At 42.8% G+C, this 144,179-nt stretch overlaps 1 protein-coding gene across 3 annotated transcripts; it reads left to right on the plus strand.

Moving 5' to 3' along the window:
- The first annotated feature begins 302 nt into the window (after window positions 1–302).
- LOC134337437 (hippocampus abundant transcript 1 protein-like) lies at window positions 303–74,515 on the plus strand. 3 transcript variants are annotated; one of them, XM_063032440.1, is made up of 12 exons: window positions 303–578; window positions 41,124–41,219; window positions 42,780–42,842; window positions 43,927–44,054; window positions 46,293–46,407; window positions 49,258–49,476; window positions 51,075–51,188; window positions 53,878–53,949; window positions 54,152–54,264; window positions 63,854–63,951; window positions 65,469–65,635; window positions 66,729–74,515. In XM_063032440.1, the coding sequence occupies exons 1-12, from the start codon at window positions 498–500 to the stop codon at window positions 66,939–66,941; spliced, it is 1,479 nt and encodes a 492-aa protein (XP_062888510.1). In that variant the 5' UTR covers window positions 303–497; the 3' UTR covers window positions 66,942–74,515. The 3 variants fall into 3 exon arrangements, with proteins under 3 accessions (XP_062888510.1, XP_062888512.1, XP_062888511.1); XM_063032442.1 differs by lacking the exon at window positions 303–578 and adding an exon at window positions 762–1,053; XM_063032441.1 differs by lacking the exon at window positions 303–578 and adding an exon at window positions 5,532–6,724.
- The last annotated feature ends 69,664 nt before the right edge of the window (window positions 74,516–144,179 follow it).

Consider the following 144,179-nt stretch of genomic DNA (forward strand, 5'->3'; position numbering starts at 1 on the left):
TGACGTCACCCCGATAATCACATGCTCCAACCGGACCAATGACATGGCGAAGAGGGACGAGCTCGGTGATTGATTTTGCCACCGGCCTCTCAGGCAGGGGCTTATTGCGTCAAACTGCGTGATCAGCCGCGACCAATGAGAACGGATGACAGGCGCGGTTCAGGGGAAATGGGCGTGGTTTCAAACGCACAATGGGCGCGCTTTCTGGTGGCGTGTGCGCTGAGTTTAACATCTAGTGGGCGGGTCTCTGGCCATACGTGGGCGTGGTTTCCGCATGATGCAGGTGGGGTTACGGGATTGCACTAGCAGGTTTGGCTACGTCACGCACGCAAGGCCGGGCAGGCGGTCGGCAATTGGGCAGCAGGCGAAGTTCGGTTGAGGCGGCGGCGGCGGTGTCTGTCTGCGGGAAATGGCGGACGGGAATCGGGGCGGCTGTCGGTTCCGGCCGTTTCTATGGCGATGAGGCAGGTCGAGCCGGCTCGGGCCGCGTGAGCAAAATGACTCAAGGAAAGAAAAAGAAGCGGCTGAATCGCAGCGTCCTGCTAGCCAAGAAAATCATCATCAAGGACGGAGGCACGGTAAGGCAGAGACAGCTCCCGGGAGGGACAGGACTTCGATCTATGGGCCCAGGAGGAAGGGTTAATGGGCCAAGGCGGGGTCTGGTTTTGAGGCGTGGGTTATGTTTTTCCGACGGGGGACGAGGAGTGGAGAGTGGAGTTATTGTATTTCGGGGAGGTGTATGTTGGGTGTTGCGTGCTCTGGAGGAGTGGGATTAATTAAAGGGATGAAATTTCAGTAGGAGGGGCGAGTAGATTGAAAGGAGGGGTGATAGTGTCTTCAGAGGTTATCTGTTGAAGTGTGCGGAGCCTCCTTTAGGGAGGGGCTGCGATGTTAAGGTCTGAATGGTTGGCTGTAGAGAAAGGGGTGAGATATTTTGAGGTAACGCATTAAAGTGGAGTCAGTTCTCAGATGAGGCGTGATCTTGTTGAATGGATGAACCTTCATGAAAGGATGTGTTGCTGAATATATCCGATTTCTTATGGAAGATGTGAGGTGTGTGTAAACAATCCGATTTGTGTAAGATGTAACTTCTCTGGCATACCTTTGTGGTAAATGTTTTTGGGTAAATTAGATAATTTTCGCGTTGGTGAAGCAGATGTGATTTGTTTATACAAGGACTAGAAAGGATGGATGGAATACGTCAAGGCTGGATCATTATGCCCACTATGAGTACCGTCATTTAAGGTGTGGTGGACGAGCTTGTCCAAAACTATGAATTTATCAAAAATAAATGGTCAGATTATCAGAACCATGAGTATATTGGATTAAGACTCAAAGATTTGGCTGTACGACATTCATAAGGCCATAAGTCATAAAAGCCATTCTGCCTTTTGAATCTGTTTTGCAATTCAATCATGGCTAATTTTATTTTCCTTCTCAACCCAATTCTCCGTCCTTCATTCTGCACCATTTGATGTCCTTAATAATCAAGAATCTATTAAACTCATTGTTAAAAATACCAAATGTCTTGGCCTCTACAGCCACCTGTGGCAATGAATTTCACAGATTTACCACCTGCCTGCAAAAGAAATTCCTCCTCATCTCTGTTCAGAGGCTGTGCCCTCTGGTCCTATACTCTACCACTGTTGGAAACATCCTCTGCATGTCCACTCTGTCTAGGCCTTTCAATATTCAGTAAGTTTCAATGAGATTCTTTTTCTCCCCCCCCCCCCCCACAACTTGCCGTCTTCTAAACTACAGAGTACATGTCCCAGAGTCATCAAATGTTCCTCCTAAACTAACCTTCTCATTCTTGGGATAATTTTCACAAATCTCCCCGCACCCAATGTTGGCACATCCTTTCTTGGATAAGGAGCCCAAATCTGCTCTCAGTACTCCAGGTGGGGTCTGACTAATGGCTTATAGAGTTCCAGCATTACATCCATGCTTTTATATTCTAGTTGTTTGGAAATTAATGCTAACTTTGCCTTCCTTGCCACCGATTCAAACTGCAAGCTAATCTTCAGAAAATCCAGCACGAGGACTCCCAGGTAACTTTGCACATCTGATTTTTGAATCCCCCCCCCCTTTAGAAAATGGTCTACACTTTATTAGTTCTACCAAAGTGCATGGCCATACACTTACCTATGCTATATTCCATCGGCCACATCTTTATCCATTCTCCTAATCTGTCCATCCTCTTCTACAGAATCGCTGCTTTATTAATACAACCTGCTTCTCCACCTGTCATTGTATTATCTGCAAACTTGGTCACTGTGCCATCAATTCTGTTTTCCAGATCATTAACATATAACGTGAAAAGCAGTGCGCCCAACATCAACCCCCTTGGAATGCTGCTGGTTACTGGCCAACCTGAAAGGCCTCCTTTATTCACACTCTTTGCCTCTTGTCAGTCAGACAATCTCTTTCCATGGTAGTATTTTTCCTGTAATACCATGAGCTCTTATCTTGTTCTGCAGCTTCATGTGGTGCCTTGTCAAAGGTCTTCTAAAATCCAATTAAACAATATCCATGGACTTCCCTTTGTCTATCCTGCATGTTACTTCCTCAAAGAATTCCAGTAGATCTGTCAGGCAAGATTTCCCCTTAAGGAAACCATACTGACTTTGTATGTGCCTCCAAGTACCTGAAACATCATGCCTTTTCTATCTCTCATAGTTTGTACCCCACATCCTGGCAACTTTTTGGAGGTCATCACAGTCTTTTTACCCTTGTAGTTTCTTAATTCTACTCACGATACTACATCTTGTAATTCTCTCATTTCTTTGTAAGTATTTGACTCAATTTTTTTAAAAAAACAAAGTGCTCCACTCCCTTTGTCCACTTGCCTGGCCTTTTGGAATGATGTGTAAGCTCCCGGCTGTGATCTTCTTTCAAGGAATGAAAGATCTGCGATGGCAGGAGGAATTAAGTTGTGTAGGCCAAGTATTAAATCTGATACTGATCATATGGGGTGGGGTGGGAGGGAAATAGTAACAACAGATAAAATGATCAGAGTTAGAATGTTGCAGTAATTCATGTGAACTTAAATGCTGTGTCAGATCGGCTGAGTGAAGATTAATGCAGAAAGGCTAGTAGATTGGAAACAATTATAATTGCAAGAAAAAGTTTATGAACCCTTTGCAATCAACTGCTTTTGTGCAATAATTACTCAATGCAGTCTGATCTTCATCTATGTCACAATAATTTGCCTAAACTAATAACACGCAAACTATTGTACTTTTCATGTCTTTATTGAACAGATTGTTCAATCATTCACAGTCCAAGCTGGAAAACTTATGTGAACCTTTGTATTTAATAACTGATAGAAACTCCTTTAGCAGCAATAACCTCCACCAAATGTTTTCTGTAGCTACTGATCAGACTTGCACAAGGGTGAGAAGGAATTTTAGACCATTCCTTCATACAAAACTGTTTCCGTTCATCAATATTTGTGGCATACCTTGCATGAACAGCCCTCCAAGTCATACCACAGTGTCTCAATTTGGTTAAATTCTGGACTCTGATGGCTATTCCAAAACACAAATTTTCTTTTTAAACCATTCCGCTGTAGATTTACTCTTGTGTTTCAGATCATTGTCTTGTTGCGTCGTCCAACTTCTGTTCAGCTTCAGGTGACGGCCTGCTACCCTGACATTCTCCTGTAAGATTTTGTTCCCTCAACGATTGAAAACTGTCCATGCCCTGAGGTAGCAAAGCAGCCCCAAACCATGATGCTCCTTCCACCATGCTTCACAGTTGGGATGAGATTTTAGTGTTGGTGTGCAGTGCTCTTTTCCCTTCAGACATAGCAGTACATTTCTGCCAGTAAGTTCAACTTTTGTCTCATCTGACCACAAAATCATTGTCCCAGAAGTGTTGTAGAACATTCAGGTGGTCTTTTGCAAACCTGAAACATGCAGCAATGTTTTTTTGGAGACCAGTGGTTTCCTCCATGAGGTCCTTCCATGAACATCATTCTTGTTCAGTGTTTTTTTTATAGTGAGCAGAGAGATTTCTGCAGGTCATTTGCTATTACCCTTGGGTGGTTCTTCATTTCCTTCAGCATTGTGCTCTTGTTGATCTTTGCTGGAGAGCAGCAACAATACTGAATTTCCTCCTATTTGTAGACAATTTCTCTTACTGTGGGCTGATGAACACTCAGGTCTTTAGAAACACTCTTGTAGCCTCTTCCAGCTTTATGCATCTCTACAGTTCTTCTAAGATCATCTGAAAGTTGAGAAGTAACCTGACTTCGTGTGTCTTTTTTATACGGCAGGGCACCTCTACAACCCACACCTTCAATCTCATCTCATTGATTGGAGCACCTGACTCCAAAGAGCTTCTGTAGAAGGCATTACCCCAGAGGTTCACATTCTTTTTTGAACCTAGACTTTGATTGTTTAAATGGTGTACCCAGTATGGATGAGGAGAAGTACAATTGTTTGTGTTATTAATTTATGTAGATTGTGTTTGTCTATTATTGTGACCTGGACGAAGCTCTGACCATATTTTATGAGTAATTAATGCAGAAATGCAGGTTATTGCAAAGGGTTCACAAACTTTTTCTTTAGTGGTGTCCTGTCATTTAAGCCAAGTAAATAGTGGCTCAACAACACAAAAAATGCTGGAGGAACTCAGTAGGCCAGGCAGCATCTGTTGGGGGAAAGTACAGTCGACGATTCAGGCCGAGATCCTTCGGCAGGATTGGAGAAAAAAAGATGAGTAGATTTAAAAGGTGGGGGGGAGGAGAGAAACATAAGGTGATAGGTGAAACTGGGAGGGGGAGATGAAGTAAAGAGCTGAGAATTAGATTGGTGAAAGAGATACAGAACTGGACAAGGGGAATCTGATAGAGGACAGAAGGCCATTGAAGAAAGAAAAGGTGGGGAAGGTGGAGAAGGTGGTGATGGGTGGGCAAGGAGATAAGGTGGGGGAGGGATAAAGGGATGGGGAATGGTTGGTGGGGGGGGTGGGGGCATTATTGGAAGTTTGAGAAATCAATGTTCATGCCATCAGGTTGGAAGCTACAACCTGAGTGTGGCTTCATCGCGACAGTAGAGGAGGCCATAGATTGGCCTGTGGGAATGGGAAGTGGAATTAAAATGGGTGTCCACTGGGATATCCCGTTTCACCTGGAAGGACTGTTGGGGCCCTGAATGGTAGTGAGGGAGGAGGTATAGGGGCAGGTGAAGCACTTGATCTGCTTGCAAGGATAAGTGCCAGGAGGGAGATCAGTGGGGAGGGGCGAATGGACAAGGGTGTCACATAGGGAGCGATTCCTGCAGAAAGCAGAAAGTTTGGGTATTGGGGGAGGGAAAGATGTGCTTGGTGGTGGGAACTTGTTGGAGATGGTGGAAGTTACAGAGAATTGTGTGCTGGGCGCAAAGGCTGGTGGGGTGGTAGGTGAGGACAAGAGGAACCTTATCCTTGGTAGGGTGGTGGAGAATGGGGTAAGGGCAGATGTGCGTGAAATGGAAGAGATGCTGTTGAGGGCAGCGTTGATGGTGGAGGAAGGGAAGCCCCTTTGGTGCTAATTGTTTACAGATTCCTCCATGACATCTCCCTCTTTCAGTCTGCTTCACCCTATTGTCCATATCTATCTGCATCTTGATTGTGTCCACATTTACTTGCCAAAATCCTTTAGCAGTCAAACTTTCTTCCTAAACTTTGCCTTCTTTCTTTGATTACACTTTGAAACAGATGAGTTTGTCTTAACTTCTTGTCCTCTAATATCTCCTTTACATGGCTCTGGCTCATATAGTTTAACCGATGCTAAAGGTATCATCAAAATAGAGCTTATTTTGTTAATCCATTTGTGTTCGAACAAAAAGAAGCTGACCAATTATTTGGCCACGTACCACTGTTTCAAGAGTGCTATGGAATAATGCTGTTCTAAATCATCTTGACCTTGCTTCCTTGCATCACTTGTTAGGCACTGTGGTTTTAGCTTGCTAATTTTGTAGTTTGTGAATTCCTTGACTCTGGACCACTGAATATAAATGAGGCATTTGCAAATATTCACTAAAAGGTGTGTTCTGCCCAAGTTCAGTAGTTTCTGGAAGTTAGGGGTTGATTCCTGCTCTTTAAAGTTCTGTGGTCTGAAATGTAATGCCTGAAAACAAAATCTGGCATAACTACAAAAGGCATAAATGAAAGACGAGGTGGAATGCTACATGCTCATGGAGAAGGAAGGAGAAGGGGAGAGGGGTTAATCACGAAGATTAAATAGAGCTCTTGCCAGGCTATTGGGCAAGGGGCCTCATTCTGCTTGTAATATGATTCAAAGTGCAATATTGGGCAAGTCTTTGCATTTCTCAATATTGAACATGAGGGTTTATAAAGATTTCCAAATATGTTTGATATTGAGGTCGGTTCTGCCAATTCAGCTACACTGTTCAGTTTAAAAAAAACAGTAAGTTGTGAGAAGGAGGTAAGAAGAGACTCGGGTTAAATGGCATGGACTAGTCAGGCTGAAATCATTGCACTGCAAATTTTATGAAGTGGAATTCCTTTGCTTTGGACTGAAAAATTGGAAGTAGCAAGGCTTCAGACCCAAGGCCCTACAGAGGATAGTAAAATCTGCCGAGAGGATCACCAGGGTCTCCCTTCCCTCTATTTAAGATGTTTACCAGGAGCATTGTATAAGAAGGACACGAGGCATTGCTGAGGATCCCTACCACCCATCCCACAGTCTCTTTGACCCACTACCATCAGGAAAGAGGTACAGGAGCATCAGCACTAGGACTGCCAGACTGGCTAACAGCTTCTTCCCTCAGGCTCTGAGACTAATGAATACCCTGTCATCACCAAGGTCTTGTTACCAGGACAGCCGTTTACTATTTACCTGTGCTGCTCACTACATGCATTTTGAACTATATTTTATCAACTTGTGGTAATGTTCTGTGCTGTGTGATTTGTGTATTGTGGGTGCACTGGAACATTGTTTCATTTGGCAGTATATATGTACAGTCAATTGACAATAAATCTGAACGAGAGTGGAAAAATAAAAAGGACAAAGAATGAGGAATGGAAGGATTCTGAATAAGGGTCAAAGAGAAGAGTACTAGCTTGCCCGTATATATTACATGTAATAGGAGAATATTTATTCAGAGACATTATTGTAGGTGTTCCTTTTATTTATGTCCCAGGTTTCAGGTCTGTACATAATTCCCAAAAGTGGTTGATTAAAATTTCAAAGTAAAATATTCAGCATTCACTCTACCTCAATATTTGTAATGGCCGATAAAGGTGAAAACTCTCAACTTTTTGAAGATGCTTGCATTTTGGATCTGCCACATGCTCTTACCCCTAACTCTACTTCCTTCCCTGTCCCTATTTAATATGAATTCAGTATAGATATATCAGCCAAAAAACCTCAATTTACCTCCCCCTCCCCCTCACTTATTACCTGGCATTTTGTACTCCTTCCCTTCCCCCACTTTATTCTGGCTTCTTCCCCCTTCTTGTTCAGCCCTGAGGAAAGATCTTGGCTGAAGTGTATTCTGTTCATTTCCCTCCATAGATGCTGCCTGACCCGCTGAGCTCCTCCAGCATGTTGCGTGTGTTCCTCAATTTAGTAATCTGGATGAAGTTTCCAAATATCTAGTGGCAGCTACACCTATAAATGATGGCACTTATTGCCCTTTACTCAAAAGAGTAACACTGGTTAGCCTGTGCATAAGCTGGAAATGTAAGCTATCGATGAGTTACATAGTGCTCAGTGTTCCAGTGCTAACCTTGGTTGTTGGCATTGTTTAAAAAAAATCACCTGCACCCAATACACAATACACCAAGGGAATGGGAGGTTAGTAAAGTACTATGTGTTCTGAAATGTTATTTCTGAGCAAAGCCTAAAATAGTAATATTTGCTACTCATTTTGCTGGTCTATAGAAAATAACCCTATTCCAATTTCTACAGAAAACAAAATGGTTGATTACCTGGATCATGCCCCTCTATCTTTGAACTGTAGGTTCACCTATGATTTTTTTGCTCCATGTAGGCATTTAGGATATCAATTTTTACAATTCCCAGAAATGACTATCTGGCCATTTGGTTAACATTCTGTATATGTTTGCATCTGCTTCTGCCATTGTATGAGGTAGTCTTGAAATCAATGATTTCTATCAAAAATCAGCCATTGTTCTTTTAATCACAATTGAGTATGGCTGAAGGCCACTCAGTTACGACCAGACTATACCAGAGTGCTCTAGCTAGTTTGATTTCACCACTTTTCCCATTGTCCTGCAAAATCTTTCTTTCAGCTCTGTTTTGAAGGCAGCAGGTACATCTGATTTTGTTGTACCTTTCAGTAGAACATGTTAGCCACTTATGAAAAAGAATTATCGTATCTTTTTTCTAATGTAACCATTTTGTTTTTTCTATATATTTTAGATCTTGACCATCTACTAACTGCCTATGATTGTCATTTTAAATTCAATCCGATCTTCGTACAATCTTTTCAAAGGAAATAACCCCAGCTTCTTCAGACTATCTCTGTGATGAAAGTTCCTCATCCAGGAATCATTTTGCTAAATCTGACTGGACTCGCTCAAAGCCTTCATGTCATTCCTGAGCTGTAACATCATTGTGACACTTTATCAAATACCCTCTGGGAGTCTATACTGTATATCATGTCAATCACACTTCCTTTGAATCTCTGTTATCACTAGATTGGTTAATTAGTTATTATTTCCCTTTAACAAATTATATCTGGCTCTATAATCAATTCATACTTGTCAAATGTTACTGATTCTATCCCTGCTTGTTGTTTTGAACTTGCCCCACCACTGAGGTTAAACTGACTGGTCAGAAGAAAAATGTAATATTTGCAATTTTTTTTTAGTCCTGTGGCACCATGGCTAAGTTTGAAGGTGCTTAGAAGATTATGATCATACCTTGTAGAATTTTTCTGCTTTTGTGCGAACACCCATTTGGACCAGATTATTTATTTGCTAGGTGCAGCTAACCTTCCAGCTTTTTATAAACAAAAATGTTGAAAGCACTTGCCATTTGTGTGGAGAGGAACAGGCTTGATGTTGCATGCTGATGCTTTCATCAGAACCATTAAGTTAGAAATCAAGCCTGTTTTGAGTTGCTGAGGAACAGAGAGAACATCAGCAATGTCTGTGATGGGGTGAATGATACTGCAGGTGGTGTAGTCAGCTGTAGAGGATGGTGAAGGCTTTTTCCCCCCAGCTTGTCTGAGGGCATGTAAATTGAAGTTGAATATGGACTGGAGAGTGTGAAGAAATAAAACAAAACTTGATTCCTGGAAATCCAAAGTAAGTGCTGAAACTACCCAGCATTCACACAGAGGGTTGTGGTTCTGTGGAATGCTCTGCCTCAGAAGGCAGTGGAGGCCAATTCTCTGGATTCTTTCAAGAAAGAGTTAGATAGAGCTCTTAAAGATAGCGGAGTCAAGGGATATGGGGAGAAGGCAGGAAGAGGGTACTGATTGTGGATGATCAGCCATGATCACAGTGAATGACGGTGCTGGCTCGAAGGGCTGAATGGCCTACTCCTGCACCTGTTGTCTATTGTCAGTAGGCATTTGTAATGGAGAGTTATCTTTTGATGTTGCACGATTAACATTAGAAGTCAAATTCAGTGTTGAGTATCAAGGGTTGTTGTTTGGTGAGAAAATGAAGTACTTGCTTTTGGGCCCAAACTTGCATTGGCTTTGTTTGGAACATTGTCAGAGGACAGAAACAGGTGGTGGGGGGAAGAGATGGAGAGTCAAAACATCAGGGAACTGGAATTCCAAGGTCTTCATTGGGAACTAGAAAGAGGTATTCTGTGAAGTGGTCATCCAGCATGTTCAAGTGGAGTCTTTGTCATGCTTGCACTTGATCAATTTTTAACCCATTCAGAATCTCAATCGTCCTTTTGAGATTTTGCTGGACCTTATTTCTGATGAAACTGATTTATTACCTCAGCCTCGCCCTCTGCCTCCAAGTAAATTTCCTTTTTCTTCCCTGATTAATTCCATCTCCTTTTGCTTTTTCAATAATATAGCCATGGAATTTTTTGTTTTGGATTTTCTTCTTGTATGCTGCCAGTTTTTGTTCGTGCTTTTTGCTTCCCATACTTGCGTTCTGACGTATCTCTGCACTCGGACAGGCTCAAGGACAGCTTTTACCCTGCTGTTATACTATTGAATAGTTCCTTGGAATGATAAGATAGATGCTTGACCTCAGAATCTACCTTGTTATGACCTTGCAGGTTATTGACTGTGTACACTGTATTTTCTCTCTAGCTGTCACATTATGTTCTACATTCTGTTATTGTTTTACTTGTATTATCTTGGTGTACTATGTAATGATGTGATCTGTGTGGATAGTATGGAGGACCAGCTTTGATTGTGCCTAGGTACATGTGACAATAATAAATCAATTCCATTTCCAACTGTTTGATCCTCACTTGTCTGTTAATAACGTGACATCAGTTGTATTTTTTTTCTGCTCTGCCTTACTCCATCTTTGTTCTTTGTGGGAATGTACCTAGAATTTAGCAAAACTATCTCTTTTAAAGAGCTCTCATTATTCAATTACAATTCTGTCTGCTAAGCTTTGACTCCAATTTTCCTGGGCCAAGTCTATTCTCATTCTTTTCTTGGCTAATTTTACCTTTGTGTTACCTGTATCCTTTCAGGAGCAATTCTAAATCATATGTTCTGTCTTCTAGATATTGCCACAGTGATTGGGCCACTTGGCCTTGGTCAGTTCCAGAACTAAGCCCAGCAATGCGATCAACCTAGACTAAAGAAGTTCTTGCGAACACACTTCGTAAACCCCATCCTGTTTGTAATTCTTGTTTTTGCTGATCCAGAACATTTGGATTTTTGAAGTTTTTATTCTTTCTGCACATCACTACAATTTACCTATAAAATTTCTGCTGCAAAATCAGTCCTGTAGTGCTGTACAGATTACTGCTAAAAGTGGAATCAGATTTTTAATTCTAAACATTCTGTTGTACTGTCACATTCCTCTGGTGCTACAATGCTTTTCTTAATGCTTGCACTCACTACCTTACAATCCCCTCTTCCCTCGCCATTCATTCTACTTTCTGTTTTGTCTGACTTTGATATACATTGCCTATAAAAAGTATTCATCCCCCCCACCCCCCGGAAGTTTTCATGTATTATTGCTTTACAACATTGAATCACAATGGATTTAATTTGGATTTTTTGACATTGATCAACAGTGTCAAAGTGAAAACAATTCTCTACAAATTGGTCAAGATTTATTACAATTATTAAACACAAAATAATTGATTCCATAATTACCCACCCCCTTCAAGTCAGTATTTAGTAGATGCACCTTTGGCAGCAACTACAGCCTTGAGTCTGTGTGGATAGATCTCTGTTGGATTGCGTGGGGATCATGAGTGAACAGCCCTTTTCAAGTCCAGCCACAAATTCTCAATTGGATTGAGGTCTGGACTCTGACTTGGCCACTTCAGGACATTAACTTTGTTTTTAAGCCATTCCTGTATAGCTTTGGCTTTATGCTTGGAATCATTATCTTGCTAGTAAACAAATCTTCTCCCAAGTTGCAGTTCTTTTGCAGACTGCATCAGGTTTTTCTCGAGGATTTCCCTGTGCTTTGCTGCATTCATTTTGCCCTCTAACTTCACAAAGCTTCTGGGGCCTGCTGCAGTGAAACATCCCCACCGCCATGCTTCACGGTAGGGATGGAGAGGTTTTGATGATGTGCAGTGTTTAGTCTGATGGCCAAAAAGCTCAATTTTGGTTTCATCAACCTTCCAGCTGACTTAGTCTCCTACATGCCTTCTGGAAACTAGCTGAGATTTCATGTGAGTTTTTTTTCAACAGTAGCTTTCTCTTTGGCAGTCTCCCATCTCAGCCAGTAGGACTTGTAACTTCCCAGAGTTGTCATGGGTCTCTTGGTGGCCTCCCTCACTAGTCCCCTTCTTGCATGGTCACTCAGCTTTTGAGGACAGCTTGCTCGAGGCAGATTTACAGCTGTCCCATATTATGTCCATTTCTTGATGATTGACTTAACTGTACTCCAAGAGATATTCAGTGGCTTGGAAATTTTCTTGAATCCATCACCTGACTTGTGCTTTTCAATTACCATTTTGTGGAGTTGCTTGGAGTGTTCTTTTGTCCTCATGGTGTAGTTTTTGCCAGAATACTGACTCACCAGCATTTGGACCTTCCAGATGAACGTCTATTTTTACTACATTCAATTGAAACACCTTGACTACACACAGGTCTCCAAAAACAGATCTCCGTTTAATGAATTATGTGACTTCTAAAACCAATTGGCTGCACCAGTGATGATTTGGTGTGGCATATTAGAGGGTGAATACTTATACAATCAATTATTTTGTTTTGTATTTGTAATTCACTTTGTGGAGACCTGCTTTCACTTTGACATGTGAGTATTTTTCTGTTGGTCAGTGTCAAAAAAAATCCACTGATTCAATGTTGTAAAACAACAAAACGTGCTAACTTTCGGGGGGGGGATACTTTTTTTTATATAGGCACAGTATTTAGGATCCAATCCTGTCCTATTTTTTTTCTCCAGCCAGATTGTAACACACACAAAATGCTGGAGGAACTCAGCAGGCTGGACTCTCTCAAACATTCAATTGACTGTTTTGACAATTGTGACACCTTAATTTTGTGGTTATTTACAGCTATGGCTTGTTAAGCATGGGGGGAAGGGTCTCATTAGTTGTCAAGGCCATTCAAGGGTAGAGCTGCTCATCTTTGATCAGCAAAGTGCTATCACCAATCTGGAAAGTTCACTTCCCATTGGAAGAATGCATCTGAAGGGCACACTGGTTTTAAAAAAAAGTGAAGATGGGTGATTACCAGTAATTGATAGATTAGTCTCGATGTGTGCTGTGTAAATCTTAGCATCATCCATGCATGATTGACAAGTTCTAACAGGCATGGCTCACTGCTGTCTCAGTCTGGAGGCACAAGAGACTGCAGTTGCTATAAACTCTGTAACCTAAAGCAATAAACGCACTGCTGGAGGAATTCAGTGGATCAGGCATGGTTATGAAGGTGTAGGGATGGTTGACATTTTGGATGGGGACCTTACATCAGGATTAACAGTCTCAATCTCCATCTTAGTCTGAATGAAGTTACGCAGTTGCACCTTATTCTGACAGAACTGGGAAAATTATTCATTGAGAATGTGTACCCTCCACAAAAGGTTGTCTCCTCTTACAGACTGAATATTTGCAAATTTAGTGAGGTTAATTTAAATGTAATCATTTGGAATGGACAAAGTGTCGTCAGTATAAGAGTTTATTAAAATGAGCATGAATGAGATCATTTGTGGCTGTCGAAATTCTGTTGTAAAAGTTATGGAACATGGGATGATTTAAAAAAAAACATGGTATTATTTTAGGGCATTTAAAATGAATTGGCTGTACAATTCTTTATAAGGTTTCGATATGTGAGCCTGATGGACACGGTGGAGTGGATTAGGTGATGATCGGTTCAACAGTTGTCTGTGCCAATCATGACCCCTTGTGATGTTCACTTCACGGCAGTTCCTAGCTTGGAAGATGACATAGTCAATGCGATGCCACTGTTTGGATTAGCGGTGCTGACAAAGTGCTTTGAATTTGTTTTTCTGGCGGAAGAGTGTTTGTTATTAGGTTGTGCTCATCACACGTGGTGACGTGTGCTCTGTTTGAGTTGATGTCCTATGGTACCCTTCCAAAGGTTGAAGTCTCAGCAGATCCTGGCATTGAAGTCCCCTAAGAGAGCTATCTTCTTGAGGATGCTTGACGATGTCATGTCTATGTAAACATAGAAGGCCTCCTTTTCATGCTCACGTGAGTCTAGGGTTGGTGCACAAGCGCTCATGACAGTTGCCATTTAGTTGTTGGTAAGTACCAAATGGATTGTCATGAGATGTTCACTGGTCATGGGGAAAGTCAGATTTGACTGACAAACTGGTTCCTTATTTCAAACCAACACCATGGATCCCCGGCTTGTCAGCTGCATTCTCTTTCCAGAGGAAGATTTAACTACCTTTCTCCCCCAGTTGCCCTCATCTGCCAGATGGGTTTTAGAAAGAGCAGCTAGGTGAATCTGGCACTTCCTCAGTTCTCCAATCTGTTTTCCTCTCTGGCCGATCACTGGTTGCACTATCAGTTTATGTGCATTCCAGGCTCAAAAAAGTTCATACTTCTTTGTTTCTGACCACGTGGTGATCCCTCTGGACACAGCCATCCAGCCAGGAGGTGGCTATTTTTAGGGCATCTTTTCAAGACCCCCAAGTGGTGTGAGCAGAGTGGAGCCTAAATAAGTCTGCTCTGTCATGGGTGCAGGTGCTGAAGGGCTCTTTCTGCCTCATCCAAGAGCTCGATGACTGAATCAAGCACCCATTGCCCCACGTGCCAGCTCTTGGCTAGGGGCTTCCAGACCTCACGATCCTGCCCCCTTCGCCACTTGCTGAACAGCACAGTACTTATTCCAGGATGTTGGAGTGGATTCCCTTAATGGCGGAAGCCTCTGTGTGACTTTGTTTAACATGGAGGGGCTGAGTCTTGTAGCATCTGTGGAGTGAAGAATGATGTTTCAGGTCAAATATATAATTATTTCCAGCTCTATCAGTTTTTGTTTCATGTGTTTGTCTTTTATTAGATTGGGTATGTGAGGTACTTTTGGGTTGATGGGGTAAGGTGGAGTGCGGGGTGGTACAAGGAATGATGCTTTGCTTCACTGTAGTGCATCAGATAGGATGGTCATAGATGGTAATATTGTCTAATGTTTTTGGTGGGATTCTCATTTTCGAGTAGATCCATTCATTTTGGGGGTAAAAGAAACATTCTAGGATTCACTTAGCATGCTTGTCATTTCATTGTGCTCTCCTGTTGCCCCTTGGGGTGGTGATGGTTTCCTTCCACTTTCAATGTGTATAGTCTCTGCACTTTTATGAGGGAAGTTTCATAACTTTGACCAAGCAGTGGAGATGTGTCCAAATTAGCCTGACACTTGACCTGCAGGGGAATTTAACAGGTGCAGTATTCTCATGTCATTGTAGACTGTTGAAGTTGCTATCAAGAAGTAATTTGAAATTAAGTAGCCTATAGAAAGTTGTATACTGCCCAACTTTCTGTGGTTAGTCTTTGTGATGTGCTCCCATCACCTGCAATGTATTACAAAGCCATGAACAAGGTTCAGAAACATGTCATGTTCTTTGGTGCAGCCACTATCCTATCATTCTATCTCTTTATCAGGTTGCTTGTCCATCATCCATTATTGGATGAGTCTAAATTTTCTCCAGCTAAACATTGGGAAGATAGAAGCCATTGCCTTCAGGCCCTCTGGCCACTTTCTCTGTTATTTGTGGCTAGAACACAAGCCAGATTCCTGACATCCCATTTGACCCCCAAATGAATCTCTAAATATAATTGTTCCATGATAACTCTGCCTTTAGTTATTCTGAAACCTGTAGCTGTGCTTTTATTCTGTTTACCACTTCAATGCTCCTTATTGACCTCCTCTCTCCCACACTTCATAATTCATCCAAATATCTGCTTATCCCCAGACTTGAAACAAATCTCATATTATGTTGTTGCTTACATGTAGCAGGCTCAGTTTTAAAATTTCATGTCTTTCCAAATAGTTTGATGTTATTTTCAGAGCATCCTCCTGACATAAATGTAGGAATCTCTGTTCTCCTGTAATTTTCTAATTTGCAGCACTATTGGTGATTCTCCCTTCATGTGCTCTTTGGCTAGGTTTTTGTTCACCTGCTGCCTGTATATTGATGTAACTTTCTGTTGTATTAATATACTGGTAAATTATTAACATGTCAGTATGTAGGTTTTGGTGCAAATCAGAGACCGTGATTAGAAATGCTGTTTCACAAGGCAGTTATCACGGAGGCTGATCTTCGAAGTAGATTTGTGGATGAACTCAAGTTGAAGAAGGAAGACAACTGTGACTCTTTGTGATCAAGTGGCTACTGATTTAAGGATGGATCTTGATGCTGTTTGGGAAACCAATTGAGCTTCTCTTTCTAGCAACTAACAATGCTAAATACAACCGGCTGCGTCAGGATAACTATAGTGAGGAGGAAAGGGTATTGGGATCATTATCAGGGTGGTGATGAATGACCTCATGAAGGGGAGCCTCTACACAAGGAATCTCTTCATGTAAAAGGTTCTAATGGATTGCCACAAGTTTGAGGTGAAGGACATCTACTGCCTCCAGGACTTCCCAGGCAATATGTACTTTGACGTTGCCTTCAAGAACCTGGTGGGATGACAGAGATGCTGCAGGACTGCTGGAAGAAGGGAAATGAGGTTCTACTGTCACTACTAAAAGTGCTGCCACTCTTCACCCTCTCCTCCTAGAACAGATGTGTGATAACATGTTCAATGCACATGTGCCTATTGTAGAGGGCTTCTTGTTCCTGGCTCTTTGCATTAAGGGAGCTGTGTGGATATCAAAGACCTATTCAGGATTGGGACCAGCAAGTGCCAGGTGGCAGGCCATCTCTACAAGTCCTGCCCAAAATATGTCTATACCTGGCAACAGCACCCCTCTCCCAAGAGAAGTGATGATTACACATCTACTAGTATGAAGGCAAAGACAGGATGACCATGTACCACGAGCTTCCAAATGCTAGTTGTAAGCTTCCAGGCCCCTCACTGAGAGGAGGAGGAGTCATTAGCAGAGGGAATGGCAGAGGAACAAGTGGATTGGCAGGTGGTAAAAAGAAAAAAAAGTCCCTGAACCCACTACCCAAGAGACAACAGACTTCTAAGAGTAAATATAATGGGGAATAAAGGGCAATGAGTAGGCTGGCACACATCCGTAACTATCAGAGATAGTTGTGATGGTTGTCCCAGTGATTGTCTATATGGTTGGGGAGTGGGGTAGGAATGATGGACTTGCATCTTGTCTGGGAATTCTACTGAGGAGAGGTAGCTTCTGTATGGCTGAAGTCAAAAATGTGGTGGATGGTATCTCCTTGTGGCTAATGAAATGTACTGTAACAATCCACTCTGGCTAATTAATGTGTATTGACCAAACAGTATCATTGACATAGTTGGATGATCTAGCATTCCTACAGGAGACTGGGCAGCAGCTCTAGGCTCCTAATGGAAATCGTTAAAGATGCAAAGCTGTGCAATGCCTTCAGCGCTCTTGCATTTGGAGCTCAGCTGCAGCATATTTGAACTGGGATGGGTAGCTCAGTGAGGTCCCAGATAGATTTTGTGTCAAAGACAATGCTAGTCAGATTCACTGCTGTCATGCCAATGTTCCTCTGACCATTGCGGCCTTCATACATTCTGTCACCTGCAGGAGGATCAAAGTGCAAGTTGAGACATGGATATTAAATGTTAAGGTGCTGATCCTAGAGAGCTTCCTGGAGCTAAATTGGGATTACATAGGTTGGATAACCTTAAAGCCCCTCCTTGACTCTCTGATTCACTGGTGGGAGCCAACCAAGCAATCAAGAGATTCTTCATCCTCTAAAAGTGTCCTTAAAGGACAGTCAGAGGGAATTTTGCCAACTTCAGACTTGCAATAACATCTGCAGTCATTTGGGGGAGGGAGGGTGGATGTGACAGCAAAACTCCAACAAATTGTGTTCTTTGCCATGAAATTCTGCAGTTCACTTTGTCAAACAAGATGTGACGTGGTCACACTTCCAAAAGGTTTACGGTAGAGCTTTGTAAGTAAGAGGCTGGCTCAGTAACATCTCACAGACAGACGTACTGAGAATTGCAGATTCTTTTATCCCCATCTGTGTAACAGTAAGGCCACGGACAGCACATCCCCTCAGAATTTTCCATGTGCGAGATGACAGTAAATGAAGCATTTGGACCAGCGACAATTGCGGGAGGACCTGACCGGTTCCATCCATTTTCTTGGCACCTAAATCAACAGCTTATTGGCAGAGCTGTATTCAGTTCTGTGGGACAGGATGGGCCTGGACCTGCTGGAAACATATGCTTGTGGCTGGCAGCATGTCAGAGTCCTTGAGAAAGGGTATAAAAACCCTCATCACCAAGCAGAAGTGGAAGACAGAGGACATAAGAATTGTTGGCTCATTTCACTGTTGAATGTAGATGAAAAGATCCTGTCCAAGGCCATCATCAGCCAGGTCAAATCTGCTGTGAGACTGATGATCCACCCAGAGTAAGCCTGTACTGCTCATGGGAGGAAAATCTTCTGACATCCTTGAGTTAGACCAGAAGCAGGCCTTCAACAGCACATCAAACACAGACATGATGGACTTGTTCTGTTAATTTTATTTTTGTTTGGAGAGGGAATCAGAAATTTGATCCACCACCCTACACAGATATCTGGAGTGCAGTCCAAATCAGTGGGTGGGAAATGGTTAGTTTTAACATTGTCTGGAGTCGGGCAGTGTTGTCCACTCTTTCCTGTCTTTGTGTTGTTTGGAACACTTTGAATCCACCAGGAAGAATGAAAACAAAAGAGGGGTGACATTGCCAGTCATTGGAGGCACAAGTTATAACATCCCTGTATGTTGATAATGCTGCAAACTTTTGCTCAGATCTATGCTAAGTTCGCAGAATGGTCAGCAATACCCACCCTACCTCCTGTGGAGGCCATCCACAGGAATAGCAACACCCTGCTTATCAAGTGGCCAGATCATTCCAACATCCTTTTCACCATTAGATCTGACTACCTGTAGGTTCTAGGATCCACTTTGAAAGGGCTGAAGTGTAACAAGAACTGCTGGAATAGATTGGAAAGGCCAATCAATATTTGGGTTTGTAGAAGCGGCGCTGTCTTGTCAGTAACTGGGAAGATCTTGGTTATCAGGCGTGATAGAGCACTCTACTTGGCACTGGTGTGAATAGTTCCTTGCTCCTCTGCTTCAGTAGTCATCTGTGAAGTCTTCCAGATTGAAACCGATGGGTCAAGATAAACATGTGTACATGTCCCCAGAGAATAGAGGCAAAGTGTACCAAATGTTACTCTCATCCTGATGACGACTTTGCTTGTAGACTAACATCTTTTGAAAGGTCAAAACTGAATTCTAAGTTTTAAAAACACAGGATGTTTCATAACTACATTGGATTCCAGTTAATTGGGACCCACCAGGTACATTTTGGCCCAATTGAGCAGCTGCCTCGATCTACTGAAGTTTCATGGAAATAGTTGAAAAGATATAAAAAAATTCGCACTACTGGTTAACTGAAGAGCATTATGTATTTAAATGAAGAATGAATTTTAACACTATTACAGTGCTATAAAACTGTCTATCAGTTCCTAATATTTATCGATGGAGGAATTCATCCAGTGTACGCTTCTGTGATTTGTTTTGAGTGATTGTAAATGAACGACATCGGCACAGCAACCTAGTGCAGATAATGGACTGTTTGCATACATTGTATTTGATGATTCTTCATTTTATTGTCACATTTAAGATAATTGTTGATACCTTCAAATTCTTCATAGTTCCTAACTTACTGAAGTAGTGAAATCACTTCTGGCCATTCCTGAGATTTTCAAGCCTGAATGCTTGAAATTGCAGCAAGCAAAACCGCATTTAGTATCTTGCTGCTTATTTCTCTCTAACAGTGACAAAAATCACTGCATTTTGAACACAAACATTCAAAACTGACACTTACTTAAAAGTTGTTTGCTCTTAGTGTAGTTTCAGATGACCACACAAGTGCACAAAGTTAAACTATTTGGCAATAGTCTCCTGTCTCATTTAAGCAGCATAGTGTCCCAAATAAACAAAGGGTATCCCAGCTATTTTCTCGATTTGTTCTTTAAGAGTTGTCCCAAATACACAGCTTCCCCGATTAACTGATGGCGCAATTAACTGGAATCCCATGTATATTCTTAAAATCTAAACATTTATTTGAGGATTGGTCTTTTAAAGAAAGACCTTTAAAATGGAGAAACATTTTTCTCAACTACACAATATATAATTGTCTATAACCAATATCTTTTTTTTTGGAGATTTGTGTATCATTGCCAGCTTCTTTTGCCTGCCTATAATTGCCATTTGGAAGGTGCTGTTGAACTGTTCTATTCATTTTGTAAAGGTACTATGCACTTTTGGGGGAGATAATCATATAAAATGAAACTGCTTCATATTTTGGGGCTTACATTGTTTTAAGGATTCCATGGAACTTTATAAAATACATCTGTAAATCACCCATAAACATAATTCATCCTTGGGTTTCAGACTGGTTTTCACTTCCTCTTGGACTGAATGCTTTTTAAGTAATCATTTAGTGTTTAGCCATCCAGTTCTAATCCATTTTGGAACCTTCATAATGAGAGTATAGTTAAGATCCCAGAGCCTTTGAGTTGGCTGAAGCTGATGCAAGGTAACATTATCTATGATGGGTGCTGGTTTCTTGCCCAATTGACCTGGTGTCGCAAAACTTTTTTCTTGATCTTTCACCTTCATCTTGTATCAAGCACCTCTCCGGGCAAGGGCTGACCTGCATGTGTTTTTAGTTAAAGCTGAGTTACTTGAAGTGTATTTGAATAGACTTGAATAACTTTAATATGCAGTATTTATGGCCTTTTGTCTTGCATGTTGAAGCTGTATATCAAATCTAAATTTGTTTTACTGTTTATATTAAATACTGTAAATTGTACTGTTAATGTGTCAGTAGGCAATTACTCCAAGCAATTACATAAAATTTGTTTATCATACCTCAGTTATGTTCCTATCTAGAAGTCACTGCTTAGACAGGGGTATTATATAATGGGCCATTATATTATTGGCTCTAATTGACTGATAAATCTTAAAAACCAACATGAGTCTGTGCAGGTTGATGTTTAATCTGCTCAGAATTAGTTACATAATTGAAGCTTTATGGGATGATGATCACTGGGGATTCAAGAAGTGGGTTCATATCTTGTCTACCCCACCCCCACTCTCGAAAGCATTGTGTATTTGCTGACAGAGTATTGAAAGTAACGCTGAAAGGTTACTGCAGATTCCCCTCCACCCACCCCTTGTTTTCTAGCGGTGCTGTTGGGCAGCAGAGAATGAGTGAGGAAAGCTGAGACACTTAAATGAAGAATTATATTTGTTTTAAGTCCTGTAGTTGACATGTTACCCCTTAAACATAGATTCTGCAAACACTGGAAATCCAGAGCAACACACACGAAGTGCTGGAGGAACTCAGCATGTCAGGCAGCGTCTGTGGAGACAAATAAACAGTCAACGTTTCAGGCCAAGACCCTTCATCAGGACTGGAAAGGAAGGGGGGAAATGGTGGAATAAAAAGCTGGGAAACGTTGACTGTTTATTCTGTTGTGTTACTTCATAAGAACACTTTTCCTCATATCTCAATACTTTAGTTAATGGAAGCTGATCTGCTTTAGATTTTAAATTAATTATTAACCTAGTAGCAATCATTTACAGCAATTTTCAAGGCTTTACTTGCCTTTAGACATGTTTCCTAACTTGACTTTTGAAAGGACAACAAATGTGTACGCTATCCTTGGTAGTCTTAGATTCTCCAACCATTGGATATGGTTTCTCATAATTCCACCCTCTATCTGTTTCTCATATAGCTTGAGGAATAATCTTGTAAGTTTGAAGGAATGCAGCCTTGATTTATGAAATTTCACCTTGTAACTAAATCTTGGCAGTCCAGGTATTATTCTAGCAAGTCTGCTCTGCACTACACTGCCTTATAATTTATAAACAAATTAACAAAATTGCACACACTAAAGCTTTGTACGACTGTAGGTGAAGGTCCCATGTGTGTTTGTGTGTGCGAGTGAGTGCATCTGACTTCAGTAAACCAGGTCAAGTGAACTAGTTCTGGATAAATCAGTGATAGAACATGGACTTTTCATGCCCGTAAATCTCATAGAAGACTCGTACAGCCAGATTTAGGAACAGCTTCTTTCCAACTGTGATAAGACTGCTGAACCGATCCTGACCCAGATCTGAGCCATACCCTCCAAATATCTGGACCTGCCTCTTGGTTTTTTTGCACTACCTTACTTTCCCTTTTCTGTTTTCTATTTATGATTTATAATTTAAATTTTTACTATCGATTTGTACTCCAGGGAGCGTGAAGTGCAGAATCAAATATCACTGTGATGATTGTATGCTCTAATATCAATTGTTTGGCAACAATAAAGTAAAGGTTACTGTACGTCTGGCAGAGTGTTGGCAGTGAATTGAAATGCCAGGCTGAATATATTGTTATTTAACTAGAGATTCTGTTAGAAGAGAGCTCAAGCTTTTGTTTTAACCAGACTACTCCAAGTAAATTGAGGATCTGTAGCTGGTTAAGAGTTTGTGATGCCTGAAAGCTTCTGAATAGCATTGAAATATTTCACTGAAGGTTCGAATTTAGCAAGAGCATGATCCACTTTTTCCCCCGATACGTAGTAAATCTTTTGCAAATGTATGCTTTCCCAAAAGAAAAACTTTAACAAAAATATGATTTTATTGTAAAAGTGCTCCTTGGGACACTAAAGAAATTTGGCATGTCACCTTTGACACTCACCAATTTTTATTGATGTACCATAGAAAGCATCCTTTCCAGATGCAACATGGCTTGCTATGGCAACTGTCAAGCCAATGACTGCAAGAAACTGAAGAGAATTGTGGACGTCATGTAAACCAGCCTCTGCTCCATAAGCTGTCCACGCTTCTTGCTACCCAAGTAAGGCAGTCAACATAACAAAAGACCCCACCCACCCCAGACATTCTCTCTTTATCCCCTCCTAACCATGCAGAAGATTTTTTTTAAAAAACCTGACAGCACCAGACACATACCAAGGATGTTTGGCTGGTCCCTCTCTCCCGCTCTGCCTTGCAGTCATCAAACGGCACAGCACTAAATTGAACTGAACTAAACTGAACATTGGTAACACACATAAGAGTTGCTGGTGAACGCAGCAGGCCAGGCAGCATCTCTAGGAAGAGGTGCAGTCGACATTTCAGATCTCGGCCTGAAACGTCAACTGCACCTCTTCCTAGAGATGCTGCCTGGCCTGCTGCGTTCACCAGCAACTTTTATGTGTGTTGCTTGAATTTCCAGCATCTGCAGAATTCCTGTTGTGAACATTGGTAAACTGTTTCAATTACTGTAGTTTGATGTTTTGCATTTGTGCTTTTCACTCAATTTTGCCATCTGCACAACTTTTTTTTGCACTTTGGGTGTTGTTTTCTTTGAAGGGGTTCCATTGATGCTTCTTTGTTTCGTGGCTATCTGTGGGGGAAAAACTAATCTCTGGCTTGTATACTGCATAGGTACTACTTTGATAATGTACTTTGAATCTTTGAAAATGAAGATTTGGGGGATGTAGATTGAAAGCGTTGTGTGAAGGTATCTGCACTGCTTTTGTTCATTTACAAACCAACAGGGCAGAGTATACTGGATGAATTCCTTTAAGTATTGGGAACTGTTACAGTTTTATAGTATAGTATTGATAGTGTGCTAACTTGTTCTGTATTTAATTTAAATATACAAACATTGTATTCAGTTAAGCAGTTGTTTGAAATTTTTATACCTTTCAAACTATTTCCATTAAACTTTGGCCTGATGGGGCAGCTGCCTAATTGAGCCAAAACCCTCCTATTCTATCTGTATTTTCTCCTCCACTTGACCCTTACCCAGCCTTGTAAACTGTGCTTATCTATGATCTTTCTGAGAAAGATAACTCTAGCACTTTCTGCTTGTATAAACATTAACTCATCCCAAATTATTCCTTTCTTGTCCCAAATCCTTTTTGTCCACTAGTACTGTATTACCAGCTTGCATTGTTCTCTATATATGGCAATGCTTAAGTTTTAAAAATTTCATCCTTATTTTAAAACCTTCTGTTGGATTCATCTTTGCTTTTAGCCTCTCTACTTCTCCAAATCTGGCTGCCTGGGGATCCCTGATGTTAATCATCACACTATTGATGGCTGTGCATTTGGCTACTGGACCATAAGTTCTGTTTCTTCCTTACAGCTGTCTTAATTCTCTGACTATACTGCAGGTACTAAGTGTATATTTATTTTCCTATTTATATGTGCCTGCCTTGCCATTAGTTTCTTGTGTCGTTGGTCTGCCTACTTGCATTTTGTTTAATTCAAGCTGTAATTTATGACACCTTCCCAAAATCAATCCGCATTTAGTAACATTTGTGATGAGATCCCTTGTTAACTAAATTGTAAATATTAAGATACCAGGGCAGACAAATGGTGAAAATTAAAGAGAATTAAGCTAAACGTATTGGTTGTGTTTATGTGCTTATTTGATGCCAATGAAGGAACAAACACAGAAAAAAACATCAAGAAACATTGAGGGATTTTTTTTTTATAAAGCAGTTTCATTTCTTTGTTCTTCGTGTTATCTTTGGATTTGGTTTTGACTCCTGAACTTCCTTTTCCAATATCACTTTGCCTCATCAGTTTTCTTATTAAATCTTTAATTCAATGCCCTTAAAGTGATTAGTTTTTGTTTACTGAGATCCATGCATGGGCATTGTATGTGTAAATCATAATTGTCTAGGTGCTGGAAATACAAAAAAAAGCAATGTTAGAAATTCTTGAATCAGGCAGCATTTTTGGAAACAGAAACCAAGTTGACATTGAGTCAGAGGTCTTTCATTGGAAATGTGAAAGAGGGGAAAACACATTGGTTTTAAGTTGTGGTGGTTGAGGAAGGAGAAATGAACAAGAGTAAAGGGAATGTGTGTTGGTGTGTTTGGAGCAAATGGGTAAAGGGGATCAGTTAAATAGGATTGCACTTTGATACTAATATTAGTTCAGTGGAATATGCCCAGCATGTCAGGTTGCACAGACCCGAGATGCTGGGTTGGCTTGCTGAGCTAATTGTTACTTACCGCCTGGCTTCTCTGTTGCAGTCCCATTCTGTCATTATCAGTTACACCAGTATAACAAGGCCCAGTACAAGTTTCAGATACAGCACCTCATCTTTCGAGCTTGTTGTAGCCTTACAGACTTTTGAATTTTCCAATAAGAACAGTCCATTTCTATTGTAAGTCATCCATCATTGAATTTTGGCTGTTTTTCTCTACTGGTACAGCCTGCCCTGGTTATAGCCAAAACCCGTACTGTTAGCAACGTAGACAAAGAAGCAATCATCTAATTGCCCTTGTTTACTCATTTGATATGGCCTTGTCCTATCAATTTGGCCTATCTGTGCAGTACCCCCAGCTTCTCTACAATTTAAGCTATCTTATTTTGCTCTTTCCCCAATGTTAACTAGGGTCTTTGACTGAAAGCCTTGTCTCTGTTTCCCCTTTCACAGAGACTGCCTGGCCTGTTAAGTGTTTCCAGCCCGTTCAGGTTTTGTATTAATCTCCATTCAATTGAATGGCAGAACATGCTTCAATGATAAATGGTCAGTCCTGTTCCTGTGTCCTCCTTGTATCTGCTAATGAGATAATTTTGTATTGATAGTAGGATTGAATAAGCTTTCAGTGAAGTTGGTCTGATTTCAAATTGCATGATGCACTTCTGAAAATAAATTGTAAGTCTTGCTGTGTGTTCGTAAGAGCGATGAACATATCTGGTACTTCTCCAAGGTGCATTAATTATGTCTTCACTTGTAAATTTCATTACACTCTTTAACTTACAGTGAAATATGTTTGCACTGGTTCCTTTATATGGCATCAGAATAACTTAAAAACAAACAATGTAAATTTACTCCTTTGTGACTTTATTTGAAATTTATTCCTCTGAAATACAAACGTTTGTAGTAATTTACAATGTTTAAGCTTTATATTACCTTGGAACTTATTGTCAATATATTTTGGTGTTTAACACCATCATTCCCTCAATACTAATCAACAAGTTTCAAAATGTGGTCCTCTGTATCTCCCTTTTGTAACTGGATCATTGACTTGCTTACTAGTAGACTTAAAGCTGAAGCTTTAAGGCATTAGTCAGACCACATTTGAAGTATTGTGAGCAGTTTTGGGTTGTGTATTTAAGAACTGATGTGCTGGCTTTGGAGAGGTCCAGAGGGGTTTATGAGAATCTTGGAAATGAAAGGGTTAATTTGATGACATTGGGTATGTATTCACTGGAGTTTAGAAGAATTAAGGGTGGATCTCATTGAAGCCTACTGAATTTTGAAAGGCTGAGATACAGTGGACGTGGAGAGGATATTTCCAAAAGTGAGAGAATTTAGGACAAGGGGACACAGCCCCAGCATAGAACAATGCCCATTTATAACAGAGATGAGAAGGAACTTCTTTAGCTAGAGAGTGGTTAATCTGTGGAATTCGTTGACACAGATGGCTGTGGAAGCCGAGTCAATGGGTATATTTAAAGCAGAGGTTAATAGGTTATTGATTAGTAATGGCATCAAAAGTTTCTGGGAGAATATAGGAAAATGGGGTTGAGAGGGAAAATAAATTGACCATGATTGAATGGCAGAGCAAACTTGATGGTCTGAATTGCCTAATTCTGTTTCATTGTCTCAATCCATGTTGATCAATAATAACATCTCCTGTTTGTTAACAATCAACAAGGGTAAAATCAAGTATGCTTGCCAGCCAACTGCTTTATTCTCTGCACTCAGGACTGTGTGGTTAGGTACAGCTCAAATTCCATTTATAAATTTGCTAGTGACATTACTACTTTTGGCAGAATCTCAGATGGTGATGTAGTGTACAGGAGCAAGGTAGATTGGCTGGTTGAGTGGTATCACTATAACTTTGCAATCAGTGTCAGCAAGATCAAGAGATTGATTGTGGATTCAGGAAGGGAAATTGAAAGAACATATACTAGTCCTCATTGAGGGGTGGAACGGGTGAGCAGCTGCACGTTCCTGGGTGTCAACACAATAATGCAGTCATGAAGAAGACACACCAGCATCTCTACTTCATTTTGAGGAGACTGTTACAAATTTCAAAAGATTTATGGTGGGAAGTATTCTGACTGATTACATCAGGGGCCCCAACCTTTTTTGCACCATGGACCGGTCTAATATTGACAATATTCTTGCGGACCAGCCGATGGGGGGGGGGGGGGGGGCGGGGGAGATGGTGTTCAAGTAGGGTTAAACTCACCTCAACATGTCTTTTACAGTTGGGGTCGCCAACTTTCTCACTCCCAAATAAGGGACAGAAGTAGCAGTCAAATCCCGGGACACTTTACCCCAGGAAAGACTACAATGACCATGAAGCCTTGCGCGGGCACCTGTGTGCACATGCGTGACGTGCGTATGCGCGTAAATGCTGATTCCCCCCCCCACAAATCCATTTTGCCTTCATCTTCCTGACTATACTGTACATACATTATTCCTACTTTATATAGGCTGTGTATTTATCATATCATTCCTGCTTTTGCTATATGTTAGTGTTATTTATTTTTGGTTTTATGTGTTATTTGGTATGATATGGTATGTTATTTTTTGGGTCTGGGAACGCTCAAAAATTTTCCCATATAAATTAATGGCAATTGCTTCTTCACTTTACGCCATTTCAGCACGAAAGGTTTCAAAGGGACACTCTACCTTAACGGGGGATATACGGGACAAGGGCGGTCCTGTATGGGACAAACCAACTTAGCCCAATATACGGGATGTCCCAGCAAATATGGGACAGTTGGCAACCCTATGTTCAAGTTCAACAGTGCGTGACAGGGAATGAGGAAAGGGGCAGCTGACTTGTATCGTTTCCTCGCAGACCGGTAGCACATGCTTTGCAGCCCGGTGGTTGGGGACCGCTGGATTACATCACATTCTGGTAATGAGTCTCCAGTTTACACAATCATATGCACAACACTACCCATCATCAGGATGATTCTACAAGAAACTGCCACCTATCATTTGTGACCCTCACCATCCGGATATGCCCTTTTTTCAGTACTACCATTGGGAGGAGGTACTGAAACTTTAAGATGCACACTCAACATTTTTTAGGAGCTTTCTTCCCTCCCACTATCAAATTTCTGATTGGTCCATTAACACTACCTCATTATCCTTCTTTTGTACTGCTGCAAAACTGATTCCACAGCATATACCAGTGTTAATTTCTGATCCTGAATATTCCTAAAAAAAATAGTTTGATACACATGGTGCAAGTCACGTTTCTTTGATATACGGGAGTTCTGTAATCCAATTTTGATTTCATGGATTTTGTAGCTCTTTGTTTTTGTGTCAGCTACTGCTGACATTTTAAATTGTTTATATTTTGGAATGTCAGCATGAGTAACTTCTTGAGAATTTCTGGCACCAGAATACAGAAATTAAAAATAAACCATGCTATCTCAGGCTCTTTGGCCCAAGTTCTAATGACTTAGTCTTTCAATCCTGACATTTAGATGATTTTGAGTTATTTTCACTGGGCATAATTCATTGCACAACATGGCTGGCCATTAATTTTGTGGGCAGTTTCAGAACACAACAGCTATTTTTTTTTTAAACATTATTTACTTTGAGATGTGTGGTGTCATAGTAAGAATAGTACCTGATACCCAGTCTCAACTTCCCTGGAGTAAGCGGTGGTGCGGCTTCATAACTGAAGTCCTGATGAAAAATGCTTCAAGTACTATTGAATAGGGGATTTCGAGACTTAGATCCTGCAACAATCAAGGAACGGCAACATATTTACAAATTAGAACTTGTGTGACTTCTTGTTCTTTTACATGGGTAAGTTAGAGGTGTTAGTCTGAGTAGCTGCAGAAAATAACTACAATGCACTGTAATGATGTACACTGAAATTATAGTGTAGTAGTGGTAGGGAGAATTAATGTTTCTGCTGGTGAATGTGGTTCCCGGAGAGGACCACAGCCTTGTCGTGGTTTAGAGGCTTGTGTGCCTCAATGACCTGGAGAGCCATGTCGTCTGGAGTTGGGGCTTTATGCTTTGGCTTTTGGTAGGGTCACCCATGCTAAATAGGTCAAACAGTAGAGGCCAGACTAAGAGTGGTCCACCAGTCCTTCAGGTTCTGGGGTTCAGCTCAGGGCTAACAACCCTGAATGGTAAAACAAAACTGTTCCAGAAACTGCAGCAAAGAATCCTCCTACATCTGAGTGTGACAGTGTTTGAGTCTGCAACCGGGATTTTCATGACTGACATGGTGAGAACTGAGAGGAAGCCCTGAGCACCTCCAGAGATGGAGGAACTTCATAGCTGTCCGAAACACCAGTGGCATAGTGGACAGTAAGGAAGGTGAATGTGTGCCACTCAAATGGGTTTCTTTATTCAGAATGGTACAAAAGTCTTAAATAGATAGTTCTGGCGGGAGCAAAGGATGCTAGGAACAGTGAGGGTGGAGGGGTATGGGACGGGTAGCAGAGGAGGAGTCCAGAGGTGGTGGTGGGGGGTGATGAAGGGTATAGACAGACCCAAACCTGAGACACCAGGCAAGATCATTTGATCTCAAACAATTGGTTTACTGATTTTACCGAAAGTTTCTCTGGTGTTTCCCACTCCCTCCCCTCTCCCATCCCCTTCTCCCTGCCTGTCCCAGTCTCAGTCCACGATAGATCACCATATCAGAATCGGGTTTATTGTTACTCACATATATCATGAAATTTGTTTTTATTTTGTGGCAGCAGTACTGTATAAAAGTCTTGGGCTCAGTACTCTGTAAAAGTCTTGGAACCAGCTGGATGGTTGCAAGAACACATGATATTGGATGGTACGTTTTGAAACCCTCAACAACTCTGGTAGACAGATTACTATTTAGATAGTACAAACTGAATTTGGGAATGTTGCAGTGGATTCATTTGGATAATATTGAAACACCATTGATTTACAGAGCACATCAATTTGGATGCAAAAATTTGTCAACAAGAGCTGAACTGGAATATATTGAAAGAGTTAGGTTAATGACTGGATCAAAGTGTAAATATCAGACAGCGAGGTTCTGAAACTCTGGCATTCAATTTCTGACACTTTTAACTGTCTAAAAAATCTTGTAATGACAATATTAACACTGCATCATATTCATATAAGTCATTGTTTTCGGTGATGAACCTTGTCAAGTCTAAATATAGTTTTATTGATAAAACTAATGCAATATGCATAGTTCTGAAAACAACCATATACAAACGGGATATAAAATATTTGTCATCGTTAGTGTAGCAACAGAAGTCTCACTGAGAGTAGTGTTTTTTTTCCTTTCCATGATCCTGTATGAATTTGCACCAAAGCTTATAATTTCATTTTCACCTTTCTTAGATGGTACAATAACAGTGCTATTTAGAGATGTTACTTTTCAATTGTCTTTAAAAATGTTAATGTTTTTGAACAGGTTTTCTAAAATGCTCATTTATTTCAATGCATCTCTGATATACTTAATAGAATGCTGAATTCACCTAAATATAAAATGGGACTCATTTGTTTTCCTTGATCCATAATTATTACTGATTCATTAATCAGTGATGATCTCAAATTTACCATGGCATGTAAGAGAATTTTTAGAAGATTATCGCCCATTTGGGTCTCAAAGTTTAAAGTAAACTTATTCTCAAAGTATGTATACCATATACAACCTTGAGATTCATCTACTTTTCATGAAAAAGGTTTGTCTTGGCCATAGATGATCTGATATTGAAAATACCAAAGGCTAAATATTTTAGCCATTGGGGTAATTTATGAATATGGGATGGAATTTGAAATTGAGATCAGTAATCCCATTGAATGGTAAGGAGGCCAGCAAGAGCATTTGATAATCAGAGTTGTGAAGTATTTATTTCATTGTTAAGCTTAAAACGTTATTTGTTTTCTAAGCTTGATCGCATTCTTAGTTTCCTTTCCCTTACCAAATTTACTTTATCTTTTTGTTGGCTTAATGTAAAATCTTTTTTTGTGCTCTGGTGATTTTTTTTCCTCTTCTCTCCTCCACCATTTCTCATTTTTCTAATCCAATTTGCACTAGCTTTCAGACCACTTCCACTTTCTAATAAATTCAAATTTTATTATTTTAATCCTTTGAAGTTGTGCCCCCGTACATGTTTCTCAACCAAATTTATCAGCCTCTGGCATTTTGTAGGGCAAATAATGCTTCTGCACATTTTTAAAGACTACAACTCCCTTTCTTCTCTCACACATGTTCATTACTTTATGAACTCAGCAATGTCCAGACATTTATGAAACACTTACTAAGTTAGTGCATATAATTTTTTAATCATTGGCTCCACATGAACTACGCTGACTAGTTGCTTTCTGTCTCCCTTAGTGTATTCAATTTCCTTGGTTTCCAGTGCTGTTTCTTACAGAATATTGAAGTGCAAAAATCATAGAACTATAAGTGGTTGTAGATCTAATTTAAGAACATTAGGCTGTTGAGTTAATTTGGAAATGTACAGGTTGTAGACCAGTTCCTAGAGGATGTTTGTTCATAATGTCAAAGCTATTATAGCTGAGCACTGATAGATTTGTATTCACAGGAAGCAGTTTGGTGTAGGCACTAAGCTTTGTCTTGTCTAGTGGTTACCACAGTTTTGTACAGCTGAATACGTTGGAAGGAGAGAGATGTGTAACTCCCACCACCACCATATTTTCTGTGACTTTGTCTTCATTTACCAGTGTATTCCAGCGCTGTAGCATAATTGATGAAAGACACAATTGCTTGAATTGAGAAGGCTCAAATCTTCCTTTATCAACTAGGTGAAGATTTGTGAGTGATTAATTCAGTATGTGACCTCTTATGTGCACATACTTGAAAGAAACAAATTCATGTTGCAACATTTGAACAAACTTTTTAAAAAGTAAATAAAAACTTGAGTTGAGGCAAAAAATTACCGAGCCAGTTTTGATTCTCTCCCCTGCCCCCCCAAGTGATTTGACTTGGTTTGTGCTGATTAAGTTTTATGCAGCCTGCCAAAAGCAAATGTTCACTGTTGCAGTATGTAATTGATAGACCTTGCCATTGAAAACAGAAATACTTATGGACTAGATTGTATAGTACTTTGGTTGTGGGGCAGAAGTGGCGGGGGGCAGGGGAGGTGGTGTTGATTGTATTTCTAGAAAACTACACAGATCAGTTTTCCAGAACACAGTCATGTCATCTACTCGTGCATAAGAAACATATTTTAAAATAAATTGTTTTTGAGATTCTATGGGAGTGAATTTTGTTGTGTATCTCAAATTTTTGACGAGTGATTTGTGAATTACGTAAGGGTGAATTTCCATAACTTGATCAACCGTAATGGGGTCACCTGTACTGAATGTCCTTGAAGCATTGTTTGGTCAAACAGTAAGGTAGGTTGTGTACAATGCTGTACTTCAATGCATAGATTTAGAATTGTTCTCCATGCTTGGTAGGTAGTAAAATGATGGCTCCTTTTGGAGAAGGAATCTTAATTCACCTGCAGTTAATTTTGCGGTAACACGGCTAGCATTATTAATATATCTGATTCCAGTTAATTGGGACACATTGGGACCAATAAATTTTGGCTCAATTAAGCAGCTGTCCCAATTAACTGAAGTTTCATTGAAGTAGTTATGGGTATAATAAAAGGTAAAGTACTGTTTAACTGAGTAACAGATTATGTATTTAAATGAAGTGTGGAACAAATTAGAACATTACCAATAGTGCTCCAGTACTATAAAACGTAATCGTTTGTAATAATAACTGACAAAGGAATTCATCCACGTCACATTCTTTTGATTGCAAATGAATAAAATCAGCTCATACATCCACTGAAGATAATGGACTGCCTTCATACAAAGCTGTTGATGATTGCATCCTCCAAATCTTTATTTTCAGTGTAACATTCAAGATGATTGTTGATGCGTTCAAATTCTTGTTAATTTCTAACCTGAGGTAGTGAGATTATCCATCTTGGCCACTTCTGTCATCTCCAAGCCTGAATGCTTGAAACTACAGTGAGCAAAACAGTTTTGAATTGTCTTACTGCTTATTTCTCATCAACTATCAGTGACAAAAATCACTGCTTTTTAACATAAGCATCTGATTCTATTTTAAAAAACTGTTCACTCTAAGCATGGTGTATTGTTTAATGGCTGCGCAAGTGCACGTGACTGATGCTAATTAGAAACTGTTGCAACAGTCTCCTGCCCCAGTTAAGCAGCACGGTGTTCCAAGTAAACAAAGGGAATCCTGGTTATTTTAAAAACGCAAACAAGAGGAATTCTGCAGATGCTGGAAATTCAAGCAACACACATCAAAGTTGCTGATGAACGCAGCAGGCCAGGCAGCATCTCTAGGAAGAGGTACAGTTGACATTTCAGGGTCTCGGCCTGAAACGTCGACTGTACCTCTTCCTAGAGATGCTGCCTGGCCTGCTGCGTTCACCAGTGTCCTGACGAAGGGTCTCGGCCTAAAACGTCGACTGTGCCTCTTCCTAGAGATGCTGCCTGACCTGCTGCGTTCACCAGCAACTTTGATGTGTGTTTCCTGGTTATTTTATTCGATCTAGTTTTTGTTCTTTAAGAGTTGTCACAAATAAGCAGCTGCCCGATTAATCGGAATCCACTGTACTACTAATGAGTTGTGACAATGAATCTTCAGTGTCAATTAAGTGCAGCACTGAAATTTATCTTTATTATAGTCCTTCAGGATTGACTGACTTCTTTCCAGATGTGAGTTCTGAGATAGCTTATGAGGCCACTTTGGGAACTGCGGAGGTCTGCAGATAGAACAAATGGCCGAGTGGAAGAGGTAATGTATAGTTTGAGGTGGTTTATCACTTTGCCATTTCAGCTGGGCCTCTGTGTGCTCTTGGCCTATGAACTTGTCCTTAATACTATCTAGGATGCTACTCCTTCACCTTTGAGTTGTTATGGGCCAGACACCCCCAGCAGTTGGTATGAATATCATGTATCTTCAAGGAAATTTTAGGCACATCCTTGTTCGCCTGTTCTTCTATTCCCGTGGCAAACTCGGAATAATCTCTTTTTGAGTGTGGTGTCGGGCATATGGACAATGTGATCTGCAGTGGAGCTAACTGAGTAATGTTTTCATTGTTGTCCCGGGAGAAGATGCTGTCATTGGTTTGTTCTTCCTCCCAGTGCAGTTGGAGAATTTTGTAGAAATAGCATTGGTGGTATCTTTCTATTGCCTTCAGCAGGCCCTTCGGCTCTCAGGAACATAAGAGGGCACAGAACACTTTTAATTGTGGTATATACTTGTGCCAGCCCTGAGGTCTTGATTTTCAAATTGTCTCATTTGGCCAAATTTGTTTTTTTTAATTGCCCAAAGGCAGATGTTTTGATGAAATTCACTACTACCTTCTTGTGTGGCTTAAAATGAAGCCTCTGAAGCTGTACAAAATGATGGATGTTTTCCAGCATCTCTCTGGGAATTTTTAATAACTGTATGATGTAATAAGAGCAGATTGATTCCTCCCCCCTTCTTCCCCTCCCTCAACTAATTGAAGTTTATATTTTCTCAAGGGAACTATGAGTGAAGGAATCAAGCTTGTCCTGCCATTACTCACGGGGTGTATATTGTCACTGGGGACAGGAACATTATTGTTATGCAGACCTTGGTGAACAAACTCCTACTTGGTCTAAGCAACACATATAAAAGTTGCTGGTGAACGCAGCAGGCCAGGCTTAGTCCTGACAAAGGGTCTTGGCCTGAAACGTCGACTGCACCTCTTCCTAGAGATGCTGCCTGGCCTGCTGCGTTCACCAGCAACTTTTATGTGTGTTGCTTGAATTTCTAGCATCTGCAGAATTCCTTTTGTTTCCTACTTGGTCTAAGTATACCACTGTGCAACTAGGTGTTGGACTAACTAAGTAACTAACCAACAGACCTCAAGTCAGGATGCACAACCGCTCCTCCCTCCCCACCATCAACCCGGGTGCTCCCCAGGACTGTGTGCTGAACCCACTGCTGTAGACTCTGCTCACACACGATTGCACAGCCAGACACCCGTGTAATCACATTGTCAAGTTAGCCTATGACATAACAGTGGTGGGGTTCATTACTAACAATGATGATACTGCCTACAAAGAAAAAATGAAAGAGTTCAAGGCATGGTACCAGGCAAATAAACTCTTCCTCAATGTCAACAAGAGAAAGGAGATAGTTATTGACTCGCACCACTCACAATCCCTCTTTACGTTAGTGGCACAGCAGTGGAAACGGCAACATCTGGGAATGCACAGCTGGGAAACCTCTCATGGTCCCACAATACGTCCTACATAATCAAGAATGCTCACCAACTCCCCTAGTTTCTGAGGAGGCTGAAGGGAGCTGAACTATGTGCATCCATGCTCACATCATTGTACAAATGCTCAGTAGAGAGCTTCGTAACATGGTGCATTACTGCATGGCACAGAAACTACAGTGCTGTGGACAAGAAGTCACTACAATGGATAGTCAAAACTGTCCAATGCATCATTGGCACCAGCCTACCCACCATCAAGGTCATAAATACAGAAAAGTGCCAGTAACCTTATGAAGGATCCACCCACCCAGCCTGCTCATGGACTGTTCCTCCCAGCAGGGAGAAGGCTACACAGCTTCCATGCCAGAACCACCAGACCCAAAAAATGATTACTTTCCCCAAGCAGTAAGGCTGATCAACACCACCACCACCACTACTTCAATTCATGTCAGTCACTTGGGTATAGACACTCCTGGGCATACAATCAGTTTATGTACAAACCACACTTCCAGAAAAGTTGGGATATTTTCCAAAATGCAATAAAAACAAAAATTTGTGATATGTTAATTCACGTGAACCTTTATTTAACTGACAAAAGTACAAAGAAAAGATTTTCAATAGTTTTACTGACCAACTTAATTGTATTTTGTAAACATACACAAATTTAGAATTTGATGGCTGCAACACACTCAACAAAAGTTGGGACAGAGGCATATTTACCATTGTGTTACATCACCTTTCCTTTTAATAACACTTTTTAATCGTTTTGGAACTGAGGATACTAATTGTAGTAGATTTGCAATTGGAAATTTTGTCCATTCTTGCTTGATATAAGACTTCAGACAGTCCATGGTCTCTGTTGTTTGATTCTCCTCTTCATGATGCGCCATACATTTTCAATAGGAGATAGATCTGGACTGGCAGCAGGCCAGTCAAGCACACGCACTCTGTGTCTACAAAGCCACGCTGTTGTAGCCCGTACAGAATGTGGTCTGGCATTGTCCTGCTGAAATAAGCATGGACGTCCCGGGAAGAGACTTCGCCTTGATGGCAACATATGTCTCTCTAAAATCCTAATATACACCTCAGAGTCAATGGTACCTTCACATACATGCAACTCACCCATGCCATGGGCACTGATACACCCCCATACCATCACAGATGCTGGCTTTTGCACCTTTCACTGATAACAATCTGGATGGTCGTTTTCATCCTTGGCACGGAGAACTCGGTGCCCGTTTTTTCCAAAAACTAGCTGAAATGTGGACTCATCTGACCACAGCACACGGTTCCACAGTCTTTCGGTCCATCTGAGATGAGCTCGGGCCCAGAGAACTCGCCGGCGTTTCTGCATAGAGTTGATGTATGGCTTCCTCCTTGTGTAATACAGTTTCAAGTTGCATTTCTTTCTTTCTTTTTAAATCTTCTTATTAATTTTTCAAAATTACAAACTCAATGACAAAGTTGGTACACAGACATTGGAAAAATGTTCATCAACATATATAAAATGAATTTTAAGTAACATAGATATAAAAGACTTCCAAACTCATAATGAGATTAAACATTAAAAAAGAAATAAAAAGAAAAAATATATATAAACAAAAAAAAACCCCAAAAGAAAAAAAAAGACAAAAAACCCCAAGGAAAAAAAACAAAACAAGGCTAGACCAACAGCTTATATCGGACATGTTCAATAATGTCGTTAACTCCGCTCCTCTCCTCATATAATTTAAGTTTAGAAAAAAGATTCGGAAAGGTCAGATTACATCATATGAAAATGTTGCATAAAAGGTTTCCAAGTTTCTTCAAATTTAACAGAAGGGTCAAAAATATCACTTCTAATTTTTTCCAAATTTAAACTTAATATGGTTTGAGAAAACCATTGGAATGTAGTTGGAGGATTAGTTTCCTTCCAGTTCAACAAAAATAGATCTTCTCACCATTAAAGTAACAAAAGCTATCGTTCAACAGGCTGAAGAAGACAAAGATCTATGTTCTACCATTGGCAATCCAAAGATTACCGTAATAGGATGGGGTTTTAAATCGAAGCATAGAACTGTTGAAATAATATCAAAAATGTCTTTCCAATATTTTTCCAAAAGTGGACAAGACCAAAACATATGAGTTAAAGAAGCCACTTCAGAGTGACATCTATCACAAGTAGGGTTTATATGGGAATAAAAACGAACTAGTTTATCTTTGGACATATGAGCTCTGTGTACTACTTTAAATTGTATTAAAGTATGTTTAGCACATATAGAAGAAGTACTAACTAATTGAAAAATTTTATCCCATTTCTCTGTAGGTAGGGAAAGTTGAAGTTCCCTTTCCCATTCATTTTTAATTTTGTCAGATATATCTGGCTGTAATTTCATAATTATATCATAAATTATTGCTATTAATCCCTTCTGCAAAGGATTAAAGCCTAAAATTTTATCAAGAGTGCCAGAAGGATTGGAAGTCGGAAAGGTAGGCAACGTAATATTTTTAAAAATTTCTTATTTGTAAGTATCTAAAAAAGTGGGATCTAGGCAAATCAAATTTCTCAGATAACTGCTCAAAAGACATATAGCAGTTATCCAAAAATAAATCGCGAAAACATATTATGCCTTTCGTTTTCCATATCAAAAAGGCTTGGTCCATTACCGAAGGTTGGAAAAAAAATTAGATATAATAGGACTTGATAACATAAATTCATTCAGGCCAAAAAATTTACGAAATTGAAACCATATTCACAACGTATATTTAACTATAGGGTTGAAAATTTGTTTATTCAATTTAGATAGTGCAAAAGGCAATGAAATTCCTAAAATGGAGGCTAAAGAAAACCCTTGTACAGAATGGCCTTCAAGGGTTACCCAATGTGGGCTTGGAGTTATATTCCAATCTTGTGTCCAAAATATTAAATATCGGATATTAATTGCCCAGTAATAAAATCTTAGGACAGGCAATGCCAAAGCACCTTCTTTTTTAGATTTCTGTAAGTATTTTTTTACTTAACCTGGGATTTCTATTTTGTCATATATAAGAAGAATTTTTAGAGTCAATAATATCAAAAAAAATTTAGGAATAAAAATCGGTATCGCTTGAAATAAATATAAAAATGTGGGTAAAATAATCATTTTAAAAGCATTAATACGGCCAATCAATGATAGAGACAAAGGGGACTATTTGGTAATCAGTTGTTTAACCTGATTAATTAATGGTAAAAGGTTGAAATTGAATAGATCCTTATGTCTCTTAGTAATTTTAACTCCCAAATAAGTAAAATAATCAGTGATCAATCTAAATAGAGAATTTCTATAAATAGGAACCTGCATATTTAATGGAAAGAGTTCACTCTTACTTAGGTTCAGTTTATAACCAGAAAAGCTACTAAACTGAGCAAGCAAAGTTAATACTGCCGGAATAGATTTTCCTGGGTTAGAAATATATAATAGTAGATCATCTGCATATAGTGATAATTTATGAGTCTCATTTCCACGAGTAATACCAAATATATTAGGGGAGTCATGAATGGCAATAGCTAGCGGTTCCAAGGCAATATCAAATAATAATGGACTAAGAGGGCAACCTTGCCTAGTACCACGGAATAAATGAAAGAAAGGGGATCTTTGGTTGTTAGTAAATACCTAGGCCAAAGGGGTAAAGTATATCAGTTTAATCCAGGAAATGAATATCGGACTAAAATTGAATTTCTCAAGGGTATTAAATAAATATACCTATTCAACTCTATCAAAAGCTTTTTCAGCATCCAATGAAACGACACATTCTGGAATTTTGGGTGAAGGCGTAAAACGATATTCATTAATCTCCTAATATTAAAAAAAGAGTAACGATTTTTAATAAATCCAGTTTGATCAGCAGAAATAATTTGGGGTAATACATTCTCCAATCTCGTTGCCAATATTTTAGAAAAAATCTTAGAATCAACCTTCAGCAGAGATATAGGCCTATAAGATGCACATTGCATTGCTGGATGCAGCGACGGACTGTGTTGAGTGACAATGGTTTTCTGAAGTACTCCCGAGCCCAGGTGGCTACAATTGTCACAGTAGCATGACGTTTCTTAGGCAGTGCCGCCTGAGGGCTCGAAGATCACGTGCATTCAACAGTGGTTTCCGACCTTGCCCTTTACACATTGAGATGTCTCTGAATTCTCTGAATCTTTTCACAATATTATGTACTGTGGATGTTGAAAGACCTAAATTCTCTGCAATCTTGCATTGAGAAATGTTCCTTTTGAACTGACCAACAATTTTCTCATGAATTTTGGCACAAAGGGGTGAGCCACGACCCATCCTTGCTTGCAAAGACTGAGCCTTTGATGGACGCTACTTTTATACCCAGTCATGATACCTCACCTGCTACCAATTAGCCTGCTTAATGTGGAGTCTTCCAAACCGGTGTTACTTGAATATTCTGTGCACTTTTCAATCTTATTTTAACTCTGTCCCAACTTTTGTTGAGTGTGTTGCAGCCATCAAATTCTAAATTTGTGTATGTTTACAAAATACAATTAAGTTGGTCAGTAAAGCTATTGAAAATCTTCTCTTTGTACTTTTGTCAGTTAAATAAAGGTTCACGTGAATTAACATATCACAAATTTTTGTTTTTATTGCATTTTGGAAAATATCCCAACTTTTCTGGAAATGGGGTTTGTATATAAGCCATCTTTTGTATTTGTATTGTGTGTATTTTTTGTGTGTTGCATCAGATCCAGAGTAACAATTACTTGGTTCTCCTTTACACTTATGTACTGAAAATGACAAGCATTCTTGAATCCTGAAACTTGAATAAGCATGGCAGTGGTATATCTCATACTTTGCATGGCAAGAGAGCCCACGCTCAAAATGCATGAATTATCAGTGTTTGTTAATCGGCAATAATCTGCAAGGAAATTGTTCAGTTAACTCCCAGTTTCCTTGGCACTGGACTTCTCACCTGTCTGGTTTGGACACTAATTCTCTTTAACGTCATATGGAGCAACTGTGTGCAAATGCATCTGAAAATAGTTCAGAAATTTGCCTTGAACCTAAGTAATTTTTTGTGTGATAGATGTTGTTTCATGGGTAGTGTCAGAAAGATGGATTCAAATGGTGAGGTGAAGACATGGCTGTCATTAGATGCATGATGCAAGATTTTTCACAATCATTATTGAATATGAAGCATAATATTGAATACTAAGGGACATGTAATGTTAAGAACTGTGAAGTTTATAGCTGTCTATTTAGCCTTAGCCAGCTAATGCAAAGCTAATCCTCCTGCCCCCACATTTCCTTGGTTTCTGTGTCGTACTGATTTTCCATTACCTTTGCAAATTTACGTTGAAATATTTCTTCGCAACTGGTGCTTGTTGCAAAGCACTAGTTACCGGGACTTTGACGCAGTAGCAATGAAGGAAGGATGATGTACTGTATTTCCATGTCAGGGTGAAGTGTGTATGATTTGGAGAGGAGCTTTGATGTGCTAACTGCCCTTGTTTTAGGTGGTTAAAAGGTGGCTGCTGGAGAATGTTTACAAGTTGGTGCATCTTGTGGATAGTACATGCTGCAACCAAGGTTGGTTAGTGTTGAAGATAATAAATGTTTAAAGTAATGAATGAGATGCCAGTTATCCTCACAGTTTGCCATCTAAACAGAACAAAAATGAATTTGGTGTTTTGTGATTTCTCCCCAATCTGGGCAAATCTAATTGTGCTTTGCTCCATCAACTAATTCTAAACTTCCATGTTACATAGGTCCTCCTTCAGTCATCAAATCAATCAGCATCTTTAGGAATTGAAAATAGACCAGGCGGACTCTGTCCTTTCTTTAAGCAGCTTGATTCCTTGAAACCATTGAAGCTCACTCGAGAATATTGCCTGTATCTAAATAATTTTATTCCATATTTTATAAAATATTAACATTTCCCAAGTTACAGAGCTACCAGGTGGCCTCCAGTACAACACTATCTGTAGTGGGGTTAAGGTCTTCTGTAATGCTACGTTTTGTGTCCAAGCAATTATGATGTTCAGTCTGATGTTACAACTTGGAAGCATTCATAATAACTGGATTAATTTTGGTGTATTTCTTTTGTGTTCTCAGCCGCAAGGGATAGGTGAGCCTAGTGTCTACCATGCGGTGATTGTAATCTTTTTGGAGTTCTTTGCGTGGGGATTATTGACAACTCCTATGTTAACTGTGAGTATAATCTATGCCATTTGCATTTCATCCGCTGATTCAATGGGTAAATTCACCACATAATATATTTAGAGTACATAGATCTCAGCTTTGTTATTAGTTTCTCAATTATGCGTTCACTGAACCATTGGTTAACTGTGCTTTGATACTTGGTAAATTCACAACTAGCCAACTAGCAATCTTGACCCAAGCTCTCACAGGAAGGATGACTGTATATTTAAGTTTTGATGGACAGTGGGTTCCTGCAGAACTTCACACTGTGTTAAACTCCTGAGGTGAAAACTGGGCAGAAAAAAACTTCATTACAGCTGAAATTATTGGAGATATAATCAAAAGAATGAATAAATTGGCATCACTTTGTGGAATGTAAACTAACCTTAATCCCCAGGATTATACATGTGCTGCTTACTATGCATTGCCAAAGTGCTTCAGTGCAGTTGTGCATGATGGCATTGTCCAAATTATCCAGTGCTGAGTGTGATACACATACGTACCAGTTTGTAAGTTAAGATTTTCCAAAAAATGATTGCTGCGGGCTCTACTTAAAGTGAGTGGTGTTCCGGAGGAAGTAGCTGTATATTGTGGATTTTCACTCACACCCATCCTCATCCACTGAAAATGTTTATTATGGGTCTGTTGGCTGCAGTAAGAGCAGATTGGTGTCTTGTGATGTTTTGGGCAGGGGTTGGGAAGAAGTTCAGTGGGGATCCAATAAAGAATCTTCTCACCGAGAGTAGATGGAATTGAGTAGATTGTAGAAATGGGTACTCTCTTCAGAGACATAATTCAGCTTCAGTAACTTCCAGGGATCAAGTTGTTTAAAGAAGGAAGAGTGTGCCTGATTTCTTTACACGGTGCACTTCCTTAAAGACAGGGTGGGGAAATAGATGTCAGTGGATGTGAGGAAAAATAAACTCGAGTACTTTGGGAAAATGGGTGTACTGTGATTCTTTTTAATTTTTCCCACCAATTACAGATCTTCCCTTCTATTTTCTGCCTCCCTCACTACATTATAAAAACTGGACCTCTGAATTGTATTACTTTCATTATGTTTCAAATGGCTGGTCGTAAGTAATTTCTCTTTCCACAAATGTTGGATGACTATTTCTTGCATTAAGTTTTTTATTTCAGGCTTTCAACAGCTGCAGTATTTTAATTTTGTCTGATGGCCTTTGAAAGCAAAAAATGTCGATATTGGAAATTTGAGCTTAAAAACAAAATGTGAAATGTTTAAGGTCGGCATTTATTGCTCTCACTACCTTGTTCTAGACTTTGTTTATTCATAATTCAAATAAAGTTCTGGATTTGTTTTTGTGATAAGAAATATTGCATCTATATTACCTACATTATCTTCTCTGTTGGATTCATACAAATTATGACAGCACCAAAGAAAATTGTCTTCATCAATGTGGCACACATTAGCTTTGCCACAGTCTGGAAGAGGCCTTGCTAGATTGCTACTAGACCTTATCAAAACAGGGTAGCAGGATTCTCAGCTGACTGCAATTTTTTTTAATCCTGCAAAACAATTTCAATATGTAACATTTAGTTTTTCTTTAGGTTTTGCACCAGACGTTTCCTCAGCATACATTTCTAATGAATGGACTTATTCATGGGGTAAAGGTAAGAAAATACAATCACATAGCTTCAAGAAAAATAGGTTCTTTTCTGATTGGCATGTGTAGGTTAGAAGCTCTACTAGTCTTTAACCAGCAACATTATTTTTGGCTGGTACATTGAAATTCTAAGACTACTTTTATTAGCACATCTATAAAGCAAAGCAATGTGAGAAATCAGATGATAGGAAATATTGGAAGTTTAGAAATTTGATTTGAAAGTATGGGCAAGAAAGTCAGTTTAATATTTTGACCTTTTATTTCAGATGGTGTGTTGCACACTGTACCATTTCAGCCATTTGTATTGGTTCATTTGTGTTGGTTTATGAACCTTTTCTAAGTGGATTGACCATGCCCTTTAGTTGTCTTACTATGAATCTAATTTCAGCCACTTAGATTTCCCTTGGAGCCAGGTCAATAATTCTGTTCATCACCAGCAGGCTGAATATGAATATTTGGTGGGTTAGCTATCTCCAACGTATCTTTTTTTTCCCAATTGCCATTTGATCTGTGTATTTTGAGAATTGATTTTATTTTAAGTTTCTAATACTGAGGGTTTTGATAACTGGAGAACAGTCCATCCTAATAAAGTCACTGTGCTTGCTCTTGTGTGTCCCTTTGTCTGACAGCCGTTGCAGGTGTGCATGTTTTCTGTGCATGAGTATGAAGTTTTTGTATGTCTGACAATACAACTATATGAATTTATTCTGTGAATGGGCAAGTCCTTTTTTAATTTCTGACATAGCGCCTCTCTAGTCTTGACCTGGTTGGTTTGGCAAAGTTGCTGCATGCCTACGTGTTTTGGTTTGTGTGCATTTGTTTAATGCATGGGAATGTTTTTGTTTGACTGAGCAAGTGTTTTGTTTATACAGTTTTTGTATGTGTTTTGGATAATTCCATAAAACTGCTGCAAGTCTTGTCTCATCGGACAAAGCCACTGTTCATATTTGTTCTAAGCAGGAATATTTTGGTTAGTTTAACAAAGCCACTGACTGTGTGAGGTTCTGTGCAAGTGTTTTTTGTTTGTTTCAAGCTGATTGCGTGATTGTACAAATGTGTTTTGGTTTCTAATACCTTGTTTTGATCTGCAGGGAATATTATCATTTCTCAGTGCGCCTCTGATTGGAGCTTTGTCGGATGTTTGGGGCAGGAAATCCTTTCTTCTTTTAACTGTGTTCTTCACCTGTGCTCCGATTCCTCTCATGCGAATAAGCCCCTGGTGAGTGCCTGCAAGCTGCTGTATGAAATCACTGTTTGTTGTAGTGTCCATGAAAGGCGTTTCACCAGGTTTCTCAGCTGGGATAAGTTATGTGGAGATTCAGACACTGGATTTGTCCTGCACTTGAGATTCAGATTCATTTAGTTAGCACATGTAAATCAAAACGTACAGTAAGGTGCGTCATTTGGACAGCTACATCACAGAATGGTGAGGTAGAGTTCTTCAGAGTGAGTTCTGAATCCCACCTTAACCCACAAGGCCAGTGTTTTTCTGATTCATCATTCACCTGACAACATATACAATGTTTCCTTGGTATATTTTTGTTTAAATTCAGTGCTCTGGTCTGTGATGGATCCATTTTCTGTGAAAGAGAGAACTTTCCAGTTAACATACAGTTGCAAGAAAAAGTTTGTGAACCCTTTGCAATTACCTGCTTTTCTGTATTAATTACTCATAAAATATAGTCTGATCTTCAACTCAATCAGAATAATAGACAAATGCAGTCTGCCTAAACTAATAAAACACAAACTATTGTACTTTTCCTGTCTTAATTGAACACATTGTTTAATCATTCACAGTCCAGGCTGGGAAAAGGTATGTGAACCCTTGTATCTAATAGCTGGTAGAACCTCCTTTAGCCGCAATAGCCTCCACCAAATGTTTCCTATAAGCTTCTGATTAGACTAACACAATGGCGAGGAGGAATTTTTTGACAATTCCTCCTTATAAAACTGTTTCATTTCATCAGTATTTGTGGATTACCTTGAATGAACAGCCCTTTTGAGGTCATGACACAGCATCTCAATTGGGTTCAGGTCTAGACCCTGACTTGGTCATTCCAAAACATGAATTTTCTTTTTAAACCATGTTAAATTAGTCTTGTATTTTGGATCATTGTCTTGTTGCATCATCCAACTTCTATTAAGCTTCAGAACGCTACCCTAACATTCTCCTGTAAAATACTGTGATACAATTTTGAACTCATTGTTCCTTCAGCAATTGCAAGCTATCCAGGCCCTGAGGCAGCAAAGCAGCCCCAAACCCTGATGCTCCTTCCATTGTGCTTCATGGGTGGGTTGAGATTTTGGTGTTGGTGTACAGTGGCCCTTTTCCTCCAACAACTTTTTTTGCATTTATGCCAGTAAGTTCAACTTTGGTCTCACCAATCCAAGAACATCATCCCAGAAGTGTTATGGAACATCCAGGTGGTCTTTTGCAAACTTGAGACGTGCAGCAATGTTTTTTTTTGGGAGACCAGTGGTTTCCTTCATGGCGTCCTTCCATGAACACCATTCTTGTTCAGTGTTTTTCTTATAGGGGATACATGAACAAAGCGATTTCTGCAGGACTTTCGCTATTACCCTTGGATCCTTTTTCATTTCCATCAGCATTGCAGGTTGTGCTCTTGGTGTGATCTTTGCTGGATACCCACTATTAGGGAGAGTAGCAACAATACTGAATTTCCCCACTTATAGACTGTTTCTCTTATTGTGGACTGATGAACACTCAGGTCTTTAGAAATGCTCTGGTAGCCTCTTCCAGCTTCATGCATCTCTAGTTTTTCTAAGGTCCTCTGAAAGTTGTTTTGATGGAGGCATGGTGTACATAAACAGATCTTTCTTGAGAAGAGCAGCCTCTGTCAGTAACCTGACTCCGCATGTCTCTTTGTTTGTATAGGACATGGCACCTCTATAACTGACACCTTCAATCTCATCTCATTGATTGGAGCACCTGACTTCAGGTAGCTTTTGTAGAAGGCATTACCCCAGAGGTTCACGTACTTTTTTTGAATCTAGACTGATTGTTTAAATGGTGTACCCAGTATTGATGAGAAGTAGTACAATTTGGTGTTATTAATTTGGGCAGGCTTTGTTTTTCTATTATTGGATCTTAGATGAAGATCAGACCACAATTTATGAGTAATAATTGCAAAAAAACAGGTCATTGCAAAGGGTTCACAAACTTTCTTGCAACTAATTGAAGCTTTTGACTGCAGTTGTCAAATTAACTTGGGTAAAGGGGATCACAATCTCTACCTATGTCAGTGGGGCACAGTTGAACGCCTTAACTACATCTGTCTTTTTGGTATAGAACAAACTAGCACAGTTCCAATGGTATTTTTAGTTGTAAGCATACAATGTACTACTGATCTAAATACATTATTTAAGTAGCATGTATTTCCATTAGGAATTCAGTATTCAATGAATTGTGTGTTCTTATTTGTACTATTCTCTGCAGGTGGTACTTTGCAGTGATTTCCATGTCTGGAGTATTTGCAGTCACGTTTTCAGTGATATTTGCTTATGTAGCAGATATAACTCAGGAGCACGAGAGGAGCACTGCTTATGGACTTGTAAGTCAAAAAAGCCATTGTTTAAAATTAATATTTCTTATTCCCCTCTATGGCCTTTTCTGGGTTCTTAACATGAACAATCCTTAAGTAAGCATTATTATTGAAAATTGAACACTACTTTGGCAATGGATAACACATGACATTTTAAAAGTATACTTCTGCCTCTGCTCTCCTGAGTTTGAAAGTTTTATATTCATAGAATCCTGAAGCTTGTAGCACAGTAGCTCATTCAGCCCCTTATGTCTTTGTCTTGTCTTTGTGTAAAGGGGCTATTTAATTCCTTTTCGTAATCTTTCTCTTGCTTACATAACCCAGTTAAAAATATTTTGAGATGTTAACACAACTTTTCAGATCCTGACAACTAAGTAAAAAGGTTTCTCCTGGCCTTTCCCTTGATCTTTCGTCAATGATAAGACAAATGATCTGGCTACTGGCCTCTGCAATGTAGTTTATATCTCCATTGATACTGTCAAAACTAGCTAACTGCCCACAACATAGAATGTTATGTTGACCAAGTTTTCATAGGGTTCTTGCATGTGCCATACTCAAGACATTAAAACTTAGTTCCATCCCCGTCCTAATTCTCTGGCATGGCGTTACTTGGAGAGTAGGAAGTTCTTCCCAATGCCCTAGATGGCAATCTTCCATTAATCAGCAAGCCTTCTCGCTGTTTTATGGAGTAATTTTGCAGACTGATGGAAACAACATCAATATAATTCACTATTATACAATTGGAAGTATTATTTATTGAGTGTAATTTGGAGTGGTTAAGTTATCCTTTGTCAGAACTGTACATATTTGTAGAAATGGTCATCCGTCAACAAGGTGATCTAATTCAGCTTTCCTCTTATTTTTAGTCAGTGATTTCAAAATTTTCCCTTTTATTCTAGCATTTGAAGTCTTCAGTTTTGATTATTAATGAGGAGTAAATGTTATTTAGTGAGACCAGAGCATCTAGTGTAAAATTTGCTTATAAAATTGTTTAACTGTTAGGATTAACAAAAGTGCAGTGAGATTCTGTAATGGGCAAGGTCATAACGGGTAGAATACAAGGTAGAAAAATGAGGACATGCTTAGAAGAGAAATAAGAAGGTGGAGTGTTTTAAATGAGCAATTGAAAAAGACCGGAATGTCTGAATATTTTATTGTACATATAGTAGTTATTAAAGCCTATTTATTGAAAGAAGATTTGAGTACTGTAAAGACCGCCAGCATATAAGGCCCTACTGCACTTATTCTGCAATATTCTTTATAGGTTTTCCTACCTAAAGAAAGATGTACCTTCTATAGGAGTGTAACAAAGATTCATTGGATTGATCTTCTGGGGTGGAGGCTGGTGTCAGAGGAGAGTATATTGAGTAGCTGATGTGATGGTAATGGGTTTGCTGTCTGCCAAGTCCAGAACACAAATGAAGTACTTAAGCCCTATCCAATTTTAGATAGTTGTGCATACCCTCATAAAGAGAGGTTAGCCAACTAATCTGCAAAAGCTAGATCTCTTCCCCGTTTATCCTCCACGGTGAGTTTGGATGCCAATGCCCACTCTTTGAGTACTGGGTCAAACCCGCGCCCCCCCCCCCGCCGCCGCCACCCACCCCTCCCTACTACAGAGGAGATGCCTCCAGCTAACAAAATAGTTAATTTACGAACACAGTTCATTTATTTTTAATGATACATGTTTAAATTTAGATAAAATTCTTAAAATGCACTTAAAACTCAGGATTTCTATCTTGTATATGGTTTCAAAATTACAAACTATTTCTAAAACACAGGTAAGATTCTTGTAAGCTTAAAGACATACCCAAGAGTTGCAGATGAATGAGTCGTCCATCACAGAAATCGAAGGTGAAGGAATGGATTCTAGTCACTCCACCATTCTTCTTGTCATTCCCAACAAGCCCCACTGCCATGTAACATTTATTCTGGTTTTGCTGCTTGGTGACTTCACATATGATATCTGTTTTTCAAATACCTTAGCTGGGAAATTCACATCAATGGTCTAAAAGTTTCTGTGATAGAGATAGCAAAATTAATGCTGCGTGGCTTGACTTTATGAATACACAAATTTCCCAACTATTGATAGTTCAGCTATTTGATGTGCTAAGTGATAGCTGGCAGACCAGTCTGATACTTCCTTGAACTAAATATCTTACTAGTGTTGCCTGATGTGATGCATGCCCAGTTAACATGGGTTTCAACTCTTGAGCAGCGAGCCCCATGCTGTGGGCCAGCAGTCTGTGCTCTATAGACAGTACTGATTATTTGCAAAACTATCCTTTGACTTCAGAATAATAATTCGCAATTTACATTAACAACTGGACTCTGGTTCTTGTTTACAACAAGATGGCCAAGGAATATTGGTTGGGAGTTTAAATTATTCCAAAACAACTCAATCCCTGGTAGTGTTTGCTACTGAGTTAGAGAGCTGAGATTGGCAAAAAGGATCTGGGCCCTGGACAATGAATATCCATCACACTTGGCGTATCTCTCTAGAGGTTGGAAAGATGAAAGATAAGTTCAGTGAGGAAAATTCTGATGGGGCTTGTTAAGATAAGTGCAGGGATGATGTCTCCTTTAATGAGTTGTCTAGAGCTAGGAGTAAGCCTTCAAAACATAGGTTGGCTAGTTAAGGCAGAGATTAAGGTTTTTGCACCTTTAGCATTAAAGTTCACCCCTGAAATGAAGGATTATTTTGTGGAAAAAAAATTTAGGACATACATAATCGGTGTTTTTAAAGTGTTGTGATTACTGAATAGTAGACCAGAGATGAGGCAATGAATATCTTTCTCCTGTGATTTTTTTTTTTAAATATGTAAAGTAGACTCAAACCTTTTGTTCTCCCTATTGCAGGTATCTGCAACATTTGCAGCTAGTCTTGTGACCAGCCCAGCTATTGGAGCATATTTGTCCAGGGCATATGGAGATAACTTAGTGGTAGTTCTTGCCACTGCCATTGCCTTGCTGGACATCTGCTTTATTCTTGTGGCCGTGCCAGAATCTTTACCAGAGAAGATGAGACCTGCTTCTTGGGGTGCGCCAATTTCATGGGAGCAAGCAGATCCTTTTGCAGTAAGTATCTGAATCCTTTCACCTCTTACTTGCCCCTCAAACAGGACCCCACTAAGGAACACTCTGCTATTGTCTTCCACACCACCACTAACCTTATTGACTCTGGGGATCTCCCAACCACCGCCACCAACTTCATAATTCCCACATCTCGCACCTTCTGTTTCTACCTCCTACCCAAGATCCACAAACCTGCTTGTCTAGGTAGACCCATTGTTTCAGCTTGTTCCTGCGCCATTGAACTCATATCATCATACCTCGACTTTATTCCCCCCTAGTTCAGTGCCTTCATAGTCATAGTCATAATCATACTGTATTGATCCCGGGGAAATTGGTGACATCTGTGACACCTCACACACCCTTGATCTTTTCAAGGACCTTGTAGGTGGAATAGTGCTACACCTGCTTCTACACCTCCTCTCTCACTACCATTCAGGGCCCTAAACAGTCCTTCCAGGTGAGGCGACACTTCACCTGTGAATGTGTTGGGGTCATTTCCTGTGTTCGGTACTTCCAGTGTGGCCTTCTGTATATTGGTGACACTCAACGTAGATTGGAAGACCACTTCACCGAGCATCTTTCCTCCATCCGCCATAACAAGCGGCCACCTCTTTTAATTCCGCTCCCCATTTCCATTCCGATATGTCCATCCATGATCTCTTTCACTGTCGTTATGAAGTCACACTTAGGTTGGAGGAGCAACAGCTTGTATTCCGTTTGGGTATTCTTCAACCTGATGGCATGAACATCAATTTTTCAAAATTCTGGTAATGGCCCCCACCGACCCACCCCTGTCCATTTCCCATCACTTTCCCTCTCTCACCTTATCTCTTTGCCCGTCCATTGCCTCCCTCTGGTTCTCCTCCCCCCTTTTTCTTTCTTCCCTGGCCTTCTATCTCTAGCACCAATCAACTTCCCAGCTCTTTACTTCATCCCTCTCCCCTCCAGGTTTCACCTATCACCTGATGTTTCTCTACCCCCCCTCCCCAACCTTTTAAATCTACTCCTCAGCTTTTTTTCTCCAGTCCTGCTGAAGGGTCTCGGCCCGAAACGTTGACTGTACTTTTTTTCCATAGATGCTGCCTGGCCTGCTGAGTTCCTCCAGCATTGTGTGTGTGTGTGTGTGTTGCTCGGATTTCCAGCATCTGCAGATTTTCTCTTGTTCTTACCTTCCCTTTTTTGTCTGCCATCTTCAGCAACTGAATCTGAGAATGTGTCCAATTTGTTACCTCTTTAAAATGCTTTCAGGTGTTCTCATCTTCATTACCAATGCAAAAAAAATCAATTAATTCATTTGCTATTGAGTGCTTGTGTGTTCTCTTGACACCAAAAAGGGAAAGTGCTATGTTGTTCTTAAGTGGGTGATACTCAAGCACTTGAACTCAGCTGAGTCTTGTTTAAGTGATTTTTGACAAGTACATGTCTTCGGGAGTGAAGATTGGAAACAGGAAAGAAGTGTACAATGTGCTGATTTATTCTGAGTGCTGTTGATATTTGTAATCCTACCCCCAGTAATTTTGAAATTCATGTGGAGTAGGACGGGGTCCTTTGGCTCAGTTTGTCACTTTCACTGAGTTGTATTTCTTCTCATTTTGTTCTAGTCTCTGAAGAAAGTGGGTCAGGATTCAACTGTCCTGCTAATCTGTATTACAGTATTTCTATCGTACCTGCCTGAAGCAGGCCAGTATTCCAGCTTCTTTCTTTATCTCAGACAGGTAAAGTAGTCCAATAAAGTTTAAAGCTCTAAGATTTGTAACTGTGGATTTGTGCACCAATTATTCATTTTATTTTTTTCACTCCCCCCTTCATCTCACTAATTCTGTAGCATAGATGTCCCATTTGCCAGGATAATACTATACAAACCAGCTTCTGTTCTTGCTGTTGCCCATCTGTTTTCCCCTCTGAAGGTAATACAGCAGACTTGATATGCAATCACCATCTTTTTCACAGATGATGTGGTTGAAATTGATACACCCACTCAGTAACAGAGAAATGAGATTGCTTCCTTGGTTTGTAGGACAGTATGACACATGAACCTTTTGTTTTAATGCACGGTGTTTCATCCAGACACTTGAAATGGGTTTTGGTCACAATTTAATTTATCGGATATTGATATTATTCCAGTAACCAACTGGAATGCTGTCAATGTTAGAGCTCTGGTGGAATTAACTATGTAGCCATGTATTTAAAAACATTGATATTGATAACACTTTTGATATGATTTGCTGCCAATTTGCTAACTTGTGAGTCATTGCTAGAAATGGTAAAACCACCTTTTTCAAAATGCATTAACAGGAATGTAGAGATAAAAATAGAAAATACTGGAAGTAATCACCATTAACCATAGAAGCAGAGTTAGTGTTTCAATTGGTTGATCTTCAGAACACAAATGAGTGAACTGGGTGCAATGAATTTGAAGTAATGTTTCCAAAATGGGCTGTAATCAATACTAGATAATTGTTTTGCAAAATCATCTATCAGTTTCAATTTGTATTGGACATTATACTGCTTTTATCACTGGTGCGCAAGCAGTTTCCAGTCAGTGTAGCTGCTGATGGTCTTTTTAATTGCATGGCTTAGCACAGAGGCTATTAGCATCATCTGAGTTGAAAGCTTTGAGGATAAAGATCTAACTTTGAGCTTCAAAAATAGGCTGAATTTTCAATTTTGATTACTGATGGAATGATGGATTAGCACCTTTTTGATGAGACTTCATCTGTTTAGCTAATGTCTCTGATGGAGAATAGCAACCTGCTTTCCTAATTCCACCTGGCTTTCTAGCCTCAGCAAAAACAGATTGATCAAAGATCCCACCAAGGCTTTTAGACATTTGCTGACTGGCATTTTAGCAGCTGTCTTTGGAAAATGTATTTTATGAAATGATTTAATATCTACTGAAATTATGAAAGTCTTCCAGAAGTTCCCTTTTACACGAAGGATTTTAGTGACTTAAAAAGAAATAAAGCATTACAGTAGTACTAATGGGACATACCAGAAAAGATGTGTCAGTGTCACAATATGGTAAAAACTTGGGAATAAGGAAGGGATGAGCACTTTAAGGCTTCCCAGTAGTCAGATGGAATTGGAGCTGATATGCAAGTAAATTTCAGAAGGGCAAAAGAGTTTTAATAATAGGATAACTTTCCCAGTAGTGAGTTTAGTGGCTTTAATGCATGGGGCTTGGAAAGGGTGGAATTTTTAAATTTGTTTATTATTGTTACATTTACTGATGTGATAAAACTTTGTTTTGCACCAATCAATACAGATTATTTTGTGACATTGATACATCAAGAGAGATGCAATAACAGAATGAGGACTGTAGTGTTACAGAACAAGTGCAAACAATGTGCAAGGCCATGATAGGTAGACTGAGGTCAAGAGTCCATCTTGTATTAAGAAATGCATCAATATTGTTTTAAAAGAAGTAGGCATTGGGCAGTGGTAGACCTTATGTTAGGGAACATGCATACACAAGTGATAGAATTGTCTGTTGAAGAACCCATTGGAAACAATAGTAAGCTTAAAGGTAGTCATGGGAAAAGTTAAGGTTGCCCTTGAGAGAGGACTCTAAATCGGAGGAAGGCTGATTTTTTAGTATAAGACAGGACTACTGGGAACAGAGGAGAAAACAATGTCTAGATCAGGGGTTCCCAACCTTTTTGTGCCATGGACCCCTGCCATTAACCGAGGGGTCCATGGACCCCACGTTGGAGCTATTTAAAAACAAGATAGTAAATGGTAAGTGTCATGTGCATTGTTGGGCTTCAAAATATCCACTGCTTCAGCCTTTGTTTATCTCTTCAGTATTTCGTTTAATTTTTACTGAAGGAGTCTTGTTTGCAGGAGATTGGTTAAAATGTAGAACTTGTAGTCATATGGACTGGGTGATCTGGGCAGTGAGTAGGCATTTAAGGAGATGTAAAGTAAAGGCATCCGTTAGTCTTGCAAGACCATGGATTTGCGCCTGGAAAGTCAGTCTCCAGGGCGTAGGCCTGGGCAAGGTTGTATGGAAGACCAGCAGTTGCCCATGCTGCAAGTCTCCCCTCTCCATGACACCAATGTTGTCCAAGGGAAGGGCATTAGGACCCATGCAGCTTGGCACCAGTGTCGTCGCAGAGCAATGTGTGATTAAGTGCCTTGCTGAAGGACACAACACATTCCCTCGGCTGGGGCTCGAACTCACGACCTTCAGGTCGCTAGTCCAATGCTTTAACCACTTGGCCACGTGCCCACACACTAAGGAGATATAGATATACACTTAAACAACCTTTTCTCTTCTGGAGCTGGAATGGTGGCAAGGGGTTTGTGCAGAATACAAACATCAGTCTGATGGTCATTTTTTATGCTGTAAGTACATGGAAGCTATGTTTCTTGTTCTATTTATTGTGCTTTTCTGTTCTCTAGGTAATTGGATTTTCCTCAGAAACTGTAGCTGCTTTTATTGCAGTTGTGGGAATCCTTTCCATTTTAGCTCAAGTAAGTATTTGCTGCTTGTGAAAGTTGTATTTTAAATGCATTATGTTTACTGTGATCCATTTAATTTAATGTTTGAGTCCATTATTGAATGAGATAACGCTGAAGGAAATGGAATTATACTGAAGTTGATTTGTTTTCCCATCATTCTGATGTTTGTATTTTTATTGCACAAATGTTCATTTTTCTTGTATTTTATTTGCAGACTGTGGTGCTAGGTGTCCTTATGAGGTCAATAGGGCATAAGAACACTATTCTCCTGGGCCTTGGCTTCCAAATTCTCCAGCTGGCATGGTATGGCTTTGGGTCCCAGCCCTGGTAAGTTTTCTGTGTCATCTGAGGTATTGATCAATATACTCTTTATTACAAAGTAGTTTGTGTGAGCTGCACTGTTTTTTTAAAAAAGTGATCAGTTTTGTTTCTGCAATCTTCATAGAAAATAGGCATGTAAGATGTACTGTATATAATATACAGTATTTTAGTATAAAATTCTTGGATCCAGTAAAAGAGATGCTGTAGAGGAGATAGTAACTCAGGAAAGAGTAGCAATGGGATGGCTCATCAATGGCTGATAGTCTTGATAAACTAAATAACCTGAAGTGTTGTATTTACTGGAGTAATATCAGATGCAGGTGTTTATTCATGGAAGAGTAATGTATGATTATTTCATTTGTAATTTCCTTGTTTTACCAAAAAAAAAGATTTAAAGTACCTAAATGGTTCCAGAGTGCATTTAATCAATATTCGGCCACAAAGGTTGGCTTAAGAACTAGGCTTTAAGGACCACCTCAATGATAGACGCTTAGGGAAGGGTTTTCTGATCTTGCGGCACCAGTGGCTGAAGGAATTGTCCATCTTCCAATGGATCAATTAAACTTGATCATGGTTAAAGAAGTGAGCTGGCCATGATTTAAGAATGTTGCAGAGCTCAAAGTAGGTCACGGGGATATGTAAGGGATGAGAAATTTACACTGAAGCATTGCTTCTGTGTGCAGAGCCGATCAGCAAGCACTGTGATGATCAGCAGGGATTTGGTGCAATTTAAGATGAAGTTATTCCCAGAAACATGAGTTTCCAGAAGGTGAAAAGTAAGCTTGTCGGAAATAATACAAACATAGGCACAGGTTTCTGCACTTTGAGTCAAGGTAGGGGTGCAATAGGGGAATTAAGAGATCAAATGATGGCATGATAAGTGTTTTAAAAGCTCTTAATAGTAGCACTGAATATGTTGATTGTTGTATACGATAGCAAGATCATCTTGAAGAGCAATGCTAAACCCAGAAGAGCAAAAACAAGCTAAAGGCAACTGCTACCAGACGAAGTGGTTTATAACACTTCTAAACTTGTAGTATCTTGCTAATCAATTGTGGTTTCTTCACTTTAATTTGCACGGCAAGTCACTAACAGCATTCAATAAGCTCATCTGTGTTCTATCATTGGCTGGCAATGAGATCAGCAGGTAAAATAAGAATAATTATTTAGTGCCTTGAAAAAGTATTCAGGCCCTCAGAACCATTTTCGCATTTTACCGTCCCACTTGCTAAATTTCAAATTTATTGAAGTAGGATTTTTTTTATCTATAAAACATTTTACCTCATGTCAATTCAAAGGAAAAATTCCAAAACCTGGTAACCATTTATGAAAAATTAAAATAAATTGTGAGGCTGAAAAAGTATTTCTCCCCTTTGTAATTACGCTAACTTTCCTCACGTGCTTTTCCAAAGCACCCAGTTTATAGAAACAGAAAACCCTACAGCACGATACAGGCCCGTCGGCCCACAAAGTTGTGCCGAACATGTCCCTACCTTAGAAATTACTAGGGTTACCCATAGCCCTCTATTTTTCTAAGCTCCATGTAACTATCCAAAAGTCTCTTAAAAGACCCTATCCTATCCGCCTCCACCACCATTGCTGGTAGCCCATTCCACGCACTCACCACTCTCTGCATTTTTAAAAAAAATAACAACTTAACCCTTGACATCTCCTCTACTTACTCCCAAGCACCTTAAACCTGTGCCCTCTTGTGGCAGCCATTTCAGCTCTGGGGAAAAAGCCTCTAACTATCCACACGATCAATGCCTCTCATCATCTTGTGTACCTGTATCAGGTCATCTTTCATCCTCCGTTGCTTAAGAGAGAAAAGGCTGAGATCACTCAACTTGTTTTCATAAGGCATGCTCCCCAATCCAGGCAACATCCTTGTAATTCTCCTTTGCAGCATTTCTATGGTTTCCACATCCTTCCTGTTGTGAGGCAACCAGAACTGAGCACAATACTCCAAGTGGGGTCTGACCAGGGTCCTGTAAAGCTCCAACATTACCTCTTGGCTCCTAAATTCAATTCCACGATTGAAGGCCAATACCCTGTATGCCTTCTTAACCACAGAGTCAATCTGCGCAGCCGCTTTGAGCGTCCTATGGACTTGGACCCCAAGATCCTTCTGATCCTCCACACTGCCAAGAGTTTTACCATTAATACTATATTCTGCCATCATATTTGACCTACCAAAATGAACCACTTCACACTTATCTGGGTTGAACTCCATCTGCCACTTCTCAGCCCAGTTTTGCATCCTATCAATGTCCCGCTGTAACCTCTGACAGCCCTCCACACTATCCACAACACCCCCAACCTTGTGTCATCAGCAAACTTACTAACCATCCCTCCACTTCCTCATCCAGGTCATTTATAAAGATCACGAAGAGTAAGGGTCCCAGAACAGATCCCTGAGGCACACCACTGGTCACCGGCCTCCAAGCAGAATATGACCTGTCTACAACTACTCTTTGCCTTCTGTGGGCAAGCCAGTTCTGGATCCACAAAGCAATGTCCTCTTGGATCCCATACCTCCTTACTTTCTCAGTAAGCCTTGCATGGGGTATCTTATCAAATGCCTTGCTGAAATCCATATACACTACATCTACTGCTCTTCCTTCATCAATGTGTTTAGTCACATCCTCAAAAAATTCAATCAGGTTCATAAGGCACGACCTGCCCTTGACAAAGCCATGCTGACTATTCCTAATCATATTATACCTCTCCAAATGTTCATAAATCCTGCCTCTCAGGATCTTCTCCATCAGCTTACCAACCACTGAAGTAAGACTCACTGGTCTATAATTTCCTGGGCTATCTCTACTCCCTTTCTTGAATAAGGGAACAACATCCGCAACCCTCCGATCCTCCGGAACCTCTCCCGTCCCCATTGATAATGGAAAGATCATTGCCCGGGGCTCAGCAATCTCCTTCCTCGCCTCCCACAGTAGCCTGGGGTACATCTCATCCGGTCCCGGCAACTTATCCGTCTTGATGCTTTCCAAAAGCTCCAGTACATCCTCTTTCTTAATATCTACATGCTCAAGCTTTTCAGTCCGCTGCAAGTCATCACTACAATCACCAAGATCCTTTGCCATAGTGAATACTGAGTAAAGTATTCATTAAGTACCTCTGCTATCTGCTCTGGTTCCATACACACTTTTCCACTGTCACACTTGATAGGTTCTATTCTTTCACATCTTATCCTCTTGCTCTTCACATACTTGTAGAATGTAGGGTTTTCCTTAATCCTGTCCACCAAGGCCTTCTCATGGCCCCTTCTGGCTCTCCTAATTTCCTTCTTAAGCTCCTTCCTGTTAGCCTTATAATCTTCTAGATCTCTAACATTACCTAGCTCTCTGAACCTTTCGTAAGCTTTTCTTTTCTTCTTGACTAGGTTTACTACAGCCTTTGTACACCACGGTTCCTGTACCCTACCATAACTTCCCTGTGTCATTGGAACATACCTATGCAGAACTCCACACAAATATCTTCTGAACATTTGCCACATTTCTTCCGTACCTTTCCTTGAGAACATCTGTTCCCAATTTAAGCTTCCAAGTTCCTGCCTGATAGCTTCATAATTCCCCTTACTCCAATTAAACGCTTTCCTAACTTGTCTGTTCCTATCTCTCTCCAATGCTATTGTAAAGGAGATAGAATTATGGTCACTATTATTGATGTAGAACTTTGGAGGATCACCTGAATAAATGCCCCCTTTCTGTAAGGACCAAAAGAATGGTAGATTTTCAAAAATTCTAACCAGAATGAAGAGAAATGAGCATTCAAGATGAGTCAGAGAAATGATAATGGAGATACACAATTGTGGGGAAGGAGGGAAGGATACAGGACCAACTCAAAGGCACTGAACATACCTCAGGGCTCAGTGCAGTCCATTGTGAAAGAGAAAAATGAAACTAAGCCACACTGCCTAGGTCAAGCATTCCCTCCAAACCTAGTCACCGGAGGAGAACGGCAATTGTAAGAGACTACTGTGATGCCAACAGTCACTCTGAGTGTGCTCCAATTGGAGATGAAGTTCGTGGCTCCAGAATTTCTAAGGCCTTGCGTACAAAAAGGGTATTTATGGAGGAGTGGCAAGGAGGAAGCCCTGGCAGAAAAGAACATATCGTTGCTCATAAAAACTTTGCAAACTATCACTTAGTAGATACTGTAAAGATGTGGAAAAAGGTCTTGTGGTTGGATGAGACTAAAATGGAAGTCTTTGACCTCAACATTAAGTGGTATGTGTGGCGTAAAGTTAACACTGCGCATCAGCCAGGAACACCATCCCTACTGTAAAACATGGTGAAGATAATATCATGCACAAGGACTGGGAATCTGGTCAGGATTGATGGGAAGATGAATGCTACTAAATACAGAGGTCCTAGGTAAAAACCTGCTAACCTCAGCCAGAAAGCTTTAACTCGGGAGGAAGTTTGTCTTTCAGCAAGACAATGGCCCAAAGCACACTGTCAGAGTAACCATGGGGTGGCTTTGAGTGAAGAAAATTGATGATCTTGTGTGGCCCAATCAGAGTCCTGACCTTAACCTGATTGAGCATTTCAAGCAAGATTACTGTCTCCGGCCCACTCCCCTACCAACCTGGCAAAGCTTGAGTGGACGTTGAAGCTTCGGACGCTACCTCACTTTTTATTTAATATACAGTTTTTGCACGTTTTTTAATCTATTCAATATATGTGATTAATTTACTTGTTTATTATTATTATTATGTTCTATTTTTTATTGTTTTTTTTTTCTCTGCTAGATTATGTATTGCATTGAACTGCTGCTGCTAAGTTAACAAATTTCACGTCACATGCCGGTGATAATAAACCTGATTCTGATTCTGATTCAAATCTTGCTCCATGTTGTGCAAAGCTGATAGAGATTTATCCTAAAGACTACCGGCAGAAATAGCTGTGAGAGATGGTTCAACTAAGCGCTGAGCAAAGGGGGACAGATATTTTTGAACTACTGACATCTCAGTTTTTGATTTTTTTAGTTTTTCATGCTGTATAATTTTTCCTGTTTTCTGGGCTCTACTGTTGGGGTGGGAGGAGCATATGATTCACAAAAAAATTCTCAGTTAAGTTGATCTAAATCCCTGGTCGTAATACTTATGTGAACAAATGTTTGGGGGCTGAATACTTTTGCATGGTACTTACCAAACATAATTGAATGTTGCTAGGGATGGAACACCTGTCTTTTTTGGATGAGTTCTCCTAAATCTAATACAGGTTGCACTCTCTGTACTGACATCCACACCACTCTGAGGTGATTTCAAAGAGTAGACTTTTACTGTATTGTCATTATATATCAAGGTCCTAACTGGCATCTAACGTTTCCCATATTTTTAGGTGTGTTTTTTTTTTGTCTAGTTGATAACTTGGTCAGTTTTCTGTTGTTGGGCTAAACCATGAAGGCTCACAGCATCATGATCTCTGCATGTCACAAAGTTGTAACATCTAAGTTAGCAGTATTTTCGACATGCACTCTCCATTTCAATCCCTGCCTCCCTTGGAAGTTTATCTAGCATTTTAAATGTTTCTCTATTTGCATTGACTATTTGCTGTGGGGAAACATTTTCATGTTCTTGCCGCTCCAGGTTAAAAAGTTTCTCTTAAATACCTAAATTGGACTTAAAGCTGCCATTAAATATGTTAATAGGAACCATTAAATATATTTGCCACCAGTTCCACATTAGTACAATTCCTTTAATTTCTTCCTTTCTGCTCCTTTGGAATTAACATATTTCACCCCTGCAAGCAGTGCATAGTGGAGTGACTCGGTGTCCTTTTTATTCCAGATATACGTATCAGGGTAAGGATGTCTTACTGCAGCAATACATAGTGAGACTAGATCTGGAGTATTGTGATAGTTACTGAATTCTGTACTGTATTTTTAGCTACCTGAATTGTGGAAGAATGTTCTTGCTATGGGGTAATGCATCAGTTGGGCCTGTATTTGTTGGCATTTAGAGGAACGAGGGGATCAGAGAGAAATCTAAAAAGTTGTAACAGAACTAGGCAATAAATACAAGGAGGATGTTCCCAAAGGTTAGAGATTTTGAGTACTCCCTGGCCTTGGGTTATACTAGTGAGAACCAAAATCAGAAGGAACCTTAGAGGGAAGTAAATCTCTAGAATTCTTTATTACAGAAGGCAGTGGAGGCCAGGTTATTAAGTATATTCAAAGTACAGTTGTTATCAAAATACGTATAAATTATACAACCTTGAGATTTGCCTGCTTTAAAGGCAGCCACAAAACAAGAAAGCCGAAAGAACCCAATTTAAAAAAAACAACCAATGTGCAGAAAGAGAAAAGCAAATCATGCAAACAATAGACAATAGGTGCAGGAGTAGGCCATTCGGCCCTTCGAGCCAGCACCGCCATTCACTGTGATCATGGCTGATCATCCACAATCAGTATCCAGTTCCTGCCTTATCCCCTTTACCTTTGATTCCGCTATTGTTAAGAGCTCTATCCATCTCTTTCTTGAAAGCATCCAGAGACTTGGCCTCCACAGCCTTCTGGGGCACAGCATTCCATATATCCACCACTCTCTGGGTGAAAAAGTTTTTCCTCAACTCCGTTCTAAATGGCCTACCCCTTATTCTCAAACTGTGCAAGCATCAGTATTCAGAATGAAATTGAATCCATAAACCCAAAGCAGGTCCATAGCCTCAGTCTCAGTTCATCACACAGTGGGGCAAATCACTGCAAAGGTTGTAGATTCTAAGCCTAGAGCAGCTGGAGCATGACACAGCCTCGGCCCTGAGGAGAGTGGAGTAAAATGTCGTGGAACAGAACCTGCTGTGATCCTCGCCTCCAGTACCCACACCCTGCCTTTTCAGTCCATCTATCCCAGCGTTTAAATTGTCCAAGGGCTGGGTTGACCCTCGTATTAGGACGCAGGCACCATTGCAACGGAATGAAAGGGTTATCATACGAGGAACGTTTGATGGCTCTGCGTCTGTAATTGCTGGAATTCAGAAGGATGAGGGGAGATTCTCATTGACACCTTTCGAATGTTGAAAGGCCTAGACAAAGTAGATGTGGAAAGGATGTTTCCCATGCTGGGAGAGTCTAGGACAAGAGGGCATAGCCTCAGAGGGGTGCCCTTTCAAAACAGATGTGGAGAAATTTCTTTAGCCAAAGGGTGGTGAATTTGTTGCCACATGTGGAGGCCAGGTTATTGGGTGTATTTAAGGCAGAAATTGATAGGTTCTGGATTGGACATGGCATCAAAGGTTACAGGGAGAAGGCTGGCAGCTGGGGTTGAGGAGGAGATGGGAAAAAAAAAGATCAGCCATGATTGAATGGCAGAGTAGACTTGATGAGCCAGATAGCCTAATTCTGCTCATGTGTCTTTTGGTCTTATGATGCGCTCTGGGCTGGCCCATACTTGATGTTTTCAAATCGGCCCAGCACTTAGATGGATCCAACCTCGTTCCCAGTTTAGGTTGACGGACACCGAAACAACTCTGCTCCAATTTTTCTTCTCTTCGTTGTCACCAACACCATCTTTGACTCCAATTTCATCTCGAACATGCATCGTCTTCGCTCTGACTCAGTCTACATGCCTCAACCCTCAGATCAGCCTGACCTTCACTCGCCTCTTCATTGTTTACACTGATCGTTTACCACAATTTTCCACATAAAATGTGTTATTAATACACTATCTAGTCGTAATTCTTGCTTATAAAACCGCCAATAAGCCGTCACCCCCTTCAGTAGTGCCATCTTAAACCAGAAGAAGGCAATAGATGTATCACTTAATAATCAAGGGGAATAAAGGGATATGGGAAGAAGGAACAAACTGGTTATTGAAATAGATGAGCAGCTATGATAGTGTTGTAAGGTGGAATAGAGCAGAATAGTCAACTTCTGTTTTCTACATATCTGTACATTAAACCTATGTTTGCCTTAGTATCATTGTAAGTGTGCTGATTGCCTGCAGTATAATAAATGTGCAATTTGCTTTCTCTGTCCTAGGCTACCCATCCTTTTCCTTTCACATCTGATTTTCTCACGCAGCCAAAACCACCTGCTCCTAGCTCCCTTCCCCTGAGGTCAAAGAACAGAGCAAAACTACTTGCTAGTATTTGCTATGGCAACAAAAAGCCTTGGAGTTGTTGGGTTTAAATCACAGCTGACTGGTTGTAAATTTAATCTAGTACAAACCAGCCGTACAAAATTAAAGTGATGAAGTACTGCCGGCTGAACAGTGTAAATAGAACAATTAGCTTGCCTAAGTACATTTCACTGCTGCATGCAGAGTATTGAGTGATGAGAACAGTAGTGAGAATGTTCCTTAAAAACTTACAAATCTCGAAATTAATGAACAAGTTCTTTTTTTTTAATACTTGTGTTCACCCAAATGGTTTTTAAACATGTTACATTGAGTAGTAGTTAATGAAGCATGGTAGTTTTATCGTCTGTGTGAAAATCAGTTGTTTGAGTACAACTAGGTTTCGTGACGTGGCCTGTTTTTCTTACAATAGGATATTGATGTGAATGCACAGGTTCACAGGTTATTAGGAAAGGCAGTAGTCGACCCGCAGCTGCTTTTCCACTTCACTCTTTCATGTGCAATGGCACCGAGTTGCTGCTTGCCAGGCTGCAGTGTAGGTGCCTGAAGCTGATTCACTGCTTGTGCTTCTGTATCTGTTTCCATGGGTCTGCAGAAGGACTTGGAAAGATTAAGAGAATGAACAAAGAAATTGGCAGATGAAATACAGTGTATGGTCATGCACTTTGGGAGAAGAAGTAAAGGCACAGAGTATTTTCCAAATGGGGAGCAAATTCTGAAATCGGCAAAGCTGAGGGACTTGGGAGTCCCTGTGCAGGATTCCCTAAAGGTTAACTTGCAGGTTGTGTTGGTGGAAAGGAAGGCAAATGCAATGTTACCATTCATTTCAAGAGGACTAGAATATAAAAGCAAGGATGTAATACTGGGTCTTTATAAGGCATTTGTCAAACTGCACTTGGGTGTTGTAGGCATTTTTGGACTCCTTGTCTAAGAAAGGATGTGCTGGCATTGGAGAGGGTCCAGAGGAGGTTCATGAGAATGATCCTGTGAATTAAAGGAATAGTGTATGAGGAGGAATCTGATTGAAATGTATTAAATGTTGAAAGGCCTAGACAGAGTGGATATGGAGAGGATGTTTCCTGTCGTTGGGGAGTCTGGGTCAAGAGGGCACAAACTCAGAATACAAGTTCACCCCTTTAGAAGAGAGATGAGGAATTTCTTTAGCCAGAAAGTGGCACATCTGTGGAATTCATTGCCATTAGATGGCTGTAGAGGCCAAGTCATTGGGTATATTTAAAGCAGAGGTTGATAGGTTCTTAATTAGTAAAGCTGTCAAAGGTGATGGGGGGGGGAGGCAGGAGAAGGGGGTTGAGAAGCAAAATAAATCAGCTATGATAGAACGGTAGAGCAAACTTGATGAGCCAAATGGCCTAATTCTGCTCCTATGACTTATGGGTCACGTTTGCTGTCTAAGGAGTGGGGCACTTAAATTATACCGGCTAGTTGTCCGAGTGTTTACCATTTGATGCACTAAATGCTTCTGTGTTGTTCTTGCAGGATGATGTGGGCAGCAGGTGCTGTGGCTGCAATGTCCAGCATCACCTTCCCGGCAGTCAGTGCCCTTGTTTCTCGGAATGCTGACCCAGATCAGCAAGGTAGGAATTTTCCATCGTCTCCAAACTGCACCCTGTCTACAGCTAACTATTTTTAAAACTTCCTGAACTTGATGTAATTAAACATTGCCAGCAAGCAAATATGCCATTCTTTGTTCCTTGATTGCCCATATTCCGATCAGGTGAATGTGAAAAGTCTTTTTTTTTATTTGCTCTGTTTTTTAATTGTTTAAGGCCCTGTAATGAATCCATAAGCCTGAGGAACCTGGTGAATGCTGTGTAGTTGGATGGCAGTACATGAGGCTGATTGCGTTGGCAGTACATGAGGCTGATTGCGTTGGCAGTACATGAGGCTGATTGCGTTGGCAGTACATGAGGCTGATTGCGTTGGCAGTACATGAGGCTGATTGCGTTGGCAGTACATGAAGCTGATTGCGTTGGCAGTACATGAGGCTGATTGCGTTGGCAGTACATGAGGCTGATTGCGTTGGCAGTACATGAGGCTGATTGCGTTGACGGTACATGAGGCTGATTGCGTTGGCAGTACATGAGGCTGATTGCGTTGGCAGTACATGAGGCTGATTGCGTTGGCGGTACATGAGGCTGATTGCGTTGGCGGTACATGAGGCTGATTGCGTTGACGGTACATGAGGCTGATTGCGTTGGCAGTACATGAGGCTGATTGCGTTGGCGGTACATGAGGCTGATTGCGTTGGCGGTACATGAGGCTGATTGCGTTGGCAGTAAGTTGTAGGCAAGCAAGGATGGAAGAAATCACTCTGGCTTCAAAGTTCAAAGAAAATGTATTATGTGTATCTATATGTCACCATATAGTACCTTGAGATTCATTTTCTTGTAGGCATTCACAGTAGAACAAAAAAATACAATAGAGTCAATGGAAAGTACACACAAACAAAGCTTCTGTCTCCAATCACTCTTATCTGTAATCTCCAATTAGCTGTGTTGCCTTTTATAGCCAATCAACCTGTTAACACCTTACTTAGATACATGGTCAATGGATATGGTAGTGCAGTGTTACTACCATTTATAGAAAATATCCACAGGGAAGTTCCAGTGTTTCTGTAGGAAATGAAGGAAGGAGACTATTCTCACCATTGAATGATTTGAACTGGTGGGGTGGGAATACCAGGATTGAGAAAGCATAATCTAAGTTTAAGTATACAATTAGGGGAAATGTGCACAAGTGAATGGGCAGGAGAAATATAGATGTGTTCTACAAACAGTAATTGATGCTGTGCCTCTGGAGGTCATAAGAAAACATGCTAGAGAAGTTAAGTAGCCTGTATTGTTCTTGTGTTAGTATGTATCACGGGCATGAGCATAACACACAAACTGCTGGAGGAACTCAGCAGATCAGACAACATCTATTGAAAGGAACGTGGGGCGCAGTTATTATTTTGACAATTGCTAGAACAATTCTAAGATTACTGGGTGCAATTTCAGTAAGTAAATTTTCATTCCTTCATTAGAAAACAATGGCTCTAATACGAAGTTTTTAATTGTTATATATTTGAGTTGATCTTTCCCTGTTTCTGCAGGAGTTGTACAAGGAATGATTACAGGAATTCGTGGGCTTTGTAATGGTCTTGGTCCAGCACTGTATGGATTTGTATTCTACCTTTTCCACGTGGAACTAAATGAAATGGAAGATGTTGATAACCCTGGTAAAGTTCCAAAAGGGAACATGCAGAATCCCACTGATGAGGTAAAAAAAGTTTCCTTGTCTATGCACATCTGTCAGATCTGTCAAGGAAGGCCTGAACTATATTCAGCCTGTAATGTTTTCTTTAAAAAGAAGGCTGCATGGGACTTTTACCTTTACAAGTAGTTGTAGGGTATATAAACCAAATTACACTTTATAGAACACTATTTAAGCCTCAGCTTGTATATTCTGTCTGTCCCTTGAGAGCTTTGCTTCAGAAAGTGTATCAAACCATTGCATATATGCAAGGGTGTGTACCAGAATTGCAGCAAAAATAAAGGAAAAGGAAAACTAATTAAATATTCTGGGCCTTGTAGTTTTAAAAAAAAGTATTTAAAAGCAGTGGTATGAAAAAAAAGGAAATATTAGAAATCCTCAGTTGAGCAGCATCTATGTAGAGAGAAACAAAGTTAGCATTTCGGGTTGATGTTTGTTTAGAAGGATCATCTACTTGAAGATGTTTCTCTTTCCCTGCAAATGCATCCTAACCTATTCAATGTTTCCAGCATCTGCAGTATTTTATTTTTGGAGAGAGTAATTGTTGAAGTGTTTGAATACACTCAATCTAATGTATTCACAGAAGTATAAATGCTCTAAAAACTTGCGTATCTTCCTGCTTCATCATTATTAAATGAGTTGAGTCACTTTTGACAGACTTGACTGCAAGAAAACTGAAGGAATTTGGTGCTGCGGTATTTGACTCCATTTGGCATCCATTTAAATTACTTGAAATTGCAGAGCTTTGTGATGAAACAGTTGAACGCAAGGGGTTCTAGCGTCATGCTTTCTGTATCTTGCTCAGTCATCACCTCTTAAGTCAGATCAATTAATTCATATTGTAACCGTGTGAGACAGCAACTTGCAGAAGTCTACTTGTTCATATTTGCGTACTAAAGTTACTGCAGTTTCAAGTACTTCACAGCTGGATCTCAGTATTATATGTTTTAAATGTAAAAGTTCATTACTTGCTTTCTAATTGTGCATCCCCTAGTAAACACAAGTAACAAGAATATTGAAACAAAATGTTTTTAAAGAATATTGTTATGTTGGAAATGTATAGTTCTACTGACTCCTTTTTTCTCCTTGTTCTTTTCAGAGCACCATAATCCCAGGACCTCCTTTTCTGTTTGGAGCATGCTCGGTGTTGCTTTCTCTGCTGGTTGCCTTGTTCATCCCTGAGCATAGCGGTCTCCCTCTGCGTTCTGGCAGCTGGAAAAAACACAGTAATGGGTCCCAGGGTCATACGCACAGTCCACAGAGCACAAGCCCGGATGGAAAGGAACCCTTATTACAAGACAGTTGTGTATAATGGTGAAGAGCTGCCTATCTAGTGCAGCTCAAGATGGACATGGAGGTCAGACATGGCTGTTGACCCAAGGTTTTCATTTCAGAAATACTGATATTTTCTCTGAGTTATTCAGTTCAGAGTTTCATCTATTAATTTAATGTTTAAAAATGTTTTTCTCATAATGCCTTCTGGTCCTCCACCTGTTCAACGTATTGGAGTCTGGAATATCTTGGGTTGTTTGTCATTGGGTACGATCTCCAAATCCCGTAAATGCAGGATTTCATTTCTCCATTTTTTTTAATGCCTTGTGCAAGACACCAGAAGTCTGTTACAATAGCTTGGCAAATTGCTGCGCTACTTATACTCAAATGTTTTTTTTTCCACATAGTGCTACTATTGGGGCTTCCCAGAAATATCATCTTGTAGGTGGCCACAAGCTTGGTTATAACGCCACTGAAATTTACAAAAAGTAGGAAAAAGATCCGTTTAAAATTTCTTTTCATTGGACAAATTCGGACAGTTCTGAATTCAGATATCTGACAATCTGCTGTAGGTCTGTATTAACCAAATGGAGGGGTGGGGCAAACGTAGGAGTTTTGGGTGGGAATGGTGTGTATTAGATGTGTATGCTAATACTAGCTTTTTGGTCTATGCATAAACATCTGATTGTTTTTAAAGCAGCACATTGGTATTTGAACCATAATCTCTAATCAGTAACACTTATAGTCATACTTTATTGATCCCGGGGGAAATTGGTTAGATTATTTGGATGGCACTATGAACACCTGTGTTGCTGTCTTCCACTCACGTGTACTTGGTACTCATTCAGTTTGGTTTCCTGTTGGTACTGAGATTCATCCACTGACAACTTTCCCAACTTCGTGGTGAATTTGTGTTTCCAGTCAGTCATTGTGGAGATCCAGAAGGTATGAGGAAGAAGGCAGAGGGAGCTGGTGAACAAGTCAAGTGCCCCGTTTGGTACTGTGCAGAAACTACTGTTCCTGATCAATCTTGTTGTTTTTATTGAGGGAAGCGGGAAAAGAAAGCCATGCAAACAACTGGATTCCCAAGCCAATCAACACCGTTTGAGTTGGCTGTGAACTGGGTGATCACTTTTCTCAGTCACGTCAGAAACACTATTTCACCATATTGTACTATAGAAACTCTCCAGTCTGAAGGCAGTTGACAGACTAAGGATGGATGAGTAACTCACACCTTGCTTGTTCTCTCTACCTCCAGCTCCTGCACTTGCTCACTCTAGCTCGATCTGATTCGCAATACTTGTAAGTCATTTTGCTTGTCAATGGGGCAGGAGTAGTAACTGCTGTTCCAGTAGACAGCCTTTGAAGGATGATGTACCTGGTTAATTCCCCTAACTTTAATCTTAGAGCAATCTTAATCCACTGTGATAACTAATGAATTCAAAAAGCATTTGGATTTTTATACCCAAGTTATACATAGCCCTGAGTTGAATGAAAGTTTCATGGTACACCAGTCTGTTTCAGTCTAACACCAACCTATTTTCTACGAGCTACCTTTAACAGATTCTTGTAGACTACCATAGAAGTCTTAAGTAATGTTTTATACTGTGAGGTTCAGTTGCACTGGTATTAGAGTTTAGGCTGAGTTCTCTTCCTAGTTACTCTGCTGCCTAACACCTGGTGGGGAGGAACATGTTTACTTCTACGTTCATGACCACTCGCCCCTGTGTTCAAATCATTCAACTCTCACCACAGACATTGTCGTTTGAGTGAACTATGAGACCATGTGCATGGCTTGTAAAGTGTAAGCCACTAAGCCCCTGTGGTCAACCTGAATACTGGCAGTTCAGAATTATCAAGGGTGAATGTGCATTTGAGTAATCATTGTAAAGAAAACAAGATGCATGTTTTGTCGAGGATGAGATGATACAATAATTATCGATGCTTCCTGTGCTGGAAATGGTCTAGTGTGCTATCACCATTTTCAGAATAGCCATTTCTCCCCCTCCAATACACTGCACATCTACATTGTAAATACCCTGCTGTTCTTTGTGCACTTTTGATCCAGACTGCAGGTCATTTTGCAATATGAAGTGCTACTGAAAGAAAGAAATTCACCTACAGAGCTCTCTTGGCATGTGCCTCCACTATCTCCAGCATCTGGTTCTGCTATTAACAGTGCCATTGTTTTCATTTGCCATTTTTATAGCAATTGTAAATCTTATTTTCATTTTGTACTTTTATATTTTGAAGTTAATTAGAGGGGAGAGGAGAGAGAGAGAGGGGACATTGAAGCTACCTTTGTGTAAACTAGTGATCTGTGTTTATTTTCTCTATGAAAGGCTAATTGGTCTACTTAAATGGTGTGAAAGCTATTGACTCTTTACCATAAGGTCAGTCAGTGTTTTTCCTCTACTCCTCTCTCTCATTGCAAATATAGTGGAAGTAATTTAGTCATTGATATTTGTGGGGAGTCCCTGTGAAAATTAACAATCATAATATATTTTGTGCAACACAATTGTTCACCCCCAAGTACTCTAGTCTTTACTAATGGTTTTGAAAGAGCTGATCTGCTGTAGCCAAGTGTCTCATCACAAACACCAGACCTTTAATGACTGAAACAGGTTTCAATTTTTTTTAAATTACATAACTCTGTTACGTACCAAGAAAAACTTAAAATTGTGCCCTGTTGACTATTGCAAGCTGTAAATGACTTTTTTTGGGGGTGGGGAGGGTGTGCTGAGGGAAAGCATCTTGAAAGAGATAGAAACACAATGATGCAATATCCAGCAAGGGGCCAAAGCAAATAATTTGCTTGCCACCAGGTTGTAGAAAATGGACATGTTCAACAAAAAAACACTTTAAATTGACAAATTATGACTTTTGATTAGTATTGAATTACCCATATGACGAGTAAAATCTGATGGGATAATAAGCTTTGATGCTCCAATGTGGGCATTGGGAGGTTATTATAGACCTCAAAGGATAATTGTACTTGTAACAGTACACTAAAATTCAACAAGTTTGTGTAACATTTACTGTAAAAGTTTATAGTGAAATTATAGAATTATATTAGATATCTACATATGCCAAACAATATTTCAATTTATCTTTAGATTTTTCTTGAGCGCCAGTCAAATTGGCCTTAATATGTGTGCTATTTTAGAACTGGTCTAGGGTGGGCATTATTTTTGAAGCCTTTTCAGGGTTGGTGTTGTACCTTGCACCAAAAGATGTTGTATATCTAAAATGTTTCAGCGGTCCTTCATATGTTGCCCAATGAGAGTTTGGGCAGTGGCTGAGCGTATCTGGACTTGCCTTCATTGGAAGCTGGTAGATAAATGTGGGAACTTGATAGTAATAAGCACTTAAAGCATCATAGAACTTTTAATTGTCGAAGCAAGATGGCTGTGGAGCCCACTATATTTTGGTTCCAGTGTTTGGTCTACAATGAGATTAGAATTGAAGAATATAGGTCTGCAGTTGATCTGATCATACATAAAATAGTGTGAGCACAGGGTTATAAAATCATCCGATGCTCAACCCCACATGATGACTGCTGTTGAATTCCTTTGTCTTAAGATGCTGATGGAGGACATGTCATTCTGGTTTGGGCTATTCAGCTTGTTGAGCCTCACTAACTTTTATGTGATGATTTGCTGTATCAGGGGATGTATGGGACTGTGAAAATTCCCACTGGGTTCTCAGATTCAGGACTTTGGAAGCATCAAGTACAGTCCAGCTAAATACTAGCTTTGAAATGCCATTGCTTCTGAAGTTACGATTTGCACTTGCACTAGCAATAGAAATGTTTAATTTCATGGTGAAAGCTGGTCTAATGGTTAATAAAGAATTTGAATTCTCAGAATGTACTTCATATGGAAGTGGGGTAAGGGAATCCACTTCAAATATGACAGCCAAGTCTGCTTTTGTGCTTGCCTGTACTTACCTGTAACCTGTAAGCTAAACTAGGCTGAGTTTGCCAACAATATGTTGACACCCAGTGATTTGGAGCAGATGAGAATGTACAACAATCTATCTAAACATCACCTAGCTGTAGATAATCTACAGAATCTGCTTCAAAAATCTAGAAACTAGAGAAAACAACTTGTCATGATCAAAAGCTTCTGTTCTCGCAGTAACAAGTTCTTTCTCTGGTAAAATGAATTGAGTTGGAAGGTAATTAGGTGATGTAGTGAGTTATGTAAACATCGCTGCTTAGCTATATTCAGGTAGGCGTCTGCCCAAGCTGGTGCTCAAAGAAAATACTAAGTGATCTCAACAATAATTTTACCCTCCCTTATCAGCTGGGAGAGCAAAGTTCATAAATGGGCTTTCAATGACATTTGCGAATGGTGCTTAGTGATCAGCTGAGGTAATTTTCTAAATCTCCACTTTCACCCATCCTATCTACCTCTCCTGAGGTTGTCTTTTTATAACTGGTATATGAAAAGCTATGTTTATGTTTGCTTGAAGCTTTTTGCAGAACGTTAATTTTGTTTTCCAGATTATTTACTGAATTAACTGATCCTCGTTGTCAGAGTTTAGTTCTGTCCCATCTGCACATGTGGAGAAACTCTTCAAACAGTGTTACTAAATGGAATAATTTAATCATGCATTTTAGAAATATATTTTCCTGTTCAAAGCTTTGCTAATTTAGAAGTTTTTAAGCAAGCTTAACTGTTGATGCAGATACCGTGATTGTCAAGTTTCAAACCTAGGTAAACCCATCAGTGGAGGTCATATCTTCAGCTATTGTGCTGCTATTGTCACAGCTTGGCATCATAAAATAGTGATCAGCACCAGGCTGAATTAACCTGCATTGTAAAAGGTGCTGCTTTTCTTAGTGAAATGTTAAACCAAGACCCAGTTTGCCTCTTGGGAGGATGTAAAAGTTCCTATGGCATTGTTGCACAGAAGAGTTAGGACATGACCCTGATATTGTGGGCTAGTGCTTATCTCAACAAAAAAAAAGTACATTATCTGGTCAGGAGCACTTTGCTCAATTTTACAAGCTTCTTGTGCAGACTTATGACTGCTTTTCTCATGAGCAGTTACGGATACACTTCAGGATTCCTTCTGTTTGGGAGGCCCTCGGGCTATCATAGGCACTGTAGAAATGAAAGTCCTTTTATTTCTTTAAGGAGAAAATCATAGTACAGCTCTCATCCTGTCACATATTTCATTGCTTCAGTAAGATCTCACTTAACAAAGTGCTGCTTACTTGGCACCAAATCACCATGCAACCACACAGAAATGTTGAATGAGAATCATACTGAAGAGGCTATTTTTCTGGGTAAACAAACACTGAAGAAGAAGCACCAGGCTTGTTTTGTCATAGTAGTATTGGCACTTGTTAGATTTCGGATCCATTGAATACAGTAAGATTCCACATCTTTTTTCTGTGCACCACCTCCTCCTGTTTTTACATTCTTCAGCTCCGTGTGATCCTGCATTCAGGAATTTGGAAAATGGTGTTGGTTGCTCAAATGTATCCCATTCTTCATCTCTATCATGGGATGTTGGAGGGACTCAGCTACTGTCCATTTCCCTCCCCTCCCCCTACATAGGTGCAGTTTCAACCGCTGAGTCCTTCCAGTATCTTGTGTGTTGCTCTGCGGTCTCTTTTGACTCCATATTCTGTTTGACAAGTGCACTCATCAGTTTTGTCTTTTCTTCCAATAATAGGCCAAAAACTACTCTTTACCCGCATCTTTAACCTACACACCCCAGCCACTACTCTGTACTAGTTGGACATCTTATGGGTGCCTCCATTGTATGAATCCTGATTTCAGATGCAGCCCAATAAATTTTTGTTATGCTCTAAAACAGGGGTTCCCAACCTAGGGTCCCCAGACCCCTTGGTTAATGGTAGGGGTCCATGGCATAAAAAAGGTTGTGAACTCCTGCTCTGAAAAGTGAGAATGTCTACATTTGTAATCGTCTAGGCCCCAATGCATGTAATCACTCCCTACAAACCTCTGAATCCAGGATAGTTGAAAAACTTGTTCCAGAAGAAAGGTTTATCTTTAGATTGTTCTAACTTCAGCGTGATTTACATTAGGGCATATAGATCTGCTTTGAATTGAAAGTCTGGATTTTCTTATTCAGCATTCTATCCACTATATACATTGATATTCTGTGGCCAAGGAATTTGAAAGATGTTTGGATGAGATGACGAACCTGGCTCAGCTAAAACTCTGTATATAAGCTGTATTGTATTTAGAAGAGTGACCACTTTAAAATGCTGGGGCGGGGGGGCACAAAATGGTTAAGTAATCTGCTGGAATGGACTCAGCTGGCTGAGCAGTACCCATGGTGGTGGGGTTCGGGAGTGATGAAGAAATTAGCAACGTTTCTGGTCATATCTGCATCAGGACAGTCCATCGGCACCCCCCCCCCCCGCCATGCTGCTTGACCCACTAAGTTTCTCCAGCAGATTGTTTGACGTTCCACATTCCAGCATCAATGGCCTCTTCTATCCACAGAGTGGTTGTATCTGTAAAGTACAGCAAAAAATAAAGCACTTGAGAAGAGCATGATTGGGGAAGATGATATCAAGACATTTGGAGTGAAAACAATTTACCTGGCTAGTTTTGAATTGGCTTGATTTACTTGGGTGAGAGTTTAAAATTAGTCATTGATAATGTGTGATTTTTTTTATTACACTTCTTCCTCCCAAAATTTGTTATCAGTTATTAAATGAAAGATATTTCTTCATACCGATGCATTGAATCAAATGAAATACAATTTTAAACAGGAATCACTGACATTATTCAGATGTACAAAGATAACATTATCCAGGCTTTACAGTGCTTCAGGAAATGCATCACGGATTTGCATCTGGAGTTTTGCACTATGAGCCAAATGCATTTTAGTGGAGCTGTTTATGTCAGCCATACCTCAGTGGGTAAAGCTCCTGTGTACATGAGGTGGTGGCTTCATGTCACCCCACCCAGAATCCTGAGCATGATGTATGTAGTGCCAGTGTCAAGAAAGTGCTACATTGTTCAGAGCTATCATCTGTTCATTGGGACGCTAAATAGAGATCTCAATGCTTCCATGAGTAGACGGAGAATATTGTATGAAGGGGGAGTGAGGTTTGCTTCCCATGTTCAGGCCAGCATTTATCTCTCAGCTGACAAGTGATTAGTTATTTATCTCATTGCTATTCTGTGGGAACTTGCTGTGTGCAAATTAGCCACCATGTTTCTGACATTACAGCAGTGACTGAACTTCCAGTGTTTCATTGGTTGTAATGTGCTTTTGAAGTGACCTGAAGTTACATCAGTAGCTTTACACAACAAATGAGCCATACTTATTGGTATTTTAACATAACTGCACATCTCCAGCTTCGTACCAGAAATTATATGAAGCATATCTTGCCAAGTGAAAAGCCCTATTCTAAAATGCAGCTTAAAAGGTCGGCTCTCTAACTTTTCAGACACTGGGTTCAGTACTGCATCTGCAATGATTATATGGTGTAACATTTTAATTTGTCTCTGGAGGTTTTGTTAAAAGCTTGTCGCCTCTTACAAATGTGCCTACCAAAACTGTACAAATTGTAAATAGGAATTGTCAAAAAAAGTATTTATTAAAATGTACATGAATCTAGCTTGACTGCTTGTGCCTCTTTGTTAATTATACCTTGGCTACTTTTCTCTAGAAAATAAGTTAAAGAATAAACAGGTAGAAAGTTAACTCATTTGGAGTATAAATACACTTGTTTTCACTTGGGAGGGATGGTGGGCATGGGCAGGACAAGGAGCCGTAAACATAGAAACATAGAAAATAGGTGCAGGAGTAGGCCATTCGGCCCTTTGAGCCTGCACCGCCATTTATTATGATCATGGCTGATCATCCAACTCAGAACCCCGCCCCAGCCTTCCCTCCATACCCCCTGATCCCTTTAGCCACAAGGGCCATATCTAACTCCCTCTTAAATATAGCCAATGAACTGGCCTCAACAGTTTCCTGTGGCAGAGAATTCCACAGATTCACCACTCCCTGTGTGAAGAAGTTTTTCCTAATCTCGGTCCTAAAAGGCTTCCCCTCTATCCTCAAACTGTGACCCCTCGTTCTGGACTTCCCCAACATCAGGAACAATCTTCCTGCATCTAGCCTGTCCAATTCCTTTAGGATCTTATATGTTTCAATCAGATCCCCCCTCAATCTTCTAAATTCCGACGAGTACAAGCCCAGTTCATCCAGTCTTTCTTCATATGAAAGTCCTGCCATCCCAGGAATCAATCTGGTGATATTTCTTTGTACTCCCTCTATGGCAAAGATGTCTTTCCTCAGATTAGGGGACCAAGACTGCACACAATACTCCAGGTGTGGTCTCACCAAGGCCTTGTACAACTGCAGTAGTACCTCCCTGCTCCTGTACTCGAATCCTCGCTATAAATGCCAGCATACCATTCGCCTTTTTCACCGCCTGCTGTACCTGCATGCCCACTTTCAATGACTGGTGTACAATGACACCCAGGTCTCGTTGCACCTCCCCTTTTCCTAATCGGCCACCATTCAGATAATAATCTGTTTTCCTATTTTTGCCACCAAAGTGGATAACTTCACATTTATCCACATTAAATTGCATCTGCCATGAATTTGCCCACTCACCCAACCTATCCAAGTCACCCTGCATCCTCTTAGCATCCTCCTCACTGCTAACACTGCCACCCAGCTTCGTGTCATCCGCAAACTTGGAGATGCTGCATTTAATTCCCTCATCCAAGTCATTAATATATATTGTAAACAACTGGGGTCCCAGCACTGAGCCTTGCGGTACCCCACTAGTCACCGCCTGCCATTCTGAAAAGGTCCCGTTTATTCCCACTCTTTGCTTCCTGTCTGCTAACCAATTCTCCACCCACACCAATACCTTACCCCCAATACCGTGTGCTTTAAGTTTGCACACTAATCTCCTGTGTGGGACCTTGTCAAAAGCCTTTTGAAAATCCAAATATACCACATCCACTGGTTCTCCCCTATCCACTCTACTAGTTACATCCTCAAAAAATTCTATGAGATTCGTCAGACATGATTTTCCTTTCACAAATCCATGCTGACTTTGTCCGATCATTTCACCGCTATCCAAATGTGCTGTTATCACATCCTTGATAACTGACTCCAGCAGTTTCCCCACCACCGACGTTAGGCTAACCGGTCTATAATTCCCCGGTTTCTCTCTCCCTTCTTTTTTAAAAAGTGGGGTTACATTAGCCACCCTCCAATCCTCAGAAACTAGTCCAGAATCTAATGAGTTTTGAAAAATTATCACTAATGCATCCACTATTTCTTGGGCTACTTCCTTAAGCACTCTAGTATGCAGACCATCTGGCCCTGGGGATTTATCTGCCTTCAATCCCTTCAATTTACCTAACACCACTTCCCTACTAACATGTACTTCGCTCAGTTCCTCCATCTCACTGGACCCTCTGTCCCTTACTATTTCTGGAAGATTATTTATGTCCTCCTTAGTGAAGACAGAACCAAAGTAATTATTCAATTGGTCTGCCATGTCCTTGCTCCCCATAATCAATTCACCTGTTTCTGTCTGTGGGGGACCTACATTTGTCTTTACCAGTCTTTTTCTTTTTACATATCTATAAAAGCTTTTACAGTCCGTTTTTATGTTCCCCGCCAGTTTTCTCTCATAATCTTTTTTCCCCTTCCTAATTAAGCCCTTTGTCCTCCTCTGCTGAACTCTGAATTTCACCCAGTCCTCAGGTGAGCCACTTTCTCTGGCTAATTTGTATGCTTCTTCTTTGGAATTGATACTATCCCTAATTTCTCTTGTCAGTCACGGGTGCACTACCTTCCTTGATTTATTCTTTCGCCAAACTGGGATGAACAATTGTTGTAGTTCATCCATGCAACCTTTAAATGCTTGCCATTGCATATCCACCGTCAATCCTTTAAGTGTCATTTGCCAGTCTATCTTAGCTAATTCACATCTCATACCTTCAAAGTTACCCCTCTTTAAGTTCAGAACCTTTGTTTCTGAATTAACTATGTCACTCTCCATCTTAATGAAGAATTCCACCATATTATGGTCACTCTTACCCAAGGGGCCTCTCACGACAAGATCGCTAATTAACCCTTCCTCATTGCTCAAAACCCAGTCCAGAATAACCTGCTCTCCAGTTGGTTCCTCAACATGTTGGTTCAAAAAAACCATCCCGCATACATTCCAAGAAATCCTCTTCCTCAGCACCTTTACCAATTTGGTTCACTCAGTCTACATGTAGATTGAAGTCACCCATTATAACTGCTGTTCCTTTATTGCACACATTTCTAATTTCCTGTTTAATACCATCTCCGACCTCACTACTACTGTTAGGTGGCCTGTACACAACTCCCACCAGCGTCTTCTGCCCCTTAGTGTTATGCAGCTCTACCCATATCGATTCCACATCTTCCCGGCTTATGTCTTTCCTTTCTATTGCGTTAATCTCTTCTTTAATCAGCAACGCCACCCCACCTCCCCTTCCTTCATGTCTATCCCTCCTGAATATTGAATATCCCTGAACGTTGAGCTCCCATCCCTGGTCACCCTGGAGCCATGTCTCTGTGATCCCAACTATATCATAATCATTAATAACAATCTGCACTTTCAATTCATCCACCTTATTACGAATGCTCCTTGCATTGACACATAAAGCCTTCAGGTGCTCTTTTACAACTCTCTTAGCCCTTATACAATTATGTATAAACACGAGGAAAAGTCATTAATGTAGTAAAACTCCATTTATGCAGCATGCTTGGGACTTCAGACCAGCAGATTTTCTGGGCTGTAATAATTAAATTAGCTTAATACTTAAGTATTGATGGTAACAATTCTAATTATCATTTGTTTCAAGGTGTTACGTAATATAATAAACCTGATTTTTTTTTTAAAGGATTTGCTGAGTTTACAGGATGGGTAGGGAAACACTACCCCGTGAGCCAGTGTGGAATCATTGGGATTTTTAAATAATTTCATTAGCAAATTGTAAGAGATTTGCTATAAATCTCACTGGAATTTCAGAATAAATGTCTTTTCACTGAGTAGTTAGAATGTGCCCTCACAGCCACAGGTACTGGTTGACGTGGACAACAGGTTTTCATTTGTATATGAATGCCCATCTCTCTAGTTAGAGGAGGAAAATCGCGTGGACTGGTAACTCCAGCATTGAACATTTGGGCTTGATGGCTAATTTGTGCCATTCTGTTATTTTATAACCATCCGACATGATTCAGTATGGTATTGCAGTGGTTGGGTACTAAAACTGATCTAGTGTGAATTAATAATGGAGTTTGAAATGAGTGTTCAAATTTCAATATGGCAGCTGTGGAATTTGAATTATTATTCCATTTTATTAAAAAAAACATACTAAATGTGGTGGTTATAAAACGGCCAGATTGTTTTAAAATCTTATTTTGTTCTTCAGGAAAGAAAATCTGCCCCTTATTACCCAATCGTGCATTTATGTGCTTCAGACACAGGTGATTCTTATCTACAGTTGACTAGTCAACAAACCATTTGTCTCAGGGGAAGTTGGAGGGAGATTTGCAAATCCTGAAGAATTTTTTTTTAAGTTGTAGGTTTGGATACTTTTCTCAGCAAGTGTTATTGAGTGGCAAAGAAAAGTAGTGAATCTGGAAAGATTTGAATGTTTATTAACTTTTTAATTCAGGACTTCTATAGAGACATTCAAAAGAATTTGATGGGTAAATTGGGATGAACTGTTTGCACTGGCAAGACGTCCAGTAAAAGAAAGGCAGAGCAGCACACACTGGAGTTATTAATGCAGTGAGTTGTGCTCAGGAATGCACTTCCAAATGGGGTTCAATGGGAACAGTTGGAACAGAACTTGATAAGTACTAGATGGGGAGAAAGTGCACGTAAATGGATGGCATTCAAGAGCCTTTCAAAAAGATCACAAGCCAGCAGTTAAGGAATCAAACCTGGATATTTTCTGCTTTTTTTCCCCTATCACTTCCACACTATAATGAGGGAATTTTAAATTGCTTTTGGATGAGGTGTTAAACTGATGTCTGTTATTTTCTGGAAGGTTAGTGATTTGCTGTTTAGTGATATTGGTTGAAGGAGTTCTTGTGATTAGAAATTTACCACATTGTTTTCAGAAGCATATTTGAGACATGACAGGGATTATAAATGCCTCTGTAAATGCAAAGCATAGCCCAAGTACATCGGTTAAAATATTCCCTTTGGAGTTCATTAGCATATTAATCAGTTACCCAGATCAGCAGTCTGTGGATATTGGCAGATGGCTGTCTGCAGATGTTATGATACCTCAAAGCATCTGCCGGGGATTTAAAATCATTTTTAGGATCTGGGTGTGGCTGGGAAGGCTAGCATTTATTGCGTGTCTCTAATTTCCATTCAGGAAATGATGAGCCACCACCTTTGTAGAATTTTCCAGGCGTTGAACCAAGTGGCCACGAAGGTCCAGCAGTACACCATCCAAATTTGGATGATGTGCAACTTGGAGAGGAATTGGTAGGTGGTGGTGTTCCCCTGCAACTCCTTCCTTTGCTGTTGGTGATATCGTCATGAGTTTGGGAAGTTGTGGTTCAAAGTAAATTTATTATCAAAGTACGTATACGTCACAGATCCTCCAAAATGATGACACTGAGGAATTTAAAGTTGCTAACTCTCTCCACATCTGATTCTCCAATGAAGACTGGTTCATGGACCTCTGGTTTCCTTCTCCTGAAGTCTATAATCAACTCATTGGTCTTGCTGACATTGGGTGACAAGTTGTTGTTATGCCACCACTCAGCCAGATTTTCAATCTCCCTCCTTTTTGCCGATTCGTCACCATTAGGCCAATGAAAGTGGTTGTCAGCAAACTTGAATATGACATTGGAGTGTGCTTAGCCACATAATCAAAAGTGTTAAGTAAGTACAGCAGGAGACTCAGCACAGCCTTGTGGTGCACCTGTACTGATAGATGTTGCCAATCCGAACTAACTGGGATCTGCAAGTGAGGAAATCAAGGATACAATTGTGCAAGGAGGTACTGAGGCCCAGGTCTTGGAGCTTATTGAATAATTTTGAGGGGATGACGGTATTGAATATTGAGCTGTAGTCAACAAAGAGCATCCTGACGTATGCTTCTTTGCTGTCCAGATGTTCCAGGGTTGATGAAGAGCCAATGAGATGGCATCTGCTGTGGACCTGTTGCTCTGATAGGCAATGGAGTGGCTCTAAGTCGCATCTCAGGCAGGAGTTTGATATGTTTCATCACCAACCTCTCAAAACACTTCAACACTGTGGATGTAAGGGCTACTGGGCCATGGTCATTGAGGCAGATCCCCACGCTCGTCTTGGGCACTGGTATAATAGAAGGCCGCTGAAGCAGGTGGGTACCACGCACTGCCAAAGCAAGAGGTTAGAGATCTCACACCGCAGAAACCATATGTAGATTGGATGACAGCTTTTCAGAACACTACCCATTCAGTCACAGAGGCAACCCTGAGCTTCCAGCTGTCAGTCCCCTTGATTCTGTACCCTATTCCCTCTTTAGTCTGCACTCTACCTCTCTGAAACCTTACTTGTTTTCCCTTTTCCAGCCTTGTCAGACCTTCACCGAAAATATCACCAGTTTAAAATCAAGTTTAATTATCATTCAAACCATACATAGAGAACATTCCTCTGGGGCCAAGGTGTATAACATTCAAAATAACAAGTGAACTTCAAAATAGCAAGTAACATTCAAAGTAAAATGGCCTACTCCACCTATTTTCTATTTTCTATGTTTAAAAGCAAAGAAGCATATTCATTTGGAAAAAAAAACACGTAGTCCAAGACCCAGAGCGACAATGTCTGGAAGATGATGATGCAGTGTACAGATGCACGCAATCCAGCCTGTCATTCCACCAATTGAACACGGGGCGGGGGGCGGGGGGCAGCACTGAAGGAAGAGGCCTGGTCCTAGCTGAATGCAGACTCCATGTTGTAGCACTGCTGACCTGGTCTGCAGCAGCAGGCAAGCTTGAGGCCTAGTCCTTGCTACAACTGAGCCTGCACAGCTCCCATGTTGTCTGTCCCTCCACCAGACAAGGGTAACAGGCCCACAGCAACTTGCGCTATCACCATCCAAAAGTCTTGCGATCACAGGTGAAATTTCTGAGACAATCTCCCACAGTTCGATGCTATCGAGTAGCAAGCAGCAACACAGTCTGCAGCCAGATCAGCTCTCCTGTGCCTAGACTCCTCCAATATCCCGACTGTCTCCTTTGACACCTCAGCCGGCACCTTCTCCAACATCACAGCCATCCCCTTTGACACTAAGGCCAGCTCCGCTGCCAATACAGGTCCAGCTACTCCCATCAACAAGCAGCTCACTGATGGAGTAGCCCTGCCGTACTTGAAGTTCTTGGAGAAGAATTGTCTCGCGATCATAAAAAAAAACAACAAATTTTACAAAGGAGAAACCATCTTCGGTTGGCCCCTGAAGGACTGCTGTGTTCACAAGCTCTGCCATCTAACCGGAAGGTGGAAGTTTCTCTTCCAACTGAGGTGGCATAACCTGGGTGAATTCCAGCACTCTCTAGGTTGTGGGACATACTGCCAAGTCTCAAGTGAACATAAGTGAGCTGTATTTCTTTAACATATTGTTAAGTCTTGAGTGTCTTGAATGAAGTACTGATTTTTTGATGGTAAATTAATTCCATAAATGGATATAAGGATATAATAACAACATGGTTGTTTCTTGGCTAGAACTTCAACAGTCTAGACCAATGGTCTGCTGATTGGAATTTCAATCCAATTAGAGCAGTTAGCAAGTTTAAATTAAATGAACTAAATAACTGGGAGTGGGGGAAGAGAATGTCCAGTTTTAGTAATGGGTACTGTTGTCATATTCTTGAGAAACAGTGGCAGTTTATGAACTGGGCAGGCATATGTGTTTGTAGACGCATGGCAATGCAGCTGATCCTTAAAACAAGAACTGCGCTTCATTTCTTAACAGGGAAGGTGGCACCGAGGAGGAAAAAAAGGGGGTCAATATCTCAGGTGGGCAATCTTTCATCACTTGTGAGTATTTTCAATAGTTTCTCCCCTATCAGTAGTATTTTGCTTTAGTTTGGTGGTGGGGGGAGGGGGAAGTACCCTGAAATTTAAAAAGAAGCTTCTTAAAAATTTGCCTCTCTTTAAGCTGCTTATTTTAAATTAGTTGGTGGCAGTAGAATTACAGAGAACAAAGAAAATTTGCAGAAGTGCTAACAATTTCTTCAAAGCAGTGCAGGTGACTTTAATTGTTAGGACAGGAAGTTTGCATTAGTACTTCTATTTCAACTTTGATCATAACACAGACCTGATTCCGTGCTGTTGCTGTTCAAGAATGCCTGAAGCTGATACAACTGAGCATCAAAGCATGTTATTACAATCGACGGGAGTAAATTTCTTAAATTCTGAAAGCATTGTTTTGGTGATAAATCTCACAATTGTTAGCCGTGTACGTTTGAGCCACTGACACATGATTAATGTATCAACTCCTTGCACGTGATCTGCTGCAGCCTTTGACAATCTTGGGGTTAAAGAGACAAAGGATGTTGGGGAACTCCACCATTGTGAGCTCTGAATTCTTGAACTATAAATAATTCTCCATTGTGTTTAGTTTTTAGATGATCCCTAGCTCTGTCAACACTAAGTAAACACTGGCGTTTATAAACAATAGTGGACTGACCTGCAAATGATTTAAAAGAAAATTTAAATCTAGCATGAAGTTTGCACGCTGATTCAGCACGTAAGAGGATGTTGTGCTCAATGTGCTTCTTTTGTATACTTCTGGAATTTTTTGGGCAGAGGTTGAACATGGAGAAGTTAATTATTTTCCATTCACTGAAATTTGCTGATCCTGGTGTTTGAACTGTTCCAGACCTTGCTTTCAAACCTCTCTGGGTTCTTTCTCTATGCCTGTTCTTCTGCAGCCTTATAAACCACAGCACCCTGTCCCCTTCCTCCAACTCTGCACTCTAAAAATTCTGGTCTCCTGATGATCCATGTTGTCAGAAATGAAAGGGTTACCGTATGCGGAACGTCTGGCAGCTCTTGGGCTGTATTCCTGAGAGTTCAGGAGAATGAGGGGATGTCTCATAGAAACATTCCGAATGTTAAAAGGCCTGAACAGATTAGACATGACAAAGTCATTTCCCATGGTAGGGAAGTCCAGGGCAAGAGGGCACAACTTCAGGATTGATGAATGTCCATTTAGAACTGAGATGTGGAGAAATTACTTTAGTCAGAGGGTGATAAATCTGTGGAATTTGTTGCCATGAGCGGCTGTGGAGGTCAAGTCATTGGGTGTATTTAAGGCAGAGATAGATAGGTTCTTGATTAGCCAGGGCATCAAAGGGTATGGGGTGAAGGCAGGGGAGTGGGGATGACTGGAAGAATTGGATCAGCCCATGATCGAATGGCGAAGCAGACTCGATGGGCCGAATGGCCTACTTCTGCTCCTATACCTTATGGTCTTGTGTTTTTAATCACTCCACACTTGAGGGCTTGCCATTGGCTGTTTTAGAGTTTACTTCCTAAACATTCTTTACCTAAGATACTCCTGAAACTCTATCTTTGTCTAAGTTTTAGGTCATCATCTCTAGTTTCCCATAAGACATTGGAGCAGGATTAGGCCGTCCAACCCATCAAGTCTTTCGATCATGGCTGACTTATTACCCCTCTTAACTCCATTCTCTGCTTTCTCCCTGTAACCTTTGACCTTACTAATCCAGAACCTAACAACCCAAAGGCTTGCCTTCCACAGCCATCTGTGGCAATGATTCACTACCCTCTGCCTAAAGAATTTCTTCCTCATACCTGCTCCCTTCCCCTTGTGGAAATAGGGCAGAGATGACATGGCTACTTAAGGTGCAGACAGTTTACTTAAGATGCAAAGCATGGTATCTAGGCAAGCCTTTCTCACAGTGCTACTTAAAAATGAGAGTACCGATTCAACCTCGGACAGAATCACGTACAACAGCAGTGAAAAAGATTAGCAAGGCCAGTGGACAACTCTTGGACCTGAGAGATGTGAGGTTAAGACTTGAATAAAGAGAGGTTGATGCTGCAGTACAGGGTCAAAGCCTTGGATATAAGACCATATGCCAATACCAAAGCTTCTGCAAACTGAACATCAAAACATGTGACATTATTATATTGCTGTTTTGGAATCTTGCTATGCACAAACAGACAGCTGCATTTCCTACGAGGTGATAGTGACTTGCCATCAAAAGTACTCAAGGGTTGAATTTTCCTGAAGGTGCTGTGTAGATGGAAGTTCTTTCCGCAAGTTGTCTGATTTCTCATGTGAAAGAGGTGGCTCTGCATTGTGAATGCAGTAACCTTACAAATAATAGTTGGCTTTATTAGGCTCTCCACACCTCCAGAGATCATCGATCCATTGAAGGAAATGGTACAGCAGGAGCCCATTCAGTCCATTCTTTTTCCAAGATGGCTTGCTGGGTCGGTTGTTAAATCAGTCAGAGTTAAACAAAGCATAATTAAGTCCTTTGGTCCAACTGGTCCAGGTCAACCAAGATGTCCTATCCAAGCTAGTCCTATTTGTCAGTGTTTTCCATAACCTCTTGAATTTTCCCAATCCATGTACTTGTCAAACTGCCTTTTAAAACTTGCTATTGTACTCTCCTCAACAACAACTTTGTCTGGCAGCTTATTGCACAATGATACCATGCTTCTGTAATAAAAAGTTGCCTTCAAGTGCCTAGTAAATCTTTTCCTTCTCACTTTAAGTCTATGCCCTCTTGTTCTTGATTTCCCATAGGGGTGGGGTGGGGGAGCTGAGAGACAGACTGAGTGATTTTACCCTATCTATGCCCCTCATAATTTTACACGTCACTAATATTTCTCCTGTTTTTTCCCATCCACTGTCCTGCAATTCTTCCCGTGACTATTTATCCATTTTTCTATCTCCAAAGTTCCTATTGAATCTGCTTTCCTATCCTCTAATCTCAACATGCTCCATGAGAAATATTCCTTCTGGTTCTTTTGCCATTTGACTTCGACCTATATCCCTCTGGTCATTGACTCTTGTACCATGGAAAGCTATTTATTTTGTCAAAACCTTTCATCATTTTGGAAAGAAAAACAGAAAAGTTCCCTGATTGTGCCCTGCTTTAGCAACACTTTGCAGTTGTACAAGATGCTGGCAAGGCTACATTTGGGATTCTACGCACAATTCTGCTCACCCTGGGTGTAGGAAGAAAATTATTAAACTGGAGAACAAAAATATTACAGGGACCGGAGGGCCTGAGTTACAAGGAAAGGCTAGGACTTTCCACCCCTGCCCCCACCCTGAGGAATGGGGGCTGAGGGAGACTTTAGAGATGTATGAACACATGAGAAGATAAGTTGAAAGCCCAGTCTTTTCTGCAAGGTAAGGGTTCCAGTTTAAAGTGAGAAGGGGGAAGATCTGAAAGGACCAGGGGCAACTTTCTCCAGTCAGATGGTGGTGTGTATATGGAACAAGCTGCTACAGGAAGTGGTTGACAAGCTAGACCAAAAGGGCCTGTTCACCTTCTTTCCTTCCTGTGAACGACTAACACCCCAGTTTTTCCACATAAAGGCTTGGATACCGGTTAGCAAGTTGAAATGCATAATATACCAGAGGGATTTGCGCTGGGGCTTTGACTTTTAACAATAACCCTAACCCTAATGTACAAATAAGATCATAAGATATAGGAACAGAAGTAGGCCATTCAGCCCATCAAGTCTGCTCCACCATTCAATCATGGGCTGATTCAATTCTTCCAGTCATCCCCATTCTCCTGCTTTCTCCCCATACCCTTTGATGCCCTGGCTAATCAAGAACCTATCTATCTCTGCCTTAAATACACCCAATGACTTGGCCTCCACAGCCACCTGTGGCAACAAATTCCACAGATTTACCACCCTCTGACTAAAGTAATTTCTCCGCATCTCAGTTCTAAATGGACGTCCTTCAATCCTGAATTGTTGCCCTCTTGTCCTAGACTCCCCTACCATGGGAAATAACTTTGCCATGTCTAATCTGTTCAGGCCTTTTAACATTCGGAATGTTTCTATGAGACATCCCCTCATTCTCCTGAACTTCGGGGAATACAGCCCAAGAGCTGCCAGACGTTTCTCATATAGTAACCCTTTCATTCCTGGAATAATTCTTGAATTAAGAGGGCTACCTTGCTACCCAATATAAGTCTGAGAAACAGCGTCTACCCAAGGATGTTACAGCCTTTAGGACTTAAACATTTAATTTAACACATTTAGGTAACGACCCCTTTCCCCACCCCACACCCCACCCCCCACCCTACGCAGGTGTGGTTGTTTCAGCATGCTTTGTTTATTTGGTTGCCTATTTTAGAGTATTAGTTACTTGACAGCTTTGGTCTCTATCCTATCACAGACAGCAGAGAACTCCGTTCTCACCATCCTCCTCTCTCTTCGAGTTAACATGTTGCTTTTGTCACATTTTAAAATACATCCTTAATTAACCTCATTAATCCCTGATTTCCCCATTGATGTTTCCTGACTTCCTGAGTGCTGTTCTTATTTACTAAATAACTAAATAAGGGTATGTTGTCTCATGAAATGAATTGAATTGACTTTATTTCTTACATCCTTCACATACATGAGGAGTAAAAATCTTTACGTTACATCTCCGTCTGAATGTGCAAATTATAGTAATTTTTAATAAATAGTATGTACACTAAGATATAAAACAGAACAGTCAATATAGCTTAGAAATACAATTGTGTCAGCGTGAATTGATTCGTCTGTTGCCCTGGTGGAAGAAGCGGTCCCTGAACCTGTTGGTCCTGGTTTTAATGCTGTGGTACAGTTTCCTGGTGGTGGCAGCTGGAGCAGTTTGTGGTTGGGGTGACTTGGGTCCCCAATGATCCTTCATGCCCTTTTTACATACCCGTTGCTGTAAATGTCCTGAATAGTGGGAAGTTCACAACCACAGATGCTGGGAAAGATTGCCATTGCCTTGGGGTCCGGGCAGCTGAAGACTCACTGAGATTGACTGAGACATGGAATGAAGGATGCAGATTGAGGGTGTAATTAATCTAGTAGGGTCTTGGGGCTGGAAGAAATATCAATGAGAGGAAGAGGCAGCAACAGGACTTGAGGGTAAGGATGAGATCTAGATATTCTGGATCGGAAGCTATTGTATTTTAGGAAGCACTTGGACTAGCTTGGAGTTGGAACACAAGGTAGTGGACAAGCTAGTCTCTAAATGTCCCCTGAATTACTTCCATTAAGGCAAGAGATGTGTGGGATGAATTAACGTAGGGATGTCGACTCTGGACCAAACATCACCTGGTGAAAGCATGCGCCGATACATAACAGGGATGGAACCTTACCAGCTCAAGGGGCGAGACAGAACTGAGAAATGATTCCCTGGAAGCACCAACCATGAGGTTTACAAGTGTGTAAAGGAGATTAAAATGGGGGAGAGGACCTGAAAACCAGGCTTGAGACAGAATGTGTCCATTCCAGTTATATGCAAGCCCTTGTTGTCACCGGTATTGTCTTGTGACTGTTCTCTATCCTGCGAAATAGCATATTACACAGAATAATACAAAATTTAAATGTGATACATAGGATTCAGGTTCTTGTACAGCTCCAATGAAGATTTGGATAAAGAGTGATTTAGGTGAAGAGGAGACCATTGAGTCTGTGGTGGCTCTGTGTAAGGGAGTTCTTATCTGATAGCCCAGGGTCTCTTGTTCCACCCTGTCTTCTCATTTTCTCCTTAAAGCAAGTTGCTGAATGCTTCCTCACATTGAGTTCTACATCACATTGTATGAGAAGTAAAAAAAAAAATCCCCTTGACTCTGAGGGTCTTTTGTATGTTCACCCACCTGCATCCTACTAACTTCTTGTTCTCAGTGGTCCTGCCACTGAAACAGCCTCCACCAGCTTCCATAAAACCAGCACAGCCCTGTTGTTCGCCTCCTGAGAAGTTCCTGCAGTTCCTGGTTCCGACAGCAGGGGGAGGAACTGCTCCATGGACGATTCTCAAATTAAAATCAAAGATACTGGAAATCAAGAGATCAACTCAGAACTGTTGGGAATACTCAAAGGCCAGGCAGCTTTGATGGAAAGGGAAGCAATTAACATTTCAAGTTGAAGATTCTTTGACAGAATGGGAAGATGGGGAAAGCAAGTTGGCAGAGAGGGTGTGGAAGGGAGGGAACAATAGAACAGTCATTAAAGATGAAAGCAAATGAAACGGTCAAGCCTTGAATCTGGGGCAGTTGAGAAAGAAGTGAGGTCAAGCACATAATGTGGAGGGTGTAAAGTGAAGGGAATGCTGAGTGAGCCTAATTCTGAGCAGGCATCCCTCTGGCCGCCTGTCTCTCACTGCTTTCAGCCCTGGGAATGTGACCTGAAGCACAGAGATGAGCTACCTCTCACCACAAGATTATCAGGAGATGGTCATTGACTTCAGGAAGGGGTTGTCGGCGGGGAGGGGTGCTTCAGTCTAGAGCAGCAGTGTTGTGATTGAGAACTTCAGGTTCCTAGGTGTGAACATCACCGGTCCCATTCCAATCACATTGACGTCACTGTCAAGAAACCTCACCAGCATCTCTACTTCCTCCAGAGGCTAAAGAAACTTGGCATTTCCCTGTCAACTCTTATCAATGTTTATCAACACTGTAGAAAGCATTCTGTCTGGATGAGTAACAGCTTGTAGGACAGCAAGAACCTGAAGAGTTGGGACACTGCTCAGTTCATTACAGGAACCTACCTCCCTCTGTTGATTCTTAGGAAAGCAGCCTGCATAGCCAAAGACCCCACCCACCCTGGCATTCTCTCTCCTCCCCTCTCTCATCAGGTAGAAGATTCAAAAGCCTAAAGCACATACCATCAGACTCGACGACATCTTCTATCCCACTGTCATCAGACTGTTGAATGTACAATAAGACAGACTCACAATACATCCCATTATAGGCCATAGACAACAGGTGCAGGAGTAGGCCATTCGGCCCTTCGAGCCAGCACCGCCATTCGCTGTGATCATGGCTGATCATCCACAATCAGTACCCTGTTCCTGCCTTCTCCCCATATCCCTTCACTCCGCTACCCTTAGGAGCTCCATCTAACTCGTTCTTGAAAGAATCCAGAGAATTGGCCTCCACTGCCCTCTGAGGCAGAGCATTCCATTGTGATCTTGCCTGCACTGCACTTCTTTGTAGCTTTTACATTTTATTCTGCATTGTTATTGTTTTACCTCATTGTGTAACAACCAGTATGCAAGAGAAGTGTTTCTCGTTATCTTGGTACATATGACAATAATAAACAAGAGCGTTGTGACTCTAAACAAGGGAGAGGTAAATAGTCCAGGAGAGTTTCACCTGAAGACGATGGAGTTGCTCTCAAATAGAAATTGTTCCTGTTACAGAGTGTGTGTGTGTGGTGGGGTGGAGACAGTGGAGCTCAGGGTGACAGTAACTGAGGGTTAGATTAGAACTTTCTGCTCAGAACAGAAAGTTTAAAAAGTTTTAATTGCTGCCCTGAACTCAGTTGTAGTGTCCTGAGGGATGCGTGTGGGTAAACTGTAGGTCTGTACAGCCAGGCTATGGACCCGGTGGGCATTGCCCTCACCCTGTGCCAAGGCTGTGACATCAATTTCTGAGCTGTTCTGTCCAATCACCACAGAACCTTGTATTTACATAGGTTCATTGACATTGGAAACATCGCATGGTGCTTCAGAGGAGGGTCCAGGTAAATGAATGCAGCATACAGCACTAATATGAAAGATCAGTCAGAATCCTTGTCAATGGAGGAACAGGCACAAGGGACTTGTAGCTTTTTGTCACTTTCACCCAGGATGGGTACAGAGCACTGAGCACGGAGTTGGAGTCTATGCCAATCACTAAGCACCTATTTTACACTGTCTGCATTAATCCTTTTCTATTCTCCACCCACATTCCCACCGACTTCCCACCTATTCTACTTGCTTACACACACACTGCAACTTGCGGTGGTTAATTAAACCACCAACATGCACATCTTCAGGTTGTTGGACGAACCTCGCGTGTCCAAGAGGATTGTGTATTCTCTATACAGACCGTGCCCTCTTCACGCTGCTGTCATTGCGAAGGGCTACAGGAGCCTTTGGTCCCACCCCACCAGGTTCAGGAACTGCTACTACCCCGCAACCATCAGGCTCCCGAACCAGCGTGAGTGACTTCACTCACCTCAGCACTGAACTGACTCCACAGCCGTAGACTCACTTTCAAGGACTCCACAACTCATGTTCTCATCTTCCCCTCTCTCCCTTCCTACACCCCCTCTCCGTCCTTCCTTCTTTTCTTTCCCCCTCCCTGCCTCCCCTCCACTACCCTTTGTCCCCCTTTCTGTTCAACAATGTTCTTCGGAACATTGGTAGTTTCTCAGTCATTGTTCCAGTGTAGATTTTCATTTATTCTATTGTATTTCTTTGTTCCGGTGTGAATGCCCACAAGAAAATGAATCTCGGGGTAGTATGTGGTGACATACCGTATACAAAATTTGATAATAAATTTACTGTGAACTTCGAACAGGACCCGAGGTCAGGATTGAAACTGGGTTGCTGGAGCTGAAAGGCAGAATCTCTAATGACTGGGCCCTGTGACATTCCCGGTAGAGGGTAGTACACAGCTTTGGGTGTATTGTGAGTTGCTGAGGGGCAGAGTCTCTACAGGCTGAGCCCTGTGGCATTCCCAGTACAGCTGCAGTAGGTCAATTGTCCGGGGTTACTGGGCGGTGCGGCTCGGAGGGCCAAAGCATTGCTAAACAAAGTGGTTACTGAACACAAACCATGGACTCACTTTCAAGGACTCCACAACTCTTCAGATCAGTCTTATTTATTTATTTAATATTTGCAATCTGTTTTCTTTCGCACATTGCTTGTCAGTCTTTGTGTGTAGATTTTCAATGATTCTATTGCCTTCTGTTCTACTGTGAATGCCTGCAAGAAAATGAATCTCAAGGTAGTATATGGTGACATACAGTGTACGGACTCTGATAATAACTTTACTTTGACCCTAAAATATTAGCTTTATTAGCTTAAAACATTATCAAAACATTGAGGGACATGCGTTTTGTATCGATGGCACAGTCCGAGGATGTGGTGGGGGCTGCCCACAAGAGTCTCTATGCTTCCGGCGCCAACAGAGCATGCCCACAAATGACCAACCCTAACCCATACACCTTTCAAATATGGGAGGAAACCCCACGTGGTCACTGGGAGAATGTACAAACTTCTCACAGACAGTGCTGTCGGGTTAATCTGACAGCAACATCCAAAGTTTGAACCTTTACAGTGAAGAGAGGGAAGGACATGATTATTCAACTTGTGACCTCAGGAGTACAGGAACCGCTGAAGTGAGTGGGAGCTCAGCCCCCCCCCCCAGCTGGTCCCCCCCCAAGTAGTGACGTAGACATCTTTTGCCAGTACTCCTTCACAGCTAGATTTAATTCTGCCAAAGCCTTCCATTTCAGCAGAGGCTGCTGGACATGGTGGTGTTGTCTACGACATTTTGGGGTAATAAACAACCCTCCTTCATGAGTGACTCAGAATTTCTGATGGTCAGAAGTTTCAGGAATAAAAAAAGTATACATAAAATAGAAGAAAGTATCAAGTCCAGGATTACCCACTGTGTAGCAATTACTGGGGGCAAAGTGGAAGATGTCTTTCTTTATGCAGAATCAGGCCATTTGAGCTGTCAGATCCATTCTGGCTTCCAAGAGCATAATCCATCTTACAGCTACCCGAGACTTCCTTTCCCCTACACGTGCCCATCAGCTCACCCATGAGCTTGTGGTAAGGAGTAATTTTGAGTGGAGAGTTGATCTGGGTGCTGTGTAACCAATGGGGGAAGCGTAGAGACTGGGCAATCGGAAGCATGGGATGAGCCTCCTGGAATTCTCCATTCAGAGTTGGCAGCCCACGTTTGAAGGGCTGAAGAATCAGATTTCCCAGGAAAATGCAAGGCAGCCGACCAATCACTGCAGAGCTGCTTACCAGGAAGTACTTCCAGGGTCCCAGAAAGTGCAAAAGTTAATGACACTTGCAGATTTCTGCTGTGTGTATCCAATCCAATAATAGTTTAGCACCAACAAGATGGGCCGAAGGGCCTGTTTCTGTGCTGTAGGTTCTCAATGACTATGGCTCTGTTTACCACTGCAAATTGTGTGGGAAATCCGTGTCATCTCGGGAAACATCCCATGGGAGTTACATCAGAGGAAATTCTGAGCTGCACAACGATAAACTCCGTCAGAAATGAAGCAGAGGGGGGCTGGAAATACTGAGCGTTTTGTACTCTTTAAAGGAGCATCTTCGGAGGAGATGAATTTGAGAGTTGGGGTGGGGCATTAGTGTTCAAAGTTGAATGCACAGAAGGCCAAAGGTCTTGGTGGGTTGTGGTGGGTAACACATTAAACATTTCGCCAGTCAGTGTTGGTGAAGTATTAAATCTTCCTTTACTTTTGTTATGTAATGCATTAAATATTTCCCTGTGATGTATAAATGTTCTTCCGTTTACTCTTGGGTGTTTGATTAACCCTGATGACGAGATTCAGCCCAAAATATCGACTGTTTATTCCCCTCTTTTGATGCTGTCTGACCTGCTGAGTTCTTCCAGCATTTTGCATGTGTTGCTCAAGATTTCCATCATCCGCAGAACCTCTTGAGTTTACGATTTATTAATACTTTCTCTAAGTATTAACAGTGAAGCTTAAACACCAGCCTTGCCTCGACCCCCACCCCCGATACACTGAGCACCAGCCTTGCCGTGATTTCTCCTCCATCCCCTGATACACTGAACACCAGCCTTGCCTCGAGTTCTCCTCTGCCCCCGATACATTGAACACCAGCCTTACCTCGAGTTCTCCTCTGCCCCCAATACATTGAACACCAGCCTTACCTCGAGTTCTCCTCTGCCCCCGTTACATTGAACACCAGCCTTGCCTTGAGTTCTCCTCTGCCCCCGTTACATTGAACACCAGACTTGCCTTGAGTTCTCCTCTGCTCCCTGATACACTGAACACCAGCCTCGCTCCTGGTCCTCCTCTTCTCCCAATAAGTTTGTTGATATTTGCAGCCTCAATCTGCCTCCTCCGCACAGGGAAAACGCGACCAGCCCCTCCCAAACCACAGCCACAGGATCCCATCAAGGGTCCTTCCATTAGCTGCCCAACAAGCCAGCCTAGGCAAGGACAGTGCTTAACCACTGCAGACGTAGCAGTTTGCTCACCATACACCGAAGGCTCTCACCTCAGTTCCTGCCACTCCAATACACACAGTATGCTGGAGGAGCTCAGCAAGTCAGACAGCGTCTGTGGAGGGGAATAACACTCAACATTTCAGGCCAGGACGTACTTCTAGATCTTCCCTCCCACAAAGCCCTCATCCATGTGCCTATCAAAGTCTCTTAACTGTTCCAAATGTACCTGTTTCCACCTCACACCACCATTCACTGTAAAGATAAAAAAAACTCTACCTCTGACAACCCCTGTATTTCCTTCCAAACACCTTTAAGTTATACCCTCTTATATTAGCCATTTCCCCCTACGAGAAAGGTGCTGGCTGCCCACTCTACCAATGCCTGTTATCATCTTACACACCCCTCACCCTCCATCGTTTCAAAGAGAAAAGCCCTAACTCAGTCAACCTTTCCTCATGCCCTCTAATTCAGGCAGCATCCCAGTAAATCTTCTCTGCACCCTCTCTAAAGCCTCCACTTCCTTCCAATATGAGGTAACCAGTTACATACTGAGGGATTATTACATGGTTGAGAAACACTGCTCGATATCACTGGAGATAAAACCCCTTCTCCTCCCTTCATCCATTACTTCCCACACCCTACTCTCTCTCAGACCTCTCTACTCCTCTAATTCCGGTTTCTGACAATCTCTAATTTATTTGCTTGACTGTTGTTGGCTTTGCCTTTAGCAGCCTGGGCCCCGAGTTCCCTAAACCTTCCTTTCTTGTCCTCAGAAATGCTCTTGTAAGCCTTCCATTTTGATTTTGGAATACAGATGCTACAACAGCAAGCAGCCATTTTGGGCACCAGAAGATCCCACAAAATGCAGAGTAACTATGACTAGATTGTTGACTGTGGGACAAGTACTGGCCCTGGTACACAAGACAGTCCAAAAGACATCGGAGCAGAATTAGGTCCTTTGGCCCATTGTGTCTGCTCCACCATTTCATCATGGCTGATCCATTTTTCCTCTCAGCCCCAATCTCCCGTTACATTGAACACCACCCACCATCCACATCCTCTCCACATCCACTCTATTAAGGCCTTTTGCCATTCAATGGGTTTCAATTGTGTCACCCTTCATTCTTCTGAACTCTAGTGAATACAGGACCAGAACCATCGAAGGCTCTTCATATGGCAAGCTGTTTAATCCTGGAATCATTTTTAAGAACCTCCTTTGAACCCTCTCCAATTTCAGCACATCCTTTCTAACATAAGGGGCCCAAAACTCCAAGTGAGACTTCGCCAGCACTTTATAATGTCTCAACATTACATCCTTGCTTTTATATTCTAGTCCTCTTGAAATGAATGCTGGCATTACATTTACCTTCCTCGCCACAGACTCAACCTGCAAATTAACCTTTAGGGAATCCTGCACAAGGACCCGCAAATCCCACTGCAGCTCAGATTTTTGTATTTTCTCTCCACTTAGAAAGTAGTCAATCCCTTCATTTCTTCTACAAAGTGCATTACCAAACATTTCCTGACGCTGTATTCCATCTGCCACTTCTTTGCCCATTCTCCTAATCTAAGTCCCTCTGTGGCCTTCCTATTTCCTCAAAACTACCTGACCTTCCACCTATCGTCATATTGTCTGCAAACTTTGCAACAAAGCCATCAATTCCATTATCCAAATCATTCACATATAGCTTAAAATAATTGGTCCAACATGGACCCTTGTGGGACACCATTAGTCACTGGCAGCCCACCAGAAAAGGCTCCCTTTATTCCCACTCTTTACCTACCCATGCTAGAATCTTTCCTGTAATAGCATGGGCTCAAAGCTTGTTAAGCAGCCTTGTGTGTGGCACCTTGTCAAAGACCTTCTGAAAATCCAAGTACACAACATCAGCTGATTCTCCTTTGTCTATCCCATCCGTTATTTCTTAAAAGAATTCCAAAAGATTTCTCAGACAAGATTTTCCCTTGAGGAAACCATGCTGACTACAGCCTATTTTATCATGTGCCTCCAAGTACCCTGAGGCCTTATCCTTAACAATCAACTCCAGCATCTTCCCAACCACTGAGATCAGACTAACTGGCCTTTAATTTCCTTTCTTCTGCCTGTCTCCCTTTTTGAAGAGTGGAGTGACATTTGCAATTTTCCAGTCTTCCAGAATCAAGTGGTTCTTGAAAGGTCATCACTAATGCCTCACATGGGGACAACCCCACCCCTTCTCTTTGAAAAGGTGACAAGGGATCACTCAACAGCTTCCACCCCCACCCCTCATGTTTTTGAATCAGCATTAACCCACCCGAGACCCACCACCACCACTGCATCAAATGCTCTTCTCCATAGTCCCTCAGCACTCCTCATCTCCCCATGCACGGCCACCTTACACTTACAATCCACACCTCATTGCCGACACTGACAGTCGTGGTCCTACTGTGTTTTCAGATGCCCTGCTGCTACCTGTAAGAGTTCCCCTTGATAAGAATCACCTTGTTACTTTATTATTTCCTGTCAGAGTAATCTTTTGTTCAGATACTCCTGCGTCTAGCGTGGGCATACACTCAGTCTCTTTGCAGTGTATAAGCTAATCTTATTTATAAACAGCTGAACTCAGTTACCAGTTCATTGTGTTTTAAGGCATTGCTTTTATATGTACTGTCTTGTTTGTTTGTTTATTGTGTTGTTTATGTTTATTGTGATTTTTTTTTAATGATGCAGCAGATCTGGAGTAACAATCATTTTGTTCTTTACACCTATGCACTGAAGAATGACAAACAATTTTGAATCTTGGATGACAAAGGGGTTGAGCCCATCGTTCCGTGTGGTACCGAGGGGAGGGAGTGCAGAACTGCCACAGACAACAATGGCAACTCTTCACCTGCGAAATGTTGCGCAGTCTGATGTATCCGACGCCCCCAGCGCAGCCTCCTCTACATCGACGAGACCCGAAGTAAATTGGGGGGCCGCACCTCCATCTGCCCAAAGCTGAATTTCCTGGTGGTCAGCTATGGTAATTCCTATCCCATTCCCGTTCTAACATGTCAGTCCATGGCCTTTTCTGCCACAATGAGGCCACTCTCTGGGCAGAAGAACTAAACCCCATATTCTGTCCAGGTAGCTTCCAACCTGATGGCAGGAACATCGACTTCTCTTTCTATAATACTTTTCCTTGCCCCCCCCCCTTCTATTCCCCTCTCTGGCTTCCTACCTCTTCTCCTCACCTCCCCCTGCTGCCCCTCCTTCTTCCCTTTCTTGCAGAGTCCACTCTCCTTTGCTATCAGATTCCTTCTTCTGCAGTCCTTGACCTTTCCCCACCTGGCTTCACCTACCACCTTCCAGCTATTTTCTTTTCCCTCCCCCCCCCCCACCCACCTTTTTATTCTGTTGTCTTCCACCTTCCTGTATCAAATGCAACTGGGCCAGGAAGAAGAGACACAGGAGATTCTGCAGGTGCATTCCTGATGCACTTGCTGGAATTGAGAAGGATGAGAGGAGATCTTATAGAAACATGTAAAATTATGAAAGGGATAGATAAGATAGAGGCAGGAAATTTGCTTCCACTGGTAGGTGAGACTAGAACTAGGGGACATAGCCTCAATGCCCAGGGGAGTGAATTTAGGATGGAAATGAGGAGGATCTGCTTTTCCCAGACAGTGGTGAATCTGTGGAATTCTCTGTTCAATGAAGCCGTGGAGGCTACCTCAGTAAATATACAGAGTACTTAAGACAAGTTTGGATAGATTTTTGCATAGGAGGGGAATTACAGGTTATGGGGAAAAGGCAGGTAGGTGGAGATGAGTCACCGGTCAGATCAGCCATGATCTTATTGAATAGCGGAGCAGGCTTGACGGGGCAGATGGCCGACTCCTGCTCCTATTTCTTGTGTTCTTATGAAGGGCTCGGCCTGAGAAGTTGACTGATTATTCATTTCCATAGACGCTGTCTGACCTGCTAGGTTCCTACAGATTTTGTGTGTGTTGTATTGGATTTCCAACACCTGCAGAATCTATTGTGTTTTTTTAAACCTAAATTGGCCATTCCTTTGCCTCTATCTCAAAGTGCCCCCGGTCCACACTGAAAGGTGGGGCTGTGGAATGTCGTCCTCAACATGATGAAGCAAAGAACAGCAAATCAGAATTGCATCGGTATTTACAAACGCTCACTTCTGGGTAAGATGCGGTTTAAGCCCGGAAAACAGTTGGTTGACTGAAATAAACAGCTTGTCTTACAGTGCTGGGCTGGAGCCATAACAAAAATAATTCCCGCCACTGCCTGGTGATCTATAATTAACAGTGACCCCTTATTTAGAAGCTGATACTGTCTTGCTGGACGTTGAGGTGCTGGGCCCATTAAAAAACAGATTATAAATATCTCTTGTTTGCATTTGCCTGAGAAAGCATCCCTGGTAAACATCAGGACTCTTTCTCCTCAAAAGTGCAAGGTTCTAATCTAATGTCAGCATTATCACGAGCAACACAACTGTTGGGAGTTCAAACTGCCTGCAGTTCATGTAGTGTCCAAACGTTTCCCTGGTATGGGTTGGATCTAAATTGAAGCTCCCTCTACTCTCTCCCTCTCTCACTCCCAGTGCATGGCTTATATATGGAGTGAAGCCCTCTCTCTCACTCCCTGGGCATAGCTTACATGTAGAGCAAAATCCCTTCCACACTACCCTCTCTCAATCCCAGGACATGTGTACGTACAGAATGAAGCTTCCTCTACACAGTGCTATCAAAGTTCAAAGTAAATTTATCATCAAAATATGTGCATATACAGATATGCTACCATATACTACCTTGAGATTCATGTTCTTGCAGGCATTTACAGGAAAATAAAGAAAAAAATAAAGAATCTATGAATCTTTTGTAGAGTAAATGGCAGGGAATACAGGAGCAATAATGTCCAGAAGAACCCTGGGGTGTCAATCTATAGCTTCTGGAAAGTGGCAATGCTGATGGATAAGATAGTGGTAAAGGCTTTTGGTATGTTAGCCAAAGCATTGGGTATAGGAGCTGGGATGTCATTTTGAGGCTGTACAAAGCTTGGTGAGACTGCCCATGTACTAGTGTCACACAACGGAGAGGACGAGGTGGTGATAGAGAAAAGTACAGAGGAGATTCACCAGCACGTTGCCTGGAACAGAGGCCGGTACTAACAAACGGAGAAGGTGGGTAGGCTGGATTACTCTCACCAGAACGTAGGAAGCTGAAGGGTGACTGTTTAGAGATTTGTAAAATTATGAGAAGAATCGATAAGCCAAGTGGTCCAAACTGGAAGGAACAAATGAGAGGGGAGAGATCAAAGAGATTTGCGTGCTTAAGGTTTTCCACGCAGAGGGGGGTGAATGTTTGGAATGAACTGGCAGAGGAGGTATTGGAAGTGGCTATTACCACGACGTTCATAAGCATTTTGGACAGGAAAGGCACAGAGGGATAGGGGTCTAATGCAAGAGACAGAGATTAGCATAGCTGGGTATTAGGCTCAGCATAGACAACCCGGGACAAAGGTGTCTGTTTCTCTGCTATGATTCTGTAACTTTCATTATCCCAGGGTATGAGCTACAGGGTGAAGTCCTCTCTACACCCCCTTATCTCACATTCCCAGGGCATGGACTATAGACAGAGTGAAGCTCCCTCTACACTGTCCTCTCACAGACACCTAAGGCAAGAGTTTAGATAAAGTGGAGATGAGGGATCTCTCTATACTGTCTTGGCTCACGCTTGCAGGAGCACAGGATAGAAGCTGAAGCTCCCTACAGTCCCAACAAGCATGCCACAAACAGGTACAACATCAGTTAGACACAGAGAAAAGCTCCCTCTATATTATCCTAAGAAGCATCCCCAGGGCAGAAACAGAAAGCAAGTGTGAGGGATAACCACGTCTTCGCTCAGCATCTGGAGATGGAGGTGTCAAAGCTGCTGAACTTTGGCAGCCTGTCCAATCTCTAGCTCACCCTTAAGCATCCTTCAGTGGGAACGATGTTTGGGACTCCCACAATATGAGCTTATTTCTGCTTTGGTTTTCGAATGGAAAAAGAGGGGCTGGGTACTGAGTAAATCTCTCTCTAAAGAAGCAAGCAATCTGCTGCAGGAACTCAACGGCATCAACGGCATCTGTGGGAGGAAAGGAATTGTCAATTTTTGTGTTCTATCAGGTCCTCGTGAAGAGTTTCAACTCAAAACAATTCCTTCTCCCTCACAGATGCTGCTTGATCTGCAGAGTTCCTCCATAAGATTGTTACTGCGGATTCCAGTATCTGCAACCTTCTGTGTCTCCAAAGTTCCCTCTCATTGTCCCATTAGATACTGAATTGAGCCTGCAGAGGGAAGACAGAGAGCAACTCCCTCTATGTCGTCCTGTCTCACCTTGTGTAACACTGTCAAATGATGCCGGTGTCCACTGCCCAGCTTCTGATGTCACCTCTCAGAGCTCTCTTGTCTCTGCAGCTGGCTGGCACGTTGCATGATAGTGCGGGGCCATTGGGTTCATACACGAAGCCTGGCTTAATCCAGGTAGCTACAGTCTGGAGCCTTCCCGTTGCCAGTTGTCTGGGTGCCAGGGAATAGCTGGTGAGTGACTCGACAGGCTGAATATAAAGCTAGCATGCTGTCAACCCTACCAGATGCCTCTGGCCACATCGTGAAAGGATTTGCCATTAGTAGACAGAGGCGGCGCTCCTGAGCTGGGAGCCAGGCCTTGGCTGCTATGTAGCCTGCTTTCGTCATCCCCCAGTCAGGCTCATCACTCCCCACCCCAGGGTCACCAGGCCAGTGCGAGGGTCCGGGTGGGAAGGGCGGAGGTGGGGGATGAGGAAGGCGGGTTATGCAGCAGCTGAGATGAGCAAGCAGTCGGTACCAGAACCTAATATGCTCCAGCCTCAGCCCCTCATACCTTGATGGGGATCTGCCCAATCCTGTTCATGAGATCCTGAAGACAACTGGAGCACTGTCCCACCTTCATCCTCACCACCCCAGCAAACCCAATACGGTCCAAGCACCTTCCCGACTGCGGCTCAGAGAGGAGGGTGGGAACCGGGGTCAATGGCGAGCTAGGGCCTCTTCCGATGTGTCAGTTAGGCCTGGTCTGTACAGCAGGGAACTGAAAAGATTTCAAGATTAGCCTTATTTGTCACATATGCATCAAAGGAGGAGGGAGGAGAAGATGGTGACGCGACGCAGCGCGCACGGCCTCTCCGGTGAAATTATATCGTATTTGTTAAATAGGGGCCGTGCACCATCCTGATTTGATGGAGATGGACATGAGAAGCACCGAGGAACATCTGGAGAAACTTCTGAAATACCCGTTTCGTTGCCACTGCTACTGTGCGATTGAGAATCTCCGGAGGGGAAGGCCCCAAATCCTCAGCTTTGCATATCGCCTGTTGCCGGGGCCGGGGTCGAAGTGCTCGGCAGAGATGGTGCTCGGTGCTCGGTGTCGGAGAGCTGGGCGGAGGCTTGGAGTTTTCGGACGGACTCGGAGTCGGACTGTGGTCGGGTGCTTCCAGGGTGCAGCATCGGCAACTTTGCGGCGCTGGAAGCTCATGGCAGGGAGAGTTTTCTTCCTTCAACCACCTGCGTGAGATGTTGGGACTTTCGAGAGACTTTGAGACTTTTTTTTACCGTGCCCATGGTCTGTTCTTCTATCTAATTACGGTATTGTTTTGCACTGTTGCAACTATATGCTATAATTATGTGTTTTTTGTCAGCTTTTCAGTCTTGGTCTGTCTTGTGTTTCTGTGATATCACACTGGAGGAACATTGTATCATTTCTTAATGCATGCATTACTAAATGACAATAAAAGAGGATTGCGTGTCCTCATAATCTAATTTAATCTAATCTAAATACTGAAACGTACAGTGAAATACGTCATTTGTGTCAAAGACCAACATGTGCTGACAGCAGCCCACATGTATCGCAATATTTTCAGCACTGGCATAGCCGACATATCACGCCCACAATGTACTAACCCTAACCTGTACAGCTTTGGAATGTGGGAGGAAACAGCAGCACCCAGAGGAAACCCATATGGTCACAGGGAGAATGTACAAACTCCTTACAGACAATCAATCTTACAGGCAATTGATATGGTCACTTGCTCTCTCCAACATCCTGTGGCCCACCTGCCCCAGCTCTCATGGCGTAAAGCAGGATTTAGTCTGGAAATCCAGGCAGAAATTGCATTTCTCGTCTCTTTGTTAAGATCGGAGGAGAACCCACAAAGATTTTCAGCCAATAAAATGTCTTTCTGAATTATAGTTGATATTGTTTTCCGGAAATGGGTTTGTTGATTTGTACACGACATGAAGCAATATGTTAATGACTAAATAATGAACTTTACTGGAATAAATATTGACCTAGATCTCTTAGGGTAGCTGCTTGTGACTTCGATCGTCTACATGTAAAGGTGATTTTTAGACCGCCACCTTCGTAGTCTGACTTCTCCCCCTTTCCTTTCCAGTGCTGATGAAGAGTCTTGTCCAGAAACTTGTACTGTTTATTCCTCTCTCCATAGATGCTGCCCGATCTGCTGAGTTTCTCCAGCATTTTGTGTGTGCTAGATCTTCTAGATCCCCTGGATTAAAATATATCTTCTCTGCTGGATCTTGAACGCCGCAGGGTTTCGGACGAACTGCTGATCTGGAAGGAGGCATCTTCAGTGCTGCAGCATACCCTCACTGCCACACCAAAATACATCAGCCTAGATTACCTGCTTGAGACTCCAGGATTGGCCTTGGGAACTAAACAAACAGATGACCTCTTGTGCCTCCTCCACATCACATATCAATAGAGATCAACAGGTTTTTGGATAGTTAAAGGAATCAAACGTCATGGGTTTAGTGCACAAAAGTCATGGCCGGTCATTTATCTTAGCACCATATTAGTGCACTAAACCCTTGTAGTCTGATTCCTCTAAAAGCCAAGAAATTCACTGATCTCTTTCTCGAGGGTACGCAGCAGCTGAAGCTCCACTGTCCTCTGGGATGAGAATTCCACAGGTTCATTACTAACTAAGGGAAGAAATTTCTTCTAATCGTCATTTGTGGCCGACACGTTATGTTGAGACTGGACACCCCAGCTAGGGAAATGTTATCTTTGCATCTGCCATGTCAGTCACCTGTAAAAAATGTTATACCTTTCAATGAGATCTTCTCTCATGTAAATTCAAGAGAATACAGACCCATCTCAAAATTCAGAAGTTCAAAGTATATATATACCACCATATGCAATCCTGAGATCCATTTTCTTGTGGGCATTCATAATAAATGCAAAGAAACACAATGGAATCAACGAAGAAACTACACACAGAGTGGCAGACAATTAATGTGCAAAAGCAACAAACTGCGCAAATACAAAAAGAAAAGCAAAACAATAATAATAGATACATAAGTAATAAATAATATTGAGAACCAAAGTTGTAGAGTTCTTGAAAGTGAGTCCATAGGTTGTGCAGTCAGTTGTGACCTCAGTATTGGGGTGAGTGAAGTTATCTATCTGGTTCAGAAGCCTGCTGGTTGAGGAGTAATAACTGTTCCTGAACCTGGTGGTGTGGAACCCAAGGCTCCTGTATCTCCTTTCTGATGGCAGCAGCGAGAAGAGAGCATGGCCGGGATCTTTGATGATGGATGCTGTCTTCTTGCAACAACGCACCTTGTAGATGTGATCCTCACAGGAAACAATCTGGTGAACATTTGTTGCACTCTCTGGGTTGTAAGTACATCTTGAATGTAACATATTGACAGAAGTGATGTGCTCAGAGGTGAGGACCTCAAAACTATCCTCAAAAGTTTACATTTACCTCGATGTGTAATTATTTGTGGAAGTTGAGATTGTAGCTCGCGAGCTGACCGGTGGTGTAGTGACATCAGCACCAGACTTTGAGATGAGTGGTCCTGGGTTCGAATCTGGCTAGTTCCTTCCACGATTTCCATCTGTGCTGAGTTGAGTGCTGAGCTAGCAACTCGGCCTCGTAAAAAACAGTGGAATGCTATGGAAACGGCAAAAATGCCGCCTGATGTGCCATAAGGTGCGAGAAGGAATAACAATTAGCTCACTGACTCTCCATACCCCCCCCCCACCAGTCCAAAGGGTCTACAGTTCAAACTTCATTCCACAAGTTTAAACCCATAGTCTTGGCTGAGTGTCCAGTATGAGTCTGAGAGAGTGCTTCGCGGCTGGAGGTCCTGTCAGATCTGTCTGTCAGCCGACCTACCTGAGGCCCTGTCAGGTAGATGTCAAAGTTCCCACATTGTGGTCAATACCTAACCTCAATCACCCTCGCTAAAACGAATCTCTGGCCAACCTATATCTTATAAGGTGGTGGCTCCCTGATCTTTTAACCCAAAAGGTCTATGGTTCAAACCACATGGTGTGTGGGATCCTGCGATGGAAAGATTGACTGCCTTGTTTCCCACAGTGCAACAGTGACCAGAGCAGAATTAAAGTGCTTCAGTAATTGCCTAGTGTTTTGGCGTCTGCTGGAAGGGACAAGAAAGGCAGTGGAGGAGCGAGCCTTCTGTTAACCAGTAGGGTAATTAATAACGATAGTGTGTCTGAAAAGCAGCCCTGCAGCACTAAGTGAAATTACCTGCTTCAAAAAGCAAACAATGCTAACTACTCCATTGGTTGACATAGATCAGTTGGAGACTCTCTCACCCCCGCTCATTCCTGTGCAAGTCACTGTAAAGAACCAGTGCCCTGGCAGAGACTGGTCAGCAGATGGCAACATTGTGCAGAATCTTCACCGCATGCTTGTCCAACATTGCGAACTCAGACCCTCATCCCTGTCCAACGCAAATCGTGATCCCTGCACAACACATACCCAGACACCTAGGCAATAGACAATACTGACAACACTGGGGGGAGTGCCTTATGAGTCTTTGACAGGGTCCAGGGTCTGCACAGCGCAGGCTTTCCCTGTCTTTACAGCACATCATGCATTATACCATCCCCTGAACCTGCTTAGCACGAGCAAATGGTTAAGGAACTCAGCTCATCATTCTCTCAGTCAGGCTGACACAGCTCCTCCCTCCGAGACGGAGCAAAGAGAAAGAGGAAACTGAAAAGGAAAGTTTTAATGCTGACATGCAAAGTCTTAGAAGAAATTTGCTCGGGTAACTTCTGCTTAAAAAAGTTCTGAACTTGACGCCACCTCCCCCCAAGCAACATGAGCTGAGAGTTGTGTTTATATGTAAGCCTTTTATAGCTGTGCATGCCCAATTGAAACACTAGTCATTTGTTACTGGATATACGCATTGTGCTTAACACATCAGCCTAGCATCACTGCATAACTCCGACGTGCTGAGTCACATGGTGTTGAAATGCAGTTGGGGCGGTTGTTGGGTTAAATTGCCCCGGTGTAAAATCTGGGGCCGTTGAGGAGTATATGAAAAGAATAAAATGTGATTGGTGCAGGATCAGTGTAAATGGGTGCCTGATGGTTGGTGAAGTTTCAGTGGGCTGCAGGACCTGTTTTGTTGCTGTATGGCTTTACTGTACTGTGGTGACACAGAGGCCTAACGTCATTTAACATTGCGGTTTACACAGTCCCATTTAACCTGATGCAACCTGCTGTAACTGTTTACCAGATGACTGCTTCACTGGTGCAAAATGTGATTGTGGCCTTAGGCTATGAAAGGGGATCTTTTCCTTTCATTCTTAAAATGGGAACCCCCAGTTGCCTCAGGAATCTGAAGGATGTCCTGGGGCTCGAGGTATTGACACACGTCAAAATTTAGACAGGTAAGAAGCCCGGCTCGCCGGCGTGGAATGCGAGTGCCCAGTGGGCCACTTCTGGGAAGCACAGCTGGCGCTGCGGGATGAAGCAAACGCCGGGTTAAGGTGCCCGATGCCAACACTCATCGGATTCCCACAAAAGGTGCTGGCGGATGAAGACAGCAGGATGTTGGCCGTGGAGGTCAGAGTCCGTTGTGGAGAGAGTAACAACTCCCCCACCGAAGGAATCAAGCAACCCTCAAAATGGATGGAGCCAGAGCGCCAGGCCCAAACCCGGCCATTGCCGGCAGTCACACCGTCTCAACTGGTCAAGTGAATGACTAGAGGCTGTGTGGCTGAAACGATAGAGTTAGCACAACGCTTTAGAGTACAGGCGACTGGGGTCCAATTCCTGCCACTGTCTGTAAGGAGTTTGTACATTCTCCCCGTGACCACGTGGGTTTCCTCCCACAGTCCAAAGACATACCTGTTGGTAGGTTAATCGGTCAGTGTAAGTCATCCCGTGATTAGGCTGGGGGTCAAATCGGAGGATTACTGGGCAGCACGGCTCGAAGGGCTGAAAGGGTCTGTTCCTTGCTGTAGCTCAGTAATAAAATCCTGCCACAGTGAGGCACTGCTCAGCGGAGGCCCAAGATATTGGCGTCTAAACATCACCCAGAGCCTGTCCTGCTCCAACCACGTGGATGTCACAGCCAAGAAAGCTCACCTACACCCCTACTGCCTCAGCAGGCCGAAGAAACTCGGCGTGAGCCCGTGGACTCCCGCCAATTTTTATCGCCGCACTGCAGGATACGTTCTGTCTGGCTGCATGAACAATTTGGTCTGGAGACTGTCCTGCACGTGACCACGAGAGGCTGCCGAGAGTTGTGGGTACAGCTCGGCACATCGCCGAAACCGGCCTCCCCTCTATTGACTTTGGGATTTCTGCTCACCACCTCGCCAACACAGTCAGAATAATCCAACAGCCCACTCACACATCTCTTCTCCCTTCTCAAAGCCCTGAACCGTCTACCACCAGGCTCAAAGATGACATATATCCCGCTGTTATCAGACTCCTGAATAGACCTATTGGGTGATAAGATGGACACTTAGCCTCACAATCTATCTTGTCATGATCTTACATGTTATCATTTACCCTCACTGCACTCTTCAGTAGTTTTTACACTTTGTTCCGCATTGTTAGTGCTTCACCTTGTTCTGGCTCAATGCACTGTGTAGTGATTTGATCTGCATAAACCGTATGCAAGGCCAACTTTTTACTGTGTCTTGGTCCACGAGGCCCAGGTGTACCACCTCGTCACTTCCCCTTGAGCTACTGAGCGGGACGGGGCAAGGGTTTTGCGGCTCACTCGGAACAATCAGCAACACCCCCGAATCCAACAACTTTCATGTGATGGGGAGGAGGATGATGCTCCCTGGGGGGGGGGGGGTGAGGGAAGAGGCTTTGAACATCAGCTGGAGTGGGGCGTGGTGGAAGTTCTCTGGGATGCTGTGAAAGGAGTATGAAATAGGGAATGCATCAGCCCAGGGTGGGGGGGGGGGGCGCTGGGTTGGAAGGGTTACTCACAACAGGAACTGCTTCTCAGATTTTATAATCTGCCACAGACGCCATCAATCGCGTAGCCCACGAGAAAAGTCATCTCATAGTCACAGTCTGGACTGCAGCGTGGAGTCTGCAGCCTCCACTCGCAGTGGAGGAGAATCTAGGGCAGGGCAGGGCAGGGCAGGGCATTGGGTCGGGAGAACGCTGAGACCAAGCGAGAAGTGTCCCACCTCTCGGCCCATCCCTCCTGAGTCCCACGTCGGGGGGGGGGGGGGACCACCAGAGCTGCTGCCTCACAGCCCCAGAGACCTGGGTTCAATCCCCACCTCCAGTGCTGTTTTTGTGGAGTTCACACGTCCTCCCACTTCTCGAGCGCGCTGGTCGTTCATTTATTTGGCTGCTGTTGATTGTCCCAGTGTGAGGGAGAGTGGTAGAATGTGTGTGTGAGGGGTGGGGGGGGGGTCTTGAAGGGAACATAGAGGGAATAAAATAGGTTTAGAGCCAAATTAAAGCAGAAGGGTGCTTGGTGGTCTGCATGAACCCAGCGGGCAGAAGGGCTTGTTTCGGTTCAATAAACTCAAGAGCCTACAGGACTTTAATCAAGTTATTCTGGACCCATGGCTCACATGCCATGCTGATGTGAGGCTTGCCTCCGTCCAACAACTCTGACCTTGCTCCCCGTGTGAGTTGGGTCTTTGGAAATTCTCACTGTGCTTCACAAAGGGTTAACAGCCCGACAACACGGCTAGATTTAGGAGTCTAGGGCGGAGGGGGAGGGAATTTCCGGCTGCAGCTCCTGAACAGCAAGTGCTAGGGTACACTGGAATAAAGCTGAAACCGCAGAACTAGATGCACTGCAGAAAGTTATTTCACCCCTTTTACAAAGAGCAGGTGCCCGGAAACTGGTCAAATCAGCCCTCGGAGATTTGCAGCGCTCCTGCGGTCGCAAACAGACAGACCACCCGGGGCCAATCGGAACGTAGCCCGACTGCGCTCTTGCCCAATGGGAAGCGGAGAAGATCAGCTTAGCAACAGGGCTATTTGGAGTCTTGACCAATTGCGTGTAGGCTGGCGGCCGGCTGCGCCGTTGGTGATTGGACGCAGCGGACCGCTGGTGTCACGCTCACTTAGATCAAAACAAGAGATATTGTCGGAGCTCGCTGCAAGGCTGCGGGCTGCAGGCTGCTGATGGAGGGGGATTTCCTCAGCTCCGGCAGAGGCAGAGATACAGAGAGAGGACAAGAGAGGCCGAGAAAGAGTCAGACACAGACACAGACAAGAGAGAGAGAGATGAGAAAGAAAGAATAAGGAGAGCGAGAGAGACAGGCAGAGAAAGAGACGAGAGAGCCACTAAGAGAAAGAACAATACTGAGAGAGAAACAAACACACCCACACACACAAACACACACACACAGAGAAACACACACACACACACACAGAAACACACACACACATACACACACACACACAGAGAAACACACACACACACACACACAGAAACACAAACACACACACACACACAGAAACACACATACACACACACACAAACACACAGAAACACACGAAACACACACACACACACACACACGTCTGCTCACACAGAGTCCTAGTTCCTGAGTACTGTATCTCCCCCCACCCCCAATTTAGAAGTTTTCAAGATTAGGAGAGAGGCCTGGAGAATTGTTTACGTGTCAGCAGGGTTTTATTTTTTATGTAAAAGCCAGTGTTACTGAGAAGTTAAACATAATTGAAAGCCGCGTCCTTTACGGGACACTGCATTCTCTGTGCAGTGGGTGGACCCCCCCCACACCCCACATCCTACAATGGCCTCCATTGTTCACCACCAGACACTATTTTTGTCAGTGTTAATGGTGCTCAGAGAAGGCAGACCCCCTGAGATTCCAGTCCCTCTTCCAGGATCACTTGGTCAGGCCAACCATCTCCAGGGTGGGTCTCCCCCACCCTAGCCACCAACAACCCCTCCCCCCCCAACTGATCTGACAACTTCGTTGAGACTAGTGATTCCCACCCCAGCTTCCAATCAACCCCACCCCTCCCGAACATCTACTGGCTCCTGCCCACCCGTTAACTGGTCAACCTTCACCGATCAGCCCCTGTCTACCTCAATCATTCAACCATCCCCTTACCACCCAAGTCTCCCACACTACTGGTGCCAAATCTCCCCTGATTATCAGGGTTGCACGGTCTGTCAGTCCTGCCACCTCCTACCCCGCTTCCCCAACTCGTGCCCCATGCTTCTGGGAATCTCTTCCCAGTCTCTTTATCCATCAAATGACCCCATTATCCCCCCACCCCCAGCCACTCTTCACTGTGTTCCCTGAGCCCAGCATGTACCTGGTTTCATTCATGCAGGCTGCAGTGGCAGAGCCCGTGTAGGAAAGCCCTTGTGTGCGTGGGACCCGAGGAGGAATGACTGTGGTCCCAGACCCAGTCAGGAACACTTGGGCAGGTCCAGGACGGAATCACTGCACCAGGGGCTCAGATAGAGTATCTGAGTGTGTAGAGTCACGGGATCACAGCGCAAAAACAAGCCCTTCGGTCTCTGCTGGCCTGGTTTACAAGCTAGTCCCACCTACCTGCACCTGGACCATATTCCTCGCATCCATATACTTATCCAAACTCCTCTTAAATGTCACAACCGACTCGCCTCTACCACCTCCACTGGCAGATCAATCCACGTTCACACCACCCCCAGTGAAGAAACTCCCCCACAGATTCCCCTCAAGTATTTCACCTTTGACCTTAAACCTGTGACCTCTAGGTCCAGTCTCACACAACCTGAGAGGAAAAAGCCTGTGGCCACCTTTTTAGAAATGATTTTACAGTTCTTTTACTTACTTTCAAAGTTCTCAATGGTCTGGGACCGGAGCATATCACAGAATCGCTTTCTTTTTATAATCCCGCTTGAGTTCTCTGGTCTTCTTCCACAAGTCTCTTAAATTCAAACAATCTCCCTCAAAAGAAACTTGGCAGGCCAGCTTTTCTTTAACTACACTCCTAAATGGTGGAACTCAATACCTAAAGCTATAAACGAAGCAGACTCAGTTGACACTTTTAAACACCAGCTCAAAACCTTGCTGTTAACTAACATCTTTTTGTCTTTTATTTTCATGTTTGTACTATCATCCCATTGTAAAAGCACTTTGAACTACATCATCTGTATGAAAAGTGCTCTGTAAATAAGTCATTATTATTATTATAGAAATTTTTTCTCAGCTCAAGCTGGTAAAACCTGAGCATAGCCAAGCATACTCATTTCTCAATTCCTGGGAACTTTCAGACTATTCCAGAGGTGTTTAATATTGTGGCTTTCTGTGAAATTGTGGCTTATTTCTGTATAGGCCTAATTGTTTAATGCTATTGTGTAGTGATTTTGGGATGATACCAGTTGTTGATATTACTATTGGGACAATGTATACCCTGTTCATGTTCCATAGTCTTTCAATTTCCTCTTTTAATTCAGCATATTTCTGGTGATTTTCACTCATTGATTTCTGTATGTTATGTATGTTTGGAATAGTTATATCTATTAAAAAACTTTATTCTTGCCTGTTTATCCTGTAATATTATATCTGGACGGTTATTATGGATTGTCCTTTCTGTAATAATGGATCAGTCAAAATATAATTTGTGGGACTCTGACCCTAAAACTGGGTCAGGCGTGTATTTATGGCAAGGAATGGTGTCTTTTATGAGTTTGTATTATAAAGCAAGATTCTGGTGAACAATGTTTGCCACTTGACTGTGCCTGTGTAAGTAATCAGATTGAATCAAACTGCTGCAGGCTCCTGTAATGTGTTGGACCGTTTCTGATCTCTCTTGCCATTTTCTGCATTTATCATCTTGGATTTATTGTTTGTTTTATTACGTATTTTGATGGTTTTTGTGTTAACCATCTGGTTCTGTTATTACTCAAAATTTCTGAGCCAAAGTACGTCTGCTGGTTGGAGAGAACGGAATTAGGGGCAGTGCGTACAGATGGAAGGCCATGTTTAGAAGCATCGCAGGGCACAGTGTCTTTCAAACCTCCCCCTCGAATGCTGCAGTCTTTGCATGAAAGCTTTCATAGGACGGCCAGTCCCGGATGCCAATGCTCTGCAGACCACGCCAACCACAGCAGTTGTGAGGCAGGATATGAGATTCATCTGTCCCACGGGGATTAATCTGCCGCTTGTTACAGTCAAAACAGTTCCAGTTTCACTTTCCTTTAAATTGGGTGAACTATTTTAATATTACTTCTTAGAGATACAGCACGGTAACAGGCCCAGTGAGCCTGCGCTGCCCATTAGCCGAATAATCAGTAGGTCGCTGGGAAACCAGAGCACCCAGAGGAAACCCAAGCAGTCACGGAGAGGACGTACAAACTTTTTCCAGACAGTGACAGGATTTGAACCGGGGTCTCTGGCGCTGAGACAGCATTATGCTAACCACTACGCTACAGTGTCGCCCTCGTGCTACCATGGAACCAGGCTTATTGGTGTTCCTGCTCCATTCTCCTCCCACCATGTCTCTTCCTCCATCAGCACCCCCTCCTGTTCGCTGCCCCTCCTGTCCTGCTTCCATCATCACCGGCTCGGACTTCCCCATGTTGTTTTGCACGCGGCATGGGCTGCGCTGGCCAGGCCAGTGCTTATTAATCGTCCCTCATCCTGATAGACTTCCTGTCCCCAGTACATTACTCCAGACTCCTGGATTTACTTGGTGCGACAGTAGCGTAGCAGTCAGCGTGACGCTATTGCAGCTCGGGGCGTTGAAGTTCAGAATTCAGTTCCGGCGCCCTCTGTCAGGAGTTTGTGCGTCCTCACCGTGAATGCGCTGGTTTCCTCCTGGTGCTCTGGTTTCCCCCCACCGTCCGGAGAAGTGCCTGTTGGTCCTGTGATCAAGTTGGGGTTAATTGTCCTGTGGTTAGGCTAGGGTTGCTGGGCAGCACGGTTCACTGGGCCTGAAGAGCCTGTACCTCAAAAAAATAAAATTCCCAGCTGTGTGCTGAGATTTGAACTCAGGTCTCTAAATCAGCCGTCCAGAGGTCTGGATAACTAGTCCAGTAACCTAACCAATTACCAGTAAGAAGAGAAAAAGATTAGCTTTGTTTACCGTATGAACATCGAAACATATAGTGAAATGCATCAATTGCATCAACGACCAACACAATCTAAGGGCAGCCAGCAAGTGTCACCACGCTTCTGGTGCCAACATAGCAAGCCCACAATTTACTAATCCTAACCTGAATGTCTTTGGAATGAGAGGAAACCGGGGCACGTGGAGGAAACCCACGCGGTCACAGGAAGAAGGTACAAAGTCCTTACAGACGGCACCAGGAATCGAACTCCTGATCACTGGCACTGTAAAGTGTTATGCTAATCCATGCCACCTGACAGTGTACCAATATCATGTCACGTGCCATTGCCACCTTCACGTGAAGGCTTGCCGAGTCGTGTTGTGAGGTACGCTCCACCGATGCTCTGTAGGGAAGGATCCTGGCTTGGTATGGCAACTCCAACACACAGGAGTTCAGGAGGTGATGCACATAGCCTGGTCCTTCCTGGGCACAACTCTCCCTACCATTGACAGCATCTGCAAGAGATGTTACCTGATCTATCTTCAAGGATCCCTACCATCTGGGCCATACCCTCACCTCACTGCTACAGGCAGGAGATAAGGAACCTGGAAGATCCTCACCACCAAATTCGGGAGCACCTACTTTGTTTCATCCATCAAGCTCTTGAATTGACCTACAAAACACTAATACCACCTCAACGCCTGTGGCACTACAATGGTCTTCCCTCTGTGTGTATGTTTTTTTAACACTAATATCTTGTTTTCACACAGTTCTTTTCTCTGCCTTCACTGACTTCTATAATTTCTGTACAATTTGCATACTCTAATCTGTCTCCACCTTAATGCCTGTAATGTTGCTGCGAGTATTATACCTCACAGCACACGATAATAAACTCAAGCTGACTTGGGACACCTTCCACCTTTCCTCGAATGCGATGGAGAACTTTCTGAAGTATTCCTTACGTATGATATTGAAGACTATCTTATATTGCGGTCCCAGCTTCCTTTGGGCTTATCAGAATATACGCTCCATCTGTGGGCCACAAGTGAATTCTGCAGCGGTGGAATTCTACAGACTCACTAGAGATGGCTGATACTCTCAGAAAATCTGTGGCCAGAGTCACTAATCCAACTGATGTTAAGGGTTAGCAATGATGAGTTAGCCATAAGGCAAATATATCAAAGACAATTATTAGTTAGTGGTTTACCTTAAATGAATGTTTGCTGCAGGTTGAAAAGCTGACGAGAGGCAATGTCAATTAATGGTCCAAGTTTAAAGGAGTGCTGGCATAGAGGACTGAGGGGGAGGGGAGCAGGAAGTTTACTTGTACTCTATCAGAATAAGTATCCAAATTAGGTTTATTATCTCTGACATCTTATGAAATTTGTTGTTTTGTGGCCGCAGTACAGTGCAATATATAAAATATACTAGAAGTTACAACAAGACGTATATATTAGTGCAAAAAGAGCAAAATGGTGATGCCCTCGAGCCTCCGTGTCCAGCACATAATTCTCCATAACTTCTGCCATCTCCAAAGGGATCCCACCATCAAGTGCATCTGTCCCTCACCCCCCCACACACACTTTCTGCTTTCCACAGGGATCACTCCCTACATGACCCCCTTGTCCATTCATCACTCCCCACTGAACAAGTGCTACACCTCCTCCCTCATTACCATTCAGGGCGCCAAACAGTCCTTCCAGGTGAGGCGACATTTCACCTGTGAGCCTGTTGGGGTCACCTACTGTATCTGGTGCTCCTGGTGCGGCCTCGTGTGTATCGATGAGACCCGATGTAGCTTAGGAGACCACTTCACCATGCATCTATGCTCCGTCCGCCAAAACAAGCGGGATCTCCCAGTGGCCACCCATTTTAATTCCATTTTCTATTCCCATTCCAACATGCCAATCCATGGCCTCCTCTACTGTCACAATGAGGCTACACTCAGGTTGGAGGAGCAACACCTTATATTCTGTCTGGGTAGCCTTCAACCTGATGGCATAAACGTCGATTTCTCAAACTTCAGGTAACGCCAACCCTCCCCCTCACCTTCACCATTCCACATTCCCATTCCCATTTCCCTCTCTCACCTTATCACCTCCCTCTGGTGCTCCTACCCCTTCTTCTTTCTTCCATGCCCTTCTATCCTCTCCTATTAGATTCCCCCTTCTTCGGCCCTGTATCTCTTTAACCAATCGACTTCCCAGCCCTTTACTTCCCCCCTCCCGCTGCTCCCGGTTTCACCCAGCACCCTGTGGTTCTTCCTCCCCTCCCCCCACCTTCTTACTCTGACACCTCCTCTTTTTCCCTCCAGTCCTGCCGAAGGGCCTCGGCCCGAAGCGTCAACTGGTTACTGTTCCATAGATGCTGCCTGGCCTGCTGAGATCCTCCAGTATTTTGAGTGTGTTACGAAAATCGTGAGATAGGGGTTACATATTAAAGCAGATGGCAGAACATTCACAGGGGCTTTTTCAAACATTTCTACATGTTCTGCTTTGTTAATGAAGAACAAAGGTAATGAGATGGTGCTAAACATTTACAATTACTCTGATAATACTCAGCTATCAAATCAGGTTCAGTTTTGGGTGCTTCTCTTTACAATAGGGGTTCTTAACTCTTTTATGCCAAGGACCCCGTTGGCAGTCCAGTGAAGCCTATCGGTCCCTTCTCAGAGTAATGTATTTAAAAATATAAAATAAAATGCATTGGATTACAAAGGAATCCAATTATATTGAAATAGTTATCAAAATATTTTTAAAAATGTGATATAGTAACATATGTGCTTCTTTATTAACATGTTAGATAAGAAATAGCTTGTAAATGATATTTTGAGATATTTGTAACAACTGTAATGTGATATGAAATTATCTGTGATTTCTATTGGTGACAAAGTCACAGCTGTTGCTGCTGTGGTGGTTTGCTGCCTGCATTCTTCATTGAAGGGAATGCTAAATTTCAGTTAGAGGTTAGTGAAAATAAAGATGTAAATTTTTTCCCACCCAAGTTCATGGACAACCTGGTATCTATCCATGGGCTCACAAGGGGTCCGTAGACCCCAGTTAAGAGCCCCTGCTCTAGAAGTATGTTAAAGTCTTGGAGATAACATGGTGAAGCCCTAGAACCAGAATAAGGGATGAAAGATTCTGTTACATGGACAACGTAACACTCTCCTTGAAGCAGACAGAAGTTAAGAGGAGATTTAATTGAGTTTTCAAAAGCTTGACGGTACAGTGAAACAGGAGAAACTGTTTCCAATGTAGGAGGATGGGACACAAAGATTTCGGTTTAAATATGTTGGTGTGAACTGGGATGTGCTGCTGGAGAGGGTGGTGGAACCAGAGCTAAGAGGAACATTTAGGAGGGAACTGGAGAATCTATTGAATATTCAGGGTTGCGAGGGAGTGGGATTAATTGGAGAGCTGCTTCCAAGATCCAGCACAACATACATGATAGGTCAAATAGCTTTCTCCTATTGTTTATTAACTTTACTGCTCTTAATTAGTCCTACTAATGCTATTATGATACAAAGGTCAATAGTTACATTAGAAGGATCTCACTCTTGCTCAGACAGTGAGCCTAGAGACTTGTGGGGAGGGGATCTGGGTAATACTGAGTCAAGTTCAGCTGCTATCAGAATCAGAGGTAAATTTATTATCACTGACCTATGTTGTCAAATTAGTTGTTTTGCAGCAGCAGTAAGGGACAATACTGTAATTACTATAAGCTACAGTAAGAAATAAAATTAAAAATAAATAAAGTTCAATATGAAAAGTAAATTTAATATCAGTGTACACATATTTCACCATATGCAACCCTGAGATTTGTTTTCTTGTGGGCAAACACAGAGTACTCTCCACTACACATCTATAGAATTTTGTCAAAGTTTTAAATGTCATGCCAAACCTTTGCAAACTTCTAAGGAAGTAGAGGTGTTGCCGTACTTTCTTTGTAAAGGCACTTGCTGATTCTCTAAAATAATAGCAAAGTTCAAAGGTTTATTTAATATCAAAGTGCACATCTCTGACATTCTCCATCACCGGACAGCCATGAAACCAAGAAAGAAAATGAACAGCAGCACAATCATCAATCCTCAAATTGCACCCCCCCCCCACACACACAAAAAAGCAAACAAAAATAGAACAGGCATATCGGCCCCCAAATCCCCCACCCCTGTACAAAAAAAAAGAAAGATCAAGCAAAAAGCACAGAATATAAAAAAAACTCTAAGACAGAAAAATGAAGTCTATAGTCCAAGTCCATCTCCAAAACACAGAAAACCTGGGTAGCATTTTCCAGGCACAGTGGCAAGCTGTCCCCTCTCAGGTTGCAGTGCAACCCCCAGCAATCAAAAGATAGGCAGCCGGTGCTCGCCTATAACACAGAGGAATCTAATGTTGCTGACCCTCTCCACTTCTGATCTCCCCCAATGAGGACTGTCTCATGGACTTCTGGTTTCCTCCTCCTGAAGTCAATAATCATCTCGCTGGCCTGGCTGAGATTGAGTGAGAGGTTGTTGTTGCTGTACCACTCAGCCAGATTTTCAAACTCCGTCCTATATGCCAATCCATCACCACCTTTGATTTGGCCACCCACAGCGGTGTCGTCAGCAAACTTGAATATAGCATTGGAGCTGTGCTTAGCCACAGTCATAAGTATAAAGCAAGTAGAGCAGGGGGCTAAGCACACAGCCCTGTGGTGCATCTGTTTTGATGGAGAACATGGAGGAGATGTTGTTGCCAATCCAAACTGACTGGGTTCTGCAAGAGAACAAGTCCAGGATCCAATTGCACAAGGAGGTATTGAGGCCAAGGCCTTGAAGTTTATTGATTAGTTTTGAGGGGATGATAGTATTGAATGTGGATGTTTGCACCCTCACTGTTCAGATGTTCCAGGGTTGAGTGAAGAGCCAATGAAATGGCGTTTGCTGTGGACCTGTTGTAGGCAAACTGGAGCGGATCCAGGTTGCTTGTCTGGTAGGAGTTGATCTATGTCATCACCAACCTCTCAAAGCATTTCATCACAGTGGATGTAAGAGCTACTGGACGGTAGTCATTGTGTCATTGAGTCAGGTTGCCATGTTCTCCTTAGGCACTGGGGTAATTGAAGCCTGCTTGAAGAAAGTGGCTCAGACTGCCGAAGTGAGAGTTTAAAGATCTCAGTGAACACTCCAGTCAGTTGATCAGTACAGGTCTTTAGTACTCGGCCAGGTACCCTGTCTGGGCCAGATGCTTTCTGTGGGTTCACCCTCCTGAAAGATACACTCACATCAACCTCAGAGATTGAAATCACAGGGCCACTGGCAGCTGTGGGAGTCTGTGAAGGTTCCTCCATGTTTTGATGGTCAAAGCGAACATAAAAGGCTTTGAGCTCACCTGGGAGTGAAACCTTGTTGTCACCTATGTCGCTTGGTTTCACTTTGAAAGTGATAATAGTATTCAAGCCCTGCCATGACTGTCAAGCATCCCTAGAGGATTTGTTTGGACTGCAAATGGCACTTCACACGTGAGAGGGCTTTCCGGAGACCATACCTGGACTTCTTGTATCCACTGATCTAGCCTCAGAAGACTGCGGATCTCAAGGTTCGTCCAAGGCTTCTGGTCAGGGAAGATTCTGAATGACTTTGTGGGGACACACTCATCTACGACTGTTTTTATAAAGTCCATGACAACTGTGGTGTATTCGTTCAGATCAGATCCTCTCTGAGCCCTTGAACATGACCTAGTCCTACAGTTGCTCCCCAGCCTCCCCAGACCACCACTTTGTTGTCCTTATCACTGGAACCTTGCTCTTTAGCCTCTGCCTGTATGCAGGTAGGAGAAGAACAGCCAAGAGATCAGATTTCCCAAAATGGTGTCTATGCACGGAATGGTAGGCATTCCGAATGTAAGTACTAAGTATTGCGATCCCTGGTACTGCAAGTTATGTGTTGATAATAATTGGGCAGAGATATCTTCAGGCGAACCTGGTTGAAATCCCAGACTACGATCTGAAAGGGGTCGGGGTAGGTTGTTTTGTTTGGTGATGGCAGCATTCAATATCTCAAGTGCCTGATTAACATCTACTTTGGCAATGTGTAAACTGCACGGAGGTGAACTCTCTTGGTAAGTAGAATGGTCAGCACTTGATCATCAGATGTTCCTGGTCAGGGGAACAAGAGTGCAACAAGACCCCTGCATCTGAGCACCACAAAGAGTTTACCATGAAACACACATCTCCATGTTTTGCCTTCTCCAAATCAGCAGTCCAGGCCATTCTGTGTATCGAGAAGCCCTTGGGTCTTACTGACATATCTGGCGTGTCCAAAGTGAACCATGTCTCCGTGAAACACAGAATGCAGCAATACCTCATTTCTCTCCAACTCAGCTATCTTACAAAAAGAGAGTAAAATATCGATGTAGTGTTCATGGGTTCATGGACTGTTCAGAAATCTGATAGTGGAGGGGAAGACGATCACGGTAGCATAATGTTTACCACAATGCTTTACAGTACAGGCCACCAGGTTCAATTCCCACCACTGGCCATAGGTTCTTCCCGTGTCCTCATGGGTTTCCTCCAGGTGCTCCGGTTTCCTCCCAGAGTCTAAAGATGTACCTGTTATTAGGTTGATTGGTCATTGTAAATTATCCCATGATTAGGATTAAATCGGGGGTTGCTGTGCGGCGTAAAGGTCTATTCCGCGCTGTATCTCAGTAAATAAAAATAAATAACTGAAGTGTTGAGTGTGTGTCCTTAGGCTCCTGCACTTTACCTGATGATAGTAACAGGATGAGGACATGTCCTGGACGGTGGAGGTCTGTAATGATGTCACCACCTTGAGGCACCGCCTTTGGAAGATGTTCTCAATGGTGGGAAGGCGTATTATAGAGCTCAATGAGTCTACAACCCTCTGCAACTCTTTCCGGTCCTGTGCAGTGTCCCTTCCAAACTAGAGGGTGACACAACCAGTCAGAATGCTCCCGATGGTACATCTGCAGATATTTTGCCCAAAGTCTTCGGTGACAAACCAAATCTCCTCAGACTCCCAAAGAAGTACGGCTACTATCTGCGTTCTTCATGATTGCTTCAATGTGTTGGGCCCAGGACAGGTCCTCTGAGAACTTCCGTTCACCCTTTCCACCCCCGACCCCTCAATGAGGACTGGTGTGTGTTCCCTCAACTTCCCCTTCCTCAAATCCACAATCAGTTCCTCAGTCTTACTGACATTGAGTGCAAGGTTGTTGTTGCGACGCCTCTCCGCCAGCTGATCTATCTCTCTCCCGCACGCCTCTCCGTCACCATCTGAGATTCTGTCAGCAACAGTTGTGTCTCCAGCGTTGCCTGTAGACTCGTCCCTCCACCTTCCGAACAAAGGGAGCGGTTGTGCCACCTCAACTCCGTCTCAGGAAGAGGATAGTGACTAGATACAAACACATGCACGTCTCTGTGAATTATGTGTTGTCAGAAATCTCTCCAAGGGCTGTAGACATAGAAATCAGTGAGCACGCTCTCTGCCATTCACATGCCTATTTTTATTTACAAAGCATGTTCAGTTAGAACAGATTAAAGGTTCTTCAGTGCAGACCAGTGTTAGACATGGATGATCTTATGGAATCTTTTGAGGAAGACCAAGGCATTTTTCTCCAGTATCTTGGCCCAATATTTATGAGCCGATCCTAACACGAATCCTACTCGCTTTGTGATTTTACAACTGTGAGGTCTTGCTGTGTACAAATCAGCAGTGACTCCATGCTGTTGGATGCTTGGGACTGTCTCTATTTATGAAGTGAACTGTAAAAGAAAAGTCTGTCTTGATGTCATGCGCTGTACAGGTGAGGGGAAGAAAGCAAGCAGAGACGGGACAGAGCTGAGAACTATTTGCGTGTCTCGGCTGCAGAAGGACAGGAAGGAGCTGTGTTGTCACAGGCATAGCCACAAGCTGTTGAAATTACAAATGAGAGGGAAGTGAAATATGAGGCACAAGTGGGCCAGCCTATTGGCAGCTCCCACATGGCTCACACTAAACCTCTGTCTTTCCCATCTCTTCCCAGGGAGACCAATATGCCTCTGGAGTGGGTATTAACAGTCACCACTTTGCAGAACACCCCTACTCATTCCTCAAAGGAGATGTTAAGCTTCCAGTCACCTGTCTTTTTAAATTTTCCACCCCAATCCCAAATTGCTTTTGGTTTCAAACAGTGCGATTTGGGCCGAAGGACCGGGTAATGGCTCAGTGACACTGAAAGCCCACACTTCCAGCATTCTTGCTCTCCTCACCGTGTGCTCAGCTGAGGAAGAGAGCTGAAAACCTGCCCCTAGAGACGATACACACCCAAGGCCAGCTTGTCAGCCAGGAAGTGCAAACTTTCTGTGAATTTCATGGCCTTCTTTTTGGTGGAAACAGGGCCTCATCCATTGGCCTTTGACTGCCGGACGCCACTCTTCGACATCCGGGATTCAATCTTTGGTATCAACCCCAGGACCCGCCGATGACGGATCAACAAACTCCAGACTCACTGGTGAAGGGAACCTGAATTCCACACCTCGTATTTCGATCTTGCTGATGACAGGACCTCGAATTTCAGTCCTCAAATTCCAGACTCACTGACTCACTGCCCTAGCAGGTCACAGGCCCACATGGCTGCTGCCTGCACAACATCTAGACCTGGGAGCCCCCACATTCTAGGGGTACTCACTGACCTGGGGAAGTCATCAGTGCTTATCCTCGCTGGTCTTCGTCCACAGAGCTTGCCGGCCCAGCATCTGTCCACAGCGATTGCTCGCCTTTGACCCATGGAGCACTCTGGCCTGCCCTCTGAAACCCCACATTGCTGTTCCCAAAACTTAGCCTGACCCTTAAAACCCTGGTTTGTCCTCAAAACCATCCCTGCAAACCTAAAAAACAACTGAGTCACAACCTTGACGGGCGTCGCAGCTCTCAGCCATTGTGACTGGAAGAATCTATACTTCCTTCATATTGCAGGACAGAATCCTTCAGGACCCCACCCCCAGGTTTGTGGTCGTGATGGTGACAGCAGGAAAGCCACAGGAGTTACGGAATGTCTCCATGGACAAATGGACCCTGTATCTTACAGCCTTCCTCCCCTTTACGGAGAGATAAATCTCCATCCTTTACCCTAAAGGGAGTGGATGCTGTGAGACCTCCACAACAGAAGTCTCCGTCTCCACATCCCATCTACTCTTTCTGTCTTGCTCCTTCACACCTGACATAGGAGCAGACTCGATGGGCTGAATGGCCTAATTCTGCCTCAGTGTTTTATGCCTTATGTCTTACTCAATGCTTCCCTGGGGCCGTGCTAATCATATTCCACAGTGTTCAGACAAAATGGTTTGTTGTTCTCTACGCCTTTTTTCATCTGGGCACTCCCTCCCGTCCTTGACAACTCTGCCTCAGACCCTATGGCACAGGAAAGAGGTTATGTTACCATCCTGGGCCACTGAGGGGGACCTGGTGGTCTGGACCCCCTTCCAAACACGTCCAGCCTCCTTGGTGGTGTGGGCCCAGCTTCTGTCCGAGTTCCGAATAAGCTTTCCCATGGGAAGGGACACTGAAGTTCTGGGTGATGGTTCCTCCTTCTTCCAAGTCAGCAGTGTGAAGGTGGGGGTACCAACATGATGGAAGCTGATGGGGTTGAGGCATTTTCGGACATCTCTTACCCCAGGCGGTGCAGGCCAAGGGAGAGGAGCTGATGGGGTATAAAGGGTGGGACATTGGAAAGAATCATCCGTGCATGGCGGCCTCCGGGGGGTCCACTAGCAGGAAGTGGCTACCCCAGAGCTAGCCCTGCTGGGCGCTCAGGGGAAAGGCAGCCTAGCAAGGCTGACAGCGGCCATGGGCCTGACAACTTCACCCATTGCCTTTACATGGGCTCCCCTCATTGTCTTGTGGTGGGTGGAGATCTCCACCCTGTTCTTCGATATCTATTATCAAAATGGCGTTGGAGCTATGGGAGCAGAAGAAGGCCTCCCCCACCCCACCACCAACAAGCATGGACTGGCCATGGGGTACAGGAGCCAAAGCACTAACCCCAGCCCGACCAGGGCAGCAATGGGAAGGGAACATCAGTGAGAGGAGGTAGATCCTGGGTGGGAAGGGGAGAGGACGTCTGAGGATGATGACTCCAGCTCTGGCTTTAGTGGTGAATCTTTAGCTGGGGTAGGTGTCTTCATGCAGGTCAGCCTCAGGCTTACCAAAGATCACAGTTTGGAAGGAAACTTCCTTCTCCCACGCAGGTAACAGCCTCCTTCCCCAACTCTACTTGTATGAAGATGGAAGGGCACAGCGCACACCCCTGTTCCGGCTTCTACCGCCTCCTCGCATGGTCCTCAGGCACAGAGCCATCAACCTAGTGCACAGAACACAGAACAGTACAGCACAGTACAGGACCCTTGGCCCATGATGTTGTGCCAACCTTTTAACCTACTCCAAGATCAATCTAACCCTTCCTTCCCACATAGGCCTCCTTTTCTTTTCATCCATGTGCCTATCAAAGAGTTACTTAAATCTCTCTAATGCACCTGCCCCTGCCCCACCCCTGGCAGTACATTCCATGCACCCTCCATCCTCTGTTTTAAAAATCTACCCCGACACTTTCCTCCAATCACCTTAAAATTATGCCCTCTTATATTAGCCATTTCCGCCCTTGGAGAAGGTTGCTCGCTGCCCACTCTATCAATGCCTTTTAACATTTTACCCCATCTCTACAAAGTCATCTCTCATCCTCCTTCACACCATAGACAAAAGCCCTGGTTCACTCGACCTCTCTGCGTGAGACATGCTCTCTAATCCAGACAGCACCCTGACGATGTGAGAGGCTCCTCCTCTTGTCAGTACTAGCAGATAAAAGATGTTGTAAGCAGCGTCCTCCGGATCATGCAGCCCTTCCCGCTCTGCCTCACACCGACCACTGCAGCTCGTTCTGTCCGAGCGTGGTGCTGCCCGTCAGCGCCCAGCCTGACCCAGGAGTGCCCAATGTCTTCTTGCTGATAGTTTCCTTCTGGGAGCTCACTCACAAACCGAGCTGAGTTAGCGGAGCTGGGCTGGGTGACTGAGTCTGCCTTGACCCACAGGGGGGGTAGGTTTAGGGGGTGGGGTGGGGGGAAAACGGAGAAGGTGCTGCGATCTGAGGCAATCCATAAAACCACTGGCTCAGTGCCAACAGCTGGGGGGGGTGGGGGGTGGGAAAAGATGCTGGGAGATGCCCGGGCTGCACCATTCTCCGAGACCTCACTGGCCAGCCCAAAATTAGCTCCCCCTCTCAAACCCTGTTTCCAGTTCACTTGCTGGGATGGTGCTTTTGCCACGCTGGGGACTGGCCGGCTGCACAGAGGGAGGGCTAATCTGCGAGTTTGCACTCCATTCCCTGGGAGAGCTGGGAAATGGTCTTCTGCCCTATGCCTCATCTCTTTTGTGTACATCTGTGTGCATCAGATGTCGACTGCCCTGAAGAGGCTCAACCTGAGTCAATGCGCCAACCTAAGTAAATACTTAGTGAAGGTCATTTTACTTCAGAAAACTCTGCTCTCTGTTTATATAATACAGCTGCTGTTGTTGACTGTATCGGGATTTTTTTCAATTTTGGTTTCAGTTCTCAGAAAAATAAGTGATGGATTGGCTTTTTCTCCTGTTCCAATTCTCTTGCAAAACTTGTGGATTGCTTAATGGTCCTTAAGAGTTACTATATTACCTTGCTGCTCCATGACATGTTGGAAGCCCCTTCCTGAAAGGTGGGCTTCCCATCACTTTATCCCCTCTGACCTGCTTTCTGTGTCCAAGTTGCTGCCCAGATGGCGCTTGTTCCTTCAACTTCCCTGAACAACCCAGCGCCAGAACAATAGTCTCCTGTTAAAAGGCCAAACTCATTACCGATTCCAAGAGTTCAGTGATCTCTGAGCCACTTCCTTCAGAGGATTTGATTGGGCGTGGCTTCCACTTGACTCGAGGAGGCAGCTGGCCATTGGTCGGTGCCGCACGGACCAATCGGGACTAACCGTTCATCTTGTTGCCAACCCAGAGAAACTGGGTTCTCCTTCCTGAGAAAAGAGAGCAGACGGCTCAAGGACTTTACACATAAAACAAGCCCTCTTAGATTAAAATCCACAGCAGGAGAATCAATAAACCAAAGATGTAGACTTAAGATAGCTGATGTCAGCTGGAGAGGACATACTGTATCTGTTATTAAGGAATTATTAAGGCACTTAGAAAATAACAAAAGGCCTGGGCAGAGTCAACATGCTTAATGAAAGGAAAAATCAATGTTTGACAAAACTGTTGTGTATGTTTTGATATTGCAGCTAGTAAAATAGATAAGGGCAAAGTGGACTTTAGGAGGCCTTTGATAAGGTGCTACTCAAAAGGTTAGTAAACAAAACACGGTGTATCATGTGATTTACTGGTGGATTGATGAGCAGATAGGGAAGAGAGAATAGGCTTAAAAAAGTCACATTTGGGTTGGGAGTGACTAGCAGGTATCATAATTCATTATAGGTATCATAATCCCCAGGCATTCATAATGGGGACTGAGCAGAGGGACTAGGTTTTCTAAAGATGCAGAATTGGGTGGCAGTGTGAGTTGGGAGAGGATGTGGGAAGGGCTTGTGAATGAGCTAAATGAATGAGCCAGGATGTGGATTATCAAGTGTGAGCTTACTCACTTTGATTAAAAAGAAAAGCAGGTGATTTTTACGTGGTAAGAGGTGTTGGTGCTTCACATTAAGGGTGGTGTATGGGGATCCAGGGAGGGGTAGCACCTCTGGTGAAGGGACTTGTCATGTCCACACTGGTCCCCACTGAACACTCAGCTCTCAGCTGTGGCTCTAAGTAGCTGCTGGCATGTGACGGCTGTCACACCTTGGTGCACTGCATCCACAGGTGTGCTAATTCAGGTGAGGGTAGCCGGCGGCCTCATACCCTGGTGAGTTAAAGGGACAAGCCAGTCCTAACAGGTAAAGTTATCTCCGTCGGGCTGAGCAGATGAGGGCAACAGTGAGATACAACAGCCGGGAAGGTGGTTCTGCAATGCTTCATGAAGAAGAAAAGACATGACAAGGCACAGGGGGAGTCATGGCCATCCACTGCAACCAAAGAAGAGCCCAGTCGTGGCCACTACGTGTACAACTGGACCCCGCACTTCTGTGGTTGAGAGAATGGAATTGCCCCAGTGCAATGTTTTTTCCACTTTAAATACTGCCCTGTACAGATATCACCATGCGCAAACCTGTCATCATCAGATAAGACAGACAACCAATCAATCAAAGGTAATGTGCAGGCAAATTTGCTTTAATTGGAAAGGATTTTGTCACAAGAGCAAAGGCATCTTGAAAAATATATACTTATTTGGTGAGCCAACTCCCAGGTCTATTGCACGCAGACCTGGTCTCTCCACTGAATGCAGGACAGAGAGAATGAAATGAAGATGAATTCCTGGGACGGGAGATTGTAAACTGAGAAGAGATTGTGCAAATTGTGTCCATACTCTTTTGAGTTTAAAAAGGTGATCTTTTTGAAGCATTCAAAATACTTATGGAATCAACAGTGTAGATGGGGAGTCAGTGTTCTCCATAGTAGGAGTGCCAATAGCCAAAGGTCACAATTTCAAAATGAGGGCTTAACCATTCAGGATTAAGATGAGAAGGTATTTCTTCAAGCAGTGGGTGGTGAATCTTTGGAATTCTCTTCCCAAGAGAGCTGTGGAAGCTGAGTCAGTAAGTATGTCCAACCCAGAGGTCCAGATGTGGTTGGCATTGCATGATAGGCTGAAGAGCTTGTACTGCGCTGTAGAGTGTTCTGTATTCAGAGACTGGTGGATTTTTAGACATTAAGAGTTAGTACAGGAGAGTTGTCCTAGGGTAAAAGGACAGCCATGATTTTATTGGCTGGTGGAACAGCCAAGCCAAGGGACTGAATGCCTACTCTTGTCTGTTCCTTGTGCTCTTAATGACATGGGACCAGGTCAGGGATAGGTAGACATTTTGTTCCCACGCAAGTGGCATTCTGGAGGAGAGGAGATAAATCCCGTCCCACACCACAGCCAGACACCTTGGGCTCAGTGCAAGGTCTCCTGCTCCTCTTGCCCCACAGCGGATGAGAATGCTTTTGGCTTTATCAGTCAGCATTGTCCTTGGTACAGTGTGTTAGTACCGCAGCCTTCTCAAAGTTGATGGCCTCCCGGTAACTGAGCGATTTCCAAATATTTAATCATTGTCAAACACGTTAACCCTGAATGGTCCTGAGATGACAGAGAAGGTTAAAAAAAAATTGTCTCCCCCATCTCCCTCATTATGCTGTCTAAAATGAGCCCTGAACTTAAAGCTGCAGCGTTTCCTGAAATCATTTCCTTCAATGGACCTGCCAAACACCAGGTACAACATCATATGAAACAGGAAGGAGCAGGAACAGGCCACTCAGCCCCTCGATCCAGGTCTACCGTTCAAGAACACGAGAGATCCTGCAGATGCTGGAAATCTTGAGTGGCACACGCCAGACGCTGAAGGAACCCGACAAGTCTGATAGCGTCAATGGAGGGGCATAAGTAATCAATGTTTTGGGGCAAGGACCTTCATCAGGACCAGAAGGAAAGGAGCCACAATAAGAAGGTGGGTGTGGGAAATGAGTGCAAGCTGGCAGGTGATGGGTAAGTGAGAGGGAAGCTGGGTGGGTGAGAGGGGTTGGTGAAGAACGAAGGTGGGAGGTGATAGGTGGAAGAGGTAAAGGGCTGAAGAAAAAAATGTAGCCTCCAACCTGATGGCATGAACATTAATTTTTCCGACTTCTGGTAATTTCTCCCATCTGTCTCCTCTCTTTTTCCATTCCCCATCCTGCTTCCCTTGTCACCACTTCTCCTTTCCTCACCAACCCATCACCTCCCTCCGGTGCCCCCTTCCCTTTCTCCCATGGCTCTCTCTCTTCTCTAATTAGTTTCCTTTCTCGTCAGCCCTGGTTCCTCTCCAGTCCTGATCTCTTAGCTCAAGATGTTGACTGTTTAAACCTCTCCATTGATACCGCCTGACTTGTTATGTTCCTCGTTCATTTGTGTTTACCAAAGTCCAAAGTAAATTTAATATCAAAGTACATTTATGCCACCATTTACAACCATGAGATTCATTTTTTGTGGGTGTCACAAAAAACTGTGGGTCAATTGTTTAAGAAAGATAACCAGATGGCTTGAGTCACAAAAATAAATTGAGGATGCATTTACTTACCTCAAAACAAGACAAAAACTGGGGGGAAAAAAGAAACAATATATATATAGTCACCCTCAGACTGAACACGAAAGAAAACTAACCCCAAAGCCTTGGTAACCTGAGGCTTATAACTGCTAAGCCCCTCCCCCTAGACCAACCAAAAGCTAATTAACTCAATTATCCAATTAAAGATGGTATCCTCCACCCTCAGCACACCTGTGCAGGTTGCTGCTGCCTCGATATGAGACATCTCCATGCAGCAGCTCTGGTTCAGACCCAGTCACTATTACCGCTGGAGATGAGTGTTTTACTGAGTGCGCCATGTGCCGTCCATAGTCAGTGACGGGCCTTCATCACATTACCACCCTCCTCTCCTGCAGCAGCAATGTTTGGCAGTCTTGACAGGAAGTCCGCTGTGATGTTCTCCTTGCCTGCTTTGTGCCTTACACTCAACCTGCAGAAATGTGAGTGGGCCAGGCAGGAAACCCGGTACCTGGGGTATCAGTTGGGGAGAGGAGAAGTCCGGCCTCAGGTGGATAAAATTGAGGCCATTCTGAACAGCCCCGGGCCCCGTACCAAGACCCAGGTCCGGTCTTTTCTTGGCCTAGTGGGCTGGTACCAACGGTTCATCCCTCACTTTTCAACTCTGGCAGCCCCATTGACCAACCTCACCTGCAAGTCGGCCCGTAATCCTGTGGAATGGAGTGAGGAGTGTGAAAGTGCTTTCCAGGGCCTGAAGGAGAAATTATGCTCTTCCCCTGTGTTGCAGAGTCCTGACTTTGAACGCTGCTTCCCGGTGCAGGTGGATGCCTCAGGTGTAGGCATCGGGGCAGTACTGGCTCAGAGAGAGCCAGGTGAGGAACGTCCTGTGTTATATCTCGGCGGGAAACTCCTGCCCCGTGAAACCCAGTACTCCACAATCGAGAAGCAGTGTCTGGCAATCAAGTGGGCGTTGGACAGCCTCAGGTAATACCTTCTTGGGAGGGAGTTTGACCTCCAGACGGACTACAGAGCCCTGACCTGGATCCAGACAATGAAGGACCGGAATGCTAGGGTGACTAGGTGGTACCTGGAACTTCAACCTTTCAGGTTCAGGGCATTCACAGTTAATGCAAGAAACACAACAGAATCAATGAAAAACCACACACAACATTAATGGATAAACAGCCAATGTGCAATAAACAACTAACTGTCCAAATACAAAAGGAAAAAAAAAAGAAATAATGGTAATAATAATAAATAAATAGGCAATAAATATTGAGAACATGAGATGAGTCTTTGAAAGTGAGTCTACAGGTTGTGGGAACTGTTGAGTGAGTTGAGTGATGTTATCCCCTCTGGTTCAAGACCCTGATGGATGAGGGATAATAATAGCAACACGCAGAAAACGCTGGAGGAAATCAGCAGGCCAGGCAGCAACAGTGGAAGAAAGTATAGTCGACGTTTCGGGCCAAATTCCTCCAGGATTTTGTGCATGTTACTCAGATTTCCAGCAACTGCAGATTTTCTCCTGTTTGTGAGGGATAATAATTGTCCCTGGAATTTGTGGTGTGGGTCCGGACACTCCTGAACCTTCTTCCTGATGGCAGCAGCAAGAAGAGAGCATGTGGTGGGGGTCCCTGATGACGGACGCTGCTTTCATGCAACAGCGCTCCATGTAGATGTGCTCAATTATGGGGAGAACTTTACCCGTGATGGACTGGGATGTACCCACTACATTTTGTAGGATTTTCCATTCAAGGGTATTGGTGTTTCCATAACAATCTGTGATGCAACCAGTCAATATACACTCCACTACACATCTGTAGAAATTTGTCAAAGTTTTACATGACAGGCAGAAGCTGCAAGTTTCTAAGAAAGTAGAGGGAATGCCATGCTCTCTTCGTAAAGGCACTGATGTGCAGGATCCAGGACAAACCCTCTGAAATGATAGCACCGAGGAATTTAAAGTTGCTGACCCTCTCCATCTCTGATCCGCCAGTGAAGACTGGCTCACGGACCTCTGGGTTCCTCCGCCTGAAGTCAATAATCAGCTCCCTGCTCTTGCTGGTATTGAGTTGTTGTGGCACCACTCAGCCCCATTTTCAGCCTCCCTCCCGTATACTGATTCATCACCATCTTTGATTCAGCCAACGACAGTGGTGTCGTCAGCAAATTTAAGTATCACATGGGGCTGTGCTTAGCCTCACAGTCATGGGTGTAAAAGCAGTCGAGCAGGGGGTTAAGCACACAGCCTTGTGGTGCACCTGTGCGGATGGAGATTGTGGAGGAGATGCTGTTGCCAATCCAAACTGACGGGTCTGCAAGTGAGGAAATCAAGGCTCCAATTGCACAAGTAGAAGATTGAAGTCTTGGAGCTTATTGATAAGTTTTAAGGGGATGATAGTATTGAATGTCGAGCTGTAGTCGATGAAGTGCATCCTAAAATGCATCTTCGCTGTCCAGATGTTCCAGGGTTGAGTGAAGAGTCAATAAAATGGCATCTGCTGTTGACCTATTGTCATGGTAGGCAAATTGGAGCAGATCCAAATCATTTCTCAGGCAGTAGTTGGTATGTTTCGTCACTAACCTTGCAAAGCACTTTATCACAGTGGATGTAAGTGCTATCGGATGATAAGAAAATCATAGCTGACCTGAACTTGCTCAGCCTCACATTCTTGTCTATTCCCCATAATGTTATTTTAATCTTTCAGATTAAATACAGTGTCCTTGTATATATGTATATCTACTGACTCCCACGAGTCAGCCTCCACTGCTCTCTGGAAGAGAGAACCTAATGGCTCCCAACCTTCACCCCTATCCTGAATATGCACCACCTCCCAGGTTTCATATACCCCCAAGAGGGGAAAACATCACCTCCACATATCCAGAGTTAACCCTCCCCCCTCCTCAATAACTCTGATCTTGCAAAAAGATCATTATTCCTCTGAGAGTTAGGGTAAGGTTATTGCAGGAAAATGGTACTAAGAGAAGAATCAGCCATGATCTTGCCAAATTATGGAATAGGCACAAGGATCTGAGTGGCCTACAACTTTTGTCCTTACATTCCAAAGTCCAGTAAATAAGGGCTCAGCTGGCTCACGAACTGCTTTCTTTTAGCAACTTGTAGAGCTGTAGCCCTCATGGCTTCAAAGTTCAAAGTGAACTTATTATCCAAGTTCACACGTCACCATAAACAACCCTGAGATTCATTTTCTTGTGGGCATTCACAGTAACCACAATGAAGAACTGCACGCAACAGAGGTGGGCAAACAACTAACGTGCAAATGGCAACAAATTGTACAAATACAAAACAGAAAATAACGAAGTAATATATAAGTAAATAAATAAATATTGAGAACCTGAGTTGTAGGGTCCATGGTTGTGGTATCAGTTGAGTGAAGTTATCCACGCCAGTTCAGGAGCCTGATGGTTGAGGGGTAGTAACTGTTCCTGAACCTGGTGGTGTGGTTCCTGAGGCTCCAGTACCTCCTTCCTGATGGCAGCAGTGAGAAGAGAGCGTGGCCAGGGTGGTGGGGGTCCCTGATGATGGATGTTGTTTTCCTGAGTCAGACTTTCTTGTTGATGTCCTCAATGATGGTGAAGACCTTACCGGTGACAGACTGGGCTATATCCACCACTTTTGGTAAGCCTTCCCATTCAAGGGCTATGGTGTCCAGGCCGTGACTTAGTTTGATCAGGACGTGTCTTTGAGAAGTGTTTATGCTTTCCCTGTGTCATGGTCTCCTCCAGGTTGTTGACTGTTCATGTGACTCACTGGATGTTCCATCATTCCTGACTCCAATTCTCTTCACATTCTGGACAGCAGACAACGTCTTATTTAGTTATTTTATTTATCGAGACACAGTGTGAAATAGGTCCTTCTGGCCCTTTGAGCCACAGTACTCAGCTATCCCCCGATTTAACCCCAGCCTAATCACAGTACAACTTACAACAACCAGCTAACCTGCCAACCGGCACATCTTTGGACTGTGGGAGGAAACCGGAGCACCCGGAGGAAACCCACGCGGTCACGGGGAGAACGTACAAACTCCTTCCGGGCAGCGGTGGGAATTGAACCCGGTCTCCTGTACTGTAAAGCGTTGTGCTAACCACTAGGCTACCAAGAGCAACACTACTCAGAGACAGAATAATCAGCTGAAATGTTCACCATCTCAGCCACTTCTATTCCCCTACCCACTGAGCTCCCTCCGCCCTGTCAGATCGGTAGGGAGGAGGATAGAGCTGGGTCTGAGTGAACACATCGCTAGTCTGCAGCTGATGGCCCATCCTTGCGTGAGCTTGACATGTTTTTCTCCAAGCTGTGTTTACAGAAACAATAAAATGTTGCATTCCATGTCTGTATACAATACAGAGAATGAGCTACACAAAGGTGAAAAGATCAAAGACATCTGAATAACACAGTTGTTTGGATGTAAGAGTCACTGGCAAGGTTGGTATATAGTTAGGTGATTCATGCCTTGGGTTCCGCTGGTCATGTTCAAACTTCGGGAACTGACTCAGGTACTGCCTGCTCTCTTGGGTGATCTCACCTCCACCGATCTGAAGTGCCTACTGCTGAAACCTCCTGCACTGCGCCACACTGCCGTTCACGCGATCCCACTCAGCTCGCGTTGGCTGCGGCACTTCCTACGTTACGACAAAACGTTCCTTTGTGCAGTGATCCATGATGGTCCGAGAATCACGAATAAGGCTCGGGGAATGCAATTCTTTCCTTCTGTCCTGTCTCCGTGTGAGCTCTTCAAGCAGCAGCTTAATGCCAACTGGATCAGTGCAGGACTGGAGTCACATGTAAGACCACAGTGGATGAGGACAGCACACCTCCTTCTTTAAGGGTCACTGATTATCCCAATGAGATTCTTGTTTTGTTGTTCCTCTCCGCACCTTGGGGCACATCGGGGGCAACCTTGCCTTTTCTTTAGCACTTGTCTATTTTTAGCGAGGCCGAGTTGTTAGCTCTACGTTCAACCCAGCACGGCTCTGAGCCCGGAACCACTCACTTCGAAGTCCAGTGCAGATACCTCTACACCACCAGCCAGCTATCCTAATGGGATAGGTGTGAAATTAGATGCATTGCCACCTTTAATGAAACCAGTGTTTCATTCTGAGAAATTTACTTCAATATTTGGGCAGCCATTCTCGGCTTTAAACACGGGTCTCTAGGTAGAGGGATACACTGCGAAATGTTGGTGTCTGGGGACAGATTGCACTGTTGGTAAGTGTGACATCTCCACGGCGATAACCTTTGCATGTTGTCTCTTGGGTACTCTGCAGCACCAAGGCCTAATCCTGGAAGTGTTATATTTGGCCGAAGAAACTTATTTTAAATCCAGAGAGGAAATGTGCTGACCGGCAGGAGACAAGCAAAAAGCTGCTTCTGTTTACGGTGTTCTGTTTGGTGACTGTTTTGCTCAGCAATTCTCGTTTCAGTCAGCTCTGGAAGGGAAGAGGTCACGATGATTCCACAGGGCAAGAGTATGCTCAGAGTCGATCCACATCAGATATCACCCAAAAACAAACCTTCAGGAAGATCTGCTGGTTAGATTGCGCGACCTCGGCTTGCTGAGAGAAGCGGGCCTGCTGTCCTCGGAGTGGCCTGATGCCGATGGCCGGAGGTGGGGACGTCGTAAGAGGTGTGCGAGGAAGTGGAAGCGAGGCGAGCGGGCAGGAGTCCGTGCCAGGAAAAAAGCAAGCCCTAGACAGCCAGCTCTCCTGTCCATTCTGCTCTCCAATGGATATTAAATTGGACTACATCCGACTCCAACAAAATACTCGGCGGGAGTACAGCTGTTTATTTATGTAACAGTTTTCCCCTCAAGCCATCGGACTACCAACCTACTGCCCTCCGCTGTGCCTATTGTCTCGTTTATTATCTATTGTAATGCCTGCAATGTTCTATGTACTTTATGCAGTCCTGGGTAGGCCTGTAGTCTAGTGTGGTTTTGTGTTGTTTTACGTAGTTCAGTGTAGTTTTTGTACTGTTTCATGTAGCACCATGGTCCTGAAAAACATCGTCTCGTTTTTACTGTGTACTGTACCAGCAGTTATGGTCAAAATTGACTTGACTTGACTTGACTTCCTCCTCAGTCACTCCAAATCCCCATTTTGATATTGACTTAGTTTGGTGCAATGCTGTGGGTGGTAGGACTTTCTCCCGTGCAGTACTGTTCTATGTTCTGTCTCCAAACTGTCTCACTGTCAATCCCTATCTCCCCACTTTCTCCACAGTTAATTCCCATGCCCCCCCCCCCATCTGCTCTCAATGTCTATTTCTACAACTTATATGCAATCATTCCCATCTGTAAACCCTGTCACCCTTCCTCTCCTGGTCACTCTGTGAGGATCCAGTTACTTTCAACCTCCAGCTGTCTGCCAGACTCAGAGCTTCCCCTTCTTGCTGAATCCCGCTTCTCTGTGGCAGTTTGATCATCTGCCGCACGGTCGCTCGCCTGTCCGCTAACTCAGCCAGGGCAGCAGAGCAGAGGCTTGCGCTTTAGCCTCAGCTCCCCTGGGATAAGGGCAAGAAATAAATCCGCCTGTGCTGCTGAACACTTCCAGACACAAGACAGTCTGCAGATGCTGGAAATCCAGAGTAACACTCACAAAATGCAAAGGGACTTGGGAGTCCTTGTGCAGGATTCCCTGAAGGTTAATTTACAGGTTGAGTCTGTGGTGAGGAAGGCAAATGTAATGTTAGCATTCATTTCAAGAGGAGCAGAATATAAAAGCAAGGATGTAATGTTGAGACTCTATAAGGCACTGATGAGGACTCACTTGGAGTATTGAGTGCAGTTTCGGGCCCTTGTCTTAGAAAGGCCATGCAGAAGCTAGAAAGCGTTCAAGAGAGCTTCATGAAAATGATTCCAGGATTGAATAGCTTGTCACATGAAGAACGTTCAATAGCTCTGGAAATTCAGAAGAATGAGGGGTGACCTATTTGAAACCAATTGAATGGTGAAAGGCCTTCATGGAGTAGATGAGGAGAGGATATTTCCTATGGTGGGAGAGTCTAAGACCAGGGGACGCAGCATCAAAACAGAGGGGCGTCCACTTAGAATGGAGCTGAGGAGGAATTTCTTTAGCTAGAGTGTGGCGTATCTGTGGAATTCTTTGCCACAGGCAGCTGTGGAAGCCATATCTTTGTGTATATTTAAGGCAGAGGATGATAGATTCTTGATTGGTCAGGGCACGAAGGGATACGGGGAGAAGGTAGGAGATCGGGGCTGAGAGGGGAAAAGGATCCACCATAGTGAAATGGTGGAGCAGACTCGATGGGCCAGACGGCCTAATTCTGCTCCTATATCCTACAGTCTAAAATGCTGGGGTAACTTAGCAGGTCAGGCAGCATCAACGGAGGGGAATAAAGAATCAATGTTTCAGGTGGAGACCTTAAATCAGAACTGGAAAGGGAAGGGGGAAGAAGCCACAATAAGGTTGGGGGAGGGGAGTGTGGAGGGGAATGAGTGTAAGCTGCCAGGAGATAGGTGAAAGAAGGTGAAAGGGAAGGTTGGAGAGCGAGGGAGGTGGGATGAAGAGAGAAACTGGGAGAAGGTAAAGGGCCAAAGAACACTTGCACGTCCAAAGTCCAATTCGGAATACTTCCCTGCAACACCTGCTCTGGGCTTCCCCTCTCTGACCTCCACTAATCCCATACCTCTCTGCCCTTCTCTCAGCATCTGACTAATTATCGCTGACGTATGCTGTGAAATTTGTTGTTTTGTAGCAGCAAAACAGTACCAGGCGCAAATGAAACCAGGAAGGAGTTCCTGTCTCCTTCCTGTCCATAGAACATACCCCTAACTTCTGACCTCTTTTACTTGTCCTTCATCTGTTTATTTTTGAATCAATATTAATAAATGTGGGTTGTCTAAGCAATGGTGGCAAATTGCACTCATTCAAAGTTCAAAGTAAATGTACAACCGAAGTACATACATGTCACCATATGCTACCCTGAGATTCATTTTCTTGCAGGCATTCACCATAGAAGACCATAAGACAGAGTAGGAGCAGAAGTAGACCATTCAGCCCTTCGAACCTTCACCATTCCATCATGGCCAATCCATTAACCCTCTCAACCCCATTCCCCTGCCTTGCCCCCATAACCTTTGACACTATGACAGATCAAAAACCTACCTGCGGAACAAAGAAATACAATAGGATCACAAAACAACACATACAAAATGCTGGAGGAGCTCAGCAGGTCAGGCAGCATCTTTGGAAATGAATAGCTGATGTTTCAGGCCGAAACCCTTGCTCAGGACTCAAAAGGCTGACAAACAACCAATGTGCTAAAGAAAACAAACTGTGTAAATACAGAAAGCAAGCAAATAATAATAAATAAGTAAGTAAATAAATAGTACTGAGAACGTGAGTTGTAGAGTCCTTGAAAGTGAATCCAAAGGTTGGGGAATCAGTTTAGTGCTGAGGAGAGTGAGGTTACCCACACTGGTTCAGGAACCTGATGTTTGAGGCATTGCACAGATGGCTGAGAATCCACACCCTCTCTGAGAGGTAGATGGAGCGCAGTCATTGCCTAAGGATTCAGAAATTCTGGCCTGCATCACTTGGATACAGAGTTTCATTCTGCTTAGCCAAAGATCCAGAGTAACACACTCAAAATGGCGGAGGAACTCAGCAGGTCAGGCAGCATCTGTGGAAGTGAATAAACAGTCAAAGTTTTAGACTGGGACCCTTCTTCAGGACTCAAATGGAAGGGGGAAGATGCCAAAATGAAAAGGTGGGGAGAGGGGAAGGAGGCTAGCAAGATGGTGATAGGTGAAGCCAGGTTGGTGGGAAAGGTCAAGGGCTGGAGAAGAAGGGATGTAATAGGAGAGCAGAGTGGACCATAGGAGAAAGGAAAGGAGGAGAGACACCTGGGGAAAGTGATAGGCAGGTGAGAAGAGGTAAAAGGCCGGAGTGGGGAGGGGGTGGGAAAAAATTATTGGAAGGAGAAATCAATATTCAAGCCATCAGGTTGGAGGCTACCTTGATGAAATATAAGGTGTTGCACCTCTACTCTGAGGGTGGCCTCATCTTGGCACAAGAGGAGGTCATGAGGCGACGTGTCAGAATGGGAATTAAAATGTTCGGCCACTGGGAAGATCCGCCTTTGGCGGATGGAGCAGAGGTGCTCAACGAAGCGATCTCTCAATTTACAACCGGTCTCACCACTGTAGAGGACACCGCATCAAGAGCACTGAACACAATAGACGACACCAACAGATTCACAGGTGAAGTGTTACCTCACCTGGAAGGCCAGTTTGGGGCTCTGAATGGAGGTGAGGAAGGATGTGAATGAATAGGTGTAGCACTTGGGCCACCGTATTTATTGATGTAGATAAACATTAAAAGATACAAGATCAAACAAAAACTGCAACAAAAGCCAACAGACAATCAAGAGTGCCTCAAAAGAGGAAGAGGTTTAGGGAGGGAATCAACAGTTTAAAAACTGGGCAGTTAAAGGAATGCCCACCAGTGGCGGGTAAAGGAACCCAGGACAATGGACAAGAAATCAGGATTTACTAACTCTGGAGACCTGCCTTTGGAGGAGGTTACAAAAATAGGCCATAGAGGAATGGCTGTTTTAAAATAGAAACATTGCCGGTCAGTGTGTCTCACAGAGTGAAGTGGCCAGGAATTGACTCAGCTTCGAGCATGGGGAGTAGAATTTAGATAACCTGGCAAAGGGTGAGAGGTAGAAAGAAATGAAGACCTTATCAGTTCTGTATAAGGAAACCTTGGATCAGTGAAAGCAAGTGAATGATAGAAGTGTCAAAATGACATGTAAAGGAATCTGACATGTGAACATAAGGTCAAAGAGTACAAGATTATTGCAAAAGAGGAAGATCTTAATAATTACCTTGCACTGCTGTGTCACTGCTTTGGAAATATTCCAATATTTCTCAGCAATTCCAAATGTTAGCATCTACATAGAGATAAATCTTAATACTTCTCCCAAATTCTACATTCTGACTGGTTACTTAAAGGGTTGACGGTGGATATGCAATGGCAAGCATTTAAAGGTTGCATGGCTGAACTACAACAATTGTTCATCCCAGTTTGGCAAAAGAATAAATCAAGGAAGGTAGTGCACCCGTGGCTGACAAGAGAAATTAGGGATAGTATCAATTCCAAAGAAGTAGCATACAAATTAGCCAGAGAAAGTGGCTCACCTGAGGACTGGGAGAAATTCAGAGTTCAGCAGAGGAGGACAAAGGGCTTAATTAGGAAGGGGAAAAAAGATTATGAGAGAAAACTGGCGGGGAACATAAAAACAGACTGTAAAAGCTTTTATAGATATGTAAAAAGGAAAAGACTGGTAAAGACAAATGTAGGTCCCCTGCAGACAGAAACAGGTGAATTGATTATGGGGAGCAAGGACATGGCAGACCAATTGAATAATTACTTTGGTTCTGTCTTCACTAAGGAGGACATAAATAATCTTCCAGAAATAGTAAGGGACAGAGGGTCCAGTGAGACGGAGGAACTGAGTGAAATACATGTTAGTAGGGAAGTGGTGTTAGGTAAATTGAAGGGATTGAAGGCAGATAAATCCCCAGGGCCAGATGGTCTGCATCCTAGAGAGCTTAAGGAAGTAGCCCAAGAAATAGTGGATGCATTAGTGATAATTTTTCAAAACTCGTTAGATTCTGGACTAGTTCCTGAGGATTGGAGGGTGGCTAATGTAACCCCACTTTTTAAAAAAGGAGGGAGAGAGAAACCGGGGAATTATAGACCGGTTAGCCTAACGTCGGTGGTGGGGAAACTGCTGGAGTCAGTTATCAAGGATGTGATAACAGCACATTTGGAAAGCGATGAAATGATCGGACAAAGTCAGCATGGATTTGTGAAAGGAAAATCATGTCTGACGAATCTCATAGAATTTTTTGAGGATGTAACTAGTAGAGTGGATAGGGGAGAACCAGTGGATGTGGTCTATTTGGATTTTCAAAAGGCTTTTGACAAGGTCCCACACGGGAGATTAGTGTGCAAACTTAAAGCACACGGTATTGGGGGTAAGGTATTGGTGTGGGTGGAGAATTGGTTAGCAGACAGGAAGCAAAGAGTGGGAATAAACAGGACCTTTTCAGAATGGCAGGCGGTGACTAGTGGGGTACCGCAAGGCTCAGTGCTGGGACCCCAGTTGTTTACAATATATATTAATGACTTGGATGAGGGAATTAAATGCAGCATCTCCAAGTTTGCAGATGACATGAAGCTGGGTGGCAGTGTTAGCAGTGAGGAGGATGCTAAGAGGATGCAGAGTGACTTGGATAGGTTGGGTGAGTGGGCAAACTCATGGCAGATGCAATTTAATGTGGATAAATGTGAAGTTATCCACTTTGGTGGCAAAAATAGGAAAACAGATTATTATCTGAATGGTGGCCAATTAGGAAAAGGGGAGGTGCAACGAGACCTGGGTGTCATTATACACCAGTCATTGAAAGTGGGCATGCAGGTACAGCAGGCGATGAAAAAGGCGAATGGTATGCTGGCATTTATAGTGAGAGGATTCAAGTACAGGAGCAGGGAGGTACTACTGCAGTTGTACAAGGCCTTGGTGAGACCACACCTGGAGTATTGTGTGCAGTTTTGGTCCCCTAATCTGAGGAAAGACATCTTTGCCATAGAGGGAGTACAAAGAAGGTTCACCAGATTGATTCCTGGGATGGCAGGACTTTCATATGAAGAAAGACTGGATGAACTGGGCTTGTACTCGTTGGAATTTAGAAGATTGAGGGGGGATCTGATTGAAACGTATAAGATCCTAAAGGGATTGGACAGGCTAGATGCAGGAAGATTGTTCCCGATGTTGGGGAAGTCCAGAACGAGGGGTCACAGTTTGAGGATAGAGGGGAAGCCTTTTAGGACCGAGATTAGGAAAAACTTCTTCACACAGAGAGTGGTGAATCTGTGGAATTCTCTGCCACAGCAAACTGTTGAGGCCAGTTCATTGGCTATGTTTAAGAGGGAGTTAGATATGGCCCTTGTGGCTACAGGGGTCAGGGGGTATGGAGGGAAGGCTGGGGCGGGATTCTGAGTTGGATGATCAGCCATGATCATAATAAATGGCGGTGCAGGTTCGAAGGGCCGAATGGCCTACTCCTGCACCTATTTTCTATGTTTCTATGTTTCTATGTTACACTGCAGGCTGGTTTAGAGGCTCCAATTCAGAGGACTGCAAGAGCAAGCGGCTGCAGAGGGTTCTAGTCTCAGCCAGTTCCATAATGGGTATCACGTTCCCCATCATCTTCACAAGGCCATGACTCAAGGAGGCAGTCATGAAGGTCCTCATTAAGGAACTTCACCATCTGGGACATTCCCTACTGTCATTATTACAGTCAGGGAGGAGGTACAGGGGCCTGAAGACCCACGTTCATTGATACAAAAACATCCTCCACTCCATCATCGGATACCTGAACAGTTCTTGAACCCCTGAACACTACCTCATTATCTTTTTTTGGGGTACTATTTATTTATTTAATAATTTATAATAATTTTAATGTTTTTCACTGCACTGCTGCCCCAAAATAATTTTCACGTCATATAACACAGTGGTAACAAACTCTATCTGCTTTAGAGTATTTCATTTCTCAAAAATTCATGAATCTTTGGAACTCTTTGCCTCAGAGAGCCGTGGACACTGAATCACTGAGCATATTGAAGGCCAGATGGACTGGTTGTTGTTGAAGGAATCAAGAGTTATGGTGAGGAGGCAGGAAAGAGCAACTGGGACTAGTTTGGTGAGGGGTTATACCTTATTTGGTAGAATATTCAAGTAGACACAAGGCTGAATTTTCATCTTGTTTCTTAAAGTCTTACGTTCTTAAAAATCTCGACTGTGCTGAAGTGATAACATTGTTTTTAACTTCCTTGTGACTGTAACAATAAACAGTCGGTGGGCTGCTTACGGCAAACTATGACCTTTCTCTGAAAACAAGAAGATTTATTGTCCCCTCTTTCTCACCATCGACTTCAGGCCTCCCAATATAAACCTAATCAAACAAAACATTCTGTATCATCGCCAGCAGCAAGAGACTGAGCCATGAGGAGAAAAAAATGGAATCAGAGGGCTGTGGAGGGAGACAGAAATAAAAAGGGAAAAATCATGAGAAATAGAAGCAGAACTGTCTAAATCGTTTCTGGAGTTCTTTATAACTCCCAGCTAAACATAACCTTCAACTCCTCATCAGCAACTTTATATTTTGTTCTATCACAGTTTTTCCCCTTGTTCTACATGGTCCTCCTCCACCTTCTCTCCTGTTGAAACTAACCTGCATTTATTTCTTTCCCGGTTTTGTTGAAAGGTTGCAGGTCTGAAATGTTGACAGATAAAAGGCCACGAGTGAGAGAAAGGAGAAAGGAAACAGTGAGTGTGAAAGCAGAAAAAGGAGGAGCGAGGTCTTGGAGTATAAGATAAAGCTCACAGGATAGAAAGTAAAGGGACAGATAGTGAAGTATAATGAGAGAAGGCAAAGAAAAGGAGAAGAGACAAAATTGAATAGATTGGAAAAAAGAGGAATTGAAAGACTATAGAGGAAACAGACACAGCCAGGAGGTTTAGCAAGCGAAAGAGTGAACGAAAAATGACGATCATCGGTAAACAGAGTGATGATTCTCACTTTTTTAGATGCAAGGACTGACAAACTGTCAGTACGAGAAATCGGAATTACCATCTATATTAACCCTTTTTAGTTCTGTATATCTTTGGATTCTCTCCTTTCCTACAATTCTAAAAAAGTCTTAAGGAGGAAAAGATAGAATATGAAGGCAAGCTAGCCAATAATATTAACGAGGATACCAAAAGTTTCTACAGATATATAAAGTGTAAAAGAGAGGTGAAGATAGATATTGGACCCCTGGAAAATGATGCTGGAGAGATAGTAACGGGGGATGAGGAATTAGCCGATGAGCTGAATAAGTATTTTGCACCAGTCTTCACTGTGGAAGATACAAGCAGTATGATAGAAGTTCGAGACAGTCAGGGGCAGAAGAGGGTGGAGTTGCCATTACTAGGGAGAAGGCGTTTGGGAAAATGAAAGGTCTGAAGGTAAATATGGTCTACATCTCAGGGTTCTGAAAGAGATGACTGAAGAGATTGTGGAGATATTAATAATGACCTTTCAAGAATCACTAGGATCTGCCATGGTTCCAGAGGACTGGAAATATCAAATTTCACTCCAAGAAGGGAGAGAGGCAAAAGAAAGGAAATTATAGGACAGTTAGTCTGACCTCAGTGGTTAGGAAGATGGAGGAGTCAAGTGTTAAGGATGTGATTTTGGGGTATTTGGAAGCACATGATTAAATAGGCTGAAGTCAGCATAGTTTCCTGACAAACCTATTGAAATTCTTTGAAGAATTTACAAGTAGGGTAGATAGAGGAGCATTGGTGGATGTTGTGTACTTTTCTGAAGGCCTTTGACAAGGTGCCACACATGAAGCAGTTTAACAATATAATAGCTCATGATATTACAAGAAAGATACTAGCATGGATAGAGCACTGGATGATGGGCAGTAGGCAAAGAGTGGGAATAAAGGGAGCCTTTTTTGGTTGACTGCTAGTGACTTGTGGTGTTCCACAGGGATCTGTGTTGGGACTGCTTCTTTTACATTATATGTCAATGATTTGGATGACAGAATTAATGGCTTTGTGGCCAAGACCATACGAAGGTAGTGGAGAGGCAGGTGATTTTGAGGAAGTAGAGAGGCTACAGAAGGGCTAACACCAGATTAGGAGAATGGGCAAAGACGTGACAGATGGAATATAGCGTCAGGAATTGTATGGTCATGCACTTTGGTAGAAGGAATAAAGCAGCGACTCAATTTTCTAAATGGAGAGAAAATTCAAAAATCTGAGGTGCAAAAGACTTGGGGGTCCTCGTGTGGGATTCCCTACAGGTTAATTTGCAGGTTGAGTCAGTGGTGAGGAAGGCAAATGCAATGTTACTATTCATTTCAAGAGGACTAGAGTATAAAAGCAAGGATGTAATGTTGAGAATTTATAAAGCACTGGTGAGGCCTCACTTGGAGTGTTGTGAGCAGTTTTTGGGTCCCTTATCTTAGAAAAGTTGTGCTGACTCTGGAGAGCGTTCAAGGGAGGTTGACGAAGATGATTCCAGGATTGAAAGGTTTATCGTATGAAGAGCGTTTGATGGCTCTGGGCCTGTATTCACTGGAATTTAGAAGAATGAGGGGGCATCTAATTGAAATCTATCGAATGGTGAAAGGCCTAGATAGAGTGGATGTGGAGAGGATGTTCCTATGGTGGGGGGTGTCTAAGACCAGAGGGCACAGCCTCAGAATAGAGGGGTGTCCGTTTAGAATGGAGGTGAGTAGAATTTCTTTAGCCAGAGAGTGGCGAATCTGTGGAATGCATTGACACAGGTGGTTGTGGAGGCCAAGTCATTGGGTATATTTAAGCCAGAGGTTGATAGATTCTTGATTAGTCTGGGTATGAAGGGATATGGGGAGAAGGCAGGAGATTGGTGCTGAGAGGGAAAATGGATCAGCCATGATGAAATGGTGGAGCAGACTCGATGGGCCAAGTGGCCTAATTCTGCTTATTGTCTTATGGTCTTATTTCTTACCTCCTGCTCAACCCCATTTCCACTCTTCCAGCATTGCTAACAGGACCTTCAGTACCCTGGGTTCTGAGTTTTGGAGTTCCTCCCTTCAAGCACTCCATTTTTGTCTCCATCTACTTGAGTGAAGGTTTGATCACTCTCTCTGCCAGTAGTCTGATAATAAATACTCCGGTGAAGTACCTTGCACTACCTTACTGGGCCAAGGCAACACGAAATGTCACCATAATTTAAACGTTTTCAATGTAAAACTTACAGCGAAAGTAACCAAATCTGATAACAACAATCCTGGCTCCATTTTTGTCAATACCCCGGTAAATCTCCTCAGAATTCTTCCCAGTGCCACCTTTTGACATCTGCCATCCTAGCCACGGTAGAGGTGGGGGTCTTGGCCGCCAACCCTGCCTGAGTTAGTTCATTGCTCTGAGAGCATGGAAGACACTTCACATTCACAGAACAGCTGCCTGGAACCCATCCAGGGCATTTCTGGGACAGAGAGCTTCACACGTTTGCTGCAGGAATTGAAAATTTCACATGCATTCTGACCTTGGGATATGAATCACTTTTCTTCCCTCAGCTTTGCTGAATTGGTAGCTTCCGAGCAGCTACGGCTGACCTGGGCGGGAGCCCATCAATCCCCATGTTTTCTGCGTGATCACACGTGGCGCTGATGCTTTTGACACTGCAGAAGGAATGCCGATGGCATTTCAATTCTCCTCCACACATGTCGCTCTTCTCTGAAAAAAAGATAACTATCCTCAAACAAACTTTTCGTAAAATTATGGAATCGTTATGGTGCCGAAGAAGGCTGTTTGGCCCATTGAGTCGATGCTGGCTCTTAGTGGAGCAATCCGATCAGTGCCATAGCCTTGTTCTTTCCCTATAGCCTAGTTGAAGGCATGCTGCACCTACAGAGCTGCTCTGAGATCTTACTTGCATGTCAATTGAACCAGTGAAGGTATTTGCCAGTTAATACAGATTCTCCCCGTGCCTAACTGATCATTATTATTGAGGGTTGATACCTGTAATGAGAAGCTCTCCCCTTTAGAAGAGGAATGAGGAGGAATTTCTTTAGCCAGGGTGTGGTGAATCTGTGGAAATCATTACCTCAGAGAGCTGTGGAGGCCAAAGCTCGTTGGGTGTATTTGAAGCGGAGGCCGATAGTATCTTGATTAGTAAGGCTGTCAAAGGCTACGGGAAGAAGGCAGGAGAATAGGTTGGGGTGGGAGAATAAATCATCTGTGATAGAATGGTGGAGCAGGCTCGATGGGCCAAATGGCCTAATTCTGATCCTGTTTCTTATGGCCTTGGGTCTTATCACACAGAAATATCAAAGTGAGCAGGCCTTTGTCCCACTCAAGCCTCCTTCCTTCAGCATGGAGAAAGTTGGTTGCTGCTCAGCATGCAACGTACCGATGTCTGTCGGAAGGTCTGGGTTCAAATCCCACGCTGGAGATCTGACCACAAAATTCCAGGCTGGAACTCCAGTGAGGTACTACCACAGTGCTGCTCTGCAGGAATGGCCATATTTTGTTCCTGCAACCGCTGCTGGCTCTCCCATGAGCGTGTAAAAACTCCATTTAAAAAACATTAGAGGAATTCTTCCAGCAGATCAAGGGCAAATGTCTATTCCTCAATTCAAACACTGAACCAAACAAGCTTGTCATCATCGCATCTCTTTGCGGGAGCTTTCTGTGCATATTTTACCTGCGCTCTATTTCCCACAATAAAAGAATGACTAAACTTTAAAAGTTTTACACAGGCTGTTTAGAGATTTGGGAAATTCCAAACAGAAACAAAATGCACCACCGAATTGCAAACTTCATTTTCTTTTTTTAATGACACCATGGTGATTTTTACTAACAGCATATTTGTGTGAAACGCCTGGTCACACACAGAGCGTATTGCAATGCGATGTGTCTGAAGTCACACACACTGGTTTC

This window comes from Mobula hypostoma, chromosome 24 (assembly GCF_963921235.1).
Source record: "Mobula hypostoma chromosome 24, sMobHyp1.1, whole genome shotgun sequence".
Taxonomy (NCBI): Eukaryota; Metazoa; Chordata; class Chondrichthyes; order Myliobatiformes; family Myliobatidae; genus Mobula; species Mobula hypostoma.

What these genes read in the sequence shown, in the direction of transcription:
- LOC134337437 (XM_063032440.1), top strand. Translation starts at nt 498, where the DNA reads ATGACTCAAGGAAAGAAAAAGAAGCGGCTGAATCGCAGCGTCCTGCTA. An exon ending in CTCATGCGAATAAGCCCCTG is followed by an intron (nt 44,055 to 46,292) that starts GTGAGTGCCTGC and finishes TATTCTCTGCAG; the next exon opens with GTGGTACTTTGCAGTGATTT. An exon ending in TGCAGAATCCCACTGATGAG is followed by an intron (nt 65,636 to 66,728) that starts GTAAAAAAAGTT and finishes TGTTCTTTTCAG; the next exon opens with AGCACCATAATCCCAGGACC.